This window comes from Pseudonaja textilis, chromosome Z (genome assembly GCF_049901715.1).
Source record: "Pseudonaja textilis isolate UNSWEBS1 chromosome Z, rPseTex1.2, whole genome shotgun sequence".
Taxonomy (NCBI): Eukaryota; Metazoa; Chordata; class Lepidosauria; order Squamata; family Elapidae; genus Pseudonaja; species Pseudonaja textilis.
Genome location: NC_142008.1, coordinates 10,349,308 through 10,493,486, shown reverse-complemented (window position 1 = coordinate 10,493,486; position 144,179 = coordinate 10,349,308). Strand labels below are relative to the sequence as shown.

Genomic DNA, 144,179 nt, shown 5'->3' with positions numbered 1-144,179 from the left:
AGTCTAAATTGGGGGCTTTAGTCAAGTGCTACCTGTACAGGGCAGGAATGAATCCCAGATAGTGAGATACTGCAGTAGCACTGTAGCCATTTCAGTCGTGTCTGTCCTTTTCAATCTTGCCCCAAATACAGATAGTATTTTGCAACTATCTGGCAATTGTTGAATATATCAAATTATAAATATTATTGGGACTAAGATGGGTAGGTAAGTCATTTGTAATGTGACTTTACATCTCAGTGTTGCTGACCGCCTGTTCAAAATTAACAAGATTGAAAAAAGGTTTGACATGATCCCTTTTTAAATAACTATAAAAGGCATAAACCAAAAGAGGACTTTTTTGTTTTGTTTTAACCTCCTGTCTTTGTGCAACCATTGTAAAAGGACACAAAGCCGACAAGTATTTATAAATAGAAGTGTGAAATATCTCCCGTCCTAAGAGAAAAAGGCATAGCCGTGTTTACTTCTATTGTCTTTGGCTTTCTTAAATAATAAACCAAGTTTATGCTGCTGTACTTTTCCACAAGAGCTACTTGTCCCTCAGAATTTGAAGTGGCAAGTTTCTAAGAAATAAACATTCTCTCTGGTTTGCAATTTAACTTGGATAGAGCAATCAGCAGCTTTTTCTAATTTGGGCATATCATCTTCACCCTATTTATGCTTAAGCCCAGCCGTTTATTCTCAAATTTCATTTCACAGCAGAACCAGCACATGAGCAAAACCGCATTTCTAGACATGGAGCAAAGGTGTTTACGCATCATAAACGCCACAGATTCTATTTTGCATCTGCATGGTTGCCATCTTTAAGTCAAATCCCTGTGAGATTACAGGAAGAATGATCAGGAGTGCTCAAGGCCCCTACTAAATATCTAATGACCTGGTCCAGGAGCATCCTCAGGAGGATGGCATTTTTAAAAAAGTCACAATGGCTGCCACAAATATAAAATTGAAACACTGCCTCTTTGTGTAAAAAACAGAAATACAATGCATATTAAAAAGAGGCAGAGTTTCAATCACACAACCACCAACAGGAGTTTTGGGACTCTACTCCCCACTTCCTTCAGGTACTGATGAGATTGCCTAGTTGAATAATGAAATATCTGCAAGAAAACAACCAAGCTCAGACAGCACCAAGGACTCAGTTTGCAGATTGTTGCTAAGGTCTTGTCCTGCTCTTAGAGTGGCAGAAAGAACATGCAGATCTTCTAGTTGATTTGTCCTCCTGCCCCAAATTAAGCCATATATTTAGTTAAATACTAGGGGATCAATTTGTACACCCCTTTTCTCCCTACTTTCTAACGCTGTGTGAAAGAATGCAGGAAGAGCAGGCACCAGACACTGGGCCCTAAGCAAAGCAACCCTTTCACCATCTTATCTCAAGTTATTTATCTTAGAGACCAGAGTGAAGGGTATTAATCTGTAAAGATTGAGGTGGAAAGATTCATACCCCTCCTGCCTTCCTTCTAATTGTGATTATACGCTAACCTAACCCATTTATTATAATTACAAAACAATTGTAATTTCAAAAAAACTACATTAGATAAAGTCTAATGCTGTTTTAGCATGTAAACAGATACTCAGCTTTATTTTCCAGTCAAGAGTTCCCCTTGACCATGAGCAACATGCTGGGAGAAAAACATCTGAATCCAAAATATGAAACTACATTTACTTTCTCTATATTTATTCATTTTTTCCTGTCACGTTGAAAATTGATAGGGATCAAAGTTATGCATCTCTGAAACAGAAGAATGTGGAATTCATAAAACTGAAAACTAAATACATTCGATTGAATTTTTTGAAATCATACAGATTTTGACTACTGTAATATTTCAGGTTCAAAAGAAGCCATAGGTGAGAGAGTTCATTTGCTATATATTTGATACAGGGTTCAGAATTGAAGGTCGTAAATTCAAGTCTTATATTAGCCTTCACAATCTGGTGCCCTCAAGGTAGTTGGATTTCAGTTTCCTGATTTCTTAGCCAATACATTTGGAAGGGATCCCAGAATGAGGAAGTCTCATTTAGGTGTCAGTTCAGCGTTTTATTTTCCTTTCTGTCATGGGCGTCACTGACCAATCAAATAATCAGCCCATTTTGTTTCAAATAATATTTCTATATATCCTTTCTACCTCCCTACCTTTCTGGTATTTAGCACAGATGTCATGCCAATTATTGTACCATGACAATATAAAGATTTGTATTTGAATTATTATAGTAACTATTTTTTTAAAACCGTGACTATCATCATCTTTGTGAATGTGTACATTTATATTCATTTTAATCATGGTTTATATAAATGGTATATACATTTATCTTTACGAATGTACTGTATATATTACTGAGAGATCCAGTTGGTATTAGGCATCAGTCTAGAAACCAGGAGTCCACGAGTTGCCCTCCCATAGGCAAAAAGCCAGCTGGGTGGTCTTGGGCCAGTCATTCATTCTCAACCCTAAGAAAGAAGCAGTGGCAAACCAGTTTTAAAAAATCTTGCCATGAAACTTCAAGATGCAGGTAGTCTCCGAAAATTGGACACAATTAAAGGGAGAGGGATGATATTTCCAAGATTATTAAAGCAAACTAACATAATGTCACATCAAATTTTGATGTAAATGAATGTTTTCTTTTTTATAAGTTGTAAAGGTTTATGAAAATATTGGTAAACAAATATACATAGAACGGTCTTTGTTCATTTGAATCTCCTTATGCACTTTAAGCTATAAAGTATTTGTTAAAATATGTAGCAGCAGTAATTGTGAATTGTTATCTGCAGTGTTTGAAAGTGCTTTAAACATGCTGCATTGAACATAAAATCCCAGATACACATTCTGATTCACTTTTTAAAAAATGCATTCAGGCAATTCAGTAAGGGCCCAAGAATACGGGATGGTATTGGAGCTTCCAGAGGTATGACAAATGCAAAAGCAGATCCCACAACAGGAATTGTTCAGTAGACTGGTTCTTTGACACCTCTCCAGACAGGGACCGGATGGAAGATTACCCACATATGCTTCAGATAGCTACTCCTCACAAGCAGACAGCTGGATGGCAGTTTTCTATGGGCTGGGATTCTGAGAGATGATGAAATTAAATTATCTATAACTGCAGTTGAGACTTACAAACCTCATTTTCTAATCACTTTTGGAAATGAACTTATTAACCTATTGAAAGCTTACATAGACAAGTCTGAAAAGGCTGGTTGAGTGATCCTGAATCCTGAATGAAAGAAAAATTTAACCCTAAATTTAAGAATTTAAAGAATCTGAGATGGGCAAAATGCTTACATTGATTCTGTTTTATCCCAGTGATTATTTTTTGTTTCAGACATTTTTTTTCCCGATGTAAGGTGGTGTTACTCTCTTTCTAGCTTTCTTTGGTTGTACTGTAATGAGTTGAGTGACCAGGTACTTTTTGATAAAATTGCGTAATATACATTTTATTAAAGGATATTGTATAGGCAGTTTGCTTCCTTTTTCTAGTTTTCTAGGTTGCTGCAGTACATTTGTAGTGATCCGAATAATGTTCTTACACAGCTCTTGTGGGAAGTTGGATTGTTATCACACTAAAAGCTAGTGTGATTGTTTTTCAGTAGACTTGCATTTTTAATTTGCCAACATTTCCTTTGCTGATGAGAATATTCAGGTAGAGTAGTGTGTTGTTTTTCCTTTGTGAATGTTATTCTTTTGAAGGTGTGGATTGTTTCATGTTTCAGGTTACTGCTACGTTTTTTTTTGGGGGGGGGGGTTGTTAGTTCCAGATCTATAGAAGTAAAGAGTACATTGTAATCATCTTCATTTCTTTCCACTTTGATTTTCTGGAACCACTGTAGTTGATAGAGTATTAATTATTCTCTATGAGTTGTCAAGTTTTTTTGTAAATTTTTTCACTCTGTTGTATTTTGGGTAACAATACATTTGGACAAATTATATAGTGGGCTTTCATTTGTCTCTGTTCTTTTGTGATTTGATCTTTCTTGGATTGTTGAGCAGATGATATAGTTTCTGTATTGGCTTAGTGGGATGTTTGTCTTCCAGTAATTCTTTAGGTTTTTGTATATATTATATTCTGGTTATGTTAACTGTTGTTCAGACTTGATGGTGATGATGGTAAAACCTTTAGGTTTTTGAGGGCTGCTGTCCTCCACTTGCATATGTTCTGATTCTGTGTTCATCTGCTCTCTGGTATATTTGTTTGGCTTCTGATTTCCTGGGTCTCTGAGGCAAGAAGTTCTGTGATTTTAAATGATGTTTCTAAAGCTGCCAATATTGTGACTGGTTAATGTCATCTGTATTGAGGCCTTTTTGGAGCATGTTGCGGTTTATAGTGGATAGTGAGCTGCTGGATGTATTGACTATCTGTTTGGGTTCATATTATCTCTTTGCTTCTGGAGTTTAGCTTGAGTAATTTGGTTTGGAATTTTGTTTTCCTTTTTCACCTTGTTTTAGAAATCTAATCTTGATGGTGGTTGTCTGTATTTTTCTATTTACTAAACTTATGGTTTGTTCCAGTTGCTCATTGAGGTTGTTTATGGTATACCAGATGGCATCACCATGAAACACAAACCAACTACTGTAATTTAAGAAGAAAAAAATTAGTAATCTACAATATAATGTAAGGTGTATAACATACAGTATATAGAACAGACATGCTCCACAGAATGTATCTATGGACATCCACCAGCAGTCAGAAGGCACAATAAAAACTCCTTAATCTCACAACAGTTGGACAGACTCAACTATAAAACTGGGAAACCGTGACCATCCTAGTTCAAGTTAGATCCAAAAATGCTAGGGAATTTATGGAAGCATTCAGACAAATCAGCCATCAATAGACACATAAGAGATAAACCAAATTTAAAATAGAGTATAAAAAAGTTAAGAGGGAAATGTAAAGACCAGAATGCACTCTCTCCAATAGCCTGCACCCAGATAGGCAAGAATTAGCACCAAACAATCAAGAAGAAAATATACTCCAGTCAAAAGCGCTACCAAGGAGAAACCCATAACCCCAACTTAGGAAGGGCAAATTACTATGTATAAATAGGGGGCAAATTCCCCATATACTGGTATTGGATAGTAAAAGATCTGTAAGCAAAGAACCAAGCTCAGAGAGCACTAGAGGACTCTACTGGGAGCTATAAAGATTGTCCTTTGTCTTTATCATTTTGAAAATATAGAAATGAAGAAATTGTATTTCCTATATGGCAAATTTATTGTGTTCTTTCAGTTTTTTCAACAACTGTAATAATTAAATATTGATTTAATCTGAATTCTTGATCTAAAACCAAAGGTGGATACAGTTTTCCCAGGATTGCCTTGATGTAAGGTGTCTCTTGTTTCTGCTGCTTCTAGCTCACCAAATAAACTGGAAAGATACCAGCAATTGTTTTCTGTTGTGATTTTGCTGAACTTTTTGTGTTATTGTGGAATGAGTGATCTATTGATCTCCTAATGGAATGTTATTGGAACATTTGTTTTCTAACCAATGAACACTTGCAATTAGCAATAGTAATTATCTAGATCAGGGGGTTTCAAACCGGTGGCCTGTGAGTCAGATGCATCACATGCAGGACACGCCCACCCCAGCGCCACAAATGGGAAAAAAATTGCAAAACGTGCCATGATGGCAACATGATCAGCAAGTTTGGCACCTGTGGTTTAGATGCAGCCTTAGGTTTGTAGGAATGGGAAGGGGAGACAGGCAGGGAGAGATAGGGAGGACAAAATGAAAGAAGGAAATAAGGGCCAAACAAGAATGATTTATCCCAAAATGCCATAGAGACAAAAGGTTAGATAGGTCCAAGAGTAAATGTGACATATATGTTGTCATCTATAATAGAGAACACAACTCACTAGAAACAAAGAGATGCTGGTCATACAGGAATTGTACTAATGAGATGTGACTAAGTGCAAGAAGATAATTATCAGAGATGAATAGTTGTCATTGATAGTCTATTAAGAAATTTCAATCCAAATGAGATGTTAGCAAAGCTGCTAACGTTTTCCACTTTCCTGCAGCATTTCTATCATGATGGCAACCCGTATGGGGAAGGGGAAGGGAGGAAAATCAAATAAACAATTTATCATTAAATGTTGCGGCTATATTAAAGTAATTTTTGCACAGGTAAAAATTTGGCCACTGGCAACCACTGACAATACCAGAAAAATGCAAAAAGGGCTTTTGAGTGCATTTGACAGTCTTTAACAGAAGGGGTATGCTCAGGAGCTGCATTTCCCTAAGCCATCAATGTCTAGTTTGCTTAAATCTTCAAGCAGTCAATGCAAGCCAGATCTCGCCATTTACAATGATGTCATCATGCAGATGCGTATTACATAATTCATATAATTTATATGATATCATGTGTCATATCCATATAGGGGTCAAGGAGGCATCTCCTTTCAAGGAGAATTTAAGTGCTTGCTTGCAAGAAAAGCATCAGATTTTCAAAAAGTTAAGGTACGGTTAAAAAAAAATCCCAACCACATCTTGAAACATAAAAGTGACATTTGTTTCAACAAATGTGATACCCACAACTTGGCCAGATGGCTGGCAAAATTAAGATACTTCCAATGTAATCTACAGAATCCCTGCATGGATTGCCCATGTGATTATGATCAGGAGAAAGCTAACCACCAGATTGCAAATGGACAGATTAGGTGATCCAAACTCATTGGTGGCCTCATATTGCACTGAACAAAGACATATATCCAATTTTGCTGCTAAGATTGTTGCCCATGCAGATATCAAGATAGCCATGGAAATGATTGGAACCTGAGAAACCAACCCTTTGTCAATCAACAGGAGTGCTAATTTACCACCAGTGTTCGTCATCAACACACTGATCAACCAATAGGAAGGCACCACATAAATATGACACGCAGAATAGCCCAAAGCACACATTCTGGTAGAGAGAACTTCCCTGAGGGTGGGGACTCCTGCATCCAAAAGTTCAGAAGACTAAATCTCTGATCCAATCACTGATCTAGATTTGATTCCAGACTCGATTAGTGGTGAGAGCTTGAACGATTGCACTGTGGGAGCTTCATCCCCCTTGTATGCATGTGAATTATTGCTGTGGCACAGCCTCCAGCTCTTCAAGTTGGGCCAAGAGAGGTTATGGCTAAAGGGACATCACATCAGGATAGTGATGGCATGGGTTGCTATATGGGAACCAGAGGGCAGGCCAGTATGGGGGAAGACATGCCTGATGTTTAGTATCAGTGGCATGTTCCAGCTCTCTGAGCTCACAATCAGTCCCTGAACAGCATGACCTTGGAGACCTGGAGGTTCGGCTGCTGCTGTTCAATGCTAGGTTGGTCAATAAAACTCTACTCATTCAAAACCTTACTGACAAGGAACATGCCAATCTGGCATATATCATCAAGACCTGACTGTCACAGGATGGGGAGATTCCCCTTTCAGATATATGGTTCGGCCAGATTTACCAGCCAAGATCCCAGTAGGGGAGGTGGAGTGGCAGTAGGCATCAAGGAAGCCTCTTCTGCCTTCAGGAGTCCCGCTCTCCAAGTTTCTGCCTGTGAGCCTGTTTCTGAGGCTTACAGGATCAGCTGAGATTGTTGCTATTGTACCAATCTCCCTGCTGTGTAGCAACTTCCCTGCCTGAGATGTTTGAAGCCATCTAAAGCAGTGGTTCCCAAATTTTTTCAGTCCACCGCCCCCTTGGTGCTACAAACTCATCCTCAATGCCCCCACCCAGGGGCGGGATTCAAATTTCTGTGGGCATGGCCTAATTTGAGGGTGTGGTTTGCTGGTAATGTGATTGGGTGGGTGTGGCTTGTTGGTCACATGACTGGGTGAGCGTGGTTTGGTAACTGGCAAACCAAATACCGGTTGCTTAGCAAGTATCCTAATTTATGACTGGCCTCCCCAGAACTACTTGACCTGTTTTTTTGGAGTTTTGACAGCCATGCACACACATATACACATACTCCCTTCTAACCCTGCTGGAGAAGGTCATTGGACTAGAATCGGCAAAGCGTCTCTGATTAGATTTTATTCACTACTATGCTTTGCCGACTCTTATTGATTTGTTTTATTTTCTTTATGTTGCTGAATTGCATTGACATGGGTGTCCCTTCTTGTGCACAACCCAGAAGCTTTTGTGATTCTTTGCAGCAAAAATTACCAACCTCTGGCTTTGCTCTCCTTTTCAAATGTGCCATCACTGTCGCATTCTCGATGCCAGTCCCACAGGTCTACCCCATTGAGCCCACTGCACTGGAGGTACCTGCTCAAGCAAGTCTGAGCAGAGCGGTGCACCAAATCAATGGGGTTAGCCTGGGAGAAGGAGAGAGAGAGAGAGAAAAGAGAGAAGAAAGACAAGAAAGAGAAAAGGGAAAGAAAGAAAAAGGGACAAAGAAAGGGGGGAGGGAGAGAGAGAGAGAGACCAGATGCATCAGATTGAAATGAGGCCTAGTTTAGAGGCCCTTTTCCACATTGAAACATCTTTGCCAGCACATTGAAACATCTTTGGCTTCTATTAATTAAAGGTTTTGTAGACGAAACACAGCCAAGACTATCAGGAAGCTCTCACATTTTGTTGAGGCTTTAAACAGGATCCATTGGACCAGATCTCCATCCTAAAAAATTACTTTTCTCCGATGTATTACGATGCCAATTCTGAAGAAGGCAAAACCAAAATGTATTGGTAAATTACAAGAACACACACACACACACACCCTTCTAACCCTGCTGGAGCAAATGATTGGATTAGAATAGATATCTCATTATCTTTCTCCTCCCTCCCTCCTTTATTTCCTTTGCTTTCTGTCTGTTCCTTCCATCCCCCCCTTTCTTTGTCCCTTTTTCTTTCTTTTCCTTTTTTCTTTCTCTTCTCTTTCTCTCTCTCTCTTCCTCTCTCTTTCCCTCTCTCGGGCTCACCCCATTGACTTCGTGCACTGCTCCATTTGGACTTGTTTGGGCAGGTGCCTCCAGTGCAAGGGGCTCAATGGGGTGGACCTGCAGGGCCTCGCCCCAAACACCACGGTGGCGGGATGTTTGAAAAGGACAGCAAAGCCAGAGTGGCTTTGCTCTCCTTTCCCAAAGCTGCATTCGGGACGAGGCCCCCACCTCACTGAACACAGCGGCGGCCGGTTGTTTGAAGAGAATCTCCTTTCCCAATGCTGCGTTTGGGGTAAGGCCTCACTGCCCCGAAAACGGCGGCGGCGGGATGTTTGAAAAGGAGAGCAAAGCCTCTCCTTTCCCAACGCTGCGGTGGAATTTTTCTCCCCCCTGAATTTTGCCATGCCACTCAACCTCCAATGCCCCCCTGCCGCCTCAGCGCCCCCCTGCCAGCCCTCTTGCCTATCAGCGCCCCCCTAAGGCATCCCCCCCGGGGGGGGCGGTACTGCCCACTTTGGGAACCACTGATCTAATGGTTGCTGGTTGACTTCCCCAAACATATCATTCTGGTGGCTTGTTTCAGGCCAAGCACACATACATTCTACATTTTACTAAAATGGATGAGAAACAACTTAAAAGCCAGAGTTGCCCAATGGGTTATTTTGAAAGGGAGATAGACAGATTCCAGTTTGAAAGTTCACATCTTTTGAGGACATAAATCATAGAATTTACTGGCTTGATAGATTAAGGGCTTTCTTGCTAGTAGAAGCCAATTTCTAAAGAGGTTGCTGACTACCTAAAAGCATTAGTAAACTTCTTTTGTTCCTTAGCAGTCCAAAAATACTTCCTGAAGAGGCCAATGTGTTCTTGCTAAGAAGCTGTTAAATCTGCCATTGTCTTTCAGAGATCTAACAAAAAGAGGGGCTTTGCTATCACCTTTACAGCTAGCTGTGTTGGAGTTCTAGAGCAGAACAGAGAAAATTGTGGTGTTCTCTTAATTTTGGCAAAAATCTATAGGAACTTTGGTCCAGTCCCTCTACTCAGGAAAAAGGTAGCATGGCAAGCCCCTTCTAAAAAGCTATCTGGAGTCAAGATAGACTCCAAGGCATTCAACAAACAAGATAAGGAATATATTGTGGAAAGAAACCTCTAACTACATAAATCCAGGAAGGGGAGGGGGTGAATTCAGAAAGAGAAAATAGGTCAGTAATCAGCCACCTCCCCTCAACCAGCCCAGTCAAGATACTGAAATGTGAGACAAATCTTGAGGAAAGAAAAATCTCTCCACCTCCAAGATTTCCCCACCCCTTTCTGTGATTGGGTGGCCAACAGTGGCCTGATTACAGACCTCTCTCTGAGTGAGCATCAAGCCTGTCACTCTTGGAAGTCCAGATCCCTTCTCCTCCCACCTCACAGAAACGATCCTAAAAATGTCAAGTCAATAATTTGCTCAAAATCACTGCTTAGTAAAGTGTATTGAATTGCCGATTTGGCTCTGTTCACTGTATTTAAGTAAAGCTTGTGCAGTCTTTAGAGAGGGAAGTAAAAAGCAAATGGAGAGAAGAAGATAGTTTCAGGTGCTTTTAACTCTCCCCACCCCTTGCTATGATGATTTGCAGATTAGAATGCTTCTTTATCTGCCTGACATGCCGAAAAAAGAGGAAGAGGAGAGGTGTAAATTTTATGTGATAAGTTTAATATCCACATATATTTTATTATTTATGCTGATTCAGGTTTCCTTTAAAAAAATTAACAGAATCCACAACAGTCTGAGAATCGGTGTCTTTGCTAGAGGCCTAATTGACAGTCAAGCTGAAATTAATCTAATCAACTAAAATTAGCAAATTTCCTCAAACCCCCAAATAAATTACCCAGACCTAATCTACATATCAAAGATCTGCAAACACAAATGGAATTAATTAAATTGGGCCTCCCTGAGGAATATGTTCACAAGAATAAACATACACACACACACACACTCTCACTCACTCACTCACTCACTTAATCACTCAGTCAAGTGTTACCTTATAGTCAACAGGTAGACAACTTCATATCCCCGACAAGCTCCCCCTATAAAAATCTGCTGCTGTGTCCCATTTCTCTGCAGCCTGCCTCTAAAAGCAAACTGTTTTGTTTTTAAGAATAAATATTTCCTTTTTCCTCACAGATGTTTAGATCTCATTTTTATTTATTCTTGTGCAGCCCAGGCTCAAGTTGGAAACCCAAATTATTATTCTGACATTTACAATATGCATCAGAATGCATCCAGAATCAGATTGGTTAGTATAAAAGTAATTTAAATTGATAATTTATTACAAATCTATCTATCTGTCTACCGTGTTTCTCATATAATAAGGCCTTTTCTTTCTTTTTTTTGAACAAATTTTATTAGTTTTTAAAGACATACAAAACATAAAACATAAGAACATAAAACCTCTTTTCTGAAAGTTATTTGTAAATTTTAACAAAACAAATAAAACATTTTATATACCATTGACACATCTCCTTATAAACACATACATATGCTTTCAAATTGCTCATTATTTCTCCCTTTACTTTTATTCAGTTATATTTCTTTTCTATATTTATCTATTTTATATGTTTTTATTCACTATTCTTATTTCTTCTTCTAACTTGCTTTATTCTCTTCTATCTTTTATTCTCAATTGTCCTCTTCTAACATTCCTCCAAGGTTTTATTAACTCAATCAAACATAAACACACAAAAACACAAAACATAGAAACATAAAAAACATCTTTTCTGAAAGTTGCTTAGTCCCAGGTTACAACTCTTCGTACAGACACAAATTCAAATTCATATTCATTTTGTATACCACTCCATATCTTATTACCATTTTCAATTTTCTATATAGCTTCTCATCTCTTTTAAACTTTCTTAGTTTTATTTTATTTATCTCATCTCAATTCAAATCATAATATTTATTATTCTTTGTCTGTTCTGTTTCCAGCTATCCATTTATCTTTCTTCTTTAAACAAAACTTCTCCTGTACACTAATTGGAGTATGACGCCTTTATCTCTTTTCCCTACATTTATAATACTTAATATAAAATACACAGCGTACACCAGGGCTCTGCTCTCTCACCACTGCTGTTCATTCTGGTGATGGACACAATTACACACGACCTGTACACGCCCGCCCCATGGACGCTGCTCTACGCCGATGATGTGTTCCTGATGATGTGCAAGGCTGAACTAGAGCACCGAGTCCAACAGTGGCACGACCGCCTCGAGCAGTTCGGGCTCCGGCTGAACCTAAAGAAGTCCGAATACCTGACCACTGACAATGAAATGACAGGCTCCATCCACGTGAACGGGCAGGAGCTACCGCGCGCCTCCACCTTCAAGTACCTGGGAACTACTCTTGGGGAAGAAGGCCTACTACAAACTGAGGTGGCAGCCAGGATCAATGCAGCATGGGGCAAATGGAAGTCCGTCACGGGCGTCCTCTGTGACAAGAAGATGCCGATGCGCCTGAAGGCGAAAATCTATAACTCTGTGGTGCGCCCGTGGCCATATACGGCGCAGAGTGCTGGCGACGACCAAAGAAGTCGAAAGCAGACTCCAGATAATGGAGATGCGAATGCTCCGATGGTCGGTAGGCCTCACCCTACTCGATCGCGTCAGGAACGAAGAAGTGCGTAGACGGTTCAACGTCGTGCCCATCCCCACGGTCATGAGGCAGTCCCGGCTACGATGGTTCGCCACGTGAGCCGCGCCAAGGAAGAATCCATCATCAAATCTGTAATGAAGGTGACTGTCGGAGGAGCGAGACCGCGTGGTAGACCTAAACAACGCTGGATGGACACGATCAAGGCCGATCTAGAGATCGCGAAGGCAGACCCGACACACGTGGCAGACAGAGAGGTGTGGAAGCAGTACTCAAGGACATTAGCGGACCTCGCCCGAGCGCGAGACAAACGCTGAAGAAAAAGAAGAAGAAGAAGAAGATAAAATACACAGCTTACATTGGGATTCTGTTTGGTACATTCTAAAAGTATACAAGGTTATCAATGCCAATATTCATTTATATCTTAAACACTTAACACATTACTTTTCAATTCTTTTATGGGAACACCTATTTTCCATGATTATTTCCCCCCCACATCACATATTTTAAGTCATTATTTCGTTAAAATGTTCCCCCTTCCCCTACTTCAAATCTCTCATTTATTTCATTGCCTTCTTTTTCTGGGAACACTTATGCTTTCCATAATTATTCCCCCTCCCACCACATCACATGCTTTAAATCATTGTTTCATTAAAATGTTCCCCTTTCTCCTACTCCAATTCTCCCGTTTATTTCATTGCTTTCTTTTTCTTGACAAAAATTTCACTAGGTTACACTAAATATTTTATCACATTTTAAATTACATATTATTTCCAATTTTCTAAAATTATTTCTAAATACAAATATAAAAATGCAATCTTATATACCTTTCCAGAATCCGTTTTTCAATAAAATTTACCCAATGTCTCTAAAAGACTTTTGTTTCTCTGCATCTTGCTCCCCACCATTGAGGCTTCTCATCGCTTCCTTTCTCCCTTGCTTATTCTTCTCCTTGCCCTCTTTACCCCCTTGTCTCTCCACCTCCCTTTTATTCTTCTGTTTCCTCTTTTCTGTTTTTTTCTAACGTAATATCCACCTTTCACCTTATTCTTCTCTTTTTTGGTTGTTTTTCCAAGTCTTAAAATCCCCTTTTCCTTTTCTTCTTTCTCCTTTCCTTCCCCAACTAAAGTCACTTGTTCATCAAAGATGGCTTCTTCTTTGTCCCAGTCATCCTGCTGTGCAGTCAGTTTTTCATAAGTACAAACCGCCATTTCTAAAAATTGAAAAAGAGTGCCAAGATAAACCTTCCCTCCTTCTTCTTTTTTATATTTTTGGTATTCAAGTTTCAATCCATCCACAAGTGATGCCATTATGGAGAGAAAAAGTTTTTCCAAACAACCACCCAAGTGCTTTTAATCAAAGATAGTTCTCAAAAGTTCCAAAATCACCAAGCAGTCCAAATAAACTGTTTCTTTTTAGTACTTTCTCCTTCTTCACTTTCTCTTTCTGGGGTTAGTATTTAGTCACAAAATTCCACAAAGTTCCATTTTAAATATATCTTTTAGAAGTCTTGTTAATGTTTAATAACTCTTTAAAATTCTAGGCAATCTTCTTATTTTCAAATACTGCTCCAATTTTTTTTCCTCTCCCTTCCCACTCACAGCAAAAAAGATTTTTTTTCTTTTTTAAATATTCAGAAATCCTTATCCCTTCAGCATTTAATTACCTTCAATGCAGGTTTTCCGACTTCTCTTCTCTTATAGTTCCATCCGCTGTCATGTTAGGAAGGAGAGTGAAAAGTAAAAAGAAACTTTCCCTTTTGGAATTCCATTCGCCGCTTGTAACTCTCTCTGGAAACAATTTATCTTTGGCAATTTTCAAATTCCAGGGTACTTTCTCTTGCTTTATCCCAGTCAGAAACCACTTTCACGACTCTTCCAACTTTCTTCTTCCTGCACAAACTTATCCAGCTGCAGGGTTCTTTGTGGCGGCCATTACTGACCGCCACTCCTCCGCCTTGGGAAAAGGGGTTTTTGCTGGCTTGGGGGTCTGTGACACCCCCAAGCCCCTATCCGGATCCCCCCTGTCTTCAGCTGCCTCCACAGGACAGCTATATCCCCCAAATCCAAATGGATCGGGGGTACCTTGGCAGCGAGCGCAGCAGGGATTGCATGGTATCGTGAATCCCTGCTGCTGCCGAAACCTAGCAAACCGGAAGTGGGTCTTATTTTTTTTTAAGCCCCCCAAAATGGCTAGGCTGTCTTTTCAGGGGTGACTTAATTCCCCCCCTTGCATCTTCAGGCGGCCGGGCAACGACAGCTTGGATGTTGACCTCACCGTTGGTGGGGCACTTCGTATCAGCGTCAATGCAGGCAGCACCACATCCGGATGTGCAACAAAAGTACTTCCTAACGGCAAGCTCCCCCACCATTCCCCCACCATTTTGCATGTTTTAATATATGCCTTAATTTGGGGGGAGGGGCTTAATTTCATTTCATGCCTATAAAACATGCTGGGACTTCCTATTGGGGGAGGCCGTATTGTTGGAGAAACAGGTGGCCTCATATTGCATCTATTTATCTATTATCTATCTATCTATCTATCTATCTATCTATCTATCTATCTATCTATCTATCTATCTATCTATCTACCATATTGTCTATCTATCTGCCTATCATGTCTGTCTGTCTGTCTGTCTGTCTCTCTCTCTCTCTCTCTCTCTCTCTCTTTCTTTCTTAGCCTCTCTCCCACTTGTACTTCCTACTCCCCCTCTGCTCATCTTTTTTAAATTTCATATTACTGTATTTCCACTGTTTATTTTTATTGGTTCATTTCTTTGCTGTTATTTTTACATTTTTTATCATTTTTTCCCTGTTTCATTATTGTAAACCGCCCAGAGTAGGCCCACAGTGGGATGGGCAGCAAATAAATTTAACAACTAAATAAGTAAAAATAAAATATGCAATTGATGTTTAAACAGTGTATGGTAGCATGACATCATCAGGAGGGTTTGTTTTCGATAACTGAGATTTTTTTAAGTGCTGATTTTGCTGTGGGATGATACAGTGGTGGGATTCAATTTTTTTTTTTTACTACCAGTTCCATGGGCTTGGCTTGGTGGGCATGGAAGGGGAAGGATACTGTAAAATCTCCAGTCAGAGGTGATATTTGCCGGTTCTCCGAACTACACAAAATTTCCACTACCAGTTCTCCAGAACTGGTCGGAACCTGCTGAATACCACCTCTGGGATGATACCAGCTAAACTGTCACTATCCTAGTCACATAAATTACTCTTAGCAAATAAGATTACACTCTGTGTGTAAACTTTGTCTGTTTTATGTACTTAAGTAAGTAATACTCATTTAATAGATTTACATATGTCCATCTCACAAGTGGGTCACAACAATTAAAAAACATGAATGAAACACAATAAAAATATGATTAAATGCACAAAAATCCAACTATATTAAAACTACCCATTCAAAAATCAACCAAACACAAAACATAATGACAACCAGCACTTGAATACAACCAGACATCCCACTCAAATACAACCTTGAAAAGGACCCCTTCTACTACCCGGTCCCTGGACTACCAGGAAAATGGCTCAGCAAAACAGGGGCTATCTTTGAGTTGTGCTCAGCTTTTCAAGTGAAGACATCGTACAAGAAGATCTGTCCTTGTTGAAGGCACTAAGGATTCTGGTAAGGAAGTACCTTTGAAAGGATGAGTCAGTGGGTCACAGGTTGTCTAGTAGACATTTAAAATTAAGTTTAACAAGAAATACTCCATCGTTACTTGCTCAGAATGCCTACATCAACATCATTGGGGGGCGGGGGGAAGGGCAGCAGGAAATCTCACTTCCAAATAAAGCACTCACCCTGTATTTTCTAAGAATTCTCATTTGGTCCATAGAAGCATTCATGGAAATAGTGACAGGGACTGGCACTCCGCTTTGTAGCTCATGACAATTTTATTATGTTTTTGCTTTCAGTATTTATTTTTTTACATCCAAATCAGAAATGAAGACACCTTAATAGGTCTATAGTCTAAAAACTTTGGTTGGAAATTCCTGTCTTATATTCTGATACATTGTAGGGTGAATGTAGAACACTAAGAAGACCTGTTCTGATAAAGTTATTTTAAAAAAAACCCTGGGGATAGCAATAGTTGAGTTTTTAAAGTAAATTCTCTGCATGATTGCAAACTTTATTTAAATAGTTGTGATCTCATACAAACTTACAAAATATAATACTGCCTAAACTATAGAAAGCAACTTATTATGTTAATCTTATAATTTGGTATTTGGGAACAAATTAAGTCGTTTTCCCACACATTGTATGAATTCTTGGAGCCATTTCTCCAGATTCTTTATCTGAATCTTTTCAGAAATGTTTGTAGCCATGCTTGCACTTCTGTTTGATGCAGTAGATTCTGAACATAAGCGTGAGGTGGTGACATGCTCTCCAAAATTTGTTAAAGATGCTTGAAGGCATCCATCCTTAATCTTCTTTCAAAGTAAGCACTAGCAAAATTACTCACTCCCCGCTTTTTCTCATCCTTGCTTTTGATGCTTTAATGCATTATTCTCTGAAATCCCAGATGCCTTTGATAGATACTTCAAGTCATTCCTGAGTATCTAGGTAAGGTACTTCAGGTTCTTCCTCTTCCAAGGTTATTTACAGATATTTCAAGTCATTTTTGATATCTCATTTAGATGCTTTAGGACTTTCGTCCTTCTGGTTTTTCAAGAATTCTCAAAGCCAGTTCTAGAAAACTGTTAGTTTCAGAAGAAGAGAGACTTTCTAGAGATCATTGAAGCTACTATAATTTATTCTCCACAGGTCCTTCAAAGCACTGCTTTCTGAGATCCTCTATTGATTTTTTCAAGCCATTCGTTTATTAGGCTACCCCAAAACTCTACCTTAGAGTTCTGTAGATCTTGAGTGCCTTTAATAGATGGTTCAAACCATTCCTGAATACCTAAATGAGGTGCTTCAGGTCCTTCCTCTTTGAGGTTATTTATAGATATTTCATGCCATTTTTTTGTTTAGATCAGTGGTTCCCAAACTTTTTCAGTCCACCGCCCTCTTGGTGCTACAAGCTCATCCTCAATGCCCCCCACCCAGGGGCGGGATTCAAATTTATGTGGGCGTGGCCTAATTTGAGGGTGCAGTTTGCTGGTCACGTGACTGGGTGGGTGTGGTTTGGTAACTGGCAAACCAAATACAAATGGTCCTCACTTAATGGCTGGTTGTTTAACAAGTGTTCTGATTTATGACTGGCCTCCCCAGAACTACTTGACCTGTTTTTGGAGTTTTGACAGCCATGCACACACATATACACGTACTCCCTTTTAACCCTGCTGGAGAAGGTCATTGGACTAGAATTGGCAAAGCATCTCTGATTAGATTCTAGTAGTGAATAAAATCTAATCAGAGATGCTTTGCCGATTCTTGTTGATTTGTTTTATTTGTATTTCTTTATTTTATGTTGCTGAATTGCATTGACATGGGTGTCCCTTCTTGTGCACAACCCAGAAGCTTTTGTGATTCTTTGCAGCAAAAATTACCGACCTCTGGCTTTGCTCTCCTTTTCAAATGCGCTATCACTGTCGCATTCTCAATGCCAGTCCCGCAGGTCTACCCCATTGAGCCCACTGCACTGGAGGTACCTGCTCAAGCAAGTCTGAGCAGAGCGGTGCACCAAATCAATGGGATGAGCCTGGGAGAGGGAAAGAGAGAGAGAGTAAAGAGAGAAGGAAGAAAAGAAAGAGAAAAGGGAAAGAAAGAAAAAGGGACGAAGAAAGGGGGGAGGAGGAAAGAGGGAGAGAGAGAGAGACCTGATGCATCAGATTGAAATGAGGCCTAGTTTAGAGGCCCTTTTCCACATTGAAACATCTTTGCCAGCACTTTGAAACATCTTTGGCTTCTCCAACCACATGTAGATTTTAGTCCAGTATTTTTTGGTATCCGCACAAGTCCACCACATATGGTAATATGAGCCAGGTGTCTGATGACATTTCCAACATTTTTCGGATTTATTCTTGAACATTCTTGTCAGTGGAAAATGCCACCTGTAAAACATCTTATACAAATTTTCTTTATATGCTGTTGACATTGTCATTTTATAATTTTGAGACCACAATTTTTGCCATTTCTCTAAATCAATCCCATATCCAAAATTCTTCCCCCAAGCAATCATAGTTTCTTTAACTTGTTCTTCTTCTAGTTTAATTTCTAATAAATATCCATACAATTTTTTAATCACCTTTTCATCAGTACCTGTCAAAATCTTATCTAAGTCAGTCAATTTATCATAGAAACCTTCTGTTTTAAAATCTTTATCATACCTTGATATTTGCGCATATGAAAACCAATTCATCTTCATACCTTGTTTCTCTAATTTTTGCATAGATTTAAGTTCACCCTTTTCATTCAATATTTCACCATATCTAACTGTTTGTTCCTTTTTGTATATTATAGGATACGAAAATGCTTCAATAGTCGATAACTAGATTGGAATTTTCAAATAACATTGTCTTTTAACCTTCTCCCAGTTTAACCACAGAGACTCCCATATATAATGCCTTCTAAAATACCCCTGTGTTTTAGTTCCTTTACCATAAAAAAGCATGCCAACCCAACAACAGATCATGTCCTTCTAATGTCAACAATCTAGCATTTCTTAGTGTTATCCATTCCTTAACCCACATCAGATTTGTAGCTTGGTAGTACAATTCCCAACTAAGCAAACCAAATCCTCCTCTAATTCTAGCATCTTGCAAAAGTTTTAACTTTATTCTCGCTTTCTTAGCTTGCCATATATATTTCAACACAATTTTATTTAAATCTTCAAAATAATCTTTTCCAAGCCTAATTGGAATTGTTTGAAACAGATATAAAATTCTGGGTACTATATTCATCTTGATTGTTGATATTCTCCCTATTAGTGAGAGTTGTAAGTTTTCCCATTTTGCCAAATCTAGCGCTATCTGCTGTTTAAGTTTAATACAATTATTCTCTTTTAATGTGCTACATCTTGCTGTCAAATATATCCCCAGATACTTGATCTTATTTGTGACTTGAATTTTCAATAGGTCTGCCAGTTCTTCCTTTTGTCTTGATAACATATTCTTTATCAAAATCTTTGTCTTGTCTTTGTTTATTTTCCAACCAGCCACCTTTCCATATGTCTCTATCTTTTCTATCAATTTTGATGCTGTTTCTAAAGGTCTTCTAAGATGAAAACCAGATCATCCGCAAATGCTTGCAGCTTAAATTCTTCCTTTTTGATTTTCATTCCTTTTATATTCTTTTCATCTCTAATATTTCTGTTTAACACTTCCAAAGTTAACACAAACAACAAAGGTGATAGTGGGCATCCCCTTTTCTTATATTAATAGAGTCTGTCAGCTCTCCCTCTATCATTACTTTTGCCGTTTGCTTATAGTATATAGCTTCTATTGCTTGAATGAATTTTCTAGCAAAACCCATCTGTTCCAACAGTAATAACATGAATCGCCAATTCACATTATCAAATGCCTTCTGTGCATCTAGAAATATCAGAGCCATTTGTTTTTCAGGATGTGCCTCGTAGTATTCCAAGGTGTCCAAAATTACTGTCATATTGTCTTTAATTTGTCTCTTGGGCAGAAATCCATTTTGATCAGGATGGATAAAATTATTTAAATATTTTTAAAGTCTTTCTGCCAATATTGAAGCAAAGATTCTGTAGTCTGCATTTAGTAAAGAAATGGGTCTATAGTTCTTAATTTGTAATGGGTCGGCATCCTCTTTAGGAATAAGTGTAATATAGGCTTCTGACCATGATTTAGGTATCTTCTTCTTTAACATAACTTCATTCATAACTTCTAACAATGGAAGATACAACAATTCTTGTAATGTTTTGTAAAATTCTGCCAGAAGTCCATTTGGGCCTGGTGCCTTTCTATTATTTTGCTTCTTGAGTGCTTCAGTTAACTCCATCATCATTATGTTACTTTCTAACATTTTTTCAGTCTCTTTAGGTATCTGAGGTAAATTAGCATTCTGTAGATACTGCTTAACTCTCTCTTCATCAATATTCTCTTGCATATATAATTTCCCATAGAAGTCTCGAATGATTTCCTTCTTCTCTTTGCTACCATAGCAAACTTGGCCTTGGTCATCTATTAATTGCAATATTTTCCTTGATTCTTTCTCCTTCTCAATTTATATGCTAACCATCTACCTGGTTTATTTGCGTCTTCAAAGTAGTTCTGTTTAGCACCTCTAATTTTCTGCGCTAATTCTTCTTTTTCTATTTGACCCATTTTGTGTTTAATTATATCAATTTTTAACTTGATGTCCTTTTTCTGTGGCATTTTCTGTAGCTCTTTTTCAAGTCTTTTATGCTCATCCCCTAGGGCCTTAGAGGCTAGCCTTTTCATAGTATTCCTTTTCCTTGTATAGTCTATTATCAAGCCTCTAACATATGCCTTCATTGTGTCCCATACATTCTGATTTGACGTATCTTCTTTTTTATTTTCTCTAAAGAAAAAGGCCAATTCTTTCTCCATCCACTGTGTAAAGTCTTTTTCCTTTAAAATAGTATTATTTAACGTCCATCTAGATCTTCTTTTTTGTCCTTTCCATTTAATTGTCATTGGATTGTGATCTGCCCAAGTACTTGTTTCAATATTTATTTCTTGAATATTAGGTATTAATTCTGTTGACATCCATATCGTATCTATTCTGGACCATGATAAGTGTCTATTTGAATAGAAGGTGTATTGTTTAGTTTTAGTATTTCTTTCTCTCCATGTATCTTTTAAGTTTATTTCATCTACCATTTAAAGATTTAAGGAGAGTCCTTCTGTTTTGCTTTATTGTTTTCTGTGCTGTATAGTCCAATTTATTGTCTACAATTCCATTAAAATCTCCCATCATAAATATCTTAGCATAGTCCAGTTCAATTATTTTCATATGTAATTTTTGGAGAATTCTTCTTGTTTATCATTCGGAGCATATATTGCAATAAGGAGTGTTTTCATATTATTGTCCATTATTTCCACCATTAGTATTGTTCCATCATCATCAGTATAAATCAGTTTTGCTGGGGTGATCTCTTTGATATATAAAACCACTCCTCTTTTTTTACATTGGGTCAAGGAAGTAAATATTTTCCCTAATTTTGGCTGTACCAACAATTGTTCATCTTGTTTTTTTAATATGTACTTCTTGTAGACAAATTATATCAAATTTTAATTTTTCTAATTTATGAAAGGTTTTCCTTCTTTTAACCGCTGAGTTGAGTCCATTTATATTAATTGTAATCATTTTTTTCTCTTCCATGGTTATATTTTATAATTAGGTTTGGCAGCTCTCATAGATCTTAGTTCACGTTGTTCTTTGGCTTCCACCTTTCCACCTATTGAGCCTTCTTCTTTTTCAGTCACCATTTGACAGTCCTCTTGGAATTCAATTAATGAGATCTCTTTTTCTGCCTCTTCCTCTTTCCTTCCAAAAAATTCTGCATAAAATAATTCCACTTTCTCAATTGAATCAATTCTGTGTCTCTGTTCTTGCCATGTGAACATTAAACCTTCTGGGATCAGCCATCTATAATTCATCTCTTTTTTGAGTAGCATTTTAGTCAGAAATCGGTATTCTCTTCTCGTCTCTCTCACTCTTCTGGGTATTTGTTTCAAGACCACAATCTTTGTATTTCAATGTTTTCTCTTTTGCCACTTGCAATATTTGCGTCTTAATGGCTTTCTTTGTAAATCTAATATGAACTTCTCTTGGTAGGCTATTTCTCATCGCACATCTTGTGAAGACTCGATAAACCTCATCTATTCCATCCATCATTTTCTCTTGAGTTATTTCCAAGGCTTCAGCCAGTATTTCTATCATTATCTCAGCTAGATTTTGTCCTTTTTCTTCCTCTACGTTTTGGAATCTAAGATAGAATTCTGATCTATCCATCTCCCATCTCAACATGTCACTTTTATCTTGTTCAACCACCATTAATCTATTATCAATATCTCCAATCTTCTTGTCTCTTTGTTTATCTTCTTCAGTTGTTTGGAATCTCTCGTCATACTTCAACATCATTTGTTGGATGTTCTACACTTTTTCATCGGTTTTCCCTATTCTTTGTTAAATGCTCTCAATTCTTTGTTCGATGTTTTCAATTCTCTTTTCAATATTCTCTGACCTTGCTTGGATATTTTGAATTCCTTGCATAATCATCTGCAGAGTCACTTTTTCTTGTTCTTTTTCTTGCTTTAACATTGTCTATATTGAATGTTGTCCTCCAGATGGTGGAGAGGAAGAAGTAGAAGATGAAGAGCCAGGAGCTGTAAATTTCCTACTCATTTTAGGCAATTCAAAATCTTCAGCTTCTTCTAAACCTTAATGCAATTGTGAAATAACCAATTGTAGTTCAAAATAAAAATAGTAAAAAAAAAGGCCAGTAATAATAATTAAAAAAGGAAAAAAGAGAAAAAAAGAGAGGACAAAATTTCTTCAAGTTCCTGTATACCTTAATCCAATCAAAAATAAGAAAGAAAAAAAGAGAAAAAAGAAAAAGAAAAAGTTCTTCAGGTTCTTCAACACCTTAATCCAATTGAAAGGTCTCAAATATAAAAAAATGCATAAAAATAAACCAAAAAAGTAGATGAAAAAACATATAGACTTGAAACCAGAGATATTTTTATTGAGAATTTTACCTGAAATATATAGTAGAGACTTGAAATATTTGATTGTAAATGTATTAACAACGGCTAGGATTGTATTTGCTAAAAACTGGAAAAATGAGAAGATACCATCACAGGAGGAAATCATTAAGAAGATATTGGAATGTGCTGAAATGAGTAGATTGACATTTGAAATTAGAGAACAAGAGGATAAACAATTTTATAAAATTTGGGGTCTTTTCTATCAATGGTTAGATACTAAAGTACAGTAATGAAATATGTAGATTTCTAGAAAATAATAAATATATAAAGACGTACGTCTTTCTTATTATAACTACAAAATGATTTTAGGATAGATTTGGGATGATAATATGAACTGTTATACAATAAATTAAGTAAAGTATGGTTATCTTGTAAAACATGAATGAATAAAAGTATAGTCAAATGATTGATAAATAATGATACTAAGGTATTTAGTTTTTGATTGACAATATGAGATTATATGTAATGTAATTGTAATTGAAGACTACGAAATGGAAGCACAAAACAATTTGTAAACCAACCGGCACACTGTATGTACACCTATGGAAGGCAGCTTGATATTTTTATGTTTTGTTTGTTTATGTTTGTTTTTAAAAACCAATAAAATTTATTAAAAAAGAAAAGAAATATCTTTGGCTTCTATTAATTAAAAGTTTTATGGACAAAACATGGCCAAGACTATCAGGAAGCTCTCACATTTTGTTGAGGCTTTAAACAGGATCCATTGGTCCAGACCTCCACCCTAAAAAATTACTTTTCCCCAATGTATTACAGTGCCAATTCTGAAGAAGGCAAAACCAAAATGTACTGGTAAATTAACAAGGAGAACACACACAAACACTCCTTCTAACCCTGCTGAAGCAGGTGATTGCACTAGAATAGATATCTCATTATCTTTCTCCTCCCTCCCTCCCTCCTTCTTTGTTTCTTTTTCTTTCTGTCCATTCCTTCCACCCCCCCTCTTTCTTTGTCCGTTTTTCTTTCTTTCTTTCCCTTTTCTCTTTCTCTTCTTCCTTATCTCTTTATCTCTCTCTCTCTTCCTCTCTCTTTCCCTCTCTCAGGCTCACCCCATTGACTTCATGCCCTGCTCCATTCGGACTTGTTTGGGTAGGTGCCTTCAGTGCAAGGGGCTCAATGGGGTGGACCTGCAGGCCTCGCCCCAAACACCAAGGTGGTGGGATGTTTGAAAAGGACAGCAAAGCCTCTCCTTTCCCAACGCCATGGCAGAATTTTTCTCACCCCTGAATTGTGCCCTGCCGCTCACCTCCAGCACCCCCCTGCCACCTTTTAGTGCCCCCCTGCCAGCGCCCTTGCCTCTCAGCACCCCCCTAAGGCATCCCACCATTCCCCAGGGGGTGGTGCTGCCCACTTTGGGAACCACTGGTTTAGATGCTTCATGATCATCCTCTTCTAAGTTGTTCAAGGATTCTCAAAGTCATTTTCCCAGAACTGATCTGGGTGCTTCAGAAGATGAAATGCTTTTTAATGATCCTTGAAGCCATTGTGATCTTACTCTCCACAACATTACTGGTTCAGTTTCTCTATTTTTCAAGCCATTCTTTCTTAGGCTACCTCAAGACTGCCTCGGACTTCTGTAGATCTTGAGTGCTGTTAATTAGATGATTTATGGATGCAACCAGCCATTCATTTACATCTCCCCTGGATGCTTCAGGACATTCCTTCTGAAGATTTATCAGAGATGCTTTAAGCTATTCTGCCAGGGTGTGTTTTGATGGTTTAAAAGAATCCTCCTTCAGGCTTTTCAGAGATTTTTAGAGAAGTTATCCCAATATATTTTTCCTAAATTCTTTGAATTTTTGGTTCTGAGATTGCCTAGAAAAGCTTAAACCATTTCTTCTTTATTTTATTCCAGCATTAGAGGTCTCATCTTTTCAATATTACTTATTTTTTGGTTTTTTTAACCTCTATACCAGACACATTTCTTCTATTCCCTACCCTCTTTTCCATTTTTATTTATTACATGAATGATTGCCTTCATATACTATGTTTGACCAGGAGAGGGAGTTATGGGGAATTTAATATGAAATTCTGGAAGAGAAAGTCAGTGTTGATGTCTCACCTATTCAGTTTTTCCTCAAAATATTCACAGAGTTCCTGTTTCTTTCTAAATAGGCAGGTAATGATTTTAAGTTTTTTTTACATCAGAGTTCTTCTGTGTCACCAACAGACCAGAATTTATCACTGTCATTCTGTAAAATATCAACATGAAAATGAAAATAGCCCAATCAGATTTTTTACTTGAATCAGTCAAACTTATTAAAATTAAAAAAACAATTTTTATTGGCAATCTCTTCTTATAGTAACCAATTATTTAATGATTTATTGGCTACATTGGGAAGGCTCAGTTAAAGTGGCAAATCAATAAATGTTCCCAGACTGTAGCTATTTATCCACAATATTCTTAAAGGATTTGATTAGTTATTTTAGCATTCATCGTTATGTTTATAAGAGTTTGATTTTTAAATACATTATTGATTTTTACTTCAGGATTTAGAATTTCATAATTTATTCATTGATGCAAGGAGTCTTTAGAACTTAACATCCTTTTATCTTACATTCCAAAAAAAGTCCTCAATGTATAACTATAATGGAGCCCAGAATTACAGTTGCTAGTGCTTGCAGTTGTATGTTAAGATACCCATGTAATTGGAAGTAATTTTCCAGCCTTTTTTTTTTTTGCAATAGTAATTAAGTAAATACCATGGTCATTTAAGCAATTCATTTGAATTGGTGCTTTTTTTTAACCAAAAAAGCATGATGTGCCATGACTGTAGAATGCCACAACAGGTTGTAAAGCTGACCTGCCTGATATCATCACGGGAGTGAGCAGCATGACTATTTACAATGGCCCGGGGTGTTTTATGACTGGTTGTTAAGTGGGAATTATCTAAAGGTAAATTGCTTTAAGGAACATCATTAGGGGCATGTTACTCCATCATCCTTGCTGAAATGAATGAAAAGGCTGATGGACAGAACTCTGCTTGAATTCACTTCCCAATCTAACTTGATGGAGGAGGGATGAATTAAGGCTGTTTAACTAAAATGTCATTTAAAATTTTTTATAAGTCTTTTTGGTCTTAAGAAATTGGGGCTTTTTTGTGCAGCTTGAACCTAGAATCCATAAGATTCAGAGATTTTCTCTGCAAGACTTAGCAAAAGAAATTATGTCAGAGCACAACATATTTGAATACAATTAGCATTTTTAATGGATTAATTAGACCTATGCTCACACTTGTTTTTTTAGTTGAAGAGTCTGAAAAGTGATGAGCTAGCAGTATCTCCATTTTACCTTAATGAGAACATTTGTATTGTATTGCTCATCATTTTTGGACTACTGTTGTGAATACTATATTTATTGCATTATTTTTACACGGATTCTCCCATCACATTACAAATCTTTTTTGGATAAGTTAAATATTAGCTGGAGTTGTTCCTACTGTTCCTGACAGAAAGCTCATTAAGAAGATGATGGAAGTCAATCTTTGATGAAAATAATAGAACCCTCCCCCCAAAAAATAGATTTAATTTTACTCATTGCTAGAATTAGTTATAAGAAATCTAGCCCAAAGTTTCTTCTGCCAATTTTAAATAGCCCTGAAGTTCATTTTTAAAAAAATCATTGAACTGGAGCTATAAGAAAGCTCTATCAATTTAAATATGAGTAGAGTTGGTTTTCTGTAGATCTATCCATGCCCCCAAGTTCAATATTCTACTGTCTAGTAGCTAACTCATAAGTCATTCTTAATACTGTTTTAACTATCGCTTAACCTTCCAAACTGGTCATCCTGTAAAGACAAACCCCAAGAAATTACAACTAATTTAAGGCGCAAGCATTACCCAATAGTGAAATCCTTGAGTTTTTTCCAAGTGAGAATCTACACAGCTCTTCAATCTAAGCATCAGAAAGTTATTTTAGGAAGCTAGGCTATTTTTTCTTTATGGCTTGTAATTGTTTGGCAGTGATGTAACAGTTAATTATAGAAGAGATGCATGTCATGATGTATAAAAAACATTCACACATCTTCAAGACTTTTTTAATTGGTAGAATGTCTGTTCTTCTAGCTTCACGCTAGAACAAACTGGAAGAAGACAATGGCAAGACGTGGGTTTGTCATAGGTTGAGTTTGATTTGAGGTCTTTATTTTCTAAATTTCTGACCACATTTCTATTATTTCAGTTCAGCGGTGTATCTGTTGCTTGAGATAAAATTAGAAAGGTTAAGACACAGATTCAGTCAATCACTTGAACTCCTCCTTAAAGTTGGGCATCCTTGCAAAATGGTAAACTTTCCTCACCCTGTGCCAGTGGTGGGATTCAAAATATTTTACTACTGGTTCTGTGGGCGTAGCTTGGTGGGCGTGGCAGGGGAAGGATGCTGTAAAATCTCCAGTCAGAGGTGGTATTTGCCGTTCTCTGAACTACTCAAAATTTCCACTACCGGTTCTCCAGAACTGGTCAGAACCTCCTGAATACCACCTCTGCCCTGTGCCTCTTCTGAAGGTTGAACCATTCCCACTGCATATTCCTCTTCCCTTGTTCTCCTTGGGTTCTCATTCTATTCACTGCGCTATTGAAAATGAGATCCTTATTTCAGAGATAGTACAATTTAACATATGTTAGGCTAAACTCTTCCTATACTTCTTCACTGTTCTACCCTTCTTCATAACAAATGTAGATGTTGTTCTTGTATCCCTTTACTTCAGTGGGATTTCTGTATGTAGGATCACTATCCAAAAGAATAACAACAATCCCTTACAATGTATTTTGAATTGAAGAGAACAACTTCCATGAGATCAACAAGAAAACCTGTCAAGATCTTTAGAATATTTTTTTCCTGAGGTCATCAAGAGAAATTTCAAGATCCTTCCAAGATTTTCTTAGTTCAGTTCTAATAATGAGACTTTATTCTATTTCTAAACAGTCTAATAACAAGACTGTTGGCTATCCTGGCAAAAAATGATGAGAGTTGTAGGTCAGAATCCCTAGAGACAAATCATTTGCAAAGTTGCGCCGTATGTGAAGTGCTATACTAACAAATAGTAAAGAAAGAAAAGTTGCAGCTATATTCTAACATTTGGAAATATGCTGATAGAAATGGGGATGATTCAGGAATTCAGTGTCTGGAAAAGTTTCTTGTTGATGTATTTGTTTGCATGTTTTATATATTTTAACTATTGTTCTTATGTGATTAGGAGCAGTCAGAAAAGTGGTCCCAAAAATATGAACAGATTGATATGATTTGATAAAAATTCCCCACTGAGGAAAGAATTGTAACAATGTTATAGCATCAGGTCAAGTTTATTTCATCAAAGAAGGAAATGTTCCTTCAATTAATTCATCTGTGAGCAAGTACAAAAAGCTATCAGTAAGGTGAAAGTTAGAGCATGTTAGAATGAGATGCAGTTTGCAGTTTGTAGTTGCAACTTGCCTTCAGTCAAAGAAAAAATAAAAGTACTTTATGGTATTGAATTCCTGAGAGAGAACACTATCGGACCTCAGATAATAAACATTGCTGCTCCTCCTAATAACACAGGAGTTTTAGAAAAAAAATATAAAAAGCTTTTAATGGGATGCCAACATTAAGTTGTATCAAAAACTTTATGGGGAAATCGTATTGTACAAAAAAAAAGTGGACATTGTACATTGTTTGGTCTTTTGAGGCAACCAGAGATTTCTAAAAATAATTTGCAGAAGATTTGAACAATAACTAATGACTGATTTTCTAATTTGCACTGGGATAATATTAGCCCTCAAATTAAAATTTAATTTGTGTATCAATGGATCTCATTTACTTTTCTCCCAAATGTTTTTGCATTGAAACAAAACCTCAACTCTTAATATGTCTTGTAAAATATTTCTGTAATGTATAACCTGAATTTCTTATCATATGAAAGATCATTTTTTAAAAAATCAAGGCCTGATTGGGGTTGTAGTTTCTTGCTCTCTTAAGGAGGCCCTGGTTTTCTCTCTCCTCGAGAAGCCATTGCTGAACCCCACTATTTCTGTTAAGTATCCAGTGTCCCCTTTGGGGGGAAGGTGGTTGAAAACCAGTCAAATTACATCTTCAGAGAGCTTTCTTTTTACACCTTTCTTTCCAGTTGCATCATCTCAGGGAAGAAACCCAGTTTTATTCTAACAGAAGCTCATTGCTGTAGCCCCTGCGTTTGATTGACAATTAAGTCTATGGAACTGTTGGAGTTAAATACATGATACTGTTTGGTGAAAGAAATTCTCCAGTGTCAGAGTTCCAAGTAACTGACCCAACGCAATCGAAACTCTGAGTCCTAGAGTTTCCTCAAAGTATGAATTTATTAGGCATGTCATATTGGCACAGCTGGTGAAAATCCGACTCTGATTTGGTTTTCCCCACCCAAATCAAAAACCAAAGTTCTTGCCCACCAGAGTTCTTGCCCACCATCTATCACATAGTCCAATCAGGTCACAGTACCAATTCCAATTTGCTTCAGTCCATGCCTCTCCAGCATCTGGTGAGAATATCCTTGGTTCCCAGGAGAAAGAATTTTATTTTGGCTATGACTCCCCAGCTATCTCTATTTCCTTCCTCCCATTCTCACAGCTCCAACTGGCCTTGCTGTGGCAGCCCTAAAGATGCTTCAATATGGCTTCAGGGCTGACACTTGTATCTATCTATCTTGACAATACAGAATTTGCAAATCATTTACAAGTAGTCCTCACTTATCAACAGTACTTGCCAAAAGGAACTGTTGCAAAGCAAGAAGGTCATAAAGTGCAACATCATAATGGCATTTCTGGTCACAGAACTATGTGATTGCCATTGTAATATTCCTTCAGCTTCCCTAGATGGCAATCATGTGACCATGGGTGTTACCGGTAATTGCCAAGTACCAGAATCATAATCATGTGACCATGGGGGATGCTGTAACAACTACTATCATAAATCCTCCTTATTCAGCATCTTCTTAACTTCAAACAGTTGCTGAATGAGTGGTCATTAAATGAAGACTACCTGTATTGATTTCAGAAAAGATAACACAGCCTAAAAATAATATATAAATAGAACAATTGCAAAAGATACACTTTTCCCAGGTATAAAGGTAATCCAATCAGTATTAATGGAAGTAATCTGGGTTTTTCCAAATTTGTTGACATAAAGAAATCTTGATGAAATGATAACGTTATGAAAACCTGGCCTCCATTTCATAATATGCCCTTCAAAAAAATTCATTAAACATTCAACAGGATCTGAATACATCATAAAGCCCTTTGTTGCCAATTTCATATCCCCTTCCATGGCATGATTTTTACCGGAATTGTGGGAATTTCTGAAAGTGAGCCATTCCTCCTTTAATAATCTCTTCACCTTTGGAATTGGATCACTGTAAAGGCGAGATAGTTACTTGTCTGTGTGGAGAAAATGCAGAATAAAATATATAGCTGAAAAGTTGTTCTGTGGCTGACATTTATTTAAAACTGCAATATATTTTTAATGTTCTCTGTGTTGTTTTTATTTTTAAAATATTATTGAGTTGCTGAACCATTGAATTTAAAAAGAAGCCCTGGCAGTCAACAAGGATAATAATAATGTTCAACTTTAAGCTCTTGCTGTATATCTAAAACATAACAGGAATACTAATTATAATGATAGTTATTATTGACAATCACAAAAATTCCATCACCAGAGAGCAAATTTCACTCTCTTCCAGCACTGATGATGTTACCTAGTTGGGTAATGAAACATCTGCAAGAAAACTATCAAAGCTCAGAAAACATAATTCAATCCTGAGCTACAAATACAGATAGTCCTTAATTTACAACATTCATTTAGTGCCTGTTCAAAGTTACAATAGTACTGACAAAAAAAGAGACTTATGACTGTGTTTCGCACTTATGATTGTTGCAGGAAGTATTACCTGGGGTCCTATTTTCCACCTCCATTCTGCTACTGCTATGCACGTGAAAGAGTTAAAGCTAGAATAATCCACTCTTAGGATCATCCATGTGAATTACTCACAATATTATTTATAGCAAATATGGAAAGAGAACATGACAGAGATGTTGGCTGAATAGATAGATTATAGAACTGTATAGATAATGATAGATGATGATAGATAGATAGATAGATAGATAGATAGATAGATAGATAGATAGATAGATAGATAGATAGATAGATAATAGATAGATAGATAGATAGATGATTGATGGATAGATAGATAGATAGATAGATAGATAGATAGATAGATAGATAGATAGATGATTGATAGATAGACAGACAGACAGACAGACAGACAGATGATAGAGATGATAGAAAATGGATAATGATAGATCAATAGATAGGTAAGTAAATAGACAGATAGATAAACAGAAAGATAGACAATGTATGTTCTCTCCCTGTTTTTGCCTAGTTATTTTTCCCATTCTTGAGTTAGCTGAAAGTTTGCTGGTACTTAATAAATAACATCAGGATATAGTAATTGAATACTTCAGTGGCAGTGTATAAACTAACCTGGAAATTATCCACATTTCCAATGGTACTAATAATTCTTACACTTCATTCTCCTTAAGATTTAATGAAAATGACAAATACCCATTGAAAACTGATCACAAAGTTGACTAAATAAGCTATGGTGATGGGGTTTGTTCTAAACATTACAATGTAACTTTTGTAAATCACTCTGATAAATCATTAATTAACACTCCATAATATGGGTTATTTAAAGATATGATATGTTTGAAACTATTTGAATCAGCCCTCAGATTTTGTGTTGATATTCCAGGATCGTGGTGGTCTGGGTAGGATTTTGATACAACAGTATTAAAATAAAAGGCACAAGAATATATAGAACAGTGTTTTTCAATCTTTCTCAATCACACTTTTTAATTGTGTGGACTTCAACTCCCAGAATTCCCCAGAAGCTTCAGAGAATTGAAGTCCACATAATTTATAGTTGCCAAAATTGAGAAATACTGCCATAAAATATTCATACTCATATAAAATGCAAAAATATTACTGTATGATATTTGTTTTTAAAAGAAAGTAGTCTCCCTTCGGTGGGGTGATTTCCTGGACACTTTCACATTGTATTCTAGACAACAGTTGGAAAATTATTTTTATTTTCAATTGGCAATGCTGCCTAGAATGCTTGAATGTCCTGAGTTTGTCCTCTGAGAACTAACTAGGTCTGACCTGGTGAGCTTTTTCAAGGCCAATTAGATCTGCCACCTAGCTGAACATTTCTAATAAATGCAAAACAAAACCATGTTACATAAGTAATTAACATTTTGTTGCTCTTGTGGTCTTTTTTTAGATTGAGTAGAGCACATAGTTCTAAATAATGGATGTATTCAGTGACAGGACATTGGCTTTTCTCCATAAAATGAATAATCTTGTAGAAATCTCTGTTCTTCTTCTGCCCCATCCAGTCTCTCTCTGAAGCCAGACAGTCAGATGCAAGCCTGACTCCTACATACCAGATATCTTTTTAATGTATGAAGCAAATCACACAAAAAAACCTTTTAATCCTTTCCAATCCAACAGAATGTTAGAAATAAATTATGTAAAGTGAATCAATCCTCTTGCCATGTGCCTGTCCATCAGTACAGTAATTACCTTAAAATGGAACAAAACCGGACCAAATTTGGTGTGAAGGGAGAAAAAAGAAGGGGTCAAAAAAGAATTCCGTAAGCTGTGATCTCTCTCTTTTAAAATTTTTATTGTTTGAGGACCAAGCTATCTGATACCAACCTAGTTTGTGCAGTATAGTAAACGAAAATCCATGTTGTTTATCTTGGCCTTTCACTTATCAGTCCTCCCACTGAGCTTCATAAACCATTGTTTATAGTTGAGTGTGCTTTACAAACACCCATCAATTATTGTTAATTTAACAAGGCAGTTAAAAATGGGACTTAATGTTACTTATGAATCCAATCTCCAGATTCTGATAGACGACATCACATATTGTTTGTCATGGGAAGAAGGGTTTTCAACCAACAAGTCTGAAAGAAAGGAATTAAAATGACTCCTGGGTAGACAGCCAGAACTCTAAGCTAGTATCAAATTCACCAGCGTAATCCATTACAAAGCTTTAAGTAGTTTCTTTCTGGAAAGGGTATTACTTGAAAATCCATTGCTAAGAAATGTATTCTTATTATTCTAAAGAATTTATGATAGCAGAACAAATGTCAAACACCTCAGATTCTTCCAGATAGAAGGCATCATTTTAGGGGGTCTAGACAATGTTTTATTCATTTTTGAAGTGGGGAGGGAGGACAGGACAGTTTTTCAGTGCCGTTGTGACTTTGAATGATTACTAAATTTATGCTAAATCAAGGACTACCTGTAACAGGGTTGGAGGTCTTGTAGTAGTCCAATCCCCCGCTCAAGCAGGAGACGCTGTAACATTCTGGACTAATGGTTGTACAACCTCTTTTTAAAAACCTCCAGTGAAGAAGCACCCACAACTTCTGGAGATAAGCCATTCTACTGATTGTTATCACTGTCAGGAAATTTCTCCTTAATTCTAGGTTGGTTCTGTCTTTAATAATCTTCCATCCATTGCTTCTTGTCTTGCACTTAAGTGCTCTGGAGAACGGGTTCACCCCTCTTCTCTGTGACAGGCCCTCAAGTATTGGAAGATGGCTATCAGGTCACCCCTAGTCCTTCTCTTTATTAGATTCTACATACTTAGTTTCCATTCATCATACCTTTCAGTTTCCATTCCTCTAATCATCTTTGTTGCTCTTCTCTTTCTATAGTCTCAGCATCTTTTTTGCATCATGGTGACCAGAACTGTATGCAATATTCAAATGTACAGGTAGTCCTTGACTTATGACCACTAATGAATCCAAAATTTATGTGGCTAAGCAAACAAAGTTTTAAGTGAGTTTTGCCCCATTTTTACCTTTTTTGCCACAGTTGTTAAGTGAGTAATTGCAGTTATTAACTTAGTAACGTTTTAGTGAACCATTGGTAAAACTAATGTTTTAGTGAACCATTTGATTTTGCTTGGCAATAAGTTGCAAAAGATGATCACACGATCCTGGGACAGTGCACCCGTCATAAATATGAGTCAGTTACCAAGAGCCTATATTTTTATCACATGACTATGAGGATACTGCAACAATGGAAAAACAGTCATAAATAACTTTTTTCAAAGCTATTGTAATTCAAACCATCGCTAAAAGAATTGTTGTAAGTTGAGGATTACCTGTAGCATCACTTCACATGATCTTGGTACTATCCCTCTGTTGAGGCAGCCTAAGACTGCATTGGGGGTTTTTTTGAACAGCTGCCTCACACTGCTGTTTCATACTTAAGTGGTGGTCCACTAAGGTACCTAGATCCCTCTCATAGTCATTCCATTTTTAAAAAAAATTGTATTAAACAGTTTTCCTCATAGTCATTCCTGTTGGACCAGATACTACCTATTCTAAACCTGTGTATTTGGTTTTTCCTTCCTAAGTGTAAGACTTTATTTTTCTCATCACTGAATTTTATTTTCTTGGATAGATAGATGGTCCAATGTTCAAGTCTGAGTCCTTCTGGATTTTGAGTCTTCCTTCTAACACATTGGCTATTCCCCCCAGCTTGGTGTCATCTGCAAAACTCTTCTATCCCTTGTCTATTTATTTATGAAAATGTTGAGGAATATTACTCCTAAGACAGAACCTTGTGGGTACCCCTCTCCATGCTTCCTTCCATGCAGATGCAGTTCCATTAAGTTAAATTACACATTGAGTGCAGTTGGTCAGCCAGTTGTGAATCCAACTGGTGATGGTACATATTCCCATATTCTATCTTACCAAGGAGTTGGTTGTGGTCTACTTTGTCAAATGCCTTACTGAAGTCTAAGTAAACAATGTCCACAGCTGTGGCGGAGTGGTTAGAGTGCAGTACTGCAGGCTACTTCTGCTGACTGCTGGCTGCCTTCAATTTGGCAGTTCAAATCCCACCAGGCTCAAGGTTGACTCAGCCTTCCATCCTTCCAAGGTGGGTAAAATGAGGACCCAAATTGTTGAGGGAACTATGCTGACTCTGTAAACCACTTAGAGAGGGCTGCAAAGCACTATAAAGCAGTATATAAGTCTAAGTGCTATTGCTATTTCCCTGATCCACTAATTTATTCACTTTGTCAAATAAGATGGTAAGATTAGTTTGGCATATGTTTTTAATAAATCCATACTGGTTTCTAGTAACACCTTTGCTCATTTCTAGGTGCTCACAAATCTTCTACTTGATTATCTTTTCCAGGATTTTCCCAGGTATTTTGAGACTGATTGGTCTATAGTTTCTCCGAGTCATTTCCCCCTTTTTGAAGATTGAAACCACATCGGCTCTTTTCCAGTGTTCTGATAGTTCCCTGGTTTGCTAGATCTTTAAAATATTATGTTCACTGGTGTTTAGATAATATCTGCTTCAGAATGCTGGGATGTAAACCATCTGGTCCTCAAAAAATGGAAAAAATACATTTTGACAGACTCATCCACTCCAATTTGAATTGTTAATTAAAAAAGAAATGTGTACCTATTTTAATCAGGGAACTAAGTGGAGTCAATCTTAAAAGAGGCAAGATGGCTTAATAGTGAAGAAGGAAAAAAATCCCCAAACTGGGGAAGAAAATTTAAAAAATCTGAATTAAAAATCTGTTATAAAGGCACTTGACTTTCTTATAACTTCTGTTGCATTTTTTTAATCTTCTCCAAATGTAGTGGGCTAAGTATTCTAGTGTATTTAAAAAGAATGGGGCATGCCCAATGTAAGGTATGTATTATGGCATATACTGTAAAACAAATACATAAAACTTTAAACAGCATGGGAAAGCATCAACCAAGGAGAACAAAGCCAATTTTTTTGGTATAAATCCTGAAATTTACCCCATGATGTCTACAGCCTGAATGCCATTCAGAACACATGGAAAATTGTTGCTTCAAAATTCAAACAAAACATTCACTGTTAAATTCTGTTTCTGGAGCAGTGCCCACTGTGTCATCCATTTTCAAACACTTTTTTTAAAAAAGACTCATTTCAAGAGCTGGGGGCCCAATTTTCCGTCTGTCTCACTGCCTCCTTTGGCTCCCCCCACCTTCAAACTGGTTCTTTTGTAGAAATGAAAAATTAGTTCCTAGGAACGATAGGATGCCTTGGTAATAATTTCCAATTACTTGACAGTCTCCCTCTAGTTTTTTTCTTTTACTCTGAATATATTTCTTCATCAAATTCTGCTTCTTGTATAACCGTCTACGTGGAGCTTCTTAAGAAAGCCAGTGTAATCATGCCCAGTCAAACCCTGATTCGAAGCGGAAATGGATATAGGATTTGTCATTTGTAGTTGCATAACGCCATCAAATTAAATTATCTTTCCCCCACCCCCCATTAACCCTGATGACACTGACCTATTTGTGGCCTGGTCAGCTCAGAACACATTCCTTGGTTAATTTCACCCACTTTTCCTGAACCTGTGTACTATCTGCAAGGGTTTCTGCAAATGGAAAGGGTGTCAAAGAATTCAGGAAGATGGTGATAGCCATGCAGTCAAAGTCTCATCTTTTTAAAATGTAAGAATATAAGCTGTGCCCTGGTCAATTAGACCCTAGTCCAGCAGGCTGTTCTTCCAGTAGCCAACCAACTGCCCAAAGAAGCCAACCAGTTTGCAGGCAGCCCCGTTTCCATCAGGGTTAAGACACCAATTCTAATAACTTCTATAAAATAGGACCAACTCTTTTGAAGCCAGTGAAACTGGTGGCCAGGACCGGGTCCCATGGTATGAATCCCAAAGTTGAACAATGCATTGTGTAAGAAAATATTTCCTCTTTATCTTTTCATACCTTCTCATAAAGGACCATTCCCATTTCTGCCACTCGCTTTTCGGTCCTGCTGCTGGTAAATCTGTTGCAAACCCCACCATGTATTCTTTTAATTTGCCAAATAATATGTGGAAAATAGTCTTTTTTTTCTCCTGCCTGAGATGAAAGTCTTTACAGTATTTGTTTTGGCAGAAAACAACACAAAAAAATGAATTTATTGTTTGGCCCAAAGATTGTGGGGATTAAGCTTGTGTTCCTGAAATAGGAGCCTGCTGAAGTACAAGTCACAGTGATCTGGCTAGTTTCCATTTGGAGAAGTCTTTTTGCAATTTTCCTGTCTTCCATTTTCTTGACTGAAGGAAAAGTAGTGAGTCCCCAATGTCTACATTGGAACAGATAAATCAATGACTTAAAGTCTTTGCTCATCCAGAAGTTTTTATTGCTCTAATTGCCAGCTTTTGAACAAAATGTCCTAAAACAGGAGCCTATGTCCTGCCCTATGTTTGCTGAACTACACTCTTAGCAGCCTAGCAAGTATGATTAATGGTTAGGAATGCTGGAATCATAGGTCAGCAACAGGTGGGGGATTAGAGGGTCCTATCTGGGCCTTATGCTCTTGAAGTGCTATGTTCTCTTTCACAGAAGTTGGCAGGCCATTCTTCTGAAAGGGTTTAGCAGATCCTGCATAGAAAGGATGGTTGCGCTAGAGAGATCCCTTCCAATTTATAATTTGGGGCAGTTAGTTCCTGTGAGCTAGAGTTCAAGAAGGCAGCAGATGGAAAGTGGGGAATTAGATACACAGCTGGAATAATGGACTAAACTCAAGTAGAACTAAAAGCAATGCATAGGAAGACTTGAAAGATAATGACAATGAATCATGCCCTTCATCCTTGTGGCAACATTGACAGACTCTACCTACCAAGGCAAATAGGTGGACGTGGAATGCTGCAAGTACAGCAGATGGCCGAAGAAACAAAAAGGGCTTTGGAAGAATAGCTGAAGGACAATGAAGAAGATGCACTGAAGTTAGTATACCAGGAAGGCTTACTGACTGCCGGAGAGACCAAACAGGCCTACAAGAGAGACCAAATGAAGAACAGAATGGAGGCATGAGAAGACAGCACTACATTAAAAAAAAATAACAGAATGCAAATAATAATAAGACCTGACAATAGCTGAGAGAAGGAAAATTGAAGAAAGAGACTGAGAGACTAATTCTGGCTGCACAAGACCAAGCCTTTAGGACAAATGCATACAAAACCTGAATTGAGAAGACATCAACAGACGATAAGTGCCGCCTATGAAAACAAGCTGAAAAAACAGTGGGCCACCTGTAAGCTGCAAGAAGATAGCACAGACTGACTACAAGCAGCAGCATGACAAAGTAGCAAAAATGGCGCACTGGAAAATCTGTAAGGAATACCATTTGCTGGCAAGAAAGAACAGATGGGATCATTAAACAGAGAAAATCATAGAAAATGAAGTTGCTAAATTGCTCTGGGACTTTAGAAGTCAAACAGACAGGCACTTACCACATTACACTCCGGACTTAACAATTGTCGGTAAGATAGACAAAAAAAGTCTGTGGATGTGGCAGTACCAGGTGACAGTAGAAGAGAAGAAAAGAGAAAGAACTGGAGCAGATAACAAAATACAAAGACCTACAAATAGAACAATTGTGGCAAAAGCAAGCAAAGATAGTACTAACAGTAATAGGGTCCTTGGATACAATCCCAAAACAGCTATAGCGCCACATGAACACCATCAGCATTGATAAATTTGGTATCAGTCAATTGCAAAAGGTGGCTTTACTGAGAACAGCTTTCATTCTGAGATAATATCTGCAGCACCAACAGATCCCACGCTACATTATCACTGCAGCAAAGGCATATGTACAAAATTGAGCCCAGCCTTAGAAAAAAAGGATGCAGACTAGACCTCATTCTGATTTTAACATTCTTGCAAAAATATTACATCGAATGCCCTTTCTGTAAATTACCCTTATTTTAAATAGCATGGCATAGTTTCTGTTGTAACCTGAACACTTTGAAAGGCATCATCATGGTTTTTAACTTTTTACCTTTTTCAAAGATATAAAAGCAAACAACTATATATTTTGTTCTTCAAGTAAGAGATTGAAAGCCGCCTGTGTGTAGCATTTAAATGTAACTATGAGCTCTTTTTTGTCTTTGGGTTATTTGACACAAATGCCAGGATTTACTAAGAAGGATTTGGGGGTCCCTTGTGGACAAGCATATTTTGGAATGTGGTATATTTGAACTTATGCAAAGTAAGTTGACTTTGCCTAATTCTGCATCTGCTAGCAAGGGGTCTTTAATTTCACATGGAAAATAAACCACAGCCATTTCCAATTAGAAAATTAAAAAACAAATATTCAAAGCTCATGGGACTATATGTTCAGTTTTATTCCAAAAATAAGTATAAAGATTTAGAGTACATAGCGTATTTGAAACAAATATATTTCTTTTAAAGGGATGCTTTCATAAATATTTATTCTGAGTTTCATAAAAATGTTCTCTAGCTCAAGTCCAAATACTGTGCTGATACACCTTAAAACATATAAATACTATTTACAAATAGGAATTTAAAAAAATATTTCAGTCATGCAATATTCTGCTAAATCCCACACATGAACAAATCCATTTCAAACTGTGAGGCCATATTTGTGCATTTAGATACAGGCCTCTGTTTGCATTTTATAAGGCCTGCTGCAAAAGCAGGTTTAATTTCTCCACCTCTTCTGGCTGAGGCAGGGCCCATATCTTCTTCACGTACTTAATGTCTATTATTCCAGATTCTTTGGCAAGTGCTATGCCCAGAACGCCACTTGGTTTCTCTGGTTCACCCAGTACAGCCATTGTTATAATCCTGAAGACAAAGAAATAATAACTTTTTGTTTAATAAGCAGAGGACTGGCATTTGCTTTCTTCCTTGCTCTGGAGAATGGATTAAAATATCTTCTCACTGGATAGGACTTGACACTGCTCAGGTTAGACTAACTCCATGGGGATCCTTCTCTCTTGATTCTCACAGTCCTTAAGAAGAGGTTGGACAACTACCTTTCATACTGAGGACTGGACTAGATCAGTGATTCTCAACTTTGCAAATTTTAATATGTGCAACTGCTTACTGGGGAATTCTTAAAGCCGCCAAGGTTGAGAAACACTGGACCAGAAGATCCTACACTTGTATATTCGATCTCCACATCTGAGGACACAAATCCTTGACAGAGGAGAACCAGCCCTTTCCACCTATCTGACTGGGGCCAAATTTTAGATGGGAAGAATGACTGAGGTGATGATTGAGACCACTGTCTGGGGCTACCAGATTTACACCTAAGGCTTTCAAATTTTATGTCTGTCTGGTTTTTCAAACATTCTCCGTACCTTATTTAAGAGCATATGTCCACTAGCCAGAATCAAGTGAGGAACAATTAGGAATCAAAATGGCACATTGTCATGATACTCACTTCAAACTCGTTGGTGAGAATAATCTGAACCAGGGTCTCTTAATCTTGGCAACTTTAAGATGGATAGATTCCAACATACCTCTTAAATTGTTAAGATTAAGAAACACTGTCTAAGCCACATAATCAAACAAGAGAAAAATGTGAAAAATTTCCTTTCTTGCTCCAAATTAGGAGAATTATCTGAACTACAGATATATGGTTCTGGATTAAGGAAACAAGATTTTCTCTCAGCATTCAAACAAATGCTCCAAAATGAATGGAAAATTGTGGCGGTCTATCCACTCACTGCTTGTCTTCAGGTTTGAAGCCTGAAAAATAATTGCCTGGTTTTTGTTTGAACTCAAGCTGACTTATATGGGATCAAGATTTTAAAAAACCGGGGCCCCAAACAGCAGCAACCGCACCAGGAGGTATAAATCAGCAACATGGCAAATGGAGCATCATAATAGAAGCTCATCCCTTAATACATCAATGAAAGTTCAAAAGAGGAAATCCCCAAGGTGCTTTTTCATGAGGCAACTGGACTTTCTTATTTTTCTTTGAAGACATTTCGCCTCGGGGTCACCAGAGTAGTGTTCCTGATTCCTGTAGTCTGCAGTTTGATCTCTGGAAATCCATTCTTTTTTTAAAAAAACAATTTTTTTTAATTGATTTTACAATTAAAACAAACCAACACATACATAAATGAAAGAGAGAAAAAGAAGAAAGGGAGAAGAAAATAGAAAAAAAATAGAAAACAATTAAAAACATTCTCATCTTCAACAGTGTGTAAGACCTCTTTTTCATCCTTATTTTTTGCCATATACACACACCTAATCCTTACATATATCTGTGTATCACTACTATGGATTTATCCTATCCTCTTTTGCCTTTTAGTGTGAAGTCTATCTTTGGTCTATCCATTTGTACCAGCAGTTCCAGCTGTTGTAGTATATTGAAGTGTCTTTATTTTTTAATGCCAAAGTTAATTTGTCCATTTCTGCACAACTTGAAATTTTTTGAATGATCATCTCCTCTGATGGAACATGAGGCTGCTTCCAACATTGTGCAAAAGCCAATCTGGCTGCTGTCAAAATGTGTATTATTATATATTTCACTTTTTTTGATATTTGTTTATCAAAGATCCCTAACAGAAAGGACTCTGGTTTGAATTCAATCTGCTCTCTTGTCATTTCTTCCAGCCAATTTTTAATTTTCTGCCAATATTTTTGAGCTTCTGTACAGGACCACCTCATATGGAAAAAAGTTTCCTTTTTTTTTTTGCATTTCCAGCAATTCGGACTCATATTGGGGTGCATCTTCGTTAATCTCGAAGGAGGAAGGTGCCATCTATAAAACATTTTATAAGCATTTTCTTTGTATGCTACTGATTTTGTAATTTTATTATTTCTACCCCAGACCTTTTCCCATTCTGTTATGGTGATGCTACATCCTACATTCCTACTCCAGGCTATCATGTTCCCTTTTACAATTTCTTCTTCTAATTCTACTTCTAATAAATAATTATAAAATTTTGTTATTTTTTTTTTTGCCTGATCCTAATAACATTTTATCTAATTACTGGAGTTTATTGTTAATTCCAAATTCTTTCTTGTCCTGTTTATATCTACTTTGAATTTGAAGATATGCCCACTGATCAATGTTTAGTCCCCGCTCTTGAAGTTCTTGCCACGGTTTCAAATTTCCTTGTGTATCCAATAGATCCTTGTATTTAATCATTTTAGTGATATCCAGATTATTTCGGTGAATCATCGCCTCCACTGTTGAAATCCAAATTGGTATTTTTAAATAGTGTTTTTTCTGTATTTTCTTCCAATTAGTTAATAATGAGTCTCTGATTAGGTGTCTGTGTAAATATTTCTGGCTAGTTTTCCCTACATCCCATAAAAAGCATGCCACCCCCTTTGCAAGTCATGGCCTTCTAAGAATAATATTCTCTTATTGGTTAAAGTCACCCATTCCTTCAACCATACTAAAGAGGCTACAACTCCCAATTTGGAAGTGCCAGCCCTCCCCTGCTCTTCATATCCTGCATTGCCTTTAAATTTATTCTAGGTTTTTTCCCTTGCCAGATAAATTTTACAGTTATTTTATTAAGTTCTTCAAAAAAAGTTTTGTGTACTTTGATTGGGATCATCTGAAATATATATAGGAATTTTGGAAGAATATTCATTTTAACAGCAGCAATCCTGCCTAATAATGAAAGTTGCAGCTTGTCCCATGTTTCTAAATCCTTCTTTACCTGTTGCATCACTGGAAATCCATTCTTACTCCCACCCCATTCAAAGGGTGTTCATCCCAAATTGTATAGCAAAAAACCTGCAGACTCAGGAACCAGGAGCACAACTCAGGTGACCCTGAAGACATAGATAAACCTCCAAGCACTTCAACAACCCTCTAAAAGGATGAAAATGACCAGCTGTTTGCAAGGAATATAAACCGTTCCATTCCCCACTGTCCTGTCAGACCTGAAGAAGCTTCTTGGATGAGAAGTTAAATGTCTTCAATTAAAAGAAAACAAGGAAGTCAAGTTGTCTCTGAAAAAGCACCTTTGGGATAACTATGACCTGGATGACTGAGAATCTCTACAGACTTCAAAAGAGGAAGGATTGAATTGTGATCTTCAGTCCCAGGGAACCATATTCCTGTTCTTGCAAAATGCAAATTCAGTTTGGCTTCTCATCTTCTATATGATTGGAGCATGGGGAGAGAAAAAAAAAGGCCTGCACACAGGCATTATTCTTTACCATTTTATGCCCTTCATCCATGTAACCGGATGTAAATGAATGGAGGCTGGTATCTATGACGATTAAAGCCCAACTAACTTGCTTGTTTTCATTTCAACTCTATTTGTACAAGTACAAACCAAAGAACATCCTGTAAACTTACTTATCAGACCAAATGGGCTGCTTGGCTACAGGTGACAAATCATTTTCCAAGAGATCCCAAATATAAATGACAGATGTGGCATCCAAAACAAAAAACACAGCTGGCCTGGTTAGAGCCCACTGGAGAGCAATGACTGCCTGCCCCGCTGTGCTGTTGTCCCATTGCATGAGCGGAAGCTCAGAAGCCATTTGGTGTAGTCTGATGCTCCCATCTGAACAGCCCACCTGAAAACATCAAAACACACAAAACTTAAAAAAATAAACACCCCCTTAATGTATTCTTTTAGGGTAAGGTTTTCCAACTTGTTAACTGATGACCTCTGGCAGTCCAGAATTATAATGTAGAGTCAAAAGAATGGACGCCCAATAAAAAAATACATGACATTAAGTGGCTAATCATTAGAGAAATCCCAAATTATGCAAGATTTTAGCTTTCTTCTTCTGAGAAGAACCTATTCCTGTGATTTTTAGTGATTATTACTGGATTACTATTGGAAGTAGATCATTACTATTGTTGTTGTTGTTATTTGAGATCCTAGGGCACCCATCAGGTGAGGAATGTTGAGTGAGCCTTGGAGGCCACAGATACCATTTGACTGCCTGACCCTGGCCTTCAAAAAATGTTAGCGACAAAGCTGTGGCACACAGAAATAAAATAAGATGGAAACTGTTTTGCTTTGCTTGTTCCTTATGTGATGCATATTGCAAGAATGCAGACCACATCTGGATCTCAGAATGTTTTCCACACCTCCACCTGCCACTTATTACAAAAGCACAATCATGTTTGCAACCACTTTGCTACAATTTACTGAGCACTTCTGTGTGGACTGGTTTCTATCACTGCATTCTGGCAGTTGCGCGAGAAGCATTCATCACCATAGTGCTTCAGGATGAAAAAGAGACCAAGCTACTGTCATAGTGAGCTCAGATTCAGAGGAGGAGACTGACAACGAACAGCTAGCCTCAGAGTTATTGGAGCTGTCTGAGCAGGCACAAGAGGGCAGTCCAGTAACCAGCAGGCACAGCCATTACTGGTCTCCAAAGATGAAGAGGCTGAGCTGCTGCTCAACACAAGGGCTTGCTGTGTGATGAAGAGAGCAGAGCAAATGCTGTCATGGATGTGAGGCTGCTCATAAGGAAGGAGCCTCACCCTTCCAAATGAACAAGACCAGAACTCCTTTTATTTAAGAAGAGCAGCAAACTTAAGTCTTTCCACTGATGACAGCTGCCTATCCCACCCAGTTTAATTCCTGGCTGATGAATCTTCTACAAAGTTTTTATCCTCAAATTTTTTGCCTGATGACCACTCTGCTGCCCACTGTTTTGGACTGGAACTCTTCTAAGGCAAGCTTATAAAACTTGGGTAAGGGGGACATTTTTCTCTCCACTACATATACATATGTTTGCACTTGTTCGCTTACTTACTTTGTGAAAGTAATTTAGTTATTAAAGTGTGCAACTACCTCTATGTGTGCTTGTGTATGTTTGACCTGGGACATGCTAGCTATCTATTCACACTTTCAACTACTTTGATGAGTTGTTCAGGCTGCTCTGTACAGATTTCCTGCAGAGGCCTTATGGAAGTACTGCAGTGTCTCTCAATGTTGGCAACTTTAAAATCTGTGGACTTCAAGTCCCAGAGTTCCCCAATCAATAGAGGGAATTAGGAACTTCAAGAAGAAGAGATTAACGTCTGAGCCTAACTGCTGATGTTGCTCTGTCTGACAATGTGAATAAAATTTGCAAAGCTTAGTTCAGAACTAAAATGGCTACTGCTCTACAGATAAGTTATCCATAGTATGCACAGTTTAAATCTAACTTTCAAACCTTCACTGACATGACACAACCTGAATGACTCCAATCAAGAAAGTAGAAGACATCCGTACCAAAAAGATTGGCTTTCCAAAAGGCGAAAAATCTATTGCATTAACTTGGGTTGCTCTCGGTCCTCCCTGCTGTGGTTTGAACCACTTGGGAGGGACTTTTAGCTCATGCCTTGTGCCGTGCCTCACCAAACCCTGTGAAGTTTTGAAAAGGAAAAAAGAAAAGTCACTGCTACATTTGGTGAAATAGTACAAATAATAGTTCAGGGGGAAATGGGGGCTTTATCCAGATTCTGTCATTTGTAATAGCAACCCCAGACTCACTATGCCACTCTAAAAATCTACTACACTAAGAAAAGTTGGCAAGAGTGAAATTAGATTAAGAATATTACTCACAGCATCTGTTCCAACAACAAAATGATTAGGATTTGAAGGCAGAAATTTAATGTTCAGTGTCTGGGGCACCCCCAGAAATGTATAATCTTTTGGAGAAATACTGAATATAAAAGAAACATATATATTAACAAGTGAAACTACAACAAATATTGAAGTACTTAATGAATATATTAGATTAACCAGCCAATTTAAGAAACAATCCTTGTTTCTCTATTTTTCTAGTGATTTTAAATATAATAATCTTGTTCAAACAAGCGTTATTTTTTAACAGAGTGATAAGCCGACATCCCTCTCTCAAAGCATATTTGTTATTCCTTCAACAATATAAAACTTGATCAGAAGGAATTCAGGTAGAAATTGCCATTTGGACAAGCATTCATGTGTACATATTTGTTAGATGAATATGCCAGCATCATCAGAGAGGCCGTCCTTTCTCCTATTTCTTTCCATAACAACCTTATAAGGTAGGTTGAGTTTGGAAAGGTTGGTTCCCATCTTGATCAGGGAGATTCTATTTCTGACAATAAAGCTGAACTTTCTCCAGCACCATCCAACTACACATTCTAGTGTTTCTTAACTTTTAAAATGTGTGGACTTCAATTCTCAGAATTCCTCTATTGGCTAGAGAATTCTGGGAGTTGAAGTCCACATGTTTTAAAGTGCCCATGGTTGAGAAACACTGACTCAATCAGGTCGCTTGGCTTGTACTGATGCTCTAATATGACCAACCAAACTTTTTGTCAAGGGAGCATTTGGAACAGGGCTGTGCACACGAAGAACCATTATTCAAGCTTTCTTCCACTTTCTGCCCCCCTGGTGTGATCTGCTACTAGGGAACTACTATCGCCGGCATTGACATATGTGCTTTCAAGGAACAATCCCATTAAGAAGATGTGTTCTATATATTTTACCTGCAATTCAGATGAACAGTAGAGCTATGAACCAATTTAATTTTTCCCCCGGGAATTAATCCTGAAAGTAATAAAATGCATTGTGATAATTATAATAGCAACAATTTATTCGTACTGATATAATTAAATAGCAGGGCAATTTTAAATCCAAGCATGAGTTATCAATTTATGTTCATAAGTTCTGTTCACAAATTTAACTAGGCAGAAAAATAAAGATATATCTTTATTCAATATGGCATACATGTCTCCTGTTAATTGGCCAATATGGCTCCAATCCTTAATGACTACCAGCAATGCTCTTCCACCAGTGAAATTCCCTCTCAGCCTATGAATAGCTAGTTTCTAAATGAGACTCACTTGATGTTTTTCAAAGCTTTTGTCTCCCTGTTGAAAGGTCCCCCTGTGCCTCCAAATCAAATAAACCTCTAATCAGTCATAGACCAGCAGATAAAACATGTCAGGATTAATTAAGATGAAAAACAAAAGTATAACTGTTCTAAAATATCTAAAAAGGATTAGAGTTAATACTATAGCATACTATACAACTACAGCACAGTATTTGGCTTTGTTCAAAGAAATAGACAGACAAATCCAATAAAAACATCCTGAGATAAAACATCTGAATCACCAAGGTGTTGACTAAGCCACCAAAACATAATATACAAGATTTTTGTTCTTCAATTGTTAGCAAGCCTGAACTGATTTCAAGCTGGCAGAGTAACTGATTCAAGATAACTGAGGATTACAACCTACCTTAGACTAAATTAGGCTGGCCCCAAACTAAAGATTTTGAAACCCTATGAACCTATCACTCAGGTGTAATTATAATTAATGCTCATTTCATTTCTCTGAGCTGCTACATATTTTGTAGTTGTCAGTGTCTTATTTAAAAAACATTTTTATTATGTTATAAAGTATTATAAAATACAAACTACAAAAGTAAATAGAAGACCGGAGGAAAGGGGAAGTGAAGTGAGGAAAGATAGGGAAAAGAAAAAGAAAAACAAACACTGACTTCCAACTCTCTCTGTTACAGTAAAATAAGGCATTAACATCAAATTGCAGCTTTTTGCTTTTCCATAATAGTATAAACAAAACATTTCTGTAAAAATATATCAGTATAATCTAAAACCCAAATTCAGAGTTTCCTTCTTTTCCACATCAAGTACAAAATTCAGAAGAGAAGTTCAGTGTCTTATTTTTAACATTTTTCACTACCAGAGTCATTTGTTGAGATGGGCAATTATATAAATTGAATAAATAATTAAAAAAATATAACTTGTCTTTTTGTCCTTAGTCCAACATCTTAATCATGACACCCAATTGTAGGGGAAAGTGCAGAAAGAATCTAGGGGAGCCGTGAAGAATCTTTTAATTGTACATTGTTACAATAAATGCATGTTTCCCAAAATTTCACTATTGGGTTTATTATTCATTTGAGTTCATTTTGGTGTTTGGATTCTTAGGAAGGTTGGTATATTAACATTACATTATAGAGAGGTAATGGCAAAAGGTTTAAGAAATCTGGCTCAATTGACACTCTCTAATTAACTTTACTTACCTAAATCATTTTGCGAGCCAGACAAATCTCCTTTCTGAAGTTCAACAACCACCTAGGAAATGTCAAAAATTAGTCTCAAAGAGAGAGTGACAGAAATGTCTGATATATTCAGATAGTCCTCAACTTACAATCGTAATTGAACCTGCCGATCACAGTCATAACTCACAATGGTCATTAAACCATCATGTGATGACCTGATTTTACAGCCTTTTCTGCAGTGGTCATTAAATTAATGTTGCAGTTCTTAAGTGAATATTGTTAATGTTGAATAAACTAGTGGTTCACTCGGTGCAGTTTTGCAGAAAAGCGGAAGTGAATGCCATTTTTTTTTGTAAAACCATTGGAAAACACAATCATGTGACCACAGGATGCTGCAAGTTGTCATAAATGCAGCCTGGATGCCAAGCACTTGAAATATGTCACATGATTGGGGGCTGGCAAAAGTCAGACCTTCAAATCCTGGTTGTAAGTACCCCCCCAGGTAAGATTATAGGAACTTTGAAGAGTCACTAAACAACCAGTCATACGTATTTCTATAAAAGTTAGAAGTATGCCAATAAAACAGATGTTAAGAAATATACAGTACATGTACTCTTAGTTGTAATGGCGCAATGGAAAAAGCTCAACTTTTTAAAATACTTGGGAATAGATATGCTCTAATAGCAGAAGCATGATGCTAGCAATAACAAGAAAACAAGGCAGTTATGAGAAAATGCATAAGCTTTTGCTTATGAATTAAAATTTATAAATTAAGATTCAGAAATACAGTCATTAAGAATTATATTCATAACATTTAAGAACACACTTTCAATTGCAACGGATGCCTTATCTTGGCTGGAAAAGAAAACAACTTGTTCCAAGTTTAAAAAAACCAAACCTTTAAGAATAATCTGGAAAGCTGTTCTTTTTAGAGCAATGGGGATCAGGTTGCAGGAAAATGTGACTTGCATTATAAGGCATTAACTCAGGGTTGGGCGTGCTGCAGATCCCATTAGAGTATTGGCTAGTGGGGATCAGCACATTTGTTTTTGTTTTTTATTGCCTTTTCTGCTCAGTGGAAGATCCTTCTTTTGGAAATTAGAATTGCCTCAACCCTGTTGGTCTCTTGTAAGTCTTTAAAAGCCTGACTGTGTTTGTGAGCCTGGGATGCTGAATGTGTTAAGGGCCCTGTTTCCTGGCTTTACTGTTAATTGGCTAAATATCTTGTTTGTTGTATAAATTTATTTGGATGCTTTTTTATTATTTTCAAAATGTTTTGTTGTTTTAACTGTTTTTATACCTTTGGAATTGTAACCATTCAGAGTCATGACCAAGATGGGAGGCTATAGAAATTGAATAAATAAATAAATAAACTAATATATATATAAGTTACCCATAGACTAAGAGTCCCATTTTCATCCATTGAAGCAATTTGAAATGAAAGTCCAAGCATTTCTGTTGGGAAAAAGAGTATATATAAGCAAACATATTTACAAGAATTCAGGGTTAAACTTTTAAATCTTTCTAACTACATCTAACATTCAAAAATTAGGGACATTTCTGTGTAGCACTGTTAATACTCTCCCAATTTCTCTAAAATATTTTGAAGCTGGAGATGCTCTTGCCCAGCCTGTTCTTGTTGATCTAAAACTATTAGGAAGAGGCAAGGAATAATAGCATGAGCCAGTCCTGAAGAAAAAGGTCAACCACATGCTGCTATCCCCTACCAAGAAAGACTTCCTGCATTTGGCCATTTTCTTCCAAATCTGAACTACTGGAGTGAGGAGAAAGTTATCTGGCCACAGAAACAGATTTTATCCTCCCTATAAATTCCAACTGAGAGTAGTTGCAACCGTCTGACTCAAGTCTAACTCAGGTCCTTTTTCCTAACAGCTGCAGCAGGATTGTACTCAGAAGAATCTTTATGGAAGAATGGATAATGAAGGAGCTTTTACAGAGACTGTTACACTGTTGAGCAAATGACTGGAAGGATTAAGAGTGTATTGGCTGATAAGGACTACTTATATAAGAGGAAAATCAGGCCTTCCATAGGAATTTGTAACTGACTAGAGGGATTAAGATCCAATGGCTGATAAGGTCCCTGCAAAATATATCAGAGCAGGGAGTCCTGTATCAGTTCCAGTGAACAAATTGCTTCAAAAGCTCCACTAAATTTCTGTTATGCTTCTGTTATATCTAAGTGGATAATTTGCGATTTCTGGGGTTTTGCACTACACCAAAGTAGAGGTGGACTTTGAATTATGACTGTAATGGAACCTGCTCCTTTTGGTTCTAAGTCATAAAGTGGATCATCATGTGTCCAACCAGATTTTCTGACTTTTTGTGGCAGTTGTTAAGTAGACTACTATGGTTGTTAAGTGAATTCAATGCCTTTAAACTAACCTATTTGCTTTGAGCCAAAAACTAAAAGTAAATGCCCGTTTTCATCAAAAATGTTATAAATCATGGTTGTGCAACCATAGGACGCTGAAAACAGCTGAAAAGGCAGACCGGTTGCCAAGCACTTAAAATGCAGCCATGTGACTGCGGGAAGGGTTGGTTGCCAGAACTTTGGAAGTGGATCAAAAGGTACTTTTGGGGTGGTCCATTATAACTTTGAACAGTCACTAACATGATGTTTGAGAACATAGAAACATGAAACAGTTCCAAACTGGTGTGGAGTCCTGGTGTGTAAATGCCCTTGCTTTCTTAAAGTCATGCAGGTAGGACATGCAACAATACTGATCATATATTAGACTGCTAAGTATATATGACACCTTCCCTAATCAAGTATCCTCAAGCCAAAGCAATTGAACATATATCATGCTATAAAACCTCACACATCGAAGTGTAGCATTTTGTTCATATGTCCTGTCTCCCAGAGTTCAAGGCCTTTCTTCAACAGTGTAATTTAATTCAGATTGGCATTCCAGTCTGCAGACTGGGATTTCTGGATGATTCAGAATGGAGCAACTAATCTTTTGAAAGAATATGAGCTGATTTGTACCCAGTACTTTACATACCTTCCTGAACAGAGAGATAGGAGAATCCACAGTTCTGCTCCTTGAAGACAGAGGTGGAAACAGGTTCAATGGTCAATACAGTACAAGCGTGATTTATTGCGGTAAACACTCCATCTGCGTTTAAGGAAGAAGCGAAGGTACAATACAATAGTTATTAACTAAGTCCACCCCGCTCAGTCCCAAGCTCAGTGATTTTCAATATTATACCAAACTGGGGTATTCCTGTGTCATGGCAGGGCATGATGTGTGTGTGTGTATGCGTGCGTCCGTGCATGCATGCATACACATGCGTATGTATGCACATTCAGCCCTTTTGGACGGATGTGACCAAAAGTCAATTCTGAAGGATTCTTGTTCTAACCAAGAGTTATTGGATTTCTGCCAGAAAATGGAAAGTTCTGGGCAAATGAACCTGGCCAGTCCAGATCCTCTTCAAGAATCAACTGCAAAAATGAAGAGATCACCTGGAGTAGATGGTCACAATGGAGTTGCAGCTGCCATGAACCATCAGATAGGTGTATAAGTCTGTTTCAGCTGATTTACCTTTGTATCTCTTAAACAAAGTTGATACCCACTGGCTGTGTATATATCAATCAGTACATTCTCCCATTCACTAGAATTAAACTCTTAGGTAAATAGTACAGGTGGTCCTCGACTTATAGCCACTCCTTTAGTGACCATTCAAAGTTACAACAGCATTAAAAAAATGATGTATGGACCTGTCCTCACAACTACAACCATTGCAGCAACCTTAAGGTAACATAATCAAAATTCAGGCTCTTTGCAACCAGCAGGCATTTATGACGGTTGCAGTGTCCCAGATTAAATGATCACTTTTTGACACCTTCTGACAAGAAATATCAATGGGGGAATGCAGGTCTGCTTAATACCCATATGATTCTTTCATTCATTTAACTCAGGCAGTGGTTTACTTAACAATCATAGCAGAAAGGTCATTAAAATCAGGTGCAACTGACTTAAACAATGAAATTGTTAACACTTAACAACAGAAATTCTGGTTCCAACTTATGTGGTCATGAGTTGAGGACTACCTGTAACAGGATTGCTACCTTAATGAACTTAGTTTTCCTCCTCTGGGTCATCCTTTGGCTTAGCTTTTTACTATTTATAATGCATCTCTTTTTTATGGAAGAAAGAATTAAGAAACTAAGGTGGAGGTGAAAATTATTTCTACAAACACTGCACAATCAAATGTAATTATTCAAGGCACACTAACTAACCAGTAGAAAACGTAGGAGATCTAAATGTCCAATCTGTTTCATTAACTTTCACACACTGGTGCATCCTTGAGTTCTCTCTGAGATCCCACACCAGGACTGAACCGTCAACTGTTCCAGCAAACACCAAAGTAGCTTTACAAGGACTAAAGCAGCAACATGTCACCTACAAGGCAGAAGAATATATCTCAGATTAGAATAATAATGTCTTATTTTTGTAACCATTTATTCTTAACCCATAATCTAATAGATTTGTGTTCAAAAAAATGTGAATGCTTCATCCAGTAGTTGATTCATGATCAATTTGACTCCCTGTGGGTTCCAGTTTTCCCAGTATGGCATCTATGGGCATTTCTCAATGGCTACATTTCTTCTGGTTTGCAAGGTCCCTTGCCCTATCTGACTTATACATAACACATTTGGTGGCCAAAGTATTTGAGTTTCAGGTTCAGTTTTGTGGGTAAGCAATCTGCTCCCCTCAAGGTCATCATTTTAGGAGCGCCTAGAAAAAACTCCCAAAATTTCAAGTTCTGAGGAAGCATACCTGTGATTCACAAAGCAATAATTTCTGAGGACTAGAAGGCTGCCAAACATTCCACACACAAATGATGTATTTGCTATCCAGTGATAGGTCATTGGATGTTTCCGGAAGTCCGTGAACTGAAAGCAAAGCCTGTCTCTGAGCCTGTGAGATATGCAGACAGGATATCCTCCGACCTAAAAGGAAGAGTGGGATGAAGATGTTATTATTTGCATTGTTTGAGGGGAAGGAGGAAAAGCCTAAGTCCAAATGAAGTTAATAGAACAGAATAGAATTTGGTTAACTCAATGATTTTCTTTCCAGTATAGATTATTGATGTTTGAAGAATGAAAAAAAAACCCTTTTAAACCTTTATCATTCTCCAAAGCTGACTCTTCTGAAGATATTTTTGAACTCTACGTGCAAAAACTCCCTGGAAATATGAATGAAGGGAACAAAAGAATAATGCCTAAAAACCAAGCATCAGAATCAGTGTGGTGGTAAAGGCCCCAAGATGTAAACAATGAGACTGTGAGTTCTAGTCTTGCTTTAGCTAAGAAAGCCAACTGGGTAACTTTAGGCCAATCATCAGGATATTTTGAGTTCTAGTCCCACCTTAACCCTGAAGGCTAGCTGACTTTGTGCCAGTCAGTTTCTCTCAGTCCAACTCCAAAACATCAAAATAACATTTATTTTCACACACAGCTAAATTCTGATGGAAACCAAAATGAATTGCTATACAAAGTAGCTGAAAAAGAAGATAAAGAAATTAGGAGCTGAAATGAAAAATATTATTTTATTCATTTATTTACTTCTTTATTTTTTACTATTAGATTGATAATCTGCCTTAATTGCTTATGGGCTTCCAAGAGTCACCTGGTTAGCTGTGAAAAACTATATGTTGTACTATTTAAGATCTTACATTCTTACATCACAATAGAAAGAAAAAATATTCTTACCATTCAGGAAGGGAAGACTTGTATTTAACTGGAAGCATCTATCGCTAATAGATAAGCTGGATGATCGTGATCTTAGATTCCGCCTGGGCTGTGTGGCTACTTGATCTTCCTCAAGTAAAACTTCGATCACCTTCCAAAAATATTAAAAAGTTGGGAACTTTCTATCACCATTGATTACACAGACTTCCAAGCTAATTATGGCACATAATTGATACAGTAACCCAGTTTCCCAGATGCTTTTAAGAAAGAAAACAAAATCTGTGGAACGCCCATAGTAGTGTTTGGGTTTCTTTGAGCCCACATCCTTGCCTAACAACAGAAAATACTTCATACAAGAGAACCCAAAGGAGAAAAACAAGCACAAGGAAATTGTTTCAAATTATCATTGGGTCATGTATGGTACACCTAGTTAAGTTCAATAATACAAGTTTTTAAAATTACCAGAGCCGGTTTGGCATAGTAATTAAGCTGCTGATCTAGAAACCAGGACACTGAGTTCTAGTCCCACCGCTTGAATGAGTCAATCACTAGGAGACTGTGAGTTCTAGTTCTGCCTTTGGCATGAAAGCCAGCTGGGTAAATTTGGACCCAACCATCAGCCCAACCTACCAAATAGGATTGTTGCTGTGCGGAAAACAGGAGGAAGGAGTATTAGATGTTTACTGCCTTAAGTTACTTATAAATGTAATAAAGCCAGGATAAAAAATTCTAACAAATGAATAAAATTAGCATATGTGTATGTGTGTGTGTGTGTGTGTGTGTGTGTGTGTGTGTGTGTGTGTGTATGTATGTATGTATGTGTGTGTGTGTGTGTATGTATGCATGGCATTCAGCTTTGTTCAGGTATTTTCCCACGTCATTGTAGTTGTGCTTTTAAAGTTGTAGTAGCGTTTGGCAGAATCTCATCTGCCATCATCAGGCTTCTATATAGTGTTCATCGGATGAACCTATACAGATGAACACTATACAGAAGCCTGATGATGGCAGATGAGATTCTGCCGAAACGTTGCTACAACTTTAAAAGCACAACTATAACGACGTGGGAAAATACCCGAACAAAGCCGAATGCCATACATGTAAGTACCCGCGAAAACTTAAGAAAACATATATATATATATGATGGCAGATGAAATTCTGCTGAAACGTCGCTACAACTTTAAAAGCACAGCTACTATGACGTGGGAAAATACCCGAGCAAAGCCGAATGCCATACATACATACATACATACATACATACATATTCGTCTGTGAGTCAGACTTTCACAGCCATTTCTGTTTTAAATTTGGTGCTAGCCTATGCTGTGCCAGAATGGTTTTTTCTTCATCCTGATTGGTTGGGAATCTTGGTCTGTGTTTACTGGTCTTGGAGTTTGCTGTGTTCTGCTTGATTGGTGTTTTTAATATCTTCTGTCTGTTTTGTGGCTTTGTTTGTCTTGATTGGCTGGCAACATTGTGTTCCTGTACTGGGGGCTTTTAGTGCAGCTTGGCTCCGAGTAAATGGACGGCTATCATTTATTAGGAAGCTAGGTTTCATCTGGGTGCCTGGTTGGGGTGTGTTTGAGCTGGAGGTATCAGGGGGGATCTGTTTGTACCCAGGTGTTTGCCTGGCTTGTGGTGTGGAGATTTTTTTGTTTGTGAGTGCAGGCTTCCAAATAATTGACAGTCTGGTGGAATCATCTCTTCTATTCATGCTTTCAGGTCTATTTTCAATCTCCATGGCTTCTCTGATAATTCTGTAGCTGGGGTTCTCTATAGTGACTAGGGTTTTTGGTGCCATTGAGGTCGATGCTATGACCTGTGGCTTTCATGTGTTGGACTAGTGAGGAAGTGTGTTCCAGCTTTTTTATTGCATTTTTGTGTTCATCTAGGTGGGTACTTATTCTTCTATTGGTCTGTCCAATGTATGTGGGAGGGCACGATTTCATATATGCCTTGGTTTTCCAGGTCAATTTTATCTTTGGGGTTTCTTAGGATGGCTGCTATTTTTCTGTCTGTATTGAAGACAGTCTTGATGTGATGCCTGTATAGTATCTTACTGATTTTGTCTGTAGTACCTCTTATGTAGGGCAGGACAGCTGTTCCATAGGTCTATTCATCTTCTAGATCTCCATTATGTCTCAGTGTGTTTTTGTGGATCAAGCCAGTGATTTTGGTTTTGTGGAAGCCGTTGGCTGTCATTACTTTAGTCAGGGTGCATAGTTCAGATGAAACCTAGCTTCCTAATAAATGATAGCTGTCTGTTTACTCAGAGCCAAGCTACACTAAAAGCCTCCAATATAGGAAACACAATGTTGCCAGCCAATCAAGACAAAAAGAGCTACTAAACAGACAGAAGATATTAGAAACACCAATCAAGCAGAACACAGCAAACTCCAAGACCAATAAACACAGACCAAGACTCCCAACCAATCAGGATGAAGAAAAAATCATTCTGGCACAGCAGTAGGCTAACTCCAAATTTAAAACAGAAACTGCTGTGAAAGTCTGACTCACAGATGAACACAATACAGAAGCCTGATGATGGCAGATGAGATTCTACCGAAACGTTGCTACAACTTTAAAAGCACAACTATAATGACGTGGGAAAATACCCGAACAAATCTGAATACCATACATATAAATACCTGCGAAAATTTAACACACACACACACACACACACACATACACACACACACAAAATTAGCTAATATTATTGATAATTCATAATAATTTGAATAATGAATCATATACATATAAATTATACCTGACAAGCAGATCGTAAAAAGTTTGTTAGTCTCTGGGAGTCAATCTTTGGTGTAATGGCAGTTACATCGTAGCTGCTTTTTGGACCTAAAATGAGACATGAAGTTGTAAAGAGAAAACGAAGAACTGTATCTGCTTACTTGATAATTTTCATGCCGCTTTACCAATGCTGGAGAAAATCGTGACAGAAATGTAGAATATCCAATGCTTGGAGATTCTCTAAGAGTTTCAAAAGAATTCTCATCGGCCTGCCTACTTACCCAAGTCTTAAACTAACCAATATTAAGGCAAAAAAAAAATGGTTAGCTTAAGACTTTTTTTTTTTTTAACGAGGGGACAATAAGCTTCCACTAGAGATTCATCATGTCCACTAGTTGCAATGTCAAACAAACGTCTTGTTTACATGTGTTCCTCAGTTTGGTGATTATGTTCGAGCTCTAATTTTGTTTTAAACAGATTTTTTCCCCTTCTTTAACTGTCCTGGAAAAGTTTTACTACAAATATGGGCCACAAATGTTGGCTAGAATAAATCAAGGTAAAAGAGATTTAAACTTCATTATTTTTTAATCACCTCCAGATACAAGGGCGGTTTCTCCAGGATGCTGCGTCCACTTTTCCTGAGTTTCTATTTCGTCTGTCTGAATACCTCTGTCCAGATTATCCTCATTCCACTGCACATAAGCCTAAAATAGAAATTGAAATTACTGGCAAAAAACTTTCTGTCATATCTGATTAGCTGTATTTATTATTCCATTTTATTTTATTTAATAGACAAAAATTTGGTTACTATAATGTGTTATTATCCACAGATAAAACATTAAGAAGGCACAATTAATATGTTTCTTTAAGATAACACATGAGCAGGAATATTAATATTGTACACAATTGTTTATTGTTGAAATGAAAAATTAATGTCTGGAATTAAGGAGAAATTAACATGTTAATTTTGACTTCTGTCATGCTGATGCCTGGATGATGCTGGCAGGACTGGAATGAATGGCTTTTTATTATTTTTGTATTCTATTTTTATGCTGCCTTTTTGCATATACTTAAGGCGGCCTCGTTTTCCCTAGGAAAGCTAAATAGAAGCTGCTGGCTAACAAGGGCTTATCATATGAGAATTATTTTGTAACATCTAAAGAAATATTTACATAAGTTCTTGTATTTTTTACTATTATTAAAGCATAACAGAAAGTGGCAAAATAGACCACACATTTCACTTTTTGACATTGTATGTATGTATGGTATTCAGCTTTGTTCAGGTATTTTCCCACGTCATTGTAGTTGTGCTTTTAAAGTTGTAGCAACGTTTCGGCAGAATCTCATCTGCCATCATCAGGCTTCATTCATCATCAGGGCAGATGAGATTCTGTCAAAACGTTGCTACAACTTTAGAAGCACAACTACAATGACGTGGGAAAATACCCGAACAAAGCTGAATACCATACATGTAAGTACCCGCAAAAACTTAGGAAAACACACACACACACACACACACACACACACATATACATATACATATATACATACATACATACACACATACATACGTGCAGGTTTTGGCGTGTTCGGGTCTTTTCCCGTGTAAGATTGAGAGTATCTTGGCCAAGATACTCTCAATCTTACATGGGAAAAGACCCGAACACACCAAAACCTGCATACTTACACCCATGAAAATCTACAAAAACACAGACACAGACACAGACACAGACACAGACACACACACACACATATATATATATATATATATATATATATACACACACATACATACATACATACATGCATGCACACACAGAGACAGATAGACAGATAGACTCAGAAATCTTGCAGAGTCCTTTTTGTCAGACAGAGTTGCCTATACAATAAAAATGGATGGAGTTTACATTGTGTCATTGCTGCACCATCTTGACTTTTATAACAACGCTCTGTGTTTACCAGTTGCCAGATTTATTCCCAGTTATGACCTACAACTCTTGAATTGTACTGTTATTTTTCTCTTATTTTGTCATCTCATAACCTCATTGTCCCCTTAATTCACCTTTAAAATCTGTTGATCTGAACACCTTTTAATAAAATAAAATGGAATAAATGTGAATAATTGGGGTATTATTTTATTTCATACCTGTTTGGTGTTTATTTTCCCAAAGTTTCGAATGTACATATCATATTCATTTACTGGAGGCAAATCCAACAAACAGAAGCTGACTGAAAAATCCAGGTCAATGAGACGAAGAAGTTCAAAGCTACGTTTCCTTGAAAAATATGTCACAAGACAGCAAAATGTCTATTAAACAGAAATAAACTTTCACAGGTTAGAATTATTCTCTCTCTGAAAGTAAGAAGCATACAGCATCACGGCATCTATACCAAAAATGTTTCATGTTGGGTTATTATAATCCACTATACTTTTGACATCAAATGAAAATGTTGACTTGATTATATGTTTTCTGGATATAAAACGTTTCCTTTCTAAGTGCTTTCTATGTCTTTCAGAGTATTCTTATAATTATGCCATTTCACACACTTTACAGAGAGCGATTTGAGTTTGCATATCCACAGAGCAGATGTGTGCAATGTTTGTTACATTCATGCTTAATATTTTAAGGCATGTTTGTGTGTGCATAAGATGTGTGTATAAACAATATTTTTATATGATATATAGAGTGGTTCTATAGTACTTTTGCAATAAAAAGTCATAGCTAATATTCCTGAATATTAGACGTTGCAATGGACTAATAATAGATACACATTGTAGAAAGGAAACTGTGTAACAATATGGGCAACAGAAGATAGTCCAAAATAACTAATTAGAAAAGAAAAAAACTGATGTATTTTTCACTTCTAAAATAGATTTTGAAATAGTAGAACAGAGTTGGAAGGGACCTTGGGGAGTCGTCTAGTCCAACCCCCTACTCAGGCAGGAAATTCTATGTCACAGCCCAACATAGTCCCAAGAAATGACTGATGGTGAAATGAAGATGTGCAAGAATTGCTTAGATACAGTTTTGTCTCTTAGCAGGGGATTCCCAAAGCAAATAAGGAAAGGAAACAGCAGCAAAAATTCACTGAACTAGGAAATAATACAGTTTTCTCTATACACACAGTGGCTTGGAAAAAAAATATTGTGTCATTAAATCCCAGGACCTTGAAAACATTCCTTTATTTTGACTCGTTTAGATAGGCTGCATGCAATCAATTTGGATACAGTGTATATGACAAAATACTTTATTGAACTTTGTCCAACGTACAACAATTGTAATGTTACAAAAATGAATCAAGATGTCACACACAACCAAACTCCCAATAGTTACAGGTAGTGATCTATATTAATGCCACCTACTTCTGTTGATTGGCAATTTTTCTGATATTTTGCCGTTGTTGGGCCATTTGGAAATCAATGAATTTTCCAGATGTAGGACACTGAGCCAGTGAAACTTGCCTTTCTGTAACATAACAACACATATGAATATACTACATACTGTTGTGTATTAATTTACTATTGCACATTATCTCCATTAAATGGCTTGTGCTTTTGTTAAAAGGGATATACCACATAAACTCACAAATAAATGCAGCTAAAAATTGGATTTCTCTTCTCTGCAGAGGCTTCTCCAAGAGTATTTAAGGTAACGCTTTTTAAAAATACCTGCCTTTCCCATATGCATTTGCAGAGAAGCTTATCCACAGATAATTGACTTGAATTTTTACCCAAAATAAAATGAAAAATGTGGGTTGGGTGGTGTGTTTTTTTCATGGTATTTTGGTTAAAAATTTGAGGGTTAGGTTATGCACATATAGGCTTATATGCATCTACAGATAATAAATCAAAATAAATAAAATGTTAAATTAGATTGAATAAATCTAGTATGTGGCTGTTACATTTATTATATGAAAAAACCTAACTATGCTTTGTTAAGTTAGGTTCAGTTCATGTCTGTAAAGCAGAGTTTGTTACAGCCCAACTGGTCTAAATACTTACAAATTGGCAAGTGTGGAATCTTTCCACCTATACTCTTTTAGCCTAATCTGATCCATGTTATACTGTTTTCCCTATGCTGGGCATTACTTAATATAAAACATGTAATGTTATGACTCTAGTCCAGAGTTTCTCAACCTTGGCAATCTGAAGATGTACATACTTCAACTCTCAGAATTCCCAGCCAACATGGCTAGCCAGGGAATTTTTGGAGTTGAAAGTCCACGTTTTCAAGTTGCCAAGGCCGAGAAACACTGTTCTAAGCTAAATAAAAACAAGACCCGACGATGTTGTGGAAGACAAAGGAAAAAGAACAGACATTAATACCTGTGAGATTTATCAGGAGAACACAATAGGAAGAGCCAGGATATAGAACAACAGCCTAAGTAGTGTCATGGCAGCAATTTCCCCTGCTTATCAATAGGCTAATTTAGGAAACTATTTGGGTATTAAATAGAGAAACCAGAATTCATAGGAATCCAGGCTTTGATGAATGTTGCCCACAACTTCATTTCTTTAATAGGTAAAGGATCCTTCTCTACAAGCTCTTGCTAAAAATTTACGAGTCCTAGTATTCACATGAGCCTGTTCTACTGAAAGTGGCAATAGGCTTATATGTCTTTAAAAATAATAACCAATATAGAATATGACTCACCAAAATGAAGTAATTGACTAATTAAATAGCTAAATAAATAATACTGTGATTGGTGTTGAAATCTAGCTATCATTATATGAACAACTAATCCAGCCAGCAACTTATTTATCATTCTTTTCATTTATAAGGAGAGGCCATAGCATTATATTATATTTCTTCCTCAAACCTGAATCTTCAACTGAAAATATTCTGAATTGACCCTGTATGAAAAAGTTATCTGAGAACCAATGAAAGGGAACCAATGAAACCAATTTCGGGCCAGTCACTCTCTCATAGTCAATCCCACCTCACAGGGTTGTTATATTAAGAGATGCCAGGTTAAATCTTGGATGTGCGGCAAGCATACATCCTACCAAGGTCTTGAGTGCACAGAACACCAAGTTGTTGCTAAATCTTAATTTTCAATGGAATGGCCAAAGAAATTTAAAGTATTTGGGAAATGATGACATCAACTTTGTTCAATCAATGGAAAGGGAATTTTAAGCTTTTGTCGTCCCCTTAGCCTCTCTTTTGGGCTACCTCACAAAAGCCAACATGGTTCTCAGAAATCGGAAACTTCTGTTTTAAACAGTGCAGTCTTAGTTCCTCTTTGCTGAGAATGTTTTACAAACAGCAGCAATAAATAAGTAGAAGTAAATAAATAGTTTCTACCTTAAACTATTACCTAATCACATACCTATTCTTGGATATTTTTCATGATCTTTTGGAAGATGTTCATTTTTTCTTGAGTTGGGAAGGAAGGCTTTAATCTTTTCATTTTCTGCATTAATTGCTTTCTGAATCTCTTCTACTTCTGAGCTCTTAGTTACAGTAACTTTCTGTAATCCTGCTTCTGCTTCTTTTTCACTTTTTGTATTCTGGCTACTTTCATCCTCTTCATCATCAAAATCATCAAAATCATCTTCATAGTCCTTCAAAAAGATAATGGTGATCACTTTTTAAAAGTACAAACAGGTTACCATTTTTAATAGAGTTACTCTATTAAAAGGATGAACCACAATATACTGGTAGTCCTCAATCAATGACCACAATTGAGCCCAAAATTTATGTTGTTAAATGTTAAATTTGTTAAGTGAGTTTTGCCCATTTTATGACTTTTCTCACTACATTTGTTAAGGGAATCACTGCAGTTCTTAACTTAGTAACATGGTTGTTAAGTGAATCTGGTTACCTCATTGATCACATGATTCCAGGACACTGCAAACATCATAAATGTGGGTCAGTAGTCAAACATCCAAATGTAAATCATGTGATCATGGAGATGATCCAACGAAGCGTGAAAAATGGTCTTGTCACTTTTTGCAGTGCCGTTGTAACTTCAGTCACTAAATGAATTATTGTAGGTTGAGGACTACCTGCATGTTTTCAACAGCAGCAGTCCTATGTTTTCTTTATGTTGATCAGTATATTAATGTTAAAGGTTTTGGGTATCACTGTATAATCCCATGAAATTTTAATATAAACAACTCCAATAGAAATCAACGGGAAATCTCCTTCAGTTTTGGCATTTCTGTAGAAATCTTGCAAAATTGAGGGGGTGGGGGAATGTCAAAATCTTGTGAGATTTCAAGCAATGGTAAACTCTTGTTTGGGTAAGATGCTATTTCAAAGATGTTGATGCTGATGCCCAAGTTAGGAATCCTTTACAATATTATGTGGACCATCATTTATTTTGGACTTAAAATAAAGGGCCATTATTCTATAGTGCTATGTCTTCTCCCTTTTCTCTTTGTCTCACAATGGGATTTAAAAGAATGGCTGTTCATTATTCATCACCAATAACGATTATGAAACTCTTCTAAAAATGTTTGTGTGCTATACTTTCAGGTAGATTAACATGCTGAATTTTAACAAAGAACCCCATTCAGAACTGCAAAATATTTTTAACTATACCGCATTCTCAGAAGGTTTCATTATTGACAAGTAATCTAATATAGAAATCTACATAAAGAATTATACAGGCTGGTCCTGAAGGCAAACTCACAATCACCTAGTTTGTAGAATGCTGCCTCAAGCATTCCTAAATTATGAAAACCAGAAACGATATCATCTGAAATGAAAATTACTCCTTTTCTATCCCATTGGAATGAACTGTTTTTAGCCTCTTCAAATGTCGTTTACACTCACCTCAAAATCATCTTCATAATTTACAGAATCATTATCATCTTCATAAGTGGTTTCCTTTTTCTGTTCCTTAAATAATAAAAAAGAGCAGTATTAACTCACAAAGTATGAGTAGAATTTATTTAATAAGAATTTTTTGGAACATTCACATTTAAAACAACAACAGAACAGTATGCAATGCTTACATTTTGTCCACCTTCTTCCTTTCCTTGTTTTTTGAGACGTGATGTGGAGGAATCATCAGTTTTGTGGTGCTAATGTATCAATATACAAAACAACTGATAAGAGAAAAGCATTGAAATGTGACAGTGAATTTGAATAATGAGTTAGATCTTTGTAGCCATGTTTTTAATCTCTAATGTTTTGTATTATGTTTTTATCTCTAACATTCTATACTTAAACATCCCTCTCTGAAAGCCATTTACTTGAAATTAAGGTAAACTACATTCAATAAAATTATTTTGTTCTCAGGATATTGATATCCCAATTTATTTGGCTATAACATCAGAATGAATAAAGTAATTTTAATTTTATTATTTATCTACAGCAAAATTTTGGCTCTCCAATTATAAACCTAAACATTTCAGAATACCATTTTTTTAAAAATTAAATTAATCAAAGCCCAAAGATAAACCACACATCAGCAGAAGTAAACAGAATTCATCTCCCATTAGTACATTAATGAAATTATTTGGATTTTTAAAATGTATAACTTTTGCTGTGCTTTTCTTTCAACAGATAATCAGAGTTGGAAGGGACCTTATAGGTCATCTAGTCCAAATCCCCGCCCAAGTGGGAGACCCTACACCATTTCTGACAAATGGCACTCCAATCTCTTCTTGAAGGTCTCAAGTAATGGCGCTCCCACAACTTCCGAGGGCAACTTCTGTTCCATGGGTTGATTGTTCTCACTGTCAGAAAGTTTCTCCTTATTTCCAGGTTGAATCTCTCCTTTCCATCCATTATTCCTTGTATGGCCTACAGGCGCTTTAGAAAATAGTTTGACCCCTTTCTCTCTGTGGCAGCACCTCAAATATTGGAAGACTGCTATCATGTCTCCCCTGGTCATGATTGATAATTATATTATTTTCCTAATTCTTTTTGTTTTGTTTCTTCTTTGTAACATTATCTCTTCCAATAATATTCCTTCATTTCAAGTGCCAAATAAAACTTTACCTCTCGTTTTTCATTCTCTTTTTCACTCTTGCTATGTTTCTTCATTTTTTCTTTTGAATTTCTAAAGAAAAAAAAAGAATTATAGTGAATTAACCATCAAGCAAGTATAGTTCTTATAGAAAATATATGTGCTTTACATATTTAAAAGAAAAATAGGAATGGAACATGGATAAGGGATTTATCAATCGTTACAGCACAAAACTTATTTATGACTGTTATACTGCGAGAAATACCATTGTCAGAATAACATAAAACTATTTTTCAGCACAAATATGTGATTCACATTTTAATATTAAGACAGAAAAACATCATTTTTCATGTTTGAATATTTCAAAGAGAACTGATACAACTTTATTATTTAGCAGCAGAAATAAAAGAAAATTAGGATCTATAATTTTAGATAATTTCCAATAGGTGTGACAGATCAACTTTTACAATCACTTCAAAAATAACATGCTTAGATCTTTTTATTTCAATTTTAATTAATATTTTTCCAACAAAATTTATTTTTTTAAGATTAAGATTTAAATTATGCAGTGTTTGTGACCAAAAGCCATTCATAATTTTGTTGCAAGATTTATATCAAGCAGATTATCTCACAATTAAAAAAAACACTATTCAAAATATCCTTACTTAGTCTAATTTTAGACCAAATTAGACACAGCAAAAATAGGGAGAGGGATAAAAGAGAAGCACTATGTAATTGCATGCAAGATTTCATTTCCTTTAAACAGAGAATCCAGTGAACCAAATATTTTATATTACAAATTGCCATATTAACTTCAAATACTAAAAAAGACAACTAAGATATGATAATCAAAATATTTAAATAAAAGAAGCATTGTCTGGAAGAAAATATATATTATTTATTTATTTATATTCTATCTTTAGTATTTTTATAAATAAGGCAGCAAATATATGTATTTAAAACTGTTTCCTCCTATCATCTAGCTGGTCTTCATGTCTAAGATGGGACTAGAACTCACTGTCTCCTGCTTTCTAGGAAACACCTTAACCGCTAGATCAAACTGGCTTTATATTAATTTATACAAAATTTACTCCAAGTATATCGTTCCAGAGATGGTATTCAATTTTTTTAACAACTGGTTCTGTGGGCGTGGCTTAGGCGGTGGGCATGGCTTGGTGGTCATGTGACTGGGTGGACATGGCTTGGTGATCATGTTATTGACTGGATGTGGCCAACTCAATATCACTCACATCGAGGCACGCATCTCCTCGCCTGGCCTCTCGTAACTGTGGGGATGCTGCAACAGTCGTAAGTGTGAAAAATGGTCATAAGTCACTTTTTTCAGTGCCATTGTATCTTTGAATGGTCACTCCACACAAGCAAAGTACCAGCAAAGGAGGGGAAAAAAACTCCAGAGAAGTTCCTGAGACAGGAAGTTTAGCCCTACCAAGAATGTAATAAGGGTTAACGGAGAGGCAGTTTCTGTAAGCAACACCAGAATGTTTCCTTCCTGCCTTCCTTACAGGATTAGGCCAGTAATTTCTTCTAACAACTGGTTCTCCGAAGTGCTTAGAATGTTAACAACCTGTTCTAGCAAATAGGTGCGAACTGGTAGAATCCCACCCCTGGCTCTTTCCAAAGCAAGGATTTTAGCTACAAAGGTTCTGTAGTGGGTAAGGTGCGGCCTAAAAAACATGAGTTCTAATCTCCCTTAGGCATGAAAGCTGACTGGGTGATTTTGGGCCAGTCACTTTCTCTTAGTCAACCCCACATGGACAAAACAGAAGGCAGGAGTATTAGATATGCTTGCTGCCTTCAATTTATATTTAAAAAGGTGGAATAATAATAGTATTTTGTGATGATAATTTTAATATTATTAAATTGCAACTTCTTCCTATCTCAAATCCTTGGGAAGGACTTGATAGGTAAATAAAAATACCAAATCCAGTCTAAACATTTGACCAACTATGCAACCAACCATAATAATTTTTTAAAGATCTCTCACTTTCTGGATCATCAACCAAAATAAGATAGAACCCACTAAAATTATTATTTTTATTATTTATTAGTTTTGTATTACCGCCTATTCACCATGGTGACTCAAAGCAGCTTACAACATATAAAACCACAATTTAAAACAGTAAAACTTGTAAAATCAAATAAATAAATATGCCCATTTGTAATATAAATATGCCCACTTGCACTGAAATGTCGGCCTTTGAATATTCTTGGGGAGACTTTGGCAAGCAAAGGAAATTGGGAAATAAAAATTCAAGTTGCATAATTCTAAGGGCCTTTATTGGGAAATAGGTTTTGCTGTTCAGTGGCCTTTACTTCCTAGGAAGGATACACTGTTTTCAGCCAGAGCACCCCTGATATTTAAACAGTTTACATGCCTTTCACGTAGATGATGTAAGTCCTCTTCATCCCTTTTCCTTCCATTCCTGTGTTCTCTGTGCTGAAAATAAGCAAAACAGTACAAAATGGCATTAACTTACGGAATTCCATATTATGGGGTATTTCTTTCCTTATTATTTTTATATTCAGACATGTTGTTTTAAAGTTCAGTTCAGTAAAAATTAGCAAGTAATCTTAATAATCAGTAAACCTTGTGGTCTCTCTTCTTTTTTTCACCCTCCTCTTCCTCTCTTCTTTTCCTGTTCTCCTTATGATATCTGTCCTCATGGTGGTGAGATCGCTCTCTATGTCTCCTAGGTGTATGATCTTCTTCCCCCTCTGTGGAAGACATGGAATTTCTTAATTTCAGAGGCTTCTCTTTTTCTTCCACTGTAGAGGATTTGTGCTTTTTCCTCTCCCTGTGGCGTCTTCTCTTCTCCTTATCTGATTCTTCATCCTTGTGTGATTTGTATCTCTGTTCGTGTTCTTCACTTCTGTTTGCTGAAAACTCCCCGGAACTAGTTTCTTTCTGAATAATAATTTTTAAAAAGATTACAAAATGTTCAAAAACATTTTCACATAAAGGAAAAATACATTTGAATGAAAACAGATTCAGCAACACTTTGGAACCTAAGACATTGAAATCAACTTTTATTTATTTTTATTTATTCATTGAACTTATATACTGCCCATCTCTCCCAAAGGTTAACTCTTAAGCGACTTACAACCAATAAAAGCAACAGGATAAAACATTGAAACAACCTCCAGTAGCACATACCCACATTGTTCCCATTTATCATAGTAAAATACAAGCCTCGTTTATTTCAATTTTTTTCCTTTAATTCAATTCTTGAAGACTACCTAGACAAATCCTTCCAGGTTTTTTGGCAGGTTTTGTGTGAAGTGATTTGCCCTTGTCTCCTTTCTTGGGCTGAGACAGAGTGACTGGCGTAATATTTCCCAGCTAGCTTTCTGCCTAAAGTAGGACTGGAACTTAGTCTCCCAGTTTCTACCCTAACGCCTTATCCACTGCAGCAAATTGGCTATTTATTTCAATAGGACTACTTGAAGTATGGATCAGTCTATTAAGTCAACCATGCTAGCACTAGGAAAACAACTGGTATTGGCTTGCAAAATCTAAAAAAAGCCATAAGTCATCATAGACATATTTTAAACAAATTTTCCTTTGTCCTGGCACAAAGTTAGCATTAGGATTATTGGTTTCCTCACTCACAGAATGTCTATATTTGCTGCTCCTCAGAAAAAGATGCACATGAAAAAATGAATATATTTCTATAAATAAAATAATTTTGAAGCAGAATGCAGGATTGTTGTATGTTGTATATAAAACTAAAATGAAGTTAATGAAGATTGTTATTTATATCATTAGCATTCCTACATTTTAAGATTAGAAATAGTATTTTTTTATTATTTAGATTTTTATCCTACCTTTTAAAAATGTATTTGGTCAACTCAAGGTGGTAAACAGATTTAAAATTCCTGCTTTCTATTTTCCCCTTAACAAAACGATGAGATAGGTTTGGCTGAGAGAGAGTGACTGATCTAAAGTCCCCTAGTATCTAGGCCAGTATCTTAACCAGTACGCCAAACTGGTTATCACATCCATACTTACATATATATAAAACCAGAATATTTTTATAACACACACAGAGTGAGAGAGTGAGTATGGGAGAAAGAGGAGGGGAGGGAGAGAATGAATGAGAGAGATGATGATTTTCGATAATTTCTTCAAATGCCACATTTTGCTCTTAGAAAGCTGTTCTGAATATTTTCTTTCATTTACAGGGATAAGAAGTTATGCCAAATCAAATAGATGTTAAGTCTATAAAAAGACAACCCCAAATATATTGTGTCCAATGTGATTTCTGAGGCTGGGTCTATAAATACTGAGATATTTTTTTCAATTTTACCTAGCGGTACAATACATTGCTTATTGCTTTTATTTCTCTTACCTTTCTCTCTAAATGTTGCTTTCTTTCTCTTTCTTCATCTTTTAGTTTTGAATGATCTAAAAAATAACACCTCCAAAATTTAGAAGATTGTCTTGAATCATACAAACTCTACTGTATTTGATAGTCAAAATGTACATTGTAACTTCCCAAGAAGTACCTGAAGTTTGTTTTTTTAAAAAGAGACACCTGAAAATATCTAACTTTTCCTTACTGTGACAACTTATTGTCCTAATGTCAGGACTGGCAACCTGAAGTCCTTCAAATGCAGTTTTACACCTCTTTCCACCCCCCACCCTCAATATTAATCCCAAGCAGCATGGTCAATTGTAAGAGATGTTAGAACTATAGTCTAAACATCTGGAAAGCATCAGATTACTAACTCTTCATCTTTTCAGTCTACTACGGAAAAACAACTCTTGATGAAAAGAAAATAGATAACAGACTGAAAGTGACCCCAATTCATTTTCATGTACAAAATAAGGAGAGTCCAATCATTGTAAAATAAGCACAAATCAACTCACCAATGTAATCCCTGCTGCTTCTCCTCCTCCTTCTCTCATGCTCTTTATCTCTGTCCCTCTCTACACTATTTCGTGGTAATGTTTGGTTGGGTTCATCTTTCTTAGGTTTCCTGTCCTTCTCTTTACCACTGTGCCTTTCACCACTTCTTCCAGAGACATATTTTTCTTCTTTGGAATCTTTTTCATGATTTACTTTAATCTCTCTCTCTTGTTCTCTAGGCTGATCTTTCTCTCTTCCTTTGTCCCTCCTTTCCTCTCTGTGTCTTTCACTTGATTTAAATCTCATTCTTTCTCCTAATTTTTCTTTTAATTTAACTCTGTCCTTCTCTGGATCCTTCTGTGAAGCCACTTTGCTGCCGTCATGATCTTCATCATCATTTCTGCCTCTGTCTCGTGGTTTTCTGTGATGATGCCTCTTGTCTTCAGACTGATTATCGGATCGAGAGACCTGAAAAAGGAAAATATTTTTATACATCAATTTTAGTCAATCAATTTGTATCTTTTCTTTGTTCTGGAAAAGATCTGCAAACAGGAAAACTCTATATGCAGAACTTATTGTGTTAAAAATGGCAATCCTTATCTGTATGGTATTTGTGATAAGAATCACAGATATTGCTCTAATTTTCCTCTTACACAAGTTCTCAAGTAGCTATAACAAAGACTGATTTAATGGGTACTAGTTTTTCAGATACTGTAGACAAGTCGGGAGTAATATAGTTCTAGTAAAGGTAGTTCTTGATTTACAGCTACGATGCAGCCAGACTTTCAGTTGTAAGCTGTTGTGATCATGAAGTTATTGCAGTCATAAGTGAGGCACAATGTGACTAAACTTGATTTTACAACCATTTTTACAAGTCATAAAGTGAGTCACAACAGTAGTTAAATGAGGCACACATGGTCATTAAGCAAATCTATTCTCCTGAATGGGTATTTTTTGCCAGACATTGGCAAAAAATGTTCCAAATTGTGTCCATGTGACCACAGAATGCTGCAACCATTGTAAATATGAGCCAGTTGTCAAGCACCTGAAATGTGATCATGTGACTGAGGGGGTATACCAGTCATAATTTTGAGGATGGGTTATAAGGAACTTTATTAAGTCAAGTACATCCTAACTTTGAACAACTCAATGACTGGTCCTAAATTGAGAAATTGCTATACCACCGAGTCAAGATCAATACCGTAAAAAGTTTCGTTTGGCACAATTACAGAAAAAATACACAAAGATAATGAAAAAGAGAACTCTGTGTTTTTTCAGGGCCAAAAGGCATACTTGGTTTTCACTGGCATGAAAGCGAACAAAAGAAACAGATCAAGTCAGGACAATGCAATTAAGCCTCATTTTAGTTTATTTAGATTTAAAAGAAATTAAAATTTAAATATATTTAAAAACTTTTCTTGTCTGTAATATATTTAATATTCTTCCTTTTTAATTATGTTAAAATATATATTTTAAAACAACTTTAGAGTTCCTGGAATCTGGGGAGCACAGGTTCTAAACATATACTTTAAATGGAATAATAACAAGAATAATGATAATGACATTTTCAGAATTACTGTAACATCTCAATAAACAATTTAATGCAATATTAATAATGCAATATTCCTTCCAGCATATATGTAAGAGAGTAAAGATATACTTATAGACAAATTTTGAGATATACTGTACTAAGCTACGGATTGCTGTTAATAAGCTCCGAGATGACTAGAATTTTTGTACTCATCCTTCATTTCATTTCTCACACAGCAATTAGTATAATGATTAATAGTTGAAAAGTTAACAGCTCTTTGGATTCACACAAACTGGGTAGCATGTAACTCATATATACATTCATTTCCATGTATAGCTGAATTCATATCAAGTACTAAAGTATACATTTACTTAACAAACCATGGTCAAGCAAATCATGATTTGTTAACATAAGGATTGCTCAAAGTGAAGACAAACCTTCTTTCCCATCCCTAGCTATCCTCTGTAACTCTTGTTATACTTTGGAATATATTTATTCTCAAATAAACAATGTTGAATATCATTTTCAATTCAGATTTTTTCAGAAAGCCAAAATAAACTGTTTTTTTTTATTTTAGCTATTAATATCACAATCATATTGTTAGTTTATTACTCTTTTATCTTTGCTGCCTTCAAAGTAGGTTTGATTCTTGGAGGTAAAAAAAAAAATTAAATAACAAATATATGCAAATAATATATTAATTTCAAATAGATTTACATGCGTATGATCTTTCAAAATAAATTTGTAATCTGACACAAATCTGATAGTCAAAGAAACAAGGAAGTAAATCCTACTGTGATATCCGAGCTGTTGGGCATGCCTCATTTTGTAATGTATTTTCTACCAAGTATTTAACAAAAAGTTAAGGTAGAATTATTTTTCACCTTAAGATGCTTTTTTAGTTCATCTGATTTCCAAGTGTCATCTTTAGTCCTTTTCTAAAAAAGAAGGGAAAAAAGGAAGAAAATGTGTACCTCACTTGGAGAATAGATTAACAGTACCTGAAACTATAACAGCAGTTCAGTTTCCTTTTAATTTTTGCTATCAGCTCCCAAGTGGCAGAAACCTGGAAAAGCCAAAGAACTCACTTGAGCTGAAGAGACTAATAGCAAGATCTCAAGACATTGTCAAGATATAGTGTTGTTTATTAAATAGCTTTTTTGTTAAAGTTGCTTCAGAACATGCCATTTTTGAATTCTGAAGCATTGGAAATTTAAAACAAAGGTCACTCTCAGAAAAAAAATGATGGAAGGTGCCATGGCAGAAAAGGCTTTTTTAAGGGGCCAATCAGCTGCTGTCCTTGCTGATGGTATTGCATGAGCAGAAACAGGAAACCACTATTCTATTAAGAAGGAAGTACCTTGGAATGCTTTAGAAAGGTCTAGCTGGATCTAAAATTGGCATTTTATCATTAAATTATCATCCATTCAGGAAAACCTTCTCAATGAAATCCACTTTTGAATCAATGAGGCTGAACTGTAGCTAACACTAAATTATGAACTTTTGAATAGATCGCAATTGATTGGGTGGGAATAATGTATATACAGTACTATAAATTAATGCTTCTTGCACCTGGCAACTTTAACCTATGTCAACTTAAACTCCCAGAATTCCCAAGTCCGCAGGGGCTGGGGAATTCTGGGAGTTGAAGTTCACTCATCTGAAAGTTGCCAAGTTTGAGAAACACTACTGTAAACAAACCCTAACCCTATGGGTTTGTTTATAGTGATGAAAAAGGAAGCTAGACTTTCTTAAACAAAAAAAGACATTGTAGTGTTCCTAAATTCATTTACCATATTCAGCCCAAACTATAGGTAGTTTTCAGCTTATGACCACCATTAAGGCCAAAATTCCAATTGCTAATCAAGGTACTCATTGAGTTTTGCCCCATTTTACAGCCATTATTCTCACTGCAGTTATTAAGTCGATAGCATAATAGTTAAGTGAATCTGTTTTCCCCATTGTCTTTGCTTGTCAGAAGGTCATAAATGGTGATCACATGACCCCAGGACAATGCAACTGTCCATAAATACATAACAATTGCCAAGCTTCTGAATTTTGATCACATGACCATGGGGAAATGCTGCAATGGTCCTAAGTGTGAAACATGGTCATAAATCACTTTTTTCAGTGCCATTGTAACTTTGAGCGGTCATTACATGAATGATTTTAGGTCAACTACCTGTAAGTTTGGCAGCGATGTGAACAGATTGCATGCAGCCGTCCCATTCACACTTGTTCAGAAATCAATTCTCCTACGTCTGTCTACCTGGCTTACCAGATGTCTACGCAGCCTGACAAAGCTCTAGTTCACGCATTATGCTAAGCGACGGTATACCTAACTATAGTTTATTTAAAAACAAAAACAAAAAAACACCGGCTATAGTTTAGGATCCACGGTTCAGTCTAAGGGCAGATTCACACGATACTCCCACCTAGTAAGAAGTAAATCGCGATGGCAGCGATGCGTGGAGCCAGCCAGTACTACGTGCAAGAGATGCGCCGCGGAAAAAGCGATGTTGATTTTTGTTTAGCCTTGCCTAGCCTGCGGACGAAAGCCGGCCAGTTTCCTCTCCCCAGGCCAGGCACCGCAAATGGAGTCCTTTCCGAGCAAGCTGCAAAGAACAGACTCCCCTTCTCCGCCGCCGCCTCCTTTCCCGCCGTCGCTCACCTTATTGCTTTCCATCGCAGCCCTTCACGGTCGCGGGTCGCAGCATACCCGGTGCCTACCAGTCTTCGGGCACGGAAAATCTGCAGGCCGCAGCTGCGTTAGGAAACCTAGGTAACCCTGTTGCAGTTTCCCTTGGCAACAAGTAGGTCAAAGCAAGATCATAGCCGATAGGTCGAGTCGATCCCGGAGAACCAATGGAAAGAGCAAGAGAGGGACAAACGAGGTCATCGACCGCAAAGGATCCGGGGAAATGAAGTAGCGGCTCTCTTTGGCTCTTCTAGGTTAGTTTTTGGAGCTTTAAGAGCAGGTCTTCAAACTTGACAGCTTTAAAACTTGTGGACTTCAACTCCCAGAATTCCTCCTCCAGTCATGTTAGCTCAGGAATTCTGGGAGTTGAAGTCCACAAGTCTTAAACTTGCCAAGTTTGAAGACCCTTATAAGAAAAAAAAGGGGGAAAATAAATTGCTAAAAATCCGAAAAGGGGTGCTCTGATAGTTACCTGAGGTGGAGCAATGGATCTTATAGTAATGAGGTTTTTCCTATATCTTTTGGAGGAAATACCATTTCATGACGTAGTTTGAACATAGTGTTACTCTTAACAGCAGGGTATAATCTCTTTTATTACTGTCTGTTAATGTCTACAGAGAGATTCTTTCATAATTCTCTCAGGTGCAATTTCCCAGCTTCAGAAATGTGGCTCCAACTCCAAATTTAGCATATTACTGTTATAATTCAATTGGTATGTGCTTAAGTGATAACCCATTTATACATCTTGCATCATTAAAATCTAGTCCAGAGAATATGGCAATTATCTTGAAAAGAATCCCTATAATCCAGAAGTAACAGGGTCTCATTTTCCATGTATACTGATGAAGCCATTCACAATTCACAAATTCCCCAATGAAGTGAGGCTAAAGAGCAGCAAGGACCCCTCATGAGGCTAAGCTGCCATCCTATTTGCACATTATACTGGCCCACAAAATAACAAAATACTTTTTAACCTAGTGTAGAGTGCAGAAGCAACCTCATTATTAGTTCACGTTTGAATAATTTTGTGTACAATAATTCCAGAAATTTAACTAGGACAATTAGTTAATACAGGTCTATAAAGATTCTCAGTCTCCCAGGTTATAGTTGTCCCAAAGGTGCTTTTTCAAGAGACAACTGGACTTTCTTGATTTTCTTTGAAGACGTTTTGCTTCTCATTCAAGAAGCTTCAATGAACTGTCTTAAAAAAAAAACAACACAAGGAAGTCCAGTTGCTTCTAGAAAAAGCACCTTTGGGATAGTTTTTTTTAAATTTATGTATCAAATTTGGAAACTGTCCACACAGTGACTTCATAGAACAAATCAGTTCAGAATTCTTACTTAATACAAATTATTGGACTGAAATTTTTGATTTGTGAAAACCCTGTTCTCTTGGGAAATCTATATTCATGGAAAAGATGGAAGGAAATACAATACCCGCAGCAAGGAAGGTGGATGGACAGTGATCATAGGTATGCTAAGAACATGGTGAGAGAAGAGAACTGGGAGAACACAGAGTCAAAAACAACTTGAAGGCACATAATCAGACTATCATTGTGAACCCCCGGTTTTTGCATGTCATACAACAAGTGGTTTGGGTGGGTGTCTGATACATTCCTTATATCTGATTCCCTGACAGATTTTTTTTCTGAAAATATTATCTTTACATTTTGTGCACAAAAACATTGTTAATCACAATGGCAAGGGTAAAAGATGGAGACATCCTGTAGCAAATACTAATGAGATTCAAATAAAACTGTCTGAATTGATACAGGAGGATCAAAAATCTATTATAATAGAACAACGGGTTGTGATATTTCGAAGGAAAGAAATTTGGGTTTACAAGTCAGGATGTTTAACTTTTTAAAAAAGTCATTTAGTGAATGCTAAAATAGTGCATTCTAACTACTGCAACCATGGTGGCACAGTAGTTAGAATACAGTATTGCAGGCTGACTCGACTCACTTCCAGGAGTTCAATCCTGACCGGCAGAAGGTGGACTCAGCTTTCCATCCTTCTGAGGTTAGTAAAATGAGGACACAGATTATTTGGGGCAATATGCTGACTTTGTAAACTGCTTAGAGAAGTGATATATCAGTCTAAGTGCTATTGCTTGTTATGTAAGATTATGAGACAGAAAAAGAATATTAATTCAATACTTTGAGTTTTAATATTCTCTTAATTTAGAGCAAATTAAATGCCTAAACCAGCATTTCTCAACCTTAGCAATTTTAAGATGAATGGATTTCAATTCCCAGAATTTCCTTGTCCTTCATGATGGAATTCTGGGAATTGACATTCACACATCTTAAAGTTATTAAAATTGAGAAACACTGGCCTGGGTACTGAAAACATTGACAGGAAATAAAAAGAAATGAGAAAAACAATCACTTCTGGAATTAGTAACCTGAGAATATTTTGATCATTATGTACGGATGAAGTGCCCTTTTGAAAAACTGCTTTTGCGATATCCTGATTGTGCTTTCAATCACTTGAATTTATTGCAAGATCTGTACAGATTCAGGAACTGCTTGGTACCCATTGACAATTGGCTGTAGTGATGTCATTTTCCTACAACAGATTCCAATTATTTGTTGATATTAAGGGACAGAAACACATATTGGTCCTAATTGTGGTAATAAATTAAGGATTAGCTGTACTATCCGGATTTGTGCTGTACGCTGCACAAAATGATATTCATTAGGCTAGGATTCATAGTATATCTTTCTTGACCGGCTATTTTAAAAATATAATCCCATTTTCACTATTTTTATTTGCTTGCAATTATTACTTTATTTTAAAATGCATTTGTATAGATTTTGTTTTGTGAGAATCCCGCCAACAGTTAAATAAAACATAACAGTGTGTTGTATGAACACATCCATAAGATGTCAATAAAGTAATTTCTGACTAAGAATGTTTTTATTTTCCTTTATGAATACATATGTCTTTTTAATCTATTTTTAAATTCACACAGCTACTAAGAAATTATTTAAATCTAGATAGTGGTATTGAAAGCAGTATATGACACTATAAACTTCATACATCTACTTTATGAATTTTTGCCATATAAATTACAAATTAATTAGTTTGTAAATTAATTTCCCTGCATCAAATTAATTATTTGGGATTATAAACTTCCATAGAAGATAATTGTTCTAAGTAAAACCCAAGGATTAACATGGAATAAAGATTGTGTTGAATAAAAATAAGTTGAAAAATATAATTTGTACGCAGATCCACAATGGGAAAAAATGATACATTAATTAATTAGGCAACAATTTATTTGGAGATTCATCAAGCTTTTCTGAATACCTTGAGTCTGATTTTCCTCAGTTGGGACCTTCCAAATATGTAGAAAATATTTATTTGCTGCTGAATCTAGGAATACCGTAGTAGTCTCAAGATATCTGGGAGGATCAAATAATGGATTTCCTCTTTCTTTTAAGTCAAAGTTTGTTTATCATAGTTTGTGATATAAATCAGAATAGCTAGTAAGAACAAATTAAATTATATGAACTGAATTGGCTGGCTTTGCCCCCCCCCCCAAAAAAAAAAAATGTTAGCAAGCCAACAGGGTACTTCAGGGAATACTACCCTAAGAACCACCAAGAGACATACTTACTAGTTTCATTCCATGATAGTTCACTCAGTGATTTTAGGCCAGTTGTTACTTCTTAGCCTAATCTTTCAAACGTTCATTTTTCACTTGTAAAATTTAACGTTGTTTTTTAAGTGTGCATTTCATTATGTTTTATATTACTTTTTTATGTTGCTTGTAAACTACGCATACTCACTTATATGAGATGGACATTGCAAAAATTTGATAGATAAATATAAGGATAGATATAATAAACAAACAATCAACCTTATAGGGTGGTTATTCTGGGAGAAAAATAGGTTTTGCATTACATTTAGACATTCCAATTAAAATGGTAATCCCCAAACGAATTATATAATTTAAACATGTTGTGGATGAGAATCTACTTTTTTAAAAAAAAACTTCACAATGAATATATATGCCGGTCCAGTGGTGGGTTATTCTATAGGCAGGGGCTAGGTCAGTGATTTTCAAACTTGGAAAACTTGGTACTTCAACACCCAGAATTCACCAGCTAAGTCCACACATCTGAAAAGTTGCCAAGTTTGTAGAACGCTGGGCTGATCCAAAAGAAGTGTTGAGCAACAATCTAATCCCAGGTCAACTAAACTCGCATGAATGCACCTTAGGGAAAGGCGGGAGGAAAGTGACCCAGTGGGAAATGCCTACTGTCTCACTCTTCCTAAAGAGAATTTCTCCGTATCGGGTTCTCCCTTCTGTCCTTGGCAGCCCCAGTCTCCCCCTTTCCCTGGAGAATGGTTCGCTCCGAGCCCGTCAAGCTCCGCCTCTCTCAGAACCCGGAAGCGCCTATCCGAAGGAGGGGCAGGGGCGGGGGCGGGGCGGGATTCGGCCGTGGTTGTCCCTCAGCAACTGCGAGGCGGGAGCAGGGAGGGAAGGAGGGAGGGAGATGAGTGGAGACGCCTCCTCCAGCCCCGTCCGCGCCCTCCCTTGCTTCCCGCCCTCCGACAGCGCCTGAGCGGCAGCCGCTCCAGGGAAAGGGGCCGCAGCCGCGTGGAGAGTATGAGTGGCGCAGGGGTTCAGGCTCCCGCGACCCCTGGGGTCAGCCCGGAGGGCGACCCTGAGCCGCCCCCGTCGATGCTCAGTGTCGATCTGCCGGGGCTGTTGTCGCAGTTCGCGCGGAGTTTCGCGCTGGTCTTCCCCATCTACCTGCTGGGTTATCTGGGGCTGAGCTTCAGCTGGGTCCTGGTCGCCTTGTTATGCCTCTTCTGGGTTCAGCGGCACCGAGGTGGAAAGAGCTCCCGCCTGGGCCGGGCACTCGCCTTCCTGCAAGACGAGGAGCGGGCAGTGCGGCTCACCGTCTCCACGGGAGACCTTCCCGCCTGGGTGAGTGAAGGGATGGGTGGGGTGGACTGGCTGGCTCCCTCCGGGGACTTAGCGCTTCCTCGCCCGCCTTCCGATTTGTGTTGGGGGACCGGCTTCCCGGACGGAAAGTGGATGCGGGCTTGAGGGACGACCCTTGAGGGTCTCCTGCTCCCTTGGTCGCCCCGGGGAGGGATGGGAGTCGGTTTTCAGCAACCGGTTGGGCCGAACCCCAGAAAAGCCAACCTAGTTTGAGCCTCGCTCGTCAGGACGCAGAAAGTTGGGCGAGTTGGCTTAAAACACGGTCGGGCCGGCTGAACCAGCAACAAGAGCCCCCACTCCCGGTGGGGAAAGACAGCCACGTTTTTTTTCCTTCGGTTTGTTTTAAAAAAGAAAAACCAGGCTGGTGGGTGGCTGTGTGGTCATGCCAAGAGGGTGGGTGAGAGGGTTGCGCTCTTTCCCCACCTATTGAATTCCTGAACAAGCATTGGAATTTATTTCCTGGGGTTGAAAATGATGGCAGTCAAAGTTCAACGTGTCTGGAGGGTTTGAAATTTAGGAAAGGCTGTTTGGGAGTTAATCTTCTGGGTACAGATCCACCTCCCTGCCTTTATGGAAATAAATCTGTCCCTTGGGAAAAAGTCTTTGCTTTGCTATCACCAACTGTTTTCAACCCCCTGTGGATAGAAACCAGGTTGGGTGGGTGGCACCAAGTTTTCTGGAGAAATAACTAGGTGCTATCTGAGGTTGCATTATTTCATGAGGTGTAAGGGGAAATGGATTTATGTGTTGTTGTTTTTCTTTTACGTCTATAAAACAATCGTTTAGGTGATTGAAATCATGCAGGAGCCTAACCCACTACACTGTATTTTGGTTTGCAATATATTTAGAAATGAGGATCATACCATGTACTGTTTGCTCATGCTTTTGGCAGTATTTATTTTCTTCCTGATAAATAACTTCTCTGGTTGTCTTTTTGTTTTCAGGTCAAATACAAAATATTATTTCTTTTGAGTCCCTTGTTAAGAGCACTAAGGCACTTTTGAGCTATTGCCTCGTGTGCGTCATAGGATATAACATTCGTCTTGAGAGTCTTGAGTTTTGTCTACTCTACACGCTGTACAGTATACAATTGTAAGCCACCCAGAATCAGTTGGCTGAGATGGGCTATATAAATTGAATAAATAAATGCATAAATAATGTGTAAACTTTGTCCTATTAGCCAACCATGCCAAATAGATGTTGCCTCTGAACTTGTAGAAAAAGGAAAGGAAAGTTATTTTTAAATGCACAACATTCTTTGGATAACACCTGTTTGATCTCAGCTACCTGGCTGCTTATCTGCACATTAGCATGAACATAAGTTTTCTGAATAACTGTTTTTATTCCAGATGAGAGCACTCTTTCTTTCCCCCTTCTTTTTGTAGCTGCCTGAAATATGAGTAATTAGTGGGTGTGTCTTCCTTAATAGTCACTAGGATCCTTATTGTGTAAGAAAAAGTTCAAGAACTGCTTTTGCTTTTTTAATATTAAAAAAATCATAAAAGATTAATAGAACTTCAGTATGACACACAGGTTTGTTCATGCTATCTCTCATTAAATGTTTAGGAATTGTTTACAGTTAGGGACAGCTTGCTATTTTTTAAGAAAAAATGTTCAGTCATAGTGAACTAATGAAATTCTCAAACTGTAGCCCCATGAAATTAAATTCTAATGTTCAGAGCAATCACTTGCAATCATTTCAAAGAAATATATCTTGTCAAGAAAAGAGATGAAGAAGATAGAGTCAAATGTGATAAACAGCAGAAGATTATCTCTGTAAAGAAGAGATAAAGAAGATAATGCAAGGCATGGCTGATTCATGTTTGATATTTTACGGAGTATATACAATGTATATAGGGAAATAATATTTGGTTAGCAGTTCTGGTTGAGAACAATAGATATCACGCCCCTCCATCAGAGGTCCTTGTGTCAACTCAAAATTGGTTCTAGACCTGTCTGATTGGATGAAGTTGTTTTGAGAGCTGAGTCTTTTTTTCTCTCTCGTGTCGATTTATTTGAAGTGGAACAAAGCTAGTCTTTTTTTTCTTCAGTATTAGAATTTTATGAGTGGTTCAGTTTCTGCTTGATCTAAGGTCTGGTCTCTATATCTTACAAAAAGCTTTGTAAGAAAAATCAAATATAAATGATGGATTTTATTTTCTTATTTATTAAACTTGTATACCACCTATCTTGCCAGAGACTGCTCTAGATGGCTTACAGTCAATTAAAATTAAAACATTAAAATGATAAATAAGGATAATACATTTAAAATGCATTTAAAATAAAACTTAGGATGGTGAGTGGGGCAAAGGGCGCATAGGAAGGAAGTAGGGTGTTATTTACAGATAGTCCTCGACTTCGACCATAATTGAGCCCAAAATTTCTGTTGCTAAGTGAGACATTTGTTAAGTACATTTTGTCCCATTTTACAACTTTTTTACCACAGTTAAGTGTATCTGGCTTTCCCATTGACTTTGCTTGTTAGAAGACTGAAAAGGTGATCAAATAACCTCAGAAGACTAACGTTCAGAGCAGTTACTTTCTCTTTGAAACAAATACGTCAAGAAAAGAGATGAAGAGGTCATAAATATGAACCAATTGCCAACAAGCATCCGAATTTTGATGTGATCATGAGGATGCTGCAGTGGTTGTAGGTGGGAAAAATGGTCGTAAGTCACTTTTTTCAGTGTTGTTTGAACTTCGGATGGTCACTGAATGAATAAGTTGAGGACTACCTGTATTCCATCAACCACTTCTAAAGATCCACATTTTAATTGGGGCCCTAGGCTAGTTGGCGCAGCCATCTCTTCCAAGTTCTTTTGGAAGACTAAAAGAGGGGGTACAGATCTTGTTCACAAGTATACAAATGCTGTTTTGTTCCATAACTGGGCCTGAAATTGGACTAAAAAAGGGAAGATGGAAATTGTTCAGACAGCTGGGGTAAAGAGATTTTTTTTAAGGAGGGGCAAACCGGGTCCTCCTTAAAAGATCTTGAAAATGTCTTCTCCTGCAGTGAAGAATTTATCATTGCCTGAACTCACTCAGTTGCCATTGCCCTGAAGGTTTTCACCAGCCAGGAGAAACAAGGATCTAATTGACAGGAGGTTGCATTGATAAGTACTGAAGACTTTTCCCTTCACCAGGTCCAAAGGACCAAAGCCTCAGCTGCCTTATGGTTCCAGGATGTGACCATGATTATGGGGCAAAGCCCCTGGGAAATCTTCCAATTCTTCTACACAAAGAAGTTCTACACAAAGATGCTTTTCAAAAGGTAACTGAACTTTCTTAGGTTTTTTTCTTGAAAAAGTTTTTCTTCTCATCCAAGAAGCTTCTGAAGTTCTTCTTGCATGAGAAGAGAAATGTTTTTGAGGGAAAAAAATAACCCAAGAAAGTCCAGTTGCCTCTTGAAAAGCACCTTTGGGACAACCATGAGCTGGATGATTGATAATTTCCATAGACATTTAAATCCGTCAATCGTCAGGAACAGACTGCTTGAATGGGCCTTTAGATAATGTGATTTTAATAATGTAAGAGGAAGATGTTATGGCTTGAAAACCTTAAAGGCAAGCAAAAGTATTGTAGTTGGCTGGGCTTTCTTAAAAAAGAAATTAAGAATAATGAATCTCAATTGTATCAGTAAGAAAACTAAGAGACATTAAAAACAAATCATGGTAGTTAAATAAGCAGTTTATGAAGGAACTGAGGCTGAAGAAGGTGCTTACATGAAATGGAAGGTAAGGCAAACAGCCAAGAAAGCTGAGAAATGTAGCAATGAGATTAGGAAGGCAAAGACAGAAAATGGCCTCAGGCTCACAAGGAAGGTTTCTTAAAAATAATTCAATAGCAAGAGAAAGGCAAAAGAAATAATTCATTTCAAATGAGTAGAGAAATCTTGACAGATGACCAAATCTAAAAGGCAAAAGGAAGTCAGCAGCTATTTTGCTTTTGCATCCAAAGGATATATATTCATTCATTCATTTATTAACTTAATTAAGTGAATTATTAATTAACAAATACCATTAAAAGTTGGGAGGAGAGGAACAGTAAGTACATGGGGAGAGGTGGGGTTTTTCTTAATCCATGATAGCATAGATTTTAAATGAATACCCAGAGGGAGAGTTCATGTCAATAAAGATGTGGTAAAGAAGCCATTTTGAATGTGTTCAAGTTTCCAGGACTTGAGAGGTACCTCCTAAAACAGTGAAGTTGCTGATGCAAGGACTGCTGTCAATCTTTGCCTGTTAGAGGACTTGTGAAGAACAAATATAGTCCGCTTCTTCAAAAAAAATAGGATTCAGTAATTATTGACCAGTCAGCCTAGCCTAACATTAATATTTAGCAAGATGTTTCAGTAGATAACATGTCATTTGAATACTTGTAAATAATACTTTGATTGCTAAGTGTCATCATAGCTTTGTCAAAAATAGGTCACATAAGAAAAAAATGATCTCCTTTGATCAGATAATTATAGTAGTGAAGTAGGACAATGGCATGTATATAATCTATTTCATTTCAGTCAATATTTCAAATAATATTTTACCAACAAGCTATTAAAATATAACTTGAATAGTATTATAGTAAGATGGATCCAAAATTGGCGGACTAACTGCACTTAAAATCAGGATTATTTGATCTACCTCAAGTTGGAGAGAGTGGTAGCCAAGAAGGAAATATATCTTGGAGCCACAAATCAACATGTTTATTAATGCCCAAATATCGGTTTCGATAAGCTGCTTATCAAATTCATAGATGAGCTACAATTGGAGGAATCTGACTAACATCAAGGATGACAGAATAAGGTTGCAGTCTAATCTGGACAGATTATGAGACCGCACTGAGAGGAAAAGAATATCTTTTAACAAGGAGAAATGTTAGGAATTACATTTACTGTAGAGTAGAGAAATATAGTCAGTGCATACAGAATGAGTAATTCATGGCTTGGAAGCATTACATTGAGAAGGGCTCTGTATCAGAAGAACATCTGACTAAACAATCTATTCCCTTTAGCATATTAATTTACTAAAAAATAACAGCTTATATGAGAACAGGTTTAACTACTATCTTAGAAACTAATGCCAGAAGAGCTCAAATACTTGAAGGTACAAATATGCAAATACAGTTTTAATCATGTTTACTTGTGCACTCTTTATGTAGTATACAATTAGTATGAGATGTTAAAATGTGTGATATTGTCAGACTGAATGCCTTGAGGACTTGTTAAAGGAGAATGTTGAGTTATATATTTGTCACATTGTTTGCAGCCTATAATGTAATCCGGTTTTATGCAAGACAGAAGAAAAAACTGTTTTGATAAAATATCTGGAAAACAAAAAATTAAAAATAACCTGGAATATATCACCTAGTTCTATTTTTAGGTCAAATTCAATACTTTTCTTAAATGGTCGTATTAGTTATGCATAAAACCTAAAAAAAGAACCATTATCAAAAAAAAAATTATTCAAACAAAGCTGTCAGAGCAGTTTGTATATAACAAGACAACCTTCTATCCTTTGAGACTTCCTTTGTCAATATTTACTTATGTTAAGAAATAAACAGAATGACTCATTGATGGACAAAAAACAGTTGTGGGCAGGAGTGACTTCCAGTTTCCTGTCAGCTTTCCATTGACTTTGCTGGTGGGAAAGTGACAGGGAACATTGGAAGTTATGATCACATGACCAGTTGTAGCAGTATGACAGTGGCTGCAAGCTTGGGAATAGAAGTTGTCTGAAGGTCCTTGAAATTTCAATTCTATGAGAGTAATGGGTCTTATAGTTCAATTCTATGAGAGTAATGGGTCTTATATTTTCTTTAAATTAGCACATTTACAGTAGCTTGTTTATTCATAAGTGGTTGCTCTGGAATCAACTGTTTTGATTAACTGAAGGTTACAGATAGATAACACAGAGTTTTAGTAGCATGTAGATTAATGGGGGAAAAGAGTTGAATCCTATCCTTGGCTTATAAACACAAAAAGAGAAATGATATGAAGGGAAGAAGAAAAAAATGAGCAGGTTCATATTTTCATAATATTTTCATATTATAAGTTTTCATATTATAAGTTTCCATCCATCCATCCATCCATCTATCCACACTTGGGGAAATGCAGAGTTTAGGAGATGGTAGCGTTTGAGCAAGACTGGTGCAATGCATTTTTAAAATTATCTGTACTATTCTCGCTGTACCTACTCCCAAAAGCACTGCTATGCTGCCTCTTTTTGGCAAGAGATGGCAGGAAGAGAAGGTGTTTGTTGAAAAGGTAAGTGAAGAAAGCTGGGAGTGCACCAAGGATGATATAGGATAGTCCAAAGCAGATTCAGTTCAACTTCTCAGCCATAAATGATATGGCAATATAAAAAAGCAGTGCCTATATTAGATAGCGATGATCTACAAAGATATAGGTAATCATTGATTTACAACCATTGGTTTAAATGGTGGTTCAAAATTACGACAGCCTCATAAAAAGTTACATATGACCTATCCTCAAAGGTACAACCATCACACCACTCACCTCAAGTAATTGCAGTTTGGGTGCCTGCCTACTGACTTGCATTTACAATGGTTGCAGTGCCTTCACTGTGACTGAACATTTTTTTCTTGAAAAATGTCATGATTTGCGATCTTCCCAGCCGGCTTCCGACATGCAAAGTCAACTGAAGCCAGATTCACTTAATGACCACATCATTCACCTAACAATCACATGATTCGCTTAATCAGGGTAAAAATGGTTGGAAAATCTAGTCCAATTATGTCATGACTCTTGATTACATTGTTTTGTGACCAATATTCCGGCCCCATTTGTGAGTGTAAGTCGAGGATTATCAGTATTGGAGGTGGATTGTCACCTTAGTGATAGTGGCAAAGACATCATTTCATACTGCACAGAAGACATAAGAGAAGAAGACATTATAGCACAGCTAGATTAAAGATTTTAGGACGTCTGGTTACTGATGTTGCCATGAAATTGCAGAGAAAGAATCACAGTATGAATATAAAATCTAATAAACATGAACCTGAGAAAGGTCAATAAAAGATGAAAAGAATCAATTACATATTGAAATGTCAGACTTCAGCAAATTGATGCAGAATTAGACATCTCAGGAGATCATAATGTCTGCCACTCAGGATATAAAAGACAAAGAAGGAATGCCAAAGTTGAAAATAGTGAGAAGAAAATATTATTGGACTGAAGTATATTGATAGTTTTGGGCTTTGGTATTGTAAAAGAGTCCTGAGAACACCATGGATAGCCAAGGAAAAAAAAGGAAGGAAATGGGTCATAGAACAATTAGTGCAGTTCTCCTTCAAAGTAGAAATGATAACATTATGCATATGCAGAGAGTTACTTGTGTTGATTCACTGCTCACTCCAGGAGTTCTATTCTGAGTGGCTCAAGGTTGACTCAGCCTTCCAACCTTCTGAGGTCTGTAAAATAAGGACCCAGATTGCTGGGGGCAATATGCTGACTTTGTAAACCACCTAGAGAACGCTGTAAAGCACTGTGAAGCGGTATGCAAGTCTAAGTGCAATTGGTATATAATTCAGCAAAAAGTGGAAGGAAAGAATAACCAGCAATGCAATAGTCACAATGGGTGACTGAAAATCTGAAGACCAGGTTAGGAGTAGATGATTGTGGAGAAGATCTGTACATGCATTATTAAGAGTTTATACTAATTTAATGGCACAGAATTGCTCCCTGGTTTACTGCAGGTATCAGCGCTTAACTAAACCATGGTTAGCTCTTAGAAAACTATCAAACTTTAGGCTATTAAGCTATAACAACACTGAAAGGTTTTCCTCAGTCTTCATTCTCCAGATGAACATCCAACATTACTTCAGCCTACCTGCCTGAGGCATGTCCCAGATTTATTTGTTTGTTTGCTGTATATGTTGCCCATCCCCCCAATAGGGCAACTCTGGGCAGTTTACAGAACATAAAAAGGTAAATAGAAAAGCAATTACAATTTTAAAAGTACACACATTAAAAATTTAAACTATGCAAAAAACCAAGGACAGAATGGAGATGGTCTTATTCAGTCAACCCCTTTCAGCAGTGAGGCCCTTGTGGCTCCAAGCCAACCAGCAGAACCAACTTTTAATTCCCTCCCCGAAGACACAGGTGGGATGGGCTAGTTCCATTGGAGTGAGGCTCCTGTTTCATTTTTGTTGTCTTTGCATAAGATTTTTACATCAATAGTGATTTGTAGTGTGGGTATAGTTGTGGAAAAATGAAATATGGGTGGGGGTGGGGGAATTCCACCTCAGTCATTGCTACATTTATTACTGTTCATTGTCTTGTTATAGAGGAATTTCTACTTTTGAAAATTAGCAGCAGGTTGCCCCTTGTCTCAGATACAATGAACTACAAGAAATATACCATGTGGATGTTTAAAAATCTGATAATGTGACCCAAAATTTATTGTGGTATTAATTTAAATACTGTACTGCCATTTGCTGTAATAAAATCTGATAACCTTAAAATAGAACAATCTTTGTAATCCCTCCTTGAGTGAAGAGGCATTATATTCCTAAAATATGCATGTAAAGAGGATATCATTCAAAAAGATAAGCAATGCTATTATAGAAAATGCGGAATGTCAAATTGCGCTTATTTGCAAACATACATTGAATCTTGAAAGAGTATGTAACCATAATGAAGATTACTTCACTTTTAAGAGTGATTTGTGCTGTATCAATAATAGAGGTGTTCATGGCAGGACACTGGGCAATTTTGCAAATATTTATTTCCTTGTATTTCTTTTGTCTTTTTTATCATGTGTATTTCACTGATTAGGTAAAATTAGAAATGGCCCTGACCAATAGTAAAAAGTTAAAAGATTTTCCTATTAGTCGTGTCCCACTCTAGGGCACTTATGGTACTTATATCCATTTCTTAGCTGAGGGAGCCAGCATTTCCAAAGACAATTTCCATGGTCATGTGCCAGCATGGCTATACTGTTACTGTTACTTCCTACAAAAGTAGAACCTATTAATCTACTTGTATTTGAATGCTTTTGAACTGCTGAGTTGGAGCAAGGAACAGAAGCTCACCCCATTATTCGGACTTCAGGTCTCAAGCCACACAAGTCTTTAACCTCTGAGCCATTGCGCTCCCTCAGATCAATAATGGAAGATCTATTTTGGAGGGCTCCACTTTAATCCTTGCTATTTCCAGATAAAATCTGGATTGGAAATACCATGCCTTCTTTACAGGTAGTCTTTGACCTATGATCATAATGGAGCCTGCCTATTTTAGTTGTAGTCATAAAGCAGGTCATCCGTGGAACCAACCTGGTTTTATGACAATTTTTGTGGCAATCATTAAGCAGATTCACTGTTCGCTATGGGGCATTTTTTTGGTCAGAAATGGTCTAAATGTCGGCTGGTTGCTGAGTACCCAAAATACAGATCCATAACTGCATAGAGTGGATGGCCATCAGAACTTCGAAATAGTACCTTTTGGGAGTCCCCCATAACTTCAAACAGTCTCTAAGCAATCAGTCGTAAATAAAGGACTACCTGTATAAAGGACTACCCGCACAATTCATCAAGAAGGAAGGGCCACATAAATAAATTAAAAATCTTTGTGGGCTGCAAAGAAATACTTGAAATGCCAGCTGTTCTGTGGTTGTTCAGAGCAGGGCAAGCGCAGAATCTGGGTGAAGCTTGGAAGTGCTTAGTACTCATGTCTTTCAGACTGGCAGCAATTGTAAAGTTACTACTTTTTTAAAAAGGGTGGAGCTGCAAAAGGCTGCATGATGGACAGGATGTTGTCTGATCTGTATATTCTTAGAATCTACTAAGCAGTCATGTGAAGGCAAAAAGTGATTGGCATTAGGAAGATTTTGCCATTTCAGAGTGGCACTAATCAAAAATCTATAGTCATAAATAAGGGTGATTGACATCAGCAACGGTTTTTAGAAATTTGGTCTCTCGACAGAACTAGCGCAAAAAAATCTTGCTAGTGTGTGGCATTCACTTGCTAGAACCCATTCTAAACAACCTTGACATTTTCCTTGCTTACATTTATTTTTCTTTTATGCTGCACAAAGGGTAATGTCATGAATTAAGTCAAGTCTTCCAAAAAACTTGGTCACCCTGTGGCCCCATTTGTGAGTACATGAAAGATGACCCAGCTTGGATAATGAAAAATGTTTGCCTTTTCATTGCACTAGAAAATATACCTGTAGGCAGGCTACATTTCAGATAATTAAAAACTAGATTTCTGTTGCTTGATATATCCAGATGCTTTTGTTTCCATATACATGCTGCAGTATTGTACTGTATGAAATAAATGGGCTTTCTCAAATTTGATCTAAAAAAAAGATCTTACATCCATAGAAGAGGGATTGGTGTATGAATTGATAACATTTTTATTTACTTTCAGTCTTCATATCTGCTTTCAGAAAATATCAGTTGCTTTTTCCTTTCATTTAAATATTTGTTTTAGTTGCTGAAATGTTTTGTTATATTAATACTCTTTTTTAATGAATCTCTTTAACATTCAGGCTGGGATTCAGAATTATTCATTGCTTAATGATTAAGGCTTTTTCAAAGCTAAACTGTCCATATGCTTGGAAATAAAATAGGTACTGAATTTCTCTGTAATGCATTTGTTTGGCTTCTAAAAAGGATTTAAGTATATACTGGTCAAGGTGGTGGCTCACTTGTAGAATAATAGAGTATACTTTTTTAGCAAGTTCAAACAATGAAATGACTTATAATGGTGATGGTTTTTGTAAGGATGCAATATATTTACTTCTTTTTCTATTGAATATAATAAGGTTTCCCCCCCTATTTTCTCCTTAAGTCATAATCATATAAGGAAGCATTCTCTAATTCCATTGCTGTGTCCTCCAGAGTAAGTTGTTAATTATTTTAGTTTATATTAGAAATTTATTGGAAACTGAGAATCTGTAGTTTACTTGGAGAACAAATTGCACAATATAGAACACAAATGTAATTTTTAATTTAAATTGTTATGCTATGATTCTTATTAAAAGAAAGCTTGAGGAAGCTAACTAAATATGCAATTCAAGGATATAGAAAAAAATGATCAAACGTAATTGCAAATAATGTATTGATGAAAATAGATGTTTAAAATACTAGTCTTTTTTGAGGTGAGGGGGAAGGCGAAGCTACTTGCAGGACTACTTCTCTCTGAATGCACCTACCTGTTCTAGGGTAGTTATGCTTTAGGTCTCATCCCTTAAATATTACCACTTGATGGGACCTTCTCAGTGACTGCTTCCCAACCCTTTGAGCAGCTCCCCCCCGAGATCTGAGCAATATCTTACCCTTTTAGCCTTCCAGGGGCTGTGAAGACCTTGCTCTTTGCTCAAGCATTGGGTTAGGATGGGGGTTGAGTGAGCTACAAGGATGATTGGTTTGGCATGGGGTGGAGGTTGAAAAGGAAGCATTTTGTTTTTAACGTTTTTATGGATTGTTGTGAGCCACCTAGAGCAGGGGTGTCAAACTCAATTTCATTGAGAGCCACATTAGGGTTGTGTTTGACCTCGGGTGAGTGTGGCTGGGGTGGGCATGGCAATGTTGTGTGTGACATGGGACTCTGTGTCGGAGGCAACTGTGATGGCCAAGTGCTAAGGCAGAACTTCCCTGAGACTTTCCTTCACTTTCATTATAATCTCCCTTCCTTTTCTTCTTTTTCCTTCCCTCTTCATTCTCCTTTCTTCCTTCCTTCACCTCTTTCCTTCTTTTTCCTTCCTTGCTCTTCCCTTCTTTTCCTTTGTCTTTTTCCCTTTCTTGTCCCTTGCAGGCTCAAATGCAAAAGAAGAAACATTTCTCCTTTTGTTTTGTATTTAGTTTGTTTTATCAGCCCTCTGCCAGTGAAAATGTAGCCTGCGCCTACTCCCCTCCCCCGGGCTCTGTTTTCGCTGGCAGTGGGCTGGCTGCAGGAGGCTGTTGCTGCTGAAAATGGGGCATGGGGGGCACGCATGACCCTCCCCAAGCTCCATTTTCACTGGCAGAGGCACCGCAGGCCAGTCCTTTGTTGTTTGCAGGCCGACTGCACGGGCCAAATCTAAGCACCCTGAGGGCCAGATCCTGCCCACCAGCCTTGAGTTTGGCACTCCTGACCTAGAGTCATCCTATGAGATAGGTAGCCATAGGGAAGTAAATTAAAAAATAAACCATGATGATTTGCATAACTCAGTTTTAAAACATTTGACTATTAAAATATTTGAACTCCTGCTAAGATGATGCTAATAATGGTTTGTGATAAAAAAAAATAGTTTTGAATGTTGATGGAAAAGTATTAAGCAGAAGATGAAGCATAGAAATGATGCTGTTACAAAACTTCCTTTAAAAAAAAAACACTTTAAAGCAATTCTTTTTGTTTGAGAACACTTTTCAGTAAATTCAACTGTGGTATTTAAGGGGATTGTTTTTGTTGGCTTCTGAGTAGAGGTTTTCTTAAATGTGTTAAATCCTGAAAGAGTGAAAAATGCCTGTTTGGTTTTTGCTATGCCAACCGCAAACTCAGGGTCAGTTTGACACCAGCAGTTTGACCTGTCACAATTGTTACATGTAGATAGAAGAAATGTCCATATATTGTAGAAAATGTCTGTTGTCATTTGAAGATTTCTATATACCTCTCAGTTATTTCATAGATGCTTATAATCTTACAATATAGAACTTATTTTTTTTGGCAATAATATGCCAAAACATGAATTTATTTGGACTAAAAAAAAAGTTTTAATTTTCCTGGATTGGAGTGAATAGATCTGAATGCAAGTTGTATGGAGACATTGCTTATGTCTGCTGGGTGCATCAGATTTGACTGACCCTTGTACTTGAATTCTGTATAAATAAAATATTGTATAATAATACTTAGAAGCATCCAATATGTATTATTGATAGTTCTCATGTACTTAAGCACATTAAAAATAACCACTAACCCTTTTAGTCAGGGTGTTGCAAGTTTGAAACAAACAGAAAAATCTATATGCAAGCCGTTTTAAAAATCTCTTACTGTGAGTCAATTGTTGGTTTTTATGTTTTTTTCCCCCTGCAGTGAACCAGTAACATCAATAAAAATGCTATTACTGAGTGTCAATTAACTTGTAAAAGTTCATCTCCAGAATGCTTGTAAACTATTAGCTGAAGGATCTGAACCGGTTAGTTTAGCTTTAAGACTGGTTAGGTATACTTTAAAGATTTTGTTGTTGTGCAGTAGTTTTTAACTAGGGGTAAATGCTTCAGCCATTGTGATGGGGATATGGATCAGGAGGAAAGGGTTGACAGATGCTTCCCCAATTACAGGTAGTCTTCGATTTAAAAACATTTGTTTAGGGGCCGTTCAAAATTATAAAGAGAGTGTTTTTCACACTTATGACGATTGCAGCATCTTCCCTGGTCAGGGATCAAATTTCAGATACTTGGCAATTGATTCATATTTATGACGGTTGCAGTGTCCCGCGGTCACGTGACTCCCCGTTTGCAATCTTCAAGGCTTTGAAGAAAAGTCAGTGGAGAAGCCAGATTCACTTAACAGCTATGCTACTAACTTAACAATTGCAGTGATTCACTTAACAATTGTGGTGAGGAAAGTTGTAAACTGTCTGGCTTAGCAACAGAAATGTTGGGCTCAAATGGGGTTGCGAGTCAAGGATTACCTATATTTATAGTTCTTTAACTAACACTCTGAATAATTTTAGGTAAGCATTTTTAACCAAACCTTAATACGTTTATATAATGGTTCTGTTCATACAATCCTTCAGAGGAAAGTTCTGTCTTAATTCTGGAAACTACAATATATTGTTTTCTTGGCAGCAATGTAGAAGTGGATTGCTAATTTCTATTCTGTCATTTTACTTTCCAGTTTAGTTAATCTGAGGCCTTTAAACAAAGAATTTCTCACCCATCCAGATGCTTTTCTTGTGACAAGAGTATCAAAATATTGTGGGTAGCATATTATGCTTTTATATCGTTTGAAAATGTAATACTTAGAAGATATCTAGTCAAACTTTCCATATGATTGAACTTTCCATATGGTTGAGTTTTTCTGAGAATACAGGTAGCCTTCAATTTAACAATAATTCATTTAGTGACCATTTATGAAGTTACAACAGCACTAAAAAAATTAACTTGTAACTAGTCCTCACACTTCAACCGTTGTGGCATTCCCATGCTCACATGATCAGAATTCAGATGCTTAGCAACTGGCATATATTTGGAGCATCCCGAAGTGATATGATCACCATTTGATCGTACGATTTCTGACAAAGCCAATGGGAGAAGCTGAATTCGCCCACCAATGGTGTGATTCATTAACTGTAATGGTTCACTTTACAGCTGTGGCAAAGGTCATAAAATTGGACATGACTCACTTAACTATCATCTTGCTTAGCAACAGAAATTCTGGTCCCAATTGTGAGTAGAGGACTACAAGTAATATAAAATTATAAATTTAAGGAAGAGGCAAAATATGAAAATGATTCCTGGTCTTCCTGTATGAACCAATTATAGTAATAAATCAAGCCAATGCTTCAGTAAAGGGTTTTCAAACTCTGGCTTTCAGGTTTACTGATGTATTTTAAGTAGGCTTGGGCAGGCAAGTAGGACTATCCACTCTTGAGTTTTGCTCCTCAATTGCTTGTGCAGATTGTCCAGTGGACCATCGGTTTTAAGCAAAGTTTGAGAGTCTGTGCAATATATAGATTAAAAGCTAATTATTAAAATAGCATCTTTATTTCTTACTCAGCCTTAGCACCTATGGATTTATTAGTTTTATTCGGGGTGGGTGGGGAGAAGGCTTACATAATTGTTTAGATTATGGTTAAAGAAGCACTGGTTTAGCAGCTGAATTATTTCTTCTGTGTATACAAATTAAAATCATCAGATACATCTTATTTATTCAGATTTACCATGGCCATAACTTCCATTGAACCACTTCTAGATGGGAAAATTGTAATCAATGGCTACTAATATATTTGAGGTCATTTCCTACTTTCAAATTCCTCCAAATTCCTTTGTTTCTTGGTTATTGTTATTTCCTTTTCAAAGATTTTTTTTCTTAATTTATAACTTTTGTTTTTAATGCCAGGTCCACTTTCCAGATACTGAAAGAGCAGAATGGCTAAATAAGGTAAACTGACATTCTTACTGTTTAGAAGATTTTGTAAAAGTACGTAATGTTGTCTCTGTCACAAAATAGATTTCTTACTTGGTGTGCTTTTATTATACCGTTTTGGATCTTGTAAAAGATCTTTCTGAAATTGTAATTGTAGTATTGTAGTTGACTCCAGGGAGGTAATCTGTCTGTTACTATAGACCAGTGGTGTCAAACTCGATTGCATTGAGGGCCACATTAGGATTGTGTGGGCCATGCCCACCTTGGGAGGCCGGGGTGGGCATGGCCAGGGTGGTGTGGCCAGTGGGGATCCTCCTGCAGCCCTCTGCCAATGAAAACAGCCCGGGAGGGCTGTGTGTGGCCCTCCCAATTTTCGCTGACAGGGGCACTGCAGATCGATCCTTCACTACAGTGCAGCCCCACCGGGCATATATAATCACACCACGGGCTGCATCCGGCCTCAGGCCTTGAGTTTGACACCCATGCTTTAGACACTCTCACCACAGTCACAATGAGATTATCCTTATACTATCTTAATTTTATTATTTGTTAAATTTACATGCCACTCATCTTACTGTCAAATGAGTATATACAGTAAAACACTATGTATATGGTATATGGCAATGGTGGTTAACCTTTTCAGCACTGAGTGCTGAAACGGGAGCACGCATGCACTGAAAAGTGTGCTGAAAACCAGAAGAGCAGTTCCTGGTATACGTATGCACGCCGCCCACCTGGTCTTTCAGCTTCGCATGCATATGCGTGTTAGAAACTGGAAGACTAGGAAGCCAGCACGCATGTATGTACCGCGAGCTGCTGTTCCGGTTTCCAGGGCTCCTGAGGACCAGCTGGCTGGCATGTGCCGGAACCTGGAAGAGCAATGGGCAATGGCCGGCGTGCCTTGAGAGATGTCTTTGCATGCCATTTCCGGTATGCGTGCCAAAGGCTTGCCATCATGGGTATATGGTAATAAAGTAGCATTCAGAGGCTACCAAAATTAAGGGGCTGCTAAGGTAAGGTGGTATAAATGGCTAACTATACGGAAATTCATATTTTTAATGAAATAGGGCTAATAGCATGATCATGGATTAACATTGAAAACTTTGTGGTCTCTTTTCCTTTTGCAGACAGTGAAACATATGTGGCCTTTCATTTGCCAGTTTATCGAGAAGCTCTTCCGTGAAACAATAGAGCCTGCAGTGAAAGGAGCAAACAGCCATTTGAGTACTTTCAGTTTCACAAAAATTGATATAGGGCATCAGGTATGCTTTCTTTTTTTGCATTGGAAGCTAGAGTGAATCATCAGATATTATACTGAGGTCATGGCTTTGCTTTTATTTAACATTAAGTCATTGGACAGGGAAGCAGATTTGTTCCAAAAGCAAAAATATGAAAATTTTATGAGCATGTTTTTCTGAATGTGTTTATCATTGATGGAAGAATATTATTTTAGTTCCAAAGTCTTGTTTCAGATTATTTGAATTACAATTCAGGTTAGTGAATGATACTGTTTACAGGAGTCCTGTACATGTAGTCCTTGTTTTACAACGTAAAAAAGTTCATTTAATGACTGTTAGAAGTTACAACAGCACCGAAAAAAATGACTTATGACCATTTTTCAACGCTTACAACCATTGTAGTGTCCCCATGGTCGCATGATCAAAATTAGGTCACTCGGCAACTGGCATGTGTTTATGACATTTGCAGTGTATCAATGATCAGTTTCTGCAACCTTCTGAGAAGCAAAGTAAATGGGGAAGCCAGATTCACTGTGTTTACTAACTTAACAGCTGCAGGGATTCACTTAACAACTGCGGCAAGGAAGGTCATAAAAAGAAGCAAAACTCCCTTAACAAATGTCTCACTCAGCAACAGAAATTTTGGAGGGTGTGGATCAAAAGTGAGGACTACCTATTTATTTATTTAGCATATGGCACTTGCTAGCCAGGGATCACCGAGGTGGTTGGCTGCCTCTGTGAAAGGAATTTTTTTTCCGGGCGGTATCTTTACCCGCGGGCTCAGCTCCTTTCTTGCCCCTGCGCAGTTTATTCGCCCACGGGAATCGAACGGCCAACCTCAGTGGTGCGCAAACCCAGTGTCTTACCACGTGAGCCAGCACGGCCCCTAGGACTACCTATAATATTGATTCATAGTCTCAGTCTCTTACACATATACACCAGTGTGCCTAACACATGCTTAACAAAGAACTAGATTACATTGTCTCTCTTACCTTATCTCTACATGAAGTATGTACATCTTGGTTTGTTTTGCGTTCCAGTAAATTTTGCATAACTATTTGGGCTGGGTTGGGTGGGGTGGAGTAGGTTGATATATCTTCCTATCTAGCAGATAGTGTATTGTATCAGTTGTTTGATTGCTATGGTGATAAAAGAAGTATTTAGGCTGCAAAATGTAAACTTCTCACATTACAAGATTATTCAAGTTTTCGAACATCAATGCTTTTGGTCTAAATATATATACTGAATAAATGTTGCTCCATTCTCCTTTGGAAAATCTTGCTCACAGGGCAGGCACATAATCACTAAAGCTTCTGCTCAGAGCAGATTTTGTTTGCTCTCAACTCAGCTATGTTGATTTAAGAATCTGAAGCAATGGGTGCCTGGCTCTGCATATGTTGGTGTCTTTGTGTATATGGGTGTGTGTGTTTATTAATGGTGACTAGAAACTATGCACTTTTATTAAGAATATATTACAGGGATACATGTGCAGGATGGGATTCTTTGGTAGTTCACACTAATTTTCAAATAATTCAGAGCTGGGCAGATTATTTCCATAATTGCTTTCTCATTGAATCATGCAAGTTGCAGTAGTGTTTTATAAATTCAAGTCATTCCCTTAGTATTAACGGCGAAAAGAATCAATTAGGTTGGAAGCTTTGAACTAAAGCAGATTGCAAGAATTGAACTAAAAATTTCTTTCCTATTTTCTCTGATGTTTTTGCTATTGAGCATTGCTTGTCCAGTGAGCTACCTTTTAAAATACATGTATATAGTTCAGTATAATAATCCTTTCAATCTGACATTATCAGCTCTGTAAACATCTGGGACGATTTTTATGTAATGCAATATTTTAAATAAAGTAGAAGAGTTTTACATTTAGGCATCATTCTTACAGACCTATTGATCTATTAATCTGGAAATTTTTATTTCAGCCCATTAGAATTAATGGTGTGAAGGTGTATACTGAAAATGTGGATAAAAGGCAGATCATTTTGGATCTACAAATCAGGTAATCCAGTAAGCATATATTATGCCTTAAATTCCTTAAAATGTGTTCTTCATTGCAAAAATGTTGCAATGCTTGCTTCTTGGGAAAAGAAATGTCTTTTAGATCAGTATAAAAATAAAGAAATTCTCTATGTGTTGATGGGACTGTGATGCAACCCTAAGCAAGAAAGCATTACTGCACAAAAATTAAGCTAGCAAAAATGACATACCATTATAGGATAAATAACTTATGTTGCATGCCAATAATATGGAAGTCAATTTCTATGTCTCCAGCTTTTACAATTAATAGCACTAATGAAAGCAATAACAAGAATATATTACTTGTGCGAATTTAGTCTTAAGTTCATTTTTTCTGTCCTTGCTATAATAATCGGGGGGGGGGGGGAAACAGACTTGTTTCCATGTATCGACTATTCCCAAATGTCTCTCAAAAAAAGAAGATTATAGTATGTTTGGAAACTAGCCATTTTCTATTCATTATGAACCTGAAAATCTTTCTATTAATTATGGACCTGAGATTTTTATTTACTCCATTTATAACTTGCTACACTCTAGGCAATTTTTATCAATTAGCAATGAAAAAATAACATTTAAAGTAAATGATTATAGACAGCCTAAATTCCATTAAATGTCCATGGAGATTCTCAATCATCCAGGTCATGTTTACCCCAAAGATACATTTTCCAAATGGCAACTGGCCTCTTGTTTGAGTTCCATTAAATGGAAATCCCACAGTTTAAAAGTCAGTTTTACGTTGTAGTTAGCAAACCTAAAAACAAATACTTAGTTTTTGTGTTCTTTTCTTTTTTCTTTTGATTTTAGCTACCTAAACTATTAAATGCTATGTAAGAAAAGTAAAGATGTTTTGTATGTTTATTTATATTTCACATTTCTGGGCTGCTCATCTCCCTTAAAGTGGCACTTGGGGCATGTATAATACATCAAAATATGAAATAGTGTATAAAATGAACATGTTAACATTTTAGAATTAAAAATTTAAAAGTTATAAAATTATGAAAATTTTCAAGGAGGCAATTTTTACCCTGTTAAAATTAATTGACACAGGGTGGGATTTCAAGGCACTAGCCAACCCTACAACTGTGTGTTCCTTTGAGCACCTTATGCAAGGCCACAGAGTCATGTTTTAACCTCTTTTCAGAAGGCCAGGAAAGTGGGGGCGCCTCACTTCTGGGGTAAGGGAGGATAATAATAAAAAATGGCCATCTTTCATGTTATTGGAGTGTTTAAATTAAGTTTTGGAAATTTCTTCAAATTGTAAATCACATGTTATTTGTTGGGAAGGAGGAGAGCTGTGTTAGTCTGTTGCGGCAAATTTATTTGCAAGTAGCTCCTTTTATTAACCTTTATTAGAAGACAAGCTTTTATAAATTTCAACAGATAATAAAGTGACTAGACCAATATAGGATAAAGACAGAGGGAAGGGAAATAGTTTAGTTACGCAGATTGTATATGAGTCAGATTTATAAGCATCTTATCAATTAATTGTTTTAATGTATTAAAGACTGTCGTGTTTGTTGGCATCTTTTGAGATTGGCAGAAAGATTTTACTTTGTTTGTTTGTTTGTCTAAATTAGAGAGTCATTCTTCTCACAAGCAAGTGACTCTGGGCAGCCTGTAAGAAAACTAAAACAATAAATATCTAAAACCAGTATCATTAAAAAATATTAAAAATTAAACATTAACATTCTGATATAGTTCAATAATTTTTCACTCTATCTTGGATTAAAGTTGCATTCTTTTTAAATAGATATTTTAGGGTCTGTTGTGAGTATTGAAATAGCCTAATATTATTTTTCCCTTGTTTTGAGTCCTGCTGAGTTTTGACGTGTTCATTAATTGGTGGGCCTGGGTTTGTCTCATTTTTTTTCTGTATGGAACCCAGACGAACATTGTGGTGGGACCTGGCATAATTATCACATTGGAAGAAAAGTGTGAAAATGGACCCCTAATTTTGTGTGTTATATTTGTTAGAGGATGTGATGGTCCTGTTGCAAAATAGACCTCTAGATTTCTTGCAGGTGTGGGAGTTTGTATTATTTGTTGCTAGACGTCTAGGATGCTAAAATCATAGCACTACAACACCATGTCACCTAAGAGTGATGCATGGTCTGATGAAAGAATAAATTTAATTTTAACTACTTTAGTACTTCCCCATTTCATTCTTTTTTTGGACAAGTGACTATATCAGCTTTGCATTCTGAATGAGCAAATACTTTTGATGCTATTCATGATGAAAAGCTTAAAGTTTAGTGGATAATGTAATTTTATTCTTGTTCATTTAATATTGAAAGTAAAGCTCTTTTGCTACTCCACTTTTGCACAGTATGGAAAACTATCACTTTTTAAATTGTGAGAATATTAATGAAATAAAAGGCAAGCAGTGGAGATCTGTATATCACAGGCCTGTAGTCATGTCTTGGATCTGCAGATTGATTTAGCTGTAAATAGTTCACAGCCATTATATACTCAGCGGATAAAGTGTTCTGCTTCAGTCTGTGTCTAAATAGTAGATCATATTTCATGTAAGCTGTGTTGCAAAGACTTAAGCCAATCTATATAGACCTGAAGGTCATTAATTAATTGCTTGGGTGTAATCAACTAGTATTTTCCTTTTTTACCTTGTTTATTTTATTAGATGTGTAGCCTAAACTAACACAATATTAAATTATAAGGAAAAAAAGCAGGAAATAAAAAAAATCATCTGCAATGTACAATGATAAGTAGTTTGTATGAAAGGTGTATATATGTGTGTGTGTGTGTGCGCGCACACACACATATATATATATATACATATGCATACACACACACATATATAAAAATATAAAATTACTGATACACACACACACATATACAGACACACACAGACACACACACCCTTCTTAATCACCTATTTCTCTCAGAAAGGGGTTCTAGGTGGTATACAATATAATCAATATGTAATAATGTATAAGATTGACATTAAACGTTTAACATTAAACAGATTAACATTTTTGCTATGATAGTGGTTGTACAACATATACAAGATAGTTAAAGGTCCATTTTAGCCAAGCCACAGTGGGTTACAGTCTTGCTATAATTTAGAGAAAAAGTGAATACTTAAACTTTTGATGTCCTGAAATTGTTTTTTTTAACAGCAATTTATTAATGGCTTATATAAATAGAACAATATTATAGTGTTTTCTTATGTTTCTCAGTTTTGTGGGAAACTGTGAAATTGATTTGGAGATCAAGAGATACTTCTGTAGAGCTGGAGTGAAAAGTATACAAGTGAGTTTCTTTTCTTTTTTTATCTATTATACCTTGTTAGCAGTTCACATTTCCATAAATGTACCTTCTGACCTCAGCTACAACTGAAGTAGTATAGTTTTATTCTGTTTAACATTATTCAAGTTCGGATTGAATTTTACATAATATATAATAGCTAAAGTAATTTTTAATTCATGGTTAGTGCTGTGTATGTATACATGCATGTACTCCTGAGTCAACTTTTTACTCTGGTGACTACATGAACTAGGTTCTGGTGTTTTCTTGGAAAGATTTCTGAAGTAGTTTGCCACTACCTGCTTGCTAGGATTGAGAATGATTGATCCAAGATCACCTAGCTGGTTTTGTTTGTAAGGCGATTAAAACAGATCTCATGGCGTCTTGGTTTCTAGCCTGATGCCTTTAACTACTACACTAAACTGGCTTAGTGCTTTGATCATAGCTATTTTCTTTTTTTATTTTAGATTCATGGCACAATGAGAGTTATATTGGAACCTCTGCTTGGTGATATACCCTTAATTGGAGCACTATCTTTATTTTTCCTTAGGAAACCAGTAAGTGGAAATTTCTGTATTTCTTTTTTCCTTGTAACTGTTGTAGCATAATATTAGAATAGAATACAGTTTAGAGTGGAATGGAATGGAATGGAATGGAACAGAACAGGTTTATGAACCAAATGTGATTGCACACACAAGGAATTTGTCTCCACTGCATAAACTCCAACAGCAAGTAATAGGTCATAAGCCATAATCATAATTACACTCATTAATCGTAAGTTATAAACAACAATTGATAAATCTTAAGAAACCAATAGGAGAAGATAGTAAGAAAGATGAGAAGAGGATAAACAATAAGAAATGAGGCAGTGCTGTGGGAATTAAGGATTCAGCAGAATGACAGCATGGGGGATAAAACTATCTTTATGTCTGGTTGTTTTGGCATGCAATGCTCTATAGTGGCATCCTGAGGGGAGAAGTTTAGGGGAGAAATAGATTATGTCCAGGATGTGAGGGGGTCTGTAGATATTTTTTCAGCCCTCAACAGTAAGGCAGGCTAGTTGCGATTGTTTTTCTGCAGTCTTAAATAGTTATCTGTCCTAGTTGGTTGCTACGCTAAACCAGACAGTTATTGAGATACAAATGACAGACTTAATAATTCCTCTGTAAAAAAAAAATATCCTTACATAATTCTTTGGGGATTCAAGAATGTCGTAAGATGTAGTGCAGTACCACGTTGACAGCATCATCTGCTGACCTATTTGCACTAGCAAATAGGTCTAGCAGCAGATCTATGATGGCTTTCAGCTGGGCCTTTCGAAGGTTTTCATAACTATGGATGTCAGAACCACTGGTCTGTAAATCATTCCACTCCTTGGGCAGTAGAGTGTTCGAAATAAGAAGTAATATAACACGTCTTCAGTGTTTTATTAATGATGCGAGTGAAGATGGGTTGATCAGTCTCTTAAGCAAGAGGGAGTTACTCTGTCTGGCCCCTGGTGCTTTTCCACCTTTTTGTTTCAGAGCTGCCCCCCCAGAGGGATGGAGTCAAGTTTAGGAGACCTAGGTGCTATTGATGTATCTAAGATGGAGAGAGTAGCAATAGTTGACAATGGCCTCCTCTCAAACCTACAGTAGAATACATTCAGATCACCTGCCAATTTCTGATTCTCCTTCCAGGAGAGATGGAAGTCTGCTGCAGCCAGTGATAATATTGTAAGATTTTCTGAAGAACAGTTGATAATTGACAAGTGCTTGGATCCTCTTGCAATCATCAACTGTGGTATTGTGCCCAATGCTAGACATCTGGCTTGTATCTCCCTCTAATTTGTAATCTGGAGTTTGTAAATTATTTCTGTCGTGTGCTTATTAGAGCATTGACAAGTTGGAGTCTATGCTTAAAGCCATGTAAAGACTTAAAATATAGATTAAAATATTTACTCAGTAATAATAAACTAGAATTCTGTTAAAATGCCTTTTAGACCACTATCATATTGAGTAAGCTTCATAAGTGTCAAGACAGCTATAATGTCTGCAGCCAAAATACTTAAGACAAGCCCTCATATTAATACTGTAGTTTTCCAGGATCACAGCCCTAAGGTTTTTCAGTATAGTATCATTAAAATGAAATGAATGTTTATAATTTGCAATAAAATAAAACAATAATCTAAAATATTTAATGGAATAGAATTCTTACATATCCTTCCTCCGGAGCTACAAGCAGACATTTTATTATATAGCTATTTTCTATCCCTTGGATCATCAGAGGCTACAGCAAGAGAGAAAAATCACTATTTTGTCCAGAGGGAGAACTGTTGGGTTAGTTGGCATCTAATAATGTTTCTTCTCATATTTTCCAGGCCAAAGTAACATTTGGCAATAATTCAGTGCACTCTTTAGTCAGTGTCTGTTGCTGACTGTGATGACTATATATGGTAGCACTGCCTGAATTAATAGTTCTGAACATGTCTAATGAATTTGCTTATGTCTTCTGTGGTTCATGAGCCAAAGTTTTTGTCAGGCATCTTTTGCCTGGTATTTCTTATATTTTTAAAAAATCAATCTTTTAAAAAAATCAGTTTACCACAGTCATTGTGGTAAACTAATAGAAGACGGTATGAATGTTAGATGCTTATTAAAATATCTTCAGCAAACACAAAGTGATTTAAAAAACAAGCATCACATTTTTGTTATAACTTTTCTTGCACTAAAGGTTTCAAGCAAACTGCACATATCATATTTAAGCCAGTGGACTTTGACAATTCTATATTTAGTCCATACTGGTGAATAAACTTTCTTTTTGCAAACTGCAAATTATCTTCCAAGTTGGTGCTAATTTGAGGGCATAATGAATAAGCTTTTATTGTAAAAACAGTTTAAACTTTGCAAGTGATTGGTAAAACTGGTATAGATGCCAGTGGACCCACTGATATTTCCATTGGGACCTAACACACACCTTGCCTCCATCTGTTTACATTCAAAAAGGCATTTTAATTAAAAAAAATGAGCTGGCATGCCATAAAGCAGAGTGCCAGCCATCAACAAATCTTTGTTGTCTATGCTGCCTCTGGGTCTCTGATGCATCTCATATGCTTAGTACATAAAAATGCTCAATTGTTATAGTATATGCCTTTGTGTGTTTATATCTGTTTATTGTAAGTGTATCTGCCTTGCTCAGAATAAAGACAAAAATATATGGGTAGTAGAGAATGTCCCTTAGGAATGGTTGTAACCATTCATTCCTTAGTACTTTTTAATTGGATGTATCTCCCATGACAGCTGTTATGTTAATGGGGAAGCCCTTTCTGCAGCTATTTTGCAAGATAGTTCACAATATCTTCTCAAAATACTAAATGGGCCTACTAGCTGAAAAAGGGTGAAGTGGTCCCGATTTAGGTATAAATACCTCAGAAGACAGACTGAAGGCATCAAACTACATCTGGCCTGTATGATTTCAGATTAATTTTCTGTTTTAAGGCATATAAATATTCTCTGCACATCCAAAAACTGGTCAATTAGCAGTTTAGATTAAAATCTATCTCTTTAGTATGAAACTTTTTGTACTTGACCTGTGAGATACTGTATTTTCTGCATTAAATGAATGGTCCAAATATTGGTTCTACATTTAGTAGACTGTTTATGAAAAGTCTACAATTAATACACTTTTCCTAATTAAGAAATACATGAATGAGGTAGTCGACTGTTACCCATATACATTTAAATTCTTCAGTTGGAGAAAGTCAGCGAACTACAATTTAGATCACTGAAAAAGTTCTCATGTCTGGGGAAAAGGGAACATTTTCCACCTTCTCTCCGGAACACTTAATGGGGCACATTGCATATCTGCAACCTGGAAGTCAGTGAAAATGTTGGCTTCTGAAAGGGAAAACTATGGACAAGTCAACACATGTTATTCAGAGAAAGTTCTTAATAGGCAAACATAGAAATGCATTAAACTAATCAAGAGGCACATTGAGTGCATGCTGGGCACTTGGCAACTGGCCTGCAGTGTCCTGCAGTCACATGACTACATTTGATGATGTTTTGGTGCAAAAGTGGCCTATAAGAAAAAAGGGTCTGTCGTACAACCACCAAAGTTGCATTACAACAGCCATAGTTGCTTAACCACCACCTCAAAAGAGATCATAAAAATGTGTACATTGTGACCTGCTTTATAACTATGACAACTTACACCATAAGGAGCAGGCTTCATTACGGTTGTACAGCCTGTCTATGATGTCTTTATCATAGATTTGTACATAAAACTGATCCTTGTGCACACTATAGAAGTCAGTATTAGCCATTTTGCTGTAAATTCTGGAGCATGATTTTCTGCATTAATACTGTATCACCAAGTGAATAAATTTATTGTTCTAAAACAATCTTCTCCAACTTGGAGAAGGGATTGCATGGGGTGCAGTTTCCATACTTCTTAGCATGGCCAAATCTAGTACTGCTTTGGTGACTTAAGACCAATTTTCGCACTTAACAACCACTGCAGCATCCCCATGGTCACATGATCAAAATTCAGGCACTTGGCAACTGGCATGTTCTTATGACAGTTCCACTGTCCTGGGGTTATGTGATCACCTTATGTAACCATCTCTGTTGACTTTCCAATAAGCAAAGTCAATGGAAAGCCAGATTTGCTTAACAAGATTCATTTAACAACTTTGGCTTAACAACTGTGGCAAAAAGGTTGTAAAATGGGACAGAGCTCACAGAAATATTGCTGAGCAATAACAGTCTGTAGTTGTTTTGAGTTTAGATGTATGTGAAGATTCCACTATGGAACAAATGTTGGATACGTTGAATTTTTTTAAAAAAATTCCTTCCTAAAGAAAATTTTATTTCATTGCTTTTAAATTATCATATTCTGGGTAGTCGTAAATTGAGATCTTGTGACTCAATCTTGTTCTGGTAAAAACACGTACACTACTTTAAAGCTTTCCAATCTTTGACATTCTCCAAATATGTGAATGTTAAGTTTCACAACTATTGCTGCAATTCTATAATTTAAAGAATTAATTTAAAAAAATTAACAAAAAAATAATTAATAAATTCTGGGGCTTGAATTTCAGGCTTCTTAAAGTTGCAAAGGCTGGAGAGCTCTTCTTTAAAAGATTACTACACTGATTTTTCTTGTCTAAGAATGCTGTTTCTAACTAAATCACTGGTACATAAAAAGTTAAAAACTCAAAGTTTTCTGAGTGAGTTTTAGCAGAAATTCTTCTGACCATCAGGATATCCTGCTTCTTAAACTGTGGTTGTTCTGGGCAACATTTTAATACTATTTTTTATATCTTTCTAGCTTTTGGAAATTAACTGGACAGGACTGACCAATCTTCTGGATATTCCAGGACTCAAGTAAGCCAAAATTGAATGAATTTATTTCTATAGATATGTACAACTTAGTATGCATATATGTTTGTCAGTTTTTTTGCAAAAAGTTACATGAATATCTTCCATCAGCGATCATTCAACGTTATGATGGTGGAGAACAAATGGTGGTTATGACCAGTCCTCTGGCTGTCCCTGCAGGATCTGGGCCCTTGGCAACTGGCTTGCACTTACAGTGTTATTACGTTATTGTTTGCAACTTTGTCTGCCAGTTTCCAGAAAGTCAGTAGGGGAAATTGCTACGCCTCCCTTATTCTCTCGCCACAATCTGCCATTCCAGCTTCTGAGGGCTATATAATGCTGTCCTATGATATCACTGGAAGGGTAGAAGTTGAGTTTGAGTTGGGACTAAGGTTAACATCAACACTTGGCACATGGTGGTCAATTAGATGAGTATAGTATGTGATTTTAACCCAAATTTGGTTTTTTAAGAGGCAACTGGACTTGATTTGAAGACGTTTCGCTTCTCATCCAAGAAGTTTTTTCAGTTTTGAGCTGAAAAGTCTTCAAAGAAAAACCAGAAAGTCCAGTTGCCTCTTGAAAAACCACCTTTGGGACAACCATGACCTGAATGACTGAGAATCTGCATAGATTTTAACTTGGAACACAAATGAAAGCCTGCAGTTTGTAAACGTAAGTGGCCTGCAGTTGGTAAACGGTGCAATATTCAGGTGGTCCTCAACTTATAACCGCAATGAAGTCCAACATTTCTGCTGCTAAATGAAACATTTGTTAAGTGAGTTTTCCCCATCTTACAACTTTTCTTGCCATAATTGTTAAGTGAAGCACTGCAGTTGTTATGTTAGTAATAAAGTTGTTAAGTGAATCTGGTTTTCTCATTGACTTTGCTTATTAGAAGGTCGCAAAAAGGGTTCATATGACCCCTGGATGCTGCAAACATCATAAATATGAGTCAATTGCCAAGTGTCTTTTGATCAGGTGACTGTAGGGGGTGCTACAACGGCTGTAAGTGTGAAAAATGGTCATGTCACTTTTATCAATGCCATTGTAACTTCAAATGAACTGTTGTACATGAACTGTTGTAAATTGATATAGGATTGTGAATGGCATTTTTAATTTACAAACTGCAGACTAATGGATAGATTGGGTTTTAGTTTTAGACTGTTGAAAAATATTTATTGGGGAAAGGTTTATATAATTATCAGTAACAAAATTAGATTTCTATACTGTTCAGTTTTCTGGATGAATCACCCTCTGCTGTCAACTTTAATACTGTAACATGCAGAAGAAAACAACATGTTTTTATGCATGAAAAGCTATTTTCATTCTAGCTGTCAAGTTCTAGTTGGGTCATGCTTTCAAAGAAAGACAGTAAGTCATTCCAGCTTGCGTTGCAGTCCAACGATTTTAAGACCTGAAGTGGAAAATATTTGAGTGATGAAATCATTCTATACAATTGATATGTACATTTCCACATACCTTAATAAAATCAGCTGTGTTTAGTATATTGCGGCATGTTGCAGATATTTAATTGGGTTGAAATATTTCAGCTTCATTTTCTGCTTATATCTTATCATTGACAGTACATTAGTGAAAATTTAAAAAAACAACAGAAGTTAGGCTTCCTAAATAAACATGTAGCAACAATTTCATTGCTAAATCTGATGATATATTCATAGGATTGTATTTTTGGTTGTATTTGTAGTCATCTGCATATTAGAATGATGAATTCCACACTTATTTGTGAAAATGTTTCTCATGATGACATATAGGTAGTCCTCAACTTACAATGGCCATTTCAATGGCCATTTGAAGTTACAGTGGCATTGAAAAAAAATATATCATGGACCAGGTCTCACATATATGACTCATAGCATCCCAAGAGTCACATGATCAAATTTTAGGGGCTTGGCTGCTGATATGTATTTATGATGATTACAGCATATAGAGGCCATGTGATCATCATTTGCAACCTTCCCTGCCAGATCTTTCCAATAAGCAAAGTCAATCAGGAAGCTAGATTTGTTAAAGGACCATGTGCTTCACTTAGCAGCACTTAACATTTAATCATATCCAAAAGGACATAAAATTGGTGTGACTTGTTTAACAAACAGCCTTGCCTAGCAATGGAAATCCTGGTCCCGGTTGTGGTTGTAAGTTGAGGACTACCCATACTGAATGGTAGTGAGACAGGACACATCCTTGACCATGCCCGTATGCAGACTGGGAAACCCTTTTGATAGTACAAAAATTCAAAGATTATGGCCTACCAGGGTGAATGGGAGTGCCTTAACAGCTGAAGTGAAAGACCAAACGGCTTTTGTTTAATCATCAGGTGCCTAACATTTCTGTATAAACTAAACTCTGACCATTTTATTCACTGATACCACTATTGCTACTATATGGAGCTGAATCATTGACGCTTACATAGCCAGAAATCTAAATCTAAATCTGGAAACCTTCCAAATGCACACTGTCTGTAGGATCCTTGGCATCACACTGATAGACTGAGTAAGAAATGAAACCATCAATCAGCAAAGCTGCAATCGGCCAACCATAGCTGATGAAATCCAAAAACGGTGGCTGGCATTATTTGATGCACCCTTAATAGAGATATAAGCACCTACACAATTGTCTTCATAATTATATACTGGCCCCCTTCATCACCCTTACAATAAAAAGGGTCTGCTGTGACCTCTCACTTGGCCACCGGCCCTTTTTGAATTAATCAGGGAGATGTAGCTTCCAAAAGACCTGTTGATGATTTAGCAATGTTCGACCGAATCCAGAATTGCACTGCTTCTGGTAGCTAGCTTAGTCTGATGAGTTGTGGCAGCTAGAAGTGGCATGTGTCTCCTATTTAGAAAATAAAACTTTCTTGAAGGGGTGAGGGTAGTTGCAATTTGCATCTTTCCAGCTATACAGTGGAGGAACCAGGATCATAGGGCACCAGTAGGGTATATTTGACAGCCATCTCATGTTTTGTGAAGGTCATGTCATGAATAGCCTTTGCTGCTATAAGGTTGGTAGATTAATTCCCTAAAGTAAAGTTTTTCCTGCTATGGGAGAATATAAATATTTTTTTTATTAATTTAATTGAATTCACCCACAAGTAAAGTGGCTTTGTGCAGCTATTCTTCCTGATCCATCTAGAAATCTTTTATTTCAAAGGCAGATGGATCATAGATATGTAGTTTATGTAAGGAAAATATCAAAATCGACATTTTGTGTGTGCGCGCGTGTGTGAGATTAAGACAAAGCAGGCAGGTGGGTTTGTATGACCCACAGTGAAATTTAATTAGTTTTCATTGTTAACAAGCTGCCTTGAGGTGAGTACCAGATATTGTTTAAAATTTGTCAATGTGCATTAATTTAGGAGCGGCTTGAAAGTAACTAAGGGCAGACTGCAGGCATGTTTTACAATTAAACAAACTAGCTGCATTTCATGTAAACAACTTAAATCCCATGATACTTGCTGCTCTTTCAGCTGAGTTGATACCAGTCAGATCAGAGTATTGTTTTCTTAAACTGGGATTTTGCTGTAAACATGTGTCTTGCAAATCCAGGGGAGCTCCAGGAACAGAGTTGGATACATGTTAATGAGAGCCCAGTATTGGCTGCTTTCTTTCATCTGTCCCCATCGCTGTTGTTAATAATCTCTTTTACATTATATCTGATGCACACAGACACTGTCTGCTCTCTGCATTCCACTTCTTTGCTTAGAATGAATAGATACAGGAAGGCTTGTGCTTTTCGCAGCCCCCCCTTTTTTTTTTGCAATTGTTTTCCTTCCTGGCTTGATAAAGGACAACAAAAGACTGGATAGTATTTATGGGCAGGGAAGGAGATGACTCAGTGTTCATGTTTCATACCAATTCTATAAAAAGATATCCTAATTAGAATTAATGGATTGACTTCATTATTTCCTAATTCGTCATTTGAGGGCACTTCATTATATTCTTATCTCTCTCTCCCATGCCTTTCTCCAAAAAAGATGATGGGATGGATATGTATGTATGTATGTATGTATGTATGTATGTATATGTGTGTGTGTGCATGTGTGTATTATGTATGTGTGTGTCTGTATGTATATATTTATATGTCAGAGGTGGTATTCAGCAGGTTCTGACCAGTTCTGGAGAACCAGCAGCAGAGATTTTGAGCAGTTCGGAGAACCGGCAAATACCACCTCTGACTGGAGATTTTACAGTATCCTTCCCCTGCCACGCCCACCAAGCCACGCCCACAGAACTGGTAGAAAAAGAATTTGAATCCCACTACTGATATATGTACATGTATATGTATTTGCATGCCCGTATATTAATATAACTTACAACATTTGTTAATTTAACTTTACAGTATTTTTTCCACAATTAATTTCATAGTATTTGTTTTTAAGCACAATTTTAATAATATTTTAAATGCCTGTTTTAATATATTATTTTTCATTTGTTTTTATAATTTGTAAGCTGTCCAGAGTCATCTTGTGGAGGAGATGGGCAACATAGAAATTTAATAAATAAATAAATTGGGTTAAGGTTAAGGTTACGGAAGCCCCAAATTTAATTTTTAAATTAATTTTGTAATATTTGCCATAATTAATTTAACTTTATAATATTTGTTGTAAAAACGATGAAAGTCCTAAGGTAGCAGATTGAGGTGATTTCCAGGCAGACAATAAAACAGTCAAATTGACAGCATGTTTTATTTGCTGGTTTGCTCCATCCCGGCCTTTAAAAACAAAATAATAGCTTTTTATATGTGAACTTTAAATGTAACACCGCTTCATCTATTTGCACTATAGAAAAAGAATGCAAAATAAGGAACCTTTTGAGCTAATCAGTAGACCTTCATATAGTATGATGAAAGATAATGCAGGAAGGAAGAATAAGGTTTATACTAAGATATAATAAGGCCATCTGTCTTATTCTAAACTGCTGTTTCCATCTTGTGGTGATCAAAGGTATTGATGAAATTCATACATGCTTTGGGCTTACTTCCATTTTGGGATCATTTGTGAAAGCAAATCATTAGTGTCAGCAGCACCATTGCTTAAAGGGAATAGGGCTGTGCCAAATTTCACTTTCTCTCCTGAAAATATTTTGCAAGAGAGGGAGATGAGTTTGGAATATTCCTTATCCATATGATTCAATTTAATAAGCTGGTTGTTTGCTGTTATTTTCCTTCCTAAATAATGGAGACAATCCGTAGCCTTTTTATGAAACACTGAATACCATTATAAGCTAAATCACGGAAGTCTGTAAAAGATGATGATAAGTCATAGAAGACAAGGACGGGGTGTTTTCATATGTAGGCTTGTTGTAATGTTTGTAAGTTCTATAGCTGGTTTATGAAATGGAAGATGAAAATGTATTGAAGAATGAATATATTGATGGTTTGATATCCCAGACAATTTCCCCCACCCAAAATAGAAACTAGACTGAGCAGAAGATTAAATTGAAATAGAGAATTTCAACTTGCATATTTATTTTCCTGCCCTGCTAAGTATTAGAAGTGTAGCTTGCGTGTAATTGTTTTGATAATGGCAGTCTGTGTAATTAATACTAACCTTAAAATAACTTCATTGATTTTTTTTTCATTTAGTGGATTATCTGACACTATAATACTAGATATAATATCTAATTATCTAGTACTTCCAAATCGAATCACTGTTCCTTTTGTCAGTGAAGTGCAGATTGCTCAGTTGCGGTTCCCCATACCAAAGGTAAGGTTTTTAACATAATATTTTGACATAACAAAATGTTTGTTTATCAAAGCATTTGCAGAACAATCTCTGACAATGATGGTTATAAAAGAAAGCTAGATACTGAACAAACAATACATTTCTGGCAACTAGGTAACGATTCTTTGAATGTGGCTTTTAAGTTATTATTGGGCCATTAAATTTCAAAACAACAGAAAACCTCTTTTCTTTCTGCACTATTGGGACATTTTGTCTGGACACTGAATTGTAATCAGTTGGGTGGGTTCTTCCAGTTCATTTAAGAAATGCTAATCCCAGTGGTTTCTCTTCATCCAGACATTTCCATGGCAGCATGAAAGAAACTCTGGAAAAGGGAGACATTTATGAATGCCTGTAACATGCAAAGTATTTGGTTTTATTGGTCTATGTAGTTAATTTTTCAGATACATCTAGAAATTGTTGGGTTTTTTTCCCCGGACTCATTTCCTACTATTATTAAAATTATGATGTAGATGTATGTAAATAACATAAAATTAATGACAACTTATCTCTGTGACATTTTTTTCTCCTTTATCCTAGTCTCAGCAATGTCCACAAGGCAAAGGCGGGCACAGGGGCATCAAAAAAGTAAAAATGGAGATTGCAATGTTGTGATTAAAATGCCACTCCCTTAGTGCATATGCTGATGTCACACATGTGTACAAAGAGTGGGGAAGAGCTTCAGTTCCACTGCTGTATCTTGATGCTTTACACACACACACACACACACACACACACACAGAGAGAGAGAGAGAGAGAGAGAGAGAGAGTTGCTTACATTAGTATTATTATTATCATCTTTATTAAAAGTGCAAAGATACAATTAGAAGGAAGTATGCCTTTATTTATTTTAGTTACACACTACCTGCATAGGTTTAACAATTCATGCCTATTATATCTAGCCTCCAAAATAATTTTTAAAAGTCAGTTTAATACTGCTATGACTAGTCTCCATAAGAAAGAATAAAAAAAAAAATAGTTTCCAATCTAGAGAATTCATTGAAAAACGTTCAGTTATGCTGATGATACTTTGTTGCCGAACGTTGTATAATGGACAACTTTTCTTGTCTCTTCTCAGGGTGTACTAAGAATACATTTCCTTGAAGCTCAGGATCTTGAGGGAAAAGATACATACTTAAAGGGACTCGTTAAGGGAAAGTCTGACCCTTATGGGATCATTCAAGTGGGAAATCAAATTTTCCAAAGCAAAGTTATCAAAGAAAATCTTAATCCAAAGTGGAATGAAGTTTATGAGGTACGAAACTACTGCCCAGTATTAGTTTTGAAAAATGTGTTTAAGCGTTTAGGTCCTTCAAGACTGATATCATATAATTCTACTATAAATACGTTGATCTTTAATTATTATTTTTAACTGTTGGAGAAAAATTGATATTGCACTTCAGTAGAACAGTTCAAATAAAACACCAAGCTATGTTTAATATAAAAATGAGCCTTGGGATACCTATATGTTCTTTCTCACCCTGTCTCTGATTTCCTCATCTGTGATTTACTAGCAAGTTGTAATTTCATATTAGATCTATACCATAAAAATTGTGGAAATGCCAGTAAAGGAATGGTTTGGAATGAATACTATAGTAACTAATACTAGACTGAGGCAAGAGAGACTCCAATTAAAGATCCTGTTTAGTCACGGACATTATTGGGTGATTTGGGGCTGAGATAGAATAACTAACCCAATCTAACTTTTATAAAATTTTATACATTTTATAAGATAAAGATGAGGATAAAAACCCATGTGTGCTGCCCTGGGCTCACAGAGGAAAGAGGCTTCCTAAATTAATAATCTGTTAATGTTTTTATCTAATTTAAAAACATTATAATCTAAGTCAGTGGCCCCTAACCTATTTTGTGCCATGGCCCGGTACCGGCATCACAGAATGAGCCGCGGCCCAGTACCGGCATCAGCACGCATGACAAGGTAAGGCAAGCCGAGCGACCGGCCAGCCAGCCGTCCCCCGCTTCTCCCCGCCACCTTCAGTTCCTCCTTTGTACCTTTGTACCTTCGCTTTGGGACGGCTTCAGGACGGTTGCTCGGCTCGCCTTGCCTTGGGTGCTGAAAGAATCCTCGCGCCTTAGTTTCGTTCGAAGCCCCCCCCTTCGATGAAACTAAGGCGCAAGGATTCCTTCAGGACCCAAACGCCGCTTTCCAACCGGAAAAGCTCACCCGGAAGCACTTTCTCATCAAACAAGATGGTGGCGCCCAGCAAACCGGCAGCCTGGTAGAAAATGTTCCACGGACCGGTACCGGTTCGCGGCCCGGTGGTTGGGGACCCCTGATCTAAGTAATACATTCAGGCTGAATTAGCTATCTTGTTTGTTATATTTCCAGGCCTTAGTCTATGAACATCCAGGACAAGACTTGGAGATTGAACTCTTTGATGAAGATCCAGACAAGGATGACTTTCTAGGAAGGTAAGTGTCAAGCCATTTGCATGTCTTTTTAAAATTAGAAATCCTATCCTGGAATCCCACTATCCAGATCAGTCAATAAATGAAAAAGTAAAGGTAAGCTCTAAGAGTCAGAAAGAAGCTACCAGATAAATATATTTCCAATATATTTCTAATATTACCTGGGTGTATGCAAAATTCTGTGCCTTTGAAAAGTTATTAATACTTTTGGTAGAAACATTTTTAAAGGTTACCATATGAAAAGAAGGCAAAGCAATATTGATTGTAGTAGAGATAGCAGTTCACAGCTCTAATTAATGCACACAGTTTCTTTTTGGCCTTTACTACATAAGAATAGACAACCACAACACTGTTTATCCTTGCTTCTCTTCTCCCTCCCTCCCAACGCCTTGTTCTGCTACAAAGAACTAAACTTTTCTGCAGCAGATCCTACCATTTTATTCATAGTTCTTAAAACAAGATAACCTTTATTTCATATTTCAATCACATATCCTCTTTTTTTTGTTTAGAATTGCTTTTTCAGTTTTTTTTTTCTAGTGTGTTCACCATTTTGCTGCTACAAAATTCCAGCTTCAGGTTCTGTAGTTCAGATAACGGTCTTCTAATGCATTGCATTGTGTTTTTTTAGCCTGACGATAGACTTAATTGAAGTTGAAAAGGAACGTCACATAGATGAGGTAAATCTCTATTCAGCCTGGGGAGGACAGTGACAAGGAAGGTTCATACAATAAATCTGCAGTGCTTAATCATATATTGGATCTGGATCACAATTTCAGTAAAGACTTCAGATTTCCTTGAATAGATTTTCTTAGTTTGATGATAGCATTTTGTGTTAAGAAGTGGAATTGAAGACAAAAGCCATGGGAGTGGAATACAAACAGTCCTCTTCTTATGGCCATAAGGAGCCTGCCCACCATGGTCATAAATCATGACTGTCATAAAAAGGGTCGGTCATGTGACCACCTTGATTTTATTACCTTTTTTGCAGTGGACATTAATCAAATCTGCTGTTGTTAAATGAATCCATGGTCACTGAACAAATAGCAATAGCATTTATATACTGCTTCACAGAGCTTTACAGCCCCCTCGAAGCAGTTTACAGAGTCAGCATATTGCCCCCAATAATCTGGGTCCTCATTTTACCAACCTCAGAAGGATGGAAGGCTGAGTCAACCTTGAGCAGGGGTGTCAAACTCAAGGCCAGCCAATGGGGTGCTTAATTCTGGCTCATAGGACAGCAGGACCGGCCTGTAGTACCTCTGCCAATAAAAATGAAGCTTCAGGCCCCATTTTTGTCCTGAACTGCCTCCTGCAGCCCTCTACCAGCAAAAATTGAGCCCACGGGGGCTGCGCGTGGGCCACCCAGACTCCATTTTCACTGGTAGAGGGCTTCAGGAGGCTGTCCAGGCTGAAAACAGGGATGGAAGCAGTCCTCAGGAGGCTGTCCAGGGGAAAAATAGGGCCTGGGGCGGCATGCAACACCCACCCCCAGGTTCCGTTTTCTCTGGCAGAAGGCTAGCAAAACAAACTAAAAGCAAAACAAAACAAGAGGAGAAATGTTTCCCCTTTTGCATTTGAGCTTCAAGAAGGGACAGGAAAGGAGAAAGGGAAAGAGGAAACACAAAGAAAAAGATGGGAAGAGAGCAAGGAAGGTAAAAGAAGAGGAAAAGGAAGAAGAAAGGAGAATGAAGAGGGAGGGAGGGAAGGAAGGAAGGAAAGGAGGAAGGAAGGAAGGAAGGAAGGAAGGAAGGAAGGAAGGAAGGAAGGAAGGAAGGAAAGTCCTGCCTTAGCATTTGGCCACTAGCAGATGGCAAGGCTCCTCTGGAGGACAAAGGTTTGGCGCTCTCCCTGGTCTCACCTTTCTCCGCTGGAGACAGTGGATTGCCCCAGTCCCCCCCCCCCCGACACAAGTGATGTTGAGCTGGCCATGTCCACCTTGCCAATGCCCCCCCCCCCAGGTCAAACACAACCCTGATGTGGCCCTCAGTGAAATCGAGTTTGACACCCCTGACCTTGAGTCTGGTGGGAATCGAATTCCAGGCAGTGAGCTGAATTAGTTTGCAATACTGCATTCTAACCACTGCGCTCCCATGGCACCGCAAATGCTGTGGTTAAGCAAATGGTTTGCTATGGACATGATTTTAACAAACACCAGAAATAAGTGCCAGTTTTTGGCAAAATAATTATAAAATGTGGTAATATCATTGCAGGATGCTGCAAACGGCTGTAAAAGTTCCTGTTAAATGTGTTTTGAAGTGTCCTAAGCTAAATATTCAGATGCTTAATTCTAAAAAGTCATTGTATGTATTTTATTATGAAATAATTTTACTATAGTTTTCTGGGTGAAATGCAGGAATCAGTACAATTTTCGATAAAATGTTTTTATTCTGTCAGTTACAATGTCTTTAGCTGTTTTCATATGAAGTGTCCTTAGTTAGCTTTGCTCAGGAATTTGTATGTAATGTTGGTAAATTTTGCAGCAAATGGCTTTGGTTCTTACTATACTTTATGGACTTTCCTTACAGTGGTTTACTTTGGACGAAGTCTCCAAAGGAAAATTGCACTTAAAACTCGAATGGCTCACATTGAAGCCTACTGTTGAAAATCTTGACCAGGTATATTTGTCTACTTTTTTTTCTGCATTTGAAGAGGCTGTCATTAAAAATATGTCGTTATATGTATGGTTGTTCACATTCATTTAGCTATGCTCTATTTCTAGAAGAACACAGAATAAAACCAAATATTTATTTTAGGCAAAAAAAAATCGAAAATTCGCTTAGCAAGTCAAAAATAAGGGGCTTAATTAGAAAATGTTGCTTTTCAACCTCTGGGAAAGAAATGGCAGACAGAAAACTGCTTGGCAGAAAACAGAGCCAAAGACTGTGGCAAATGAGGAGCCAGGGAGTAGCTGGCTCTTCGATAATTTCTCTCTGGACAAGGAGAGGACTGGAGGTTGCCCACAGATGCTCCACTCAGCTGCTTCTCAGAGGAGACTGCAAGACTGTCTTTGGTCTATTTGGAGCTCTGGGAGATGAGAGAACAACATCTTGCTTGGCAGCTTTGAAAGAATACTAAAATTTCCATATTTTTGTAATCACGTTTGGAAATTGTGTGTTAACTGGTTTTCATCTGTTAGAAATCTTTGGATGAACAAGTTTTCTAGCACTAGGTGAGTTTTAACCTAACTTAACAAGTTTAAGAACTTAATCTTTTTAAATAAACAGCAAGACAGTGATTAAAACTATGATTTTTTAGAAAGTTACAAATGAACTAAGGATCTAGATAAATCTAGATAGATTTTATTTTTACTTATTAAATCCATATGCTGCCCTCTCACCATAAGGAATTAATTTTAATCCTTTCTCTGGGAAAATGCATTTTTAAAATGTTTTATTTTAAAAAAAATCAAAATATAAAATTTTAAAAATTGGACACTAGAAAGAACTAAATACTACAATTAAAGGAGAAGAACACTTCAACTAGACTAATAGAATGAAGCAAAATATTTTAACACTGGACATACTGAACAATACTTTTGAACAGTGGACCCAGAGCTAATTATAAAATCGCTAACTCTATACATAGATTATGTCTATAAAATATTATGAAAAGAAAAACTTAAGAAACTCAAGTACTCAGGTGTCCTGGAAGTGAAAAAATTTAGCCCCTGAATTTAGCAGAAAAATACTATACTGGGTTTTCATATTCCCCCATCTCCCATACAAACCATTAATACTTCAGGCAAAGCAAAAAGCATTCATTAGAGGTGAGTCAAGCCTTTACATTAAATACAGAAACAAATAATATATTCAATATTTATTTTAGATCATAATGGTGCAGTGAATCAAACAATAGAAGGCATTGATTCTAGATAACATTCCACAAATGGCGAATTTATGGTTTATGTCATTTACTTTCCCAGTTGAGCGTGTTTCTTAACACTTGCAAGTGCATTCAAAGACTTCAGTATTCACTTTGCTTTTCATATCATTTCTCATATGTAGAACCATTAATATTGAAAAATAATTCCATGGACTTTTAGAAATAGCAAGAATAAGGCAGTGAAAACATTCTCATGTTGTGGAATTTCTTTTCAGATAAGGAATTTTTATTCAGATCTAGTTTAATTCTGTTTGGAAATAATTAAAACATTTTACTTTAGGATATATGTTGGCTATCTTGTTCTTTGATATATAAGTTGTAGTAATACTTAATTTTAAATTATTATGTATTATTTTGTTTGCATTTTATAACTTGTTTTCTTTTTAGTTAGAGATAAAGCACGAAACTAAAGTTTTTAATGATACTTTTATCATTTTAGGTGCTAAAAAGCATTAGAGCTGATAAAGATCAAGCCAATGATGGGCTTTCATCAGCATTGCTTATTCTTTATTTGGATTCAGCAAGAAACCTGCCAGTAAGTTTTGGGTGATAATGAAGCTTCTCTTGAGTGATTCTTAATTTTCTTCAGTCACACATTACTTACCACTGTGCCACTTTGCCCCACTAATCACGTTATGTTTTAATTACTTTTCCTCATGCATTCCATGACATCGATAATTTTCTATGATAAGCATACCTTGCTGCTAAATTTATTTTGCAGGATCAGTAATCTAATCACACTCCTAGAACAGTGCCATTTTAATTTACAATAAATTTACAGCATTAATTAATGTGGTACTCTTATGAACACATTTTGTGAGCGGTTGTGAAAGGAAAAATAGATAGTTGGTCAATTCCAGCTTCAAGTGAATGAAATACGCTTCTAAATCTAGAGCTATTGTGCTGCAGGACATATGTGTGCATATTTGCATTCAAGTGGTGCCTTTTCTTCTTATTAAGGGTAAAATATTTAAAATCCAAACAATATATTCAGTAGGATGATCTGAGCAAGGAAGAATCATGCTTCATTGTAGCAAATCAATAGAGATAACCTGAAACCATCTTTGGATGTTGTGAATTGCTAATGAAAAGGACTTTTTTTTGCTATTCTAGATTGTTTTTCATATACATAAATGTTTGAGCAGGGTTGGTGTGAATACTTTCCCACATATGCTTGCAAGCTTATAATTAAAAGATCTGTTTACTGTCCCCAAATAGAATTTCCCAGAATAGCTGCTGGAAACACCTTTCACTTTGTAAAAATAAAATGTGCCCACACACACTGTTCCGATTGTACAGATTTTTCATTTCTGTACAGAGAGAAAACCCAAATATGTATAATTGGAGTGCTTCATGGAAAATTCCATAGATTTAAACTGTAAATCATGGTATCTTTTAATACGTTTTATCCAGGACTAAATAAAAAATAATGAATGGTCCTGAAATAAACCCAAGGATGTGATGTTTGTAATGAAGCATACATTTGCCTTCTTCCTCTAGCCTTTAAGAAGAAAACTCCTAATGAAATTTATTAATGTGGTTTGAAGATGAAATATTAAACAAGGATCAATGGTTGTCATAAAGTTTTCTAATTATGATTTTGCCATTTCAACAGAATTCCTCCTGAACACTAGATAAAGTTGGTAACAATGATAAAGGTGTATATATAGGAAGTTATTGGCAATATTTTTAAAAACTTATTCTTGTAAAGCTTTTCTATTCTTTCCCTTGATAAAAAAATAACATTGAATATGTTGAATATACAGGTAGTTCTTGGCTTACAATGTTCTGTTTAGTAACTGTTCAAAGGTACAATGACTCTGAAGAAAGTGACATGATTAGATAGATAGATAGATAGATAGATAGATAGATAGATAGATAGATAGATAGAATAACTTTACTGTCATTTTGAATGTACGCTAATCAGCATACATTAAAGTGAAATTTAATATACATTACATAAACATGACAGAATACATACAGACATACAAAATTATGCCTGTACCCACATATATTATTATATGACACAGAGAAATAACATAGTCTAGTTTGTGTGTGTGTACACACACACACACACACACACACATACATACACACGGCGAAAAGAAACAATCCTGCAAGTTTACAAGATGGATGGCATAAGGAACAAAGCTATTACAGAATGTAGTACTCCTGCTATAGATACTCTGAAAGCCCCTCCCAAAGGGGAGCAACAAAAACACCATAAAGTGGGTATGTGGAATCTCTTAACAATGGTTAAAGCCCTAAGCCCAAGCAGTATCCTGAATAATGGGAAGCAAGCTTTCTATAATCTTCTCATCTGTCTTTATAACTCTCTGTATGGACTTTCTATCTGAGGCACTGCTGCCACCCAACCAAACAGTTACGCAGTTTGTTAAATGTTCTCAATTGTACCTCTGTAAAATGTGGCCAGGACAGAAGGAGAAAGATATGGTGTCCTTATTCAATGCAGGAAATGCAAGCACTGGTTTGCATGCTTCACTAAGGATGACATATGGAGAGACCAAATTGTTTTTCATATGACCTTATGATCCTTATGCATCCTTACGATAATGTGATCAAAATTTGGCTGCTTGATAACTGGCATGTATTTATGACAGTTGCCGTGTCCGGGGTCATGTGATCACTTTTTGAGATTTTCTGACAATGGGGAAGCCAGATTTATTGAACTACTATATTATTAACAACGGCAGTGATTCACTTAACATCGATCTTGCTTAGTGATGGAAATTCTGGGCTCAATTGTGATTATAAGTCAAGGACTACTTTATATATTCTGAGAAGGTCATATCCTTGTCTTAGATCTTTTGTAACCTCCAAGCCAGAAAAAGGTTGTCAAAGTCATGGATCAATGGTAAATAATGAAGTGGCAACTCTTCTTGGCCTGAGATTAATCTCACAGTTATGAAAAGTCCTTTGGAAGGATGTGTTTCAATTCTTACTATGCCAATAAAAATGTTAATACAGTGGAGCCCCAGGTCGCAACCTTAATCCATTCCCAGACTCTGGTTGCAACCCAATTTGGTCATGTCCGGAAGCAAGACTGACTGCACATGCGTGCAGTCAAAAGAAAAATGGTGCAGAAGGGGAAATGGGTGCGGAAGGGGAAATCTTTCTGTGCCAATTTTGTTCGCTACCCAATTTTTGAATCGTGGCCTGATTCAAAAACCAGGTGGAATCAAAAATCAGGAGCATTTGCGACCTGAGGTTCCACTGTACCATATTTTTTGGACTATAAGACTCTCTGAAATATAAGACACACCTAGCTTTTGGGGAGGAAAACAAGAAAAAAAAAGGTGCCTCTGCCTCCCAGGATTTGCAGGGAGTTCCAGGTGGCGGGGATCAGAATGGACTGAAAATGGGGTCTACGGAGGCTGAAAATGGGATGCGGAGGCTGAAAATGGGGCTCCCGTAGGCAGCAATAGGCGATCCCTGCAGCCTGAAACAACTGATAATCGGGAGGCCCATCCAACTGACAATCAGCTGCTTGTGCTAAATCAGGCTGTGCTGAAGCTGACCAGGCTGTTTGCTGTTTGCTGCAAGGAGGCAATTTGCTGGTAGGCAGAGGCTGAAGGTTAGGGGCAATTGGGTGGGGCTTTGGCAACATTTGCTGTATAAGACGCACAGACATTTCCACCCACCTTTTTTGGGAGGGGGGGGGGAAATTGCATCTTATACACCGAAAAATACAGTATTTCTTTGTCAAGACTTGTGGTAGACAAACTGAGATCTATGGGTACCCAAGCGTTTCTGCAGTTCATGAGGTGAAATCTTGGATTTGTTATTTGTTATAGTTTTATTTTCATTTTATATCCTGGAACTCTTGAATAGAATACTGTTGTTTTTTTAAAAAAGTCAAGAAACAATATATAATAATGGGCCTCATTGCATCATAATCATCTGATAGTATAACATAGTTAAAATTTCCTTTAAAAAATGAAGCTTTTTCCCTTTGTGCAGAACGGATACAGAATAAGGTTAGAGCACAAGTTCTTTATATTTGGAAAATCATCTTTTTTTTTCCCATTTACAATGGTAGTAACCTTATTGATGTCTGGTATAAAAAGGTGGTGCATGAGTGTGCTAAAAAGCTATTATTGAAAAGTGCAATTTTGTTGTGCAAGTGGTATCTGCAGCTAAAACGCACCCAAATTGTAGTAGGGAGCAAATAATTACCTGGAAATGTCGATAAAGCTAGATCAATAATGGAAAAAAGCGCTGTTGGTTTATTCTTTCTTCATATGATTTTCAATACTTCAGTTTTCTGTATCTATGCTAAAGGTAAAGCTGATTGAGCCTTCAGGCTGCTAGAATCCCATGACTTTCTGCTTTCTCCTTCCATTTGCATTTTCCTAAAGAGTATCTACGAGGGAAAATTTGGGTGTGGATACTTAAAAGAGAGGAGAGCATCGGGACTAGTCTTTTGTGAAAATACTACCTCAGTCTATAGAACACTATTTGTGAGTTCTCAGGTTTATGTGTTCCTTTCTTTTAAAAAAATAACCTTTTTTAAAATAACCTTGGTGTTCATAAACCCACTTTGCCCTAACATTGGAATGGAGGAGCATGCAATACTTTGTTTTTTAAGTGCATGGTTTAGAAGTTTCTATTGTTTTCGCTACATTTTCAGTGGTGTAATTAGTTTAGCTTCTCAGCTAAATTTGCTAATTTTTTTAGAGACTAGCATGCTCAATTATCTACCTGAAGAAATGTGCTTGCAGAGAAATGAAATGGTCTTGAATTGTAAAAATCGACATACTTTGTAATTGTTTTGGAAAGTAAGTGCAAGTATTGTGTGTGGCATATGTAAGGGCCCAAGAGGTCCTTAGTTTGGTTCAAGTTGCATAATTAAAATTGGAATAATATGTGTTACAGAAAAAAAATACACCTTCTTGTGCAGCCTTTTGTCATTAAAATATAAGTTAGGCGTATCCATCCGAGCATATTAAAGTAGATTTTGCTGAGAGATAACAGCTCATGCAAAGACAGTCAGTAAATCTCACAGGCAAGTAGAAATTTGAAAGAGTTACAAAAATAAAATAGGGGTTGTGAATTCATATTACATAATCATTTCAAGCTTGCAAATCACCTATGTTCCTATTTTATGGCATCTCATTATTGGGTTTACTTTGAGAATCTTGATTGTCTTGAATTTCTGAAATCAGTGTAAAAACAGACCTGGATGTGTGTTTGATTCAAGTTGGAAAGATTCAAATGTAATACCAAAACAGTGTGTCATAATTAAATTCTCATTTATTTTGCTATCAGTCCTTAAATTTTGGTTCCAGTGTGTTGTTAAAACTACCAACTCTATTAAGGCAATTGAAATGATGTGTTAACAGAAGTAAAGGTTGATCAGAAAAAGAAACTTTTAACAGCAACTTGACCCAAATTAAACTTCACCTTGTCTTTTTTCTTTTTCTTTGTGGAACTGGAACAGTTCCTTCTCTTTTTATAGCTTAAAGATTCCTTAATAAGCATTATGGTATTTGCATGACAGTGGCATGCAAGCCGCAAACATCTCTGTCATCTGTTATTTTTACTCTGATACCGTTGGCTCCTCTTCATCAAAAGCAGCTATGGTGTTCCTCCTAAATTGGGAAGAATTTTTTAAAAATACAATCGAGGCAAAATTTCATGGCAGTCTTGAATACGTCTATGTGTGACCCTCTCTAAAGAAAGTACTATAGCAAGAACCATTAGGAGCTGAAAATTAAATGCTAAGAAGCGACATGGTAAAAAAGAGAGAGGAGACTTTTTCCAGTCTAGGCAAATAGACATTCAGCATAAAACTACTACTAGCCGAAAGCTTTTAAGAAGAAAGGGAACTATTTTCCCTTTGTGCTGCATCAAGTTGTTACAATATTTAAGTAGCCAGCCAAACAGAGGATACAATGAGCATACCTGATTTACTTTTTTAAAAAATAAACCTAAGGACAACTTTAGAGAAGAAAACAGAGAGTCCTTGAGTTATGACTGTAATGAAATCTACCAAGCATGGCTGTAACTCGTGACAATCATAAAATCGGTCTGTCCCGATTTTACACATTTTATTTGTGGTGGCTGTTAAACAAATGCTACAGTCATTAAGCAAATCAATTATTCATCATGGGTGCAGTTTTGCAAAATAAATAAATAAATAAATGTCATTTTTCAGGAAAATCGGCATAAAATGCAGCCAAATTATTGCAGGGCTCTGCCAATGGCCATAAATGCATCCCTGTTGCTGAATGCCCAAAATGCAGCTATGAGACTATATCAGTTATGTACAGTTATGTACTGTATGTGACTGTACAGTTATGAGGCTGATAATTGGAACTGTCAATCTGGATTATAAGTACTCCCCACTCCCAGTAAATCTGTCAAAACTTTGGTTGCTAAGTAATTGATTATAAGTCTAGGATTAGCTGTACACAGTACCTCTGTTTAAAAATGAATATCCATAAATTTATGATACTAAATTTTTTCCTGCCCATCTGACCTTATTTTTTTAAAGATTTGCTTAATTAGAGAAAATGGGGAGCTGACATACCCCAAAGCAAAAGTGCCAGCTTTTAGTTCATCTTTATAACAATAATGTTCTCAAATAAACAGCCTGCATGAACTTTCTTGAACTAAATATGGGGTAGGAACTTTATTTGGAAGTGTGGCTTCCTGCCAAGAAAGCAAGCAGAAATTTTGATAAAAATTTCTAATCTAAATCTAAAAAATAGAGAGAGAACTTAGGCAATTAAACAGAGTGAAACAATATAGAAGTAAATTCATTCTTAGTTAAAAGCTTAGTTAGTGGTCAGCAACTCTTTCAGTCCATCAGATATAAATTTTCTGGTAATTTTTGGTATAATGTTTCTGCCGCATGATGTATACTATTGAGACATACGTACAAGTTTATAACATTTTTCCCATTGAAAACAAGACAAACTTTAAATAGTTATTCCGGAGGACAGAGAATTCCATCTCTTTTCCTGTTTTGAAGTAGCTAGCATGCTTTGCCTAGCAATTTAGTTTCCATTCTATTTTTTTAAGCTGGATTTAACTGTCTATTCCATCTCAGAAATTTTGGGACAAAATGAAATTCTAGAATCCCTCTCCCTCTCTTTTTAAGAATTCCTAATTTCTTAAATTAGTTTGGTAGTGCTGTAGTTTTAATTCGTTATAGTTTGCCTGCTTTACTGTCAGGATGATGCCGTTTTTCTGAAATAAAATTAGAAATTGTTAATGAAAATTATCAGCTGGTTAGATCTATTCTACTTTTGGTATCCATATTATCAAATCAAATGCAATGGAGCAAAAAAGTTACTGCAAATAGGAGAATCTTAGCCTGTCTGGAAAAAGTCAGTGAAATATTATAATTAAAAATGGAATAAGAAAAAAAAAGGGTTTATCAAGTTACTTCATATATATTAATGTTCAAGCATTTTTCTCTTTCTTCTGAGAATGTTTGTTTGGTCTGCCATTGTTGTCCTGTCCTTAATTAACCAATTGGAGCTACTTCATTGCATGTCATATTAACCCTCTGTATGTTCATTTTCTTCTGGTTTAAAAGCATAACCCTTTAGATTATAATCCAGAAGCCTTGAAGAAGTCTGCTGTTCAGAAAGTCTTAAAGGTAAAAGTGATACAATTTTCCATTTAAAATCACGCACTTAAATAAAGACTCTGAGCTGCCAGTTTGGTCTAATGGTGAAGGCACCAAACTCAAAACAAGACCCTGTGAGTTAATCATGAGAGCCATTTGGGTGACTTTGGGCCAATCACTCACTCTTAGCTAACTCATCACACAGTCTTGTTGTTATGGGGAAAATAGGAGGAGGAAAAAGGATTAGGTATGTTCACCACCTTGAGTTATTTATAAAGATTATAAAGGCAGTCCTAAATAATTGAAAATATCTTTTAAGTATTTTGAATTCCAGGAGATGTAAGCTTAGTGTCACAAAGTTAGATCAGGACTCAATAACATTAGTTTGCCTGTAAGTAGAAGGCATATCCCATCAGTGGTTGCATTATATAAATTATAAAAACAAATAATATTTAATTCTCATAAGCAATTATTTTTAAAAAGTTGGCATTAGAGAGCCAGCTATAATATTACTATTAAACAAATTATTTAATTCTTCTAAATTCTTCCATCCTACTGAATGTCCAAAATATTTTCAAAAGCATGCATTTATTAAACCTATTGATGCTTTTTTTTTTTAACCCAGAATCCTTGATCCCTTTTTAATACATTTGCTGAACTTGGGGATGTAACTGCATATTGGCAATCAAAATCTTCATAACAAAACTAATATAAGGACCACTAAGTCATCATGAAACAGAAACCTTTTGTAGGCTTATTAATTCCATCCCTTTTCTTTCAGGATTACCACTGTAGATACAAGCATGCAATTAAAAAGACAAATTGCCAGTGGAAAACTAAATTTAGTCCTGCCACTAATGTGGAAAGTAGGAGCAGTACTTTTTTGAAGATGCTTACAACACAGAATAGCTAGTTTATAAATTGTGCAGGTACATAGCTCAAAATTGCTGTTTGAACTGAAAGACTAGCTGTAAGCAGCTATATAGACAGTACCTATCTGTTTATCCCTACCTGTAGAAAACTTAATTGGTACCATATATATATAAAAAAGAAATGTGCCTCCCAGTTTCCTGAAGCAAGAAGTAAGACTTGAATCTTACTTCTGTTACTTTTAGAAACAAGTTCTGCTTATATTAAAGGGGTAACTGCAGTATTTTCTGAGAGACATTTTGTCTGTCCATCAGTTTTGCCTTTCAGTGGTAAATAAATTGTCTGAGTTTTACATTTGGAAAACCAGAAATTGGTAAAGTTAAGAAAAACATAAATAAGAAATAAGTGTCTGAACAGGTCAATATCTCAACAGGCCAAACATTCAATAAACAATACATCTTACCAAATAAGGGTATGATTAAGAGCCTCTTTCATACGTATTCAAAAATACGTAATATAAAACAGGGATGATATTGGTGAAGATCCATATGGCTTATATTTTGCCCTTGAAGATAATTTTCAGAAATGGAACTAACTTGGGAAAAAATCTGAATGAATTTTCTGTCAATTTAATTTTTTTCACAGTGAAAAGCAAATTGTTAGGTAAACTAAATTAAACATGGCTTACCCTTTAAAAATTCAAAACAGTATGTGCTGAGATGAGAATAATACCCATGTCTTTAATCTGCAATTTTTGTCTTAACATTGTTTTAACGTCTCCTTTAATCATGTTACTTTTTTGGAGTTCTGTTTATAAATTAATTAATAATAATTTAATTAATGTATTAACAGCATTGATAGATGCTTCAGATTAACTTCTGTAACTCCTTCTTAACAAAAAGTATTTATCTGAGAAATTGGTAGGTAGACTATTAATAGACATTCATCATCTCAGTTCTTTAAAATTACTTTTGTGGTTCTAGTAAGAAAACTAGGTAAACTTATAATAAAACCATAGCATATCATCTCTTTTATTATCTTCCAAATGTTTTATAATTCTGACATTTTGCTTAATCATTCCATATATGTAAGATTAGGTTTCTAAGCTTGCATTTTCTCCATATACCCCTTTTGCTTCCTGGCTGCAACATTCATTCATTTGTTCTGATGTTGCTTCATTAACTTTGGGGGGATGAAATGCTTATTTAAGGATGAAAGATTGAGCATTTTAAACCAGTCCATTCAAAAACACAATACTTGTAAAAGGGTTGGAAACCTCAGTGATTTCTATGTGAAAATCTTTTAAGGTAAGTTATGTGATTCCTATATCTCATATACTTCGTGACCCCGAATGTGGATGGAAAGAAAATAAGCGTAATAGAATTTTTGTTTTCTACATTTTCAGACAGGGAAGAAAATGAACAGTAATCCAAACCCCCTTGTCTTAATGACAGTTGGACACAACGCACAAGAAAGCAAGGCAAGTCTTAACCACTTTTGTCCTTTTTTGTAAAACAATACAGTTCACACGTGATTTTTCCACGTTTTGTATATACAGGATCACATCAGTCTGAGTAACATTTTCTTTCAAAGCTAATGGAACCCCTCACTCTCCCACTCCCCAAACCAATTTGCAGGCCCTTGGATCTGAGTTAGAACTGGTGTGGAAGGACAGGGTGTCAAAGGGACATACTGCTGTGAGCTTCTTTGGATAAAAAGTGCTGTACTTGAAAACTGGTTTAAGAAGACAATATCCTTCACATTACTCTCTCTATCCCCAGCTCATATTTCTGATCTGGTTTAGGAATGCAAGTGAAATAAAAGATTAAAGCAACTCTGTTTGCCATTCCAGAAATCTGGAAAAAAAAATTTCATTGAGGGACAAAGCACATTGTAGAATGTGAGGTATAAACTTCCAATGCAAACCACTTTGATGTTTCTATGTATTTATATGCATGTGTATGTTGAATATCCAGCTTTGTGATTTCCACTGTTGCCCAGTGCCCTTAGTATATTACCCAAGGACAGGGGTGTCAAACTCAATTTCATTGAAGGCCGTATCAGAGTTGTGTTTGATCTTGGGGGCAGGGGTGGACATGGCTGGGCGTGGCCAGTGTGATATCACTGGTGTTGGGAGGTGCCTGTAGTGGCCCAAGTGCTCTGCCAACGAAAACGGGCTCCCGAGCTCCGTTTTTAGGTGAGACAGCCTCTGCCAGTGAAAACGGAGCTCATGCGCTGCCCTTGCAAGCTCCATTTTTGCAGAGGTACCCTGGGCCAGTCCTTCACTGTTTTCAGGGTGGCCTCATGGGCCAGATCTAGGCATCCTGTGGGCTGGATCCGGCCCCTAGGCCTTGAGTTTGACACCCCTGCCCAAGGACATGCAGTCCTTGGAGCAAAGGGAGAAGAACGTCTGTGTGTCTATATAAGTAGGCTTACTTTTTTTCATATATGTTAATAAAGAATCCTACCTTTGAATAGATCCGCTATAAGACCAATGAACCCGTTTGGGAAGAGCATTTCACCTTTTTTGTTCATAATCCTCGACGACAAGAACTAGAAGTTGAGGTAGGTCATTCTAGTTATTTGCTTGATGTGAGGTATCTATTGAGGGTAGAATGCCAGAATGGCTGCAGCGTTGGGAATATTGCAGTAAAAATGTTGTATTCTCAGTAGTCAAATGTTTTACTGAATAAACAAGGGGTCGTATCTTGGAAATATCTGTGATTCTGCCTATTTGCTTAACAAATTTTAGTAGGTGATTAGAATTTTTTAGAATTCTTTCAGTAATATATATGTAATATAGTGTAAAGCTTACTTTGTACTAAATATAGCATAAATGTCATGTCAAATTTGGCTTTCTTTAGTGCTGGATTTGAGTGTGTAAGGAAAAGTGACAATACATATAAATTCAGATTATAGCAAACAAAGATGTCTTATTTAACTATTGATACTGGTGTTGTTACTGAATTATTTTTAAATACTGTATTCGCTTTTTCTTTGTTAGAAAAAGCCAACGTGCCTAACACCTTTTTTGCATGGGTTCATTCTAAGCTGATTAAGTTTATTAATGGGTCAAGAATCAGGTTAATTGAATAAAATTAAGGACTCAATAATTTGTTAAGTTTTTCTTAATACAGGTTTTCATTTAAATGTAACAATTCTTTTTCCTTTTTCTATAGGTCAAAGATGAACAACACCAGTGCTCCTTGGGAAATTTTAAGCTTCCTCTTAACCAACTCCTTGCAAGTGAAGATCTAACTATGCATCAGAGATTTCATCTTAACAATTCTGGTCCAAACAGCACTATATCCATGAAGATTGCACTCAGGGTATATTATAACAGTTTGCTAAAATGTATTTAAAAATTAAGCACATAATAATTGTGGCAATGGTAGTGTTATGCAAATTATATTTGAAGAAAGAAAGGAAAATATTTTAAAAGGTCTGCAGCTTTGCTTGGGAATGAGATGTTATAAACTTAGTTACTTGATTGACACATTGGAAGTTCTTGAGAACAAAGCTGCACACTGTGGTGAAAGTGTCAATATATGCCATAGAGTGAGTCTGTATTTCAGTGATGGAACAAAATGCTTTGCATCGAAGATTTCAGTCACTACCTTGCTTCCCTTTTGCTGCCCCAAAGCAAAAGTGATTAAAACTTCTGCCTAAAGTCGTGATGGCGAACCTATGGCACATGTGCCACAGGTGTCATGCAGAGCCATTTGTGCCGGCATGTAAGCTGCAGGCAAACTTACCTCACTGGGCATGCGCTGAAAATCAGCTGTGAGGCGCACACATGCCCAGTGAACACAGCTGATTTTCGGCCGGTTTGAGGCCCTTTTCAGCCTCCCAAAGGCTTGAGGAAGGCCTTTGCAGACTTTGCAAGCTGAAAACTAGCTTCATTTCATCACTTCCTGTTTTTCTGAAAATACCGGAAGTGATGAAACGGGGCTAGTTTTTGGCCTGCAGAAGCCTTCCTCAAGCCTCTGGGAGGCCGAAAAAGGCTTCAAGCCAGCCAAAAATCAGCTGTGAGGTGCAGTTTAGGTAAGAGGACAGTAGGGGTGGGTGGGGATTACGCGCGTATGAATAGGGGGCGTGGGGGTGCGCACATTGCCTTCTGAGTGCTGGCACGCGAGTGCAAGCGTGCAAGCACGCACACAATTTTTGGCACAGGAGCCCAAAAAGGTTAGCCACCACTGGCCTAAAGCTTGGAAGAGTTTTCTCCCATCAAGTTAAGAAGAAATGCCCCAGAGATCTAATTTTAATGTGAAACCATTCCTCTTCTTATATCTGCTTAATCTATAGGAAGGTCTGCATTTGGAATGAGTAAAAGCAACTATAATGCTTCTTATATCAAGATATAGATTCTTTTAAATGGTGGGATTAAGAGTTTAAAATGACACACATTGCATCATAATTGGCATATCTTTACAACAGACAATAAATAAGGTTATTTTTAATGAGTTGGAATCAATAGCAACAGCACAGCAATAGCATTTAAGCTTATATTCTGCCACATAGCGCTTTACAAACCATTCTTTGGATGATGTACAATGTAAGAATTATTTATATATTGCCCCTTCATCATTTTACTGATCTCAGAAGGATGGAAGGCTGAGTCAAGCTTGAGTCCATTAGGATTTTGTGCATCTCTTTCTCTCTCATTTGCTCCTTTTGTTTATCTTACCGTCAGTGTGACAATTAAGCTTAATTCAGGTGGACTTCGGTTTTCCAGGCATGTTTTTACAGAGCAGGGTGTCAAACTCATGTCATGGCAGCATCACATGACATATCAGGACTTTCCCCCCTTTCCTAAACCCGGTGTGGGCACAGCAGCATATGATGTATCTGGCCCATGGACCGGGAGTTTGGCAGCCCTACTGTAGAGCAATTGGAGGGAGTGGAAAAATAGCCTCAAAGACAACTCTTCCAGGTCTGCTTTGGTTCTCTTGTAATCCGTTCGTGTACCTCAGCTTTCTCCCCAATGTCGGAAGCTACATTCAATGGTATAGGCCAGGGGCCAGGGGCCTCCAACCATGGCTGGCTGGGGAATTCTGGGAGTTGAGTTGAGGTCTATAAGTCTTAAAGTGGTCAAGGTTGGGGGTCCCTAGTGTAGGCAACTTTCTTCTTCTTCTCTGAACTGTAAGAAAGAATAAAAGTGGTCTTCTTGTTTGTTTTGTGACTGTTAGATCCTTTCTCTTGAAAGCCAAGAGAGATCTCCAGATTACCAATATACGGCCAAAGTGAAGAGGCCTTCTGTTTCCAAAGATGGGAGGAAGGGTACTTTCAAGCCTCAGGTCCCCCCCTCTCCGGCAGCTGATGTGAGCAAAGCCCCAAGTTCTACAGTTGCAGATGCCAATAAGAGGACTGACGGGACGGAAACAGGCCTTCCCTCCAATCCTAACCCTCCGTGGCCAACAGATCTCAGCAGAAGTTCCTCCGGTCTTCTGACCACCAACCTGAGCGGTTCTCCCAGCCACCTTTCGGTCAAAGAGCCTACTCCAAGTATAGCTTCAGACATCTCTCTCCCCATCGCCACGCAGGAATTAAGACAACGTCTGAGGCAACTTGAAAAGTACAGTCCCAAATTCTTTTTTTATATTGCATCTATTCTTACATTGGCATTTTTGTTAGAGTTTGCAGCAGAAATTCAAATCCAGAAAACACACAGACAACTGATTCAGCAGGATCATTAACTTCTTTATAAACATAATAATATAAGTAAAGTTTACAATACCATTTGTAGATTCTTTCAATGTAACATAAACAAAAAACACAAGCAGCAGCAACTCAACGCAGATATCAGTTTCAGCAAGCAAGCAAGTTAGTTTCAGTTTCAATTCTCAGCAAAGCACACAGAGCCAAACTACATCCAGGCTGTCAGCTCCCATTGGCTGCTCCTGTTAACCATGTCTCTGCCAGTTAATGAATATACTCTGACAATATTTACTTTTAAGTTCTCTTTCTAATGATTCTAAGCATAAATATTTGCATTTTGTTTACAGCATCTGCGCACTGAGTTGACATTTTCATGAGGTTTCCACCTAGACTCAGATATTTATTTGCAAGTTTAAAAGGCACCAATTCCGGCACCCCTCAATATATATATTGCCAGTATTCAGCAACTCTTATTTTATATTGTTGCTTCTCAAAACCAAAACATGTCTTCACAAATCAACAATTAATATTTAGTAATGTTGTATTTTAATTGTGTCTGGAAAATTGGAATGAATTGTAAATTGTACATACAGAACCTCATTTAGGATTTTCTTATGTATGCATGTAGAACACTATTTTAGGGTTTTTACTGAACTATTTGCTTCATAATATACCCACAAAATCACAAAAGGAAGAATTATTTTGTTACTGTGGAAACTCAACATTGACAGTTTGTATTATCCTGATTTTTCTAGTGGAACAACGCTGGGACAGTCTCCATTGGGCCAGATTCAGTTAACAATTCGTCACAGTTCACAGAGAAACAAACTTATGGTGGTTGTGCATTCATGCAGGTGATCGTATTATATATTTCTTGCATTTATCAATTTATCTGCAAGGCACGATTGCAATGTAGGAGAACTGGGAAGGCTTTGCTTTTTTCACTCCCATCTTGTCAAAAATGCTGAGCTTTATTCCTCCAGTTAAATCTCCCTGTTTAGCTGACTTTGACCAGCCAGGATTCTCTTGGGAATTCAGGCTGAGGGCTTGTATCCAGGCAGATGGGAAAAAGAGATTGGTGTATCCTGGAGAAAGGATGTGCTGTTTTATTAACTATTTCTGATCTGGATATTTTGTATTCTTTCATTGTAGAAATCTAATCGCCTTTTCAGAAGACGGTTCTGACCCTTACGTTCGAATGTATTTATTGCCTGACAAGAGGAGATCAGGAAGAAGAAAAACGAGTGTTTCAAAGAAGAATTTAAATCCAGTGTTTGACCAGGCGTATGTTGCAATCTGGTTTCTGATTTTACCACATAAAGTTGGAAAATTATTAAATTTTCTTTCTTTGTTCTGAAATGTGACTTCTACTCAAAGTACAATGCAGGAGGATAAAAATAAATGCAGATGTAGCCAATTAGCATCCTCTGGTTTATTTTGTTACAATCTCTATAAATAAGATTATAAAAAATGAGTCTTTTATCAGTATACCCACATTATGTTTTTGTAGAGGATAAGTTGTCAAAAAAGCCCAATCAATTGGGCATTAATTGATATAAATATTATAATTTAAAAAGTAGAATTTGGAGCTGTGCCTTGGGAGTAATATAGATTATTAAAATGAGCATTAAAAACAGTGGAAGGCAAAAAATTTTGCTGAGGGTAATGTCCCTTATGTAATAGGTATGAGTTGAGCAGTTGCAACTTCAAAAATCTTGCTGATTTTCAGGCCCTTTAGGCAAATATTCTAAAGCCACAGATCTCCTGACTTCAAAGTATTTTGATTATATTCTGTCTGAAACATTTTTCCCTTCTCAGTTTTGATTTCAGCGTCCCTTTGTCTGATCTACAGAGAAGAACTTTAGATGTAGCAGTGAAGAACAGTGGAGGATTCTTATCTAAAGATAAAGGTCTGCTTGGTAAGGTGAGTATCACAGAGGTAAAACAAAGTATTGGTCGGACAATGGCAAATAAATATGAATTGAAGTATTGTAGAATACCAGCTAGTTCCTCTCTTTTGGCAACGTTTATTTATTTAATTTATATGCCACGCATCTCATAATCCAGGTGACTCTGGGGAGCTAGCAAGAAAATAAAAGGAAGAGCGTACAAACATTAAAAATATTAAAATTAACAGGAATTGGATAAAACTGGGAACCAAGTACATGAGCAGCATGGAAGCAGATTTTACTTTGTAGTCTACCAATATTAGCCCCTTTCTAGCACAGAAGAACCATGTTTTGAGGCCTTTCAAGAAAACCAAGAGGGTGGGGATGGATTACAGGCATAATCCCATAAATTTTATGTAGATCTGATTCTGAAACAGAATTACTTTTTTTTTAAAACTTTCATGCATTTTCTAGCAGGATCCCATTGAGCTGATGTGTAAAGATTTGAATTGGGGGAAAAAATCAGACATTACCTTTACCTTGTTCGATGTATTTTCTCTAAGGATTTAAGAGCCATGCATATGGAGGGGATGCTGTGAAAAAATGTTCATAAAATAGAACCAGTTGTGTTGAAGAGGTTAACTTTGTACTGGAATCACAATTCAGATTTCATGTTTGTGAGCCATGACACTGCATACAGGAGGTTAAGAGTCAAAGGCGGAATCTAGGATGGCTTTCCATAGAACCAAGGCATACAGAATCTCATGTCATAATTTATTTGTTTCTTCTTGCAGGTATTGATACCTCTATCAGAAGAACTTTCCAAAAATTGTACTCAGTGGTAAGTGCAGCCATAGGATCCCTTTTCAATTTTACCCCATTGAGAATTTGGATAAGAGTTCATTGTTTCTTTTTCTTCTTTTATTTGTTTCATAGGTATGACTTGACAGAAGATGGGACGAGACCTAATATTGCACCTTAGACAGCTTTGGATTCCAAAAGCTCCTGTTAGCATATCTTTGCCAATCTTTATGTATTTTATCAGCATTGTACCGATATTACTTTTTATAACTTTTAGTTACTTGGCCCATCACCCCAACCATTTTATAATAACTTGAGATTTTGCCGTAGGCTTAAGCCAGCTTACTTATAAACGATTTTTTCCATTTGTTAACAGCAATTTTAATGTGCAATAGGGTTTGTAGAATAAACATTTGTTTTAGTAGGTCCTGTTATGGCATTTCTGTCCTTAAGAAAAGTGGGCTATCTTTCATTTCTTTTACCTTATTTGTCTCTTATCAAGATATCTGCCATGTAAATAGATACTATTTTTTAAAATGCATTTTCCTCAGAGGTGTGAATGCTGAAAAAGATGTCAAAGAAAACTATTTTCTTTGGAAAAAGTATGATATAAAAATCTTAAAACAAATTTGAGAATAGCATAGCTAGCAAAATGGACTTACTCTTACTAATATTATGGATTTAAGAGTTTCTTATTTTTAAAAAATGAAAACTATTGATGTAATGATGTATGATTAAATATTTGCAAAAAAGGGAAATACAAAATATTAACCTTTAATATTTATATTGAAAAATGTATTCTTTGAGTTTCATTCAGATAATGCATATAATTCACAAATGCAGATATTATATATTTACCCAGGATGTGAAAATGAAGATTTATGTAGTACAGTACCGTGTTTTTTCCATTCACCGCTTCTTATTAAAGGTTTATTTGCCCTATCCAAAATGCAGGGAAATACCAATGCAACAGTATCATCAAGATATATAACGAATTAGGATTTGGCAGCCACCTTGATAGAACATTGTGATGTCATATTGATTGCTACCGATAGGAAACAGTTTATAATTGAGTTTTAAAGCATGTTTACAATTGTATGTGGAATACCAGCAAATAATGAGCTCAAGCTGTATAGACTTCTGAATTTCTGGTTGATTCTTTCACAGTTGTTTCAGGACTATCAGTATTGATTCCTGGAGCAGGGTTGTTTTTTTTTTTAATCAATGCATGTAGTAGCCACGTAGCATTCATAGCACTGCATTCTTTTGAAAGTACCAGTTCCAAAGTTGATTCATTCACACATTACTAATAAGGAATATGACAGTGCAGAATGGGAGGACATAGTGTGCAAAAACAGCATTGAAGCTGATCCACAGTGCTTCTGTATAACAATAATGCAGGAAAAAAGACTTCCAGTGAGTCATTTAAAATCAAATATATCTTCTAATCGGTATAGCTTTTTTTCCCCCATTTGATTTTCGCAGGCCCAGGAAATGCAAGAACAGTTTGCTAAAATGGGCTTGGTTATTTGAGTGTGAACATTTTATTCATTGTTGCTTTCAGAATAGAATCAAGGGGGAAATTAATTATATTTATTCAAATATTTTTGAAAGCTTTCTCAGATGGTTTTAACAAAAATGATGCAGTTTTGTATTTTAACCCAAGAAATGGCATAGTTCCATGGAAGTTAGCTACACACCATTTTGAATATATATGCAATGCCTTTCTAAGAATAATACAATACTGTAAAATAATAACATTTTATCGGAATTTTGAGAGTCTTAGAAAGTCCTCTTGGCCAAATGATTTCTATGGTGAATTAAACTTTAGGGATATTAGCTTTATAATTGAACTTACAAAAATCTTAACTCTGGCTTAGACAATTTTGAAGAAGTTCTCCAAGAGAAGCAGTCTTCACTGAAGCTTGTAGAGAACTTCCCATTGTGCCCTATAAATAACTAGACTACTAAGGATACCAAAGTGCCTGTAATATATGTAGCAAATTGTCTGTATCATGTTTTGAGAATCAGTTGTCTATATTTCAGTGTGATGTACCTGCACATGGGCATGTTGGCTTCATTCAGAATAGCATAAGTAACTCTTAACACAACATAGCTTAGGTTAGCGGTCCTCACTTCCTTTTAAATGATAGAAGTGCATTTACTGCATGACAACTTTCAGGGAAATCTTTAAAAAAAAAAGAATATGCAGGTGGGTGATTCAGCCATTAAATATACTTATGAGGAAAAAAAGATATAAATAAATAATTCCATAATTTGAAATTTTACTGGAAAAAAAACAAGAGATCTTCTAACCTTTGCATTCCGTTGTGGCTTACTGTGACATCAGTAAGTAAGAGTACCATATAGTGGCATTGCTTAAGTCAGGGGTCTCCCAACTTGGCAACTTTAAGACTTGTGGACTTCAACTTGTGTGTTTCAAGAGTTGCAGTCCACAAGTCTTAAAGTTGCCAAGTTTGGAAACCTCTGGTTTAAGTGGTAATTTCTAAAGTTATATTTGAATTCTACTAATAAAGACAGTGTGGTGAGAAGAGGAGGCTCATAATATCAACAAGTTCATGCAGAACGATTTAGCTCCTTGGGCTTCTTTTTTGCAATCAAAAACTAAAATTAGGAAAAGGAATTTTAAAAAATGAGAAAAAGCCCCCTGGTAAGTTGAAATAAGACTTTAGTTTGAGGTTAAGGTACACAAAGTAATGTTATATTCCCTATCATCTCTGTTCTTTCTAATAAGGCCATATCTCTTGCATTTTGCATGAATGCAAAATAATAATAATAATTGAATTGATGCAATGTGAAATATATTGAAAATAGCTCTGCAGTAAGAGATGGAGAAAATTTGGACCAAAATCTGAATGATTACTAAAACAATTTTCTGCCTTTGGGACATAGAAACCGAGTGCATGAATATCCTGTTCACAATTTAATGGTTCACTGAAGAATGATGAGGATTGATGAGATTCCAATTAGCAATTCTATGACTGAATACCATCAGATTAGATTTCTCTGTTTTCTATTCTGTGCCTTAAAAAAGCTTAAATATTTCATGTAATGAAAGCCAAGCTTTGTTCTCTGTATTTACCCATCTTTATGTGCTGTTGAAACTGGTGCAGTTTTTGCTGCATTTTGTATTTAGAGCTGTTGTAATCTAACCACCAATGAAGCTGTTATTTGACTTAAGGATTTAACATTCTTTCCTGTTTCAAATTCTATCATGATGCAGCAACTGGGGAAAAGAAAAGAGTAGTTGTTTGACTACAGATTGCATTGTTTTTTGCTGATCTAATTTTGCTATTGCATGTATTTATTCAGTAAATGGTCCATATGGAACTCACTGTCTCTTTTCCTTCATTCAAAGACTATCTGCTGGGTTTACTTGACATAATTAGCAGCTTTTAGTGCCCTCAGTTTACTTCCCAAAGCATTGTATTACATACAGCTACACTGAAAAAATAGGGAAGAACAGATACAAAATGGTGGCATTTTCTTAAGATTCACAGCTTTTTAGTTGCAATTTGCAATCCATCCTGTGGAATGATGGAAAGCACCCGACATTTGAGTGGGTTCTTAAGGCTTTGATGAAAGTGTTAAAAAGAAAAGAAAAATTATTTGACAAGTGTTGCTATGCATATGAATTAAAGCTTGCTTCTTGTTCTCGGTAGTTGATGCTACCTTTCCTTTTTTCCAACATTAGTTTTAGAATGGGTGGCCAATTTTAAAAATGTTAGCTACATTATATATCCTTAATACGTGTAGATTTCTACTTGAAAAAACTCTGTCCATGACATTTGACTGAATATGAATGTTGTTTGCTTATAGCCAATGAGAATCTCAGCATCTCAATAATTCTTTCGTCACCTGGATAATTAGTAATATAGATGACACTTCTGAAAACATAAGGGGACAAGAGGGATATATAAATAAACAAATGTACTGCTTTATAAATCCTTAGTAAATCCAGACCTGGAAGACCACATCCAGTTTTGGTTACCACATTACAAAAAAGATTATGAGACTTTGAAAAAAGTGCAGAGATGAGCAACTAAGACAATTAAAGGCTGGTGATTAAAATATATGAAGAATGGTTGCAGGAATTGGGCTCGGTTAGTCTAGAGCTGTGATGGCGAATCCCCAGGTGGCACACAGCCATTTGTGCGGGCACGTGAGCCCTAGGCAAACTTACCTTACTGTGCTTGCATGCGCCTCCCAGCTGATTTTTGGGCCTTTTTCGGCCTGCTAGAATCTTGAGGGAAGCTTTTGCAGGCCGAAAAATAGGCCTGTTTCGTCACTTCCTGCATTTCCGGAAATACCGGAAGTGATGTAACGGGCCCATTTTTCAGCCTGCGGAAGCTTCCCTCAAGCCTCTGGCAGGCCAAAAAAGGCTTCAAACGGGCTGAAAATCAGTTGGGAGGTGCAGTGTAGGTAAGGGGGCGGTGGCAGGAGGAATTGCACATGCATGCACAGGGGGCATGGGGAGGGTGCCACGCACATTGTGTTCTGGGTGCTGGCACATGAGCGTGCAAGCACACACACAATTTTTGGCACAGGAGCCCAAAAAGTTAGTCACCACTGGTCTAAAGAAAAGAAGGACATGTTAGCAGTATTTCAATTTTTGAGGGGTTGCCTGAAAGAAGAGGGGTCAACTTATTTTCCAAAGCACCAGACGGCAAGACAAGAAACGATAGATGAAAACTAATCAAGGACAGGAGCAACCTGTAATTAAGGAGAAACTTCTTAATAACAATGAATTAGTTTGCCTCCAGAAGTTGTGGGTGCTTTCTCACTGGAGGTTTAAAAAAAAGAAAAAAAAGACAGCCACTTGTTTCAAATGTCCCCTGTTAAGGTCCTTCCAGCTCTATTCTGATTAATTTAAATTTCAATGATATAATTCTGTGCAAACATACAAAGGATCACACTTTTAATTAAAAACTATTCAATATAGCATGAAATACTTAAGAGGATTCATTGTTGCTTACAATCTGGATCATTTCAGTCTTTACAATAAATGGAATCTCGGAAAATTTTGTGCAGAATGGGGCTGCAGCTGGACATTGCAATGAAAAATCAAAAGTTAAAAGATGCAGAAACTATTTGAACTCTGAAATCATTTTTTTTTGAAATGCTGTTTTTCAGAATAATGTGCTGAAAAGTAACAACTGCTAGAAAGTTTAAAATATAGATGATTCATCGGTTGCAGCAGAGGGAGCTGAATATTGAGCCACCACAATCCGTATACAGAACCAACATCAGTAATTTAAAACATAAAGCAACTAGGAAAGTAATTTAACTTACTGTAGCATTTGGATCACAGCAGAGGTATCAAACTATTTCAGTGAGGTATCAAACTATTTCAACTATTTCATCAGGACTAGTTGAACTTGGGAGGCTGGGCGGGCATGGCCAGCTGGGTGGGTGTGGCCAGCTTGAAGCTACTAAGTGGGTGTGGCCAACTGGGTGGGCATGGCCAATTGACACCACTCCACAAACTGCTGGCCTGTTTCCTCTTTGCATTGCGTAGACCAGGCCGAAGCAATGCAGGCCAGGCCCTTACATTTTCCAGGATGGCCCTGTGGGCTGGATTTGAGTATACATGGGCCAAATCTGGCCTGCAAGCTTTGTGTTTGACACCCCTGAGTTACAGCGTCCTAGTCATCTCCAAGAGAGTCCCATGTAGAATGCATCATAATAGTCTAATCAAGCAATCATCAATGTTTTATTTATTTTTCAATTGGCAAGGCATCCTAATTAAGAATGGTAACTGGCACACGATCCAAAAATGCCTCCTGCTCACAGTTTCTACCTGCTGTTTCATCAGAAATGAAGACTTCAAGAAGATCTTCCAAATCATGAAACAAGACTTTGAGAGGAATACAAACTTGTCAAGAATGGGGAGGGGATTTATATTATTGACCAATGTTTACTGACCTACACTAATTTGATCCTGGATTTTGTCCAAGCAAGACCTTTATAGACTTCATCACATCCAGGGCATCTCCACCTCAGCCTGAGGTAGCAATCCATTGTTACCTTTTCTGGATAACTCCTCATCTCAAACCAATGGATTAGATAACATGGGGGAGAGGACCACGGAGAGAGAACCAAGCAATGAAGCTATAAGGACCCCATCTTTGCATCTCCATGAACATCATATGGAGTGCCACACTCAGGTACAAAGTAGAAGCCTCCCACTCAGCATCTTGAAGTCCTACTGACTACAAGCAGCCTGGAAGGGTACCATAATTGCTGATATCAAGGGCTACCAAACACGTACATTCTCTTTGCTGAAATCCAGATCTGACTCATTTACAAGGGTGATCAGTGTATTTTCTTTCCCATGAGCAGGCCTGAATCCTGGAAGAAAAGATTCTAGATCCTCTTCCTTCTGCATCTTCTATAAATAATTTACCAACACCATCTCAACAACCTTTTCTAATAAGGGAATGTTGGAGATTGGATGCATATGATCAAACACAAATTCTTCAGGGAAAGATACACCCTTCCTTCTTTAAAGCAGGTAGAACCACATAGTTCCAGTGAATTGATGATAGTCCTTGAGGGTATTTTTAACTTTGTCCTGCAAATCTTTGGGCAACAGCCCTTTTGGGGCTACAAATATGGAGACTTATTAAGAGAGGGGAAATTGCCATCCACTCTCAAATAGTGAAATGGTTTCTTGGCTGTGGATGTGCATATTTTATAAAATTCAAATATAATTTAGGAAACGACATTACTGTAACTGGGTCAGTGGTCATCTCAGTAGGCCTCCTAAGAATGAATAATTAGCCTCCACCTCTATGTGTTTATAATACTGTAGCACAATGGCTCAATCTGTGGTCCATGGACCACTTGGGGCAGGGTGTGCAATGTCGCCACAGGAAGGCTTGAAGAAATCTTATGGTTTAAATCTTGAGTTAAGTCTTAGTGGTCACAAAAGGTATTTAAAGAAATGAAGTTGAACAAAAGGTTGGGAATCACTGCTGTAGCACATCTAGTTAGACTCCATTTAGATTTTGGAAGACCATAAGGGGAATATATACCCTGATGCTTTCTTAGGAAACCTAAGTCTAAACAAGACAAAATGAATTAGCAGCAGCTTTGTGAGAAGGAAAAGTAACACAAGATAATGGTTCTCTCATTAGCTTATGAGTAGCCATTTTGTGGATGGATAAGCACAGGAATATCCACCAAAGTTATACATTCTGTTCAATAACTCTGAAGTTTATATAAGTATGATAGACAGTAGATGAGCAGATTAACTTTTACAGATTAGTTTCAGGATCTTTGATATAAAATTTATAGAAAAGAATGGATCACAGCCATTGTAATAAGGGAGATCTTAAGCCGATCAGATCCTTACTTAAACCACAATTGTTTCTTAATGTCCAGCAGAAAGCTTTTTACCAGCATTAATCTTCAGTACGTTATTCAAATAGGACATCTATAGCATTAATTAAAGTGTGTTTAATTAGCCACTAAACTTGCATCTCAATTAATCTATATTGAATGGCAGCTTTAAGCCGCCATCTTGACAGATGGATCAACCCAGGGGTGGGATTCTACCTGGTTGCTCCAGTTCTATAGATCCAGTTGTTATGATTCTGCCCAGTTCGGAGAACCGGCAAATCGCGCCACTGGCTGGCCCTACCCCTCCCCGCCCACTCAATCCTTACCTGGCGTGCGCGCCATCAAACTTGCCTGCTAAGTTGCTATTTTTCTTTTTTTTCCCCCAGACCATCAGCTGTTCTGCTGTGCCGGGAGATTTAGATTAGCTAGAAAGCAGGAAATCGTTGGATTTCTTGCTTTTTAGCTAATCTAAAAGCAGAGCTGAACCTTCCTTAGGACTCAAGCTTCTATTTTTTCAGTGCAGACTCAGGTAGCAGATGGCAGAAAGGTAGATTTCTGAGTGAATCTGTGATTCTGTGAACAGCTCAATCTGCCTCCCTGCTTTGCCTGATTTTGGGTAAAAGTTGCTCTTTTTTTAAAATAAAAAATTAAATTACATATAATTAAATTAAATTACATATAAGCCATACCCAGCTAATCATGTGACCACCAAGCCATGCCCACTCAGCAAGCCACACCCACCCAATCACATGAACACCAAGCCACACCCACAAATTAGGCCACACCCACAGAACCAGTTGTTAAGAAATTTGAATCCCACCCCTGGGTCAACCTATTCTCCAAAGCAGGGGTTGCAAACCTTTTGGACCTCAGGGACCACCAAACCAGTGGTGAGATTCAAAAAAAATTACTACCAGTTCTGTGGGCATGGGTTGGTGGGCGTGGCAGGGAAAGGATGCTGTAAAATCTCCAGTCAGAGGTGGTATCTGCCGCTTCTCCGAACTACTCAAAATTTACACTGCCGGTTCTCCAGAACTGGTCAGAACCTGCTGAATAACACCTCTGCACTGAACTCATAATTTTAAATCCTGTGGACCAAAGACCCTGGGAAAATTCCAAAATAAGTCTGCAGGAAAATTCCCCACCCCATTTTCCTAGTGATCGATCATTCTTTATTTGAGATCATAGGATACTGTCTCCAGCTCTGTTCTCAGGGGGAGAGAGAGAGAGAGAGAGAGAGAGAGAGACTTTTGGCTTCATGTAAGAAAAACAGCAGAAGCAGCAGAAGTCTTTCTTTTTCTCCCCCAAGCTCCACCAGAAATGAGTCTTTGTGAGACTTGTCATGCTAGTGCAGCCTCTTGGAGCAGGATGCTTTGCGGGGGCCCAAAGACTCATTTCTGGTGGAGTTTGGGGGAGAGAAAGAAAGACTTCTACTGCTTTCCTTGCATGCAGCCAAAAGCAGAAGAAGAAAGAAGCGGAAAGAAGCAGCCCAGTGGCCAGGTGAGGAGCGTGGGACGAGTGGAGCAAGTTCCCTCCTCTGCCCTTTCCCCCTCCCCTCACTACCTTGTGTTGTTCATAATGCAAGTAACGCAAGCCTTGTGTTCCCATGGGCCATGTGGGTGGCACAGCCTTGTGTTCCTGCATAGCCTGACATTTCTCTGGACCACCACAATTTTCTCACCACCAGGAAATTAATCAAGCAAAGGAACAACCTAAAACTAAGGAGAAATTTCTTCAAGTTAGAACAATTAATCAGTAGGACAATTTGCCTCCAGAAGTTGTGAATGCTCCAACACTGGAAGTTTTTAAGAAGAGATTGGATAACCATTTGTCTGAAATGGTATAGATGGAGCTTCCTGCCTGAGCAGGGGGTTGGACTAGAAGACCTCCAAGATCTCTTCCAGCTCTGTTATTTGTAGATCTATCATTCATATATTATTATCATGTCCTGTGCTAAGCATGTTGGAATAGAAATGTACTCTACAATTTTCAGTCTGCAGCTACAGTCTCTGCATTCTTCCATTTAAGATTGATGTTGTTCAGATCTTCCTAAAATGTTTGACATCAGGTTTTCTTTGCCCTTCCTCTTTTTCTCAGACCATCTAGTGGTATCCTACTGATTGTGGTTTTCATTGAACATTGCTCACTTATGCGGAGCAAATCACATTCTTCATTCTGTTAGTCTCACAGAGTGTGTTTGGGAATTACTTCTTTGTAGAATTTCATCGTTTGTGACATGGTCCCAAAATGAGATACGAAGAATCCTTCTGAAACAACACTGTTGGAAGATGTTGATCTTATGAATAATTCTTGCTATAGATTTCCAGGTCTCATTGGTATAGATGGGCAGTTGGTATGACAATGGCATTGAATAATCTGATCTTGGTTGCTGTGCTTACAGCAGATGTGGTCCATATTGAGCATATTTGTTGGAATATAGCAGCTGCTTTTTAGCTATTCAGCATTTCACATCTGCTTCTCTTCTCCTATCTGTATCCATGATGCTACCA

At 36.9% G+C, this 144,179-nt stretch overlaps 3 protein-coding genes across 7 annotated transcripts in view; 2 read left to right on the top strand and 1 right to left on the bottom strand.

Moving 5' to 3' along the window:
• VIPR2 (vasoactive intestinal peptide receptor 2) overlaps positions 1-1,928 on the top strand; it is a 79,396-nt gene extending 77,468 nt beyond the window's left edge. Inside the window, exon 13 of the mRNA XM_087918380.1 lies at positions 1-1,928. This exon is cut by the window's left edge and continues 2,712 nt beyond it. The gene's annotated coding sequence lies outside the window, so the exon portion shown is untranslated.
• A 37,435-nt stretch (positions 1,929-39,363) lies between these two features.
• On the bottom strand, positions 39,364-73,695 carry DYNC2I1 (dynein 2 intermediate chain 1). 2 transcript variants are annotated; one of them, XM_026718325.2, is made up of 25 exons: positions 73,461-73,609; positions 71,674-71,727; positions 69,279-69,726; positions 68,758-68,813; positions 66,996-67,313; positions 66,784-66,845; positions 64,420-64,480; positions 63,429-63,497; positions 63,247-63,312; positions 61,796-62,030; positions 59,829-59,931; positions 58,611-58,740; positions 57,057-57,168; positions 56,487-56,572; positions 53,744-53,873; positions 52,809-52,981; positions 52,268-52,430; positions 51,027-51,140; positions 49,397-49,458; positions 48,025-48,076; positions 46,464-46,524; positions 45,553-45,652; positions 45,220-45,351; positions 43,335-43,558; positions 39,364-39,844 (listed from the first exon to the last, which is right to left on the bottom strand). In XM_026718325.2, the coding sequence occupies exons 1-25, from the start codon at positions 73,473-73,475 to the stop codon at positions 39,673-39,675; spliced, it is 3,198 nt and encodes a 1,065-aa protein (XP_026574110.1). In that variant the 5' UTR covers positions 73,476-73,609; the 3' UTR covers positions 39,364-39,672. The 2 variants fall into 2 exon arrangements, with proteins under 2 accessions (XP_026574110.1, XP_087773705.1); XM_087917579.1 differs by lacking the exon at positions 71,674-71,727 and having other exon boundaries at positions 73,461-73,695.
• Positions 73,696-77,903: 4,208 nt separating this feature from the next.
• Positions 77,904-137,655, top strand: ESYT2 (extended synaptotagmin 2). 4 transcript variants are annotated; one of them, XM_087916784.1, is made up of 24 exons: positions 77,986-78,432; positions 93,515-93,556; positions 94,669-94,803; positions 96,714-96,790; positions 100,005-100,077; positions 100,539-100,628; positions 105,382-105,437; positions 111,036-111,156; positions 112,253-112,429; positions 113,525-113,607; positions 114,233-114,281; positions 116,130-116,219; positions 117,926-118,021; positions 121,866-121,967; positions 125,054-125,116; positions 127,362-127,436; positions 128,435-128,521; positions 129,136-129,285; positions 131,146-131,531; positions 132,370-132,468; positions 132,767-132,898; positions 133,433-133,538; positions 134,298-134,344; positions 134,440-137,655. In XM_087916784.1, the coding sequence occupies exons 1-24, from the start codon at positions 78,109-78,111 to the stop codon at positions 134,483-134,485; spliced, it is 2,706 nt and encodes a 901-aa protein (XP_087772910.1). In that variant the 5' UTR covers positions 77,986-78,108; the 3' UTR covers positions 134,486-137,655. The 4 variants fall into 4 exon arrangements, with proteins under 4 accessions (XP_026574093.1, XP_087772910.1, XP_087772909.1 ...); XM_026718308.2 differs by lacking the exon at positions 121,866-121,967 and having other exon boundaries at positions 77,904-78,432; XM_087916783.1 differs by lacking the exon at positions 125,054-125,116 and having other exon boundaries at positions 78,018-78,432.
• The last annotated feature ends 6,524 nt before the right edge of the window (positions 137,656-144,179 follow it).

What these genes read in the sequence shown, in the direction of transcription:
- DYNC2I1 (XM_026718325.2), bottom strand. An exon ending in AAAAGAAGAGAGACCACAAG is followed by an intron (nt 66,846 to 66,995) that starts GTTTACTGATTA and finishes GCTTATTTTCAG; the next exon opens with CACAGAGAACACAGGAATGG. An exon ending in ACTGTTCATCTGAATTGCAG is followed by an intron (nt 45,653 to 46,463) that starts GTAAAATATATA and finishes TTTTATATTCAG; the next exon opens with TATTTCTCCAAAAGATTATA.
- ESYT2 (XM_087916784.1), top strand. Translation starts at nt 78,109, where the DNA reads ATGAGTGGCGCAGGGGTTCAGGCTCCCGCGACCCCTGGGGTCAGCCCG. An exon ending in CTGGAGTGAAAAGTATACAA is followed by an intron (nt 100,078 to 100,538) that starts GTGAGTTTCTTT and finishes TTTTTATTTTAG; the next exon opens with ATTCATGGCACAATGAGAGT. An exon ending in TATTTTTCCTTAGGAAACCA is followed by an intron (nt 100,629 to 105,381) that starts GTAAGTGGAAAT and finishes ATATCTTTCTAG; the next exon opens with CTTTTGGAAATTAACTGGAC.